Source organism: Myxine glutinosa, chromosome 1, assembly GCF_964187855.1.
Source record: "Myxine glutinosa chromosome 1, kmMyxGlut1.1, whole genome shotgun sequence".
NCBI classification, from domain to species: Eukaryota; Metazoa; Chordata; class Myxini; order Myxiniformes; family Myxinidae; genus Myxine; species Myxine glutinosa.
This window is the reverse complement of record NC_136261.1, coordinates 104,715,286-104,837,210: the sequence shown is the minus strand read 5'-3', so window position 1 is coordinate 104,837,210 and position 121,925 is coordinate 104,715,286. Positions and strand designations below refer to the sequence as shown.

General features: G+C 46.1%; 3 protein-coding genes across 6 annotated transcripts; 2 read left to right on the top strand and 1 right to left on the bottom strand.

The window, feature by feature from the left end:
• The first annotated feature begins 37,110 nt into the window (after positions 1 to 37,110).
• On the top strand, positions 37,111 to 76,261 carry LOC137427126 (uncharacterized). 3 transcript variants are annotated; one of them, XM_068116326.2, is made up of 8 exons: positions 37,182 to 37,310; positions 42,042 to 42,187; positions 44,509 to 44,672; positions 45,137 to 45,488; positions 45,567 to 45,844; positions 52,370 to 52,539; positions 71,724 to 71,931; positions 74,639 to 76,261. In XM_068116326.2, exons 3-8 carry the CDS (start codon positions 44,529 to 44,531, stop codon positions 75,200 to 75,202), a joined length of 1,716 nt encoding a protein of 571 aa, XP_067972427.2. In that variant the 5' UTR covers positions 37,182 to 37,310; positions 42,042 to 42,187; positions 44,509 to 44,528; the 3' UTR covers positions 75,203 to 76,261. The 3 variants fall into 3 exon arrangements, with proteins under 3 accessions (XP_067972419.2, XP_067972427.2, XP_067972436.2); XM_068116318.2 differs by lacking the exon at positions 42,042 to 42,187 and having other exon boundaries at positions 37,111 to 37,310; XM_068116335.2 differs by lacking the exons at positions 37,182 to 37,310; positions 42,042 to 42,187 and adding an exon at positions 37,392 to 37,415.
• A 61-nt stretch (positions 76,262 to 76,322) lies between these two features.
• PGRMC2 (progesterone receptor membrane component 2) lies at positions 76,323 to 110,732 on the bottom strand. The gene is made up of 3 exons (XM_068116348.2): positions 110,260 to 110,732; positions 79,110 to 79,265; positions 76,323 to 77,957 (listed from the first exon to the last, which is right to left on the bottom strand). The coding sequence occupies exons 1-3, from the start codon at positions 110,621 to 110,623 to the stop codon at positions 77,860 to 77,862; spliced, it is 618 nt and encodes a 205-aa protein (XP_067972449.1). The 5' UTR covers positions 110,624 to 110,732; the 3' UTR covers positions 76,323 to 77,859.
• A 4,374-nt stretch (positions 110,733 to 115,106) lies between these two features.
• On the top strand, positions 115,107 to 119,908 carry LARS1 (leucyl-tRNA synthetase 1). 2 transcript variants are annotated; one of them, XM_068116284.2, is made up of 2 exons: positions 115,107 to 115,306; positions 116,068 to 119,908. In XM_068116284.2, exon 2 carries the CDS (start codon positions 116,072 to 116,074, stop codon positions 119,627 to 119,629), a length of 3,558 nt encoding a protein of 1,185 aa, XP_067972385.2. In that variant the 5' UTR covers positions 115,107 to 115,306; positions 116,068 to 116,071; the 3' UTR covers positions 119,630 to 119,908. The 2 variants fall into 2 exon arrangements, with proteins under 2 accessions (XP_067972385.2, XP_067972394.2); XM_068116293.2 differs by having other exon boundaries at positions 115,113 to 115,224.
• The last annotated feature ends 2,017 nt before the right edge of the window (positions 119,909 to 121,925 follow it).

Genomic DNA, 121,925 nt, shown 5'->3' with positions numbered 1-121,925 from the left:
ATGTCAGTTAAGGACTCGTTTCCATTAATTCTGACTCTTCGTTGCACCAGAATGTGATTATATGGCACCAGTAGTGAGTTTAGGACCTTCCCATACCTCCTCCCATCTTCTTCCCCAAACAACAACAACTACAACAACAGAGGGGCGCGGCGCGGCGTGCGGGGAGTGTGCGTCCTCACACCGGCTCGGTTAGCCGCCATGACCATGCGCTCCGACGGGGTTACCACGAAGGGGCTCCTTGTCAGCCCCTCGTCAAGGGCGGAGCCGGTAACCCCCCCGCACGCACCCAATGAGAAGCGACGTGCCGATTCCATCTGGGGCGGAGCTAACGAGCCGAGGGCGTGTCACTCCCCGCCGGATATACGCGGCGACTTACCGGATGTAACGTCAGATGCGCCTGAACTACGGAGAGCAGAGGAAGCCACCGCCACCCCCAGCGCGACGATACCTCCCCGCATCTTTGGACCGGACCGAACCGGGTCGATTCTGCCCTGAGCCCAGGTGCACCTGGAGCCATCGACTGCCTGCCTTTCCTTGCCATCAATCCCCGTGTGAGTCAGCCTTTTGTCCCGTTTATCTGTCGTCTGTTGGGGTTAATATAAGAGTGTGTCTAAGTGCTTGTCTTTCTATGCTGTCCCTCTTGTAGTTGTAATCTAACCTTCCGAACGAATATAACCTCCTCCGGAGGTCTTGAGAACTGAACCCTTGGTGTCGTGTCATTTGAATCCAGCCGTTGTGTCCTTTTCCTTCATTGATCTAGCGTAGCGCGACTAGTCAACGTTCGAGCATAATCGGGTAAACTGTGCAGACGTGGTCATACCAAACCGCTCGGTAAACTAACATCCACCACCGCGTCTGTAACAATATATATATATATATATATATATATATATATATATATATATATTGTTACGGTACGCGGTTAAGGATGTTGTTTGCCGAGCGAAGGCTCCGCGACCGAACAGTTGTTCCCCGACTAAACCCGATTCACCCAAACGTTGGCCGTATCGCGCCACAGATACTCAATGTGGAAAAGACTAAGACGACGAATGCAAAGAGGAAGAAGAAGACGAGAAAAGGGTTGAAAATACTACTAAATTTATTTACTATTTACAGGCTCAAAATAACCAAGGAGAAGGAAAGATAAGAAAATAATATACAGAAGCTTTTAGAGACACAGGGAAAATACTAGCTTATACAGACTTAATTACCTACCCAGGACAGAACAAACAAAGACGACTCACACGGGGAATGATGATAGGAATTGGCTGGAAGGAGAGGAAAGTCCAATTTGTTCGGCAGCACGAATCGGCGCGTTCGGCAGCCGCCGTCCCTTCGCGGCCCTGCTCCAAACTGCCGTCCAGGCCCCAAACGGCTGTCGAGTCTTGTTGCTGCTGCAGACGCTGCTGCTGGCGAGCAAGGTGACGAATAGCAGGCTTTGTGCTTCCCTGGATGATCTTCTGCTTTTGGGTCTCACGACTCAGCCCTGCACTGACGACCCAGCTCTTTCCTGTCCACCTCACCACGCAGCTCAGCTCAGCCTTTCAGCTCATCTCTTGGACTCATCTGCTTGTCTGCTTGGGGAGCGTCCCGCGGCGGGTTATATAGGCCCCGCCCTTCACCCTTTGCGAACCTCCCCCAAGCATTCTCTCTCCGCCCTCTCAAGCCAAACCCCTCGTTCTGGGTTGGATGAGCGGGGCCGACTTACTCCTCCCCTCTATGACGAGGTGGAGACCCGCCTTTCTTCCCCAACCCTGCCTCGTGGTCAATGGCGGCTTTGGAGGGGATGTAATTGCCAAATTGAGGCTTGGCCATTACGAAAGGGGAAATGGAGGTTTTTGGGAATGGGAATGAAGGGAATCTATCTCTTTTACTCGGTGCAATGGAGTGTCATGTTAATGGACGACAAGGCCTTACTCTAAAACACATAATAAGATATAAGCTACTGAACAAGGGTTTTATCGTGTCCTGCAATGTGGTGTTTCATGGAATAACTACAGGGACGCCCTTTTTACTTTTACACAACACTGGAGGCAGGAGGCGCAGAATAAACAATAATAATAATAAAGCACACAATAAAAAAATACAGTCCTCATATCCGCAACAATATATATATATATATATATTGTTGCGAATATGGAATTTGACCTCCATATCCGCTTGTAAATATTCCCCTATCTTCTCCGATACTCCCCAACTCTCCCCTTACCCCATTCCCTAGTCCCATTGTCTGTAAACAACACCCATTAGAGCCGATCTTCCCCTTCATTCCCCCATTAAATGTCGTGCCCAGGTCCCCCGCACCACACGTAGACAATTATAGGACATCTTGCTAGTTATTCTTAATCTATGTCAGTTAAGGACTTGTTTCCATTAATTATGACTCTTCGTTGCACCAGAATGTGATGATATGGCACCAGTAGGAGTTTAGGACCTTCCCATACCTCCCCGCATCTCTTCCCATCATCTCAAGCTCCAACAACAACCACAACAACAGCGGCTTTGCGTCCTCACTCCGGCTCGGTTGGCCGCCATTGAACATGTGCTCGACGGGGTTACCCAGAAGGGGGCTCCCTGTCGGCCCCTCGTCAAGGGCGGAGCCGGTAACCCCCGCACCCAATGAGAAGCCATGGGCCGATGCCATATGGGGCGGAGCTAACGAGCGAGGGCGTGACTCCCCGCCGGATATACGCGGCCCCGCGCCGGACGTGACGTGAGATGCGCCCCGAGCTTGGAAAGACAAGACGCCACCCTCCCGAGCGCTGAGCGACCTCCCCGGCATCTCCACCAAAGTCGCGACCCACGAGCGCTGAGCGACCTCCCCGCATCTGCTGGACACCAACGTACGCGATTCTGTCCCGGAGCCAGGTGCACCTGAGCCATCGCGACCTGCCTCCCCTCTCCATCAAATCCCGTGTGAGTCAGCGTTGTCCCGTTTATCTGTGGTCTGTCTAGGGTTAATATAAGGTTGTGTCTAAGTGCCCACCTTCCTATGTTTCCCTCTTGTCCCTGTAATCTAACCTTTTCCGCCTTAATATAACCTCCTCCGGAGGTCTTGAGAACTGAACCCCTGGTGTCGTATTGTGTGATTATAATCCAGCCGGGTGTCTTCTTTTCCTTATTGAGCCAGCATAGCGCGGCTTCGTCGACGTTCGAGTACAATCGGGTAACTTGTACGGATACGGCGGCCATCCCGCTCGGCCCACCATACCATCAAAGTCGTATCTGTAACAATTGGTGTCGAGGAGTGGAATTCGAACCCGGGACTAAATTAGTTAGGCCCAAATTTTGGGAGGGAAAATCGATTCGGAGCGCGTTTCCCGCGCGAAATTATAACGGCGAAATTTCAATTTGTTTTACGAAAATAAAAAATAAAAACCGAATTTTGAAAGTCGCGCTATGGCGGATCAAGACGGCTGGGGTCCGGTAGGGGAGAGTGAAGCAGGGTCGGTCCAGGACCAAATTGAGGGACATGAGGGACATGAGGAGAGCGAAACAGCGGGGGTAGCAGACGCGCGAAATTGCGCCTCGCACATAGCTACGGCGGCCGCACCCGCTGCACAAGTGGGAGGGATGGCCCAGATGCAGGTCCTCATGGAGCAATTTATGGCGCAAATGCAGGCGTCCCTCAAACTGCAGAGTAACCAATTGGGGAACCGGATGGATGCTCAGAGTGAGCAAATGAGGGTTGATAGTGAGCGGTTGGGAAACCAAATGGGGGTAATGAGGGACGAAGCGAGGGCTCAGAGTGAGCAAATGGGGGTGATGAGGGACGAAGCGAGGGGTACCAGTGAGGGATTAGACAATAATTTTAAGGGATTAGACATGAAATTTGGGGAATTAGACGATAGATTAGGGGAAATACAGGAGGGGTTAACGGGGGTAGAAAACAGAATGGCCGCTCAAGAGAATCAAATGGAAGGGATGCAAAAAGGGTTAGAGGGGTTAGAAAACACCATGGAAGGCAAATTGAGGGACATGAGGGACCAAGCGGAAAGGGAAGTTAACCAAATGGGGCAGCAGATAGAGGGGGTCAGAATGGGGGTAGAAACCAAACTGGATGCTCACAGGGAGGAAATGGAGCAGATGAGGGTGGCATCTGGGCAGGAGATGCAAGTGATGGGAGAGGAGATCAGAGGAGGAGTGAGTGAGGAGGTCGGAGGAGTGCGCGAGGAGGTGAGGCACTGTAAGGAGCGCATGGAGAAAGAGGTGAGAAAGGGGACTGTAAAATTGCAAGGTGGTATAGAGGAGTTGACGCTGGGAGTAGAACAACTGACAGTGGGACAAAAGGAGTTGGGGGACCAGGTAAAGAAGAACACAGCGGTAATAGAGGGTTTAAAATCGACACAGAAGGAGATGAAAAAGGACGTAGGGGTAATTAAAAAAGAGTGTCAGACGGTACATGAGGACCTGACGAGGAAAATGGACAAGGTGGTAGAGGTAATGGAGGTTAAAGAGCGGGAGGTGCGGGAGCACATAGAAAAAAATAAAGTGGAGTTAGAGGAAGAACTTAAAGGGGCGCACGAAGAGATGAAGGAGATGAAGCAAAAATTAGAAGAAGTGGAAGAAGGGGTGAGCGAAATTAAAAAGCGACGGAGAGAGGATAAGAAAGAGATAAAAGAGGAGGTAAAAGAATTGGTCCAGAGTCTGTGTTCGGATCGTGATGATGTGCTCATTAACCGGATGAGGGATTCGCAGGTGATGGAGGAGAAGCGAAGAGAAAGAGGACCCGGTGTAAGTGGTGACCAATATGGTCGTGCGTATGATGCGCCAGGGGATTTAAGAAGCTTGGGGGTCGAGATAGACCCGGGTGTTCGTGAGAGGCCGTTGGTGAAGTGTGCGACAGGTCTGGTGTGCGAAAAAGGAGGTGTGCAAGAAAGTCCGACTCTGGGGTGTGTGAGGAAAAAGTGCGTGCCAAGGAGTGAGTGTGCTGGCGGGAGTGAGTCGGTCGTAGCGCGTGTGCGAGGGAGCACGTGGAAGCGCGGTGTGGTGAGTGTTGCAGAGGGTGTGACGGGAGAGTGTGCGCAAGAGTGTGCGCGAGAAAGGTGTGTGACGGACAGGGGCATGAGGAAAGAGTGCGCTGTCAGAAGTAAGGAAGAGTGTCCACCTGTGGTGAGTGTTACAGAGGGTGTAACGGGAGAGTGTGCGCGAGAAAGGTGTGTGACGGACAGGTGCATGGGGAAAGAGTGCGCTGTCAAGAGTAAGGGTGAGTGCGCTGTCAAGAATGGAGGTGAGAGTAGTGAGAGTGACAAGGAGAGTGAGCTGGTTGTGACAGGTGAGCGAGGGTGTACACCTGGGATGGAAGGATGCACACCTGGAATGGTAGAGCGTGAGTGGGAATGCACGCTGGAGTTGGTGGTGAGGCACGTGGTTGGGTGTGCGAATGAGGGCACACCTGTGATTGTCACAGAGGAGGTGACCGAGGAGGGGGTGCGAAGCGGTGTATTGGTGAGGTGTGCGAGCAACGAATGTGTGCCAAAGTGTTCGGTGGTCCGGTGTGTGACCAAGGCGGTGAGTGGAATGGGTGTACCTGGGTGTGTAAGGAAGGGTACGAGGAGCATGGGCACAGCTGGATGTGTGAGCAAGGAACGGGCTGCGGGATGTAAGCATGCAGGTGAAGCATCGACGTTAGACGGGGTAGAGTTTAGAACGACTTATAGCCGAATCGGGCCCTCGGTGCGTGCTGGGCCTCGCTTTGAACGGCCGTATCCGTGCTCCACCAGGCGGAGCGGGTGGCAGGATAGGAAGGGTCGTCATGGCGACCACTTTTTGTTGAGGCATTCCGGCAGGTCGAGATCGGGACATTGGATGGCTCCACGCCGAGGTGATGCGTGGGATCTCGGCCCGGGTAAGCCCCCGTCCCTGCACCGAGTGCCGGACGCATCCAGCCGCTGGCACAAAACAACCAGCATCCATTGCTTGGCTTTACGAAGCCGGGCTTTGGACAGGGATTGGCGCACCAAGAGGTATTAGTGAGTCGACTGGGTGATGAGGTTAGTGTTTTGGACCCAAAATTAGAGAAAAACAAAATTTGATGATTGGCAAGGGATTGGCAGTAGTGATTGGCAGATGATGGGCAGTGATTGGCAAATTTTTAATTTGTTGCAATTTGATGTGCGAAATTGGTAGTGAGAGACCCCCGATGTGGTGGGATGGCAAATCCACCATCTTTCCCATATGGGGGGGCAAAGGAGCAATAGCTTATGGGGTGATGGCAGTGAAAGCTAGCCCGGGTGGGTTAGGATATATCGTGTGTAGGGCCCTAGAAGAGATTGACATTAGGTGACGTTAAGTTTAGTTAGTGACTGATACCTGTAGTGGGGACGCAGGTAGATTAGTGTGGATGATAATGACGTGGGAGCGCAATAGTTTAAAGGGACGACTGGGAAGCGCAAGTTTCAGAGGGGAGTAGTCAGCTGAGATGATGCCGTGTTTGTGAGAATTGAACAGGTGTGATTGCACAGGTGTGCAACTGGACAGGTGTGTGGAGCAGTGTATGAGTAGTGAGTGTGTGGATCAGCGCGAATGCGCTTGGGGAGAGAAGGGTGCAGGTGGCACCAGGTGTGAGAGCACAGGTGTGCAGGTACAGGTGTGTGGAGAGAGTTGGAGTGAGTGGTACGGAGTGGTGTGCATGGTGCGAAGGTGTGGATGGGGGAAGAGTGGACCCCTTTCACGAGTACCCGGGGCGGGTAGTGTAAGTGTTAGGTAGAGGGTGCAGGTAAATTGTGGTTGGATATTGGCATTTGTGGTGCGGTTGCAGAATGGTGTTGTGAATGGGTGCATTAGTGTTGTGGAAATGGCTGGGCGTGTAGCCTGTTAGTGTGTGTAGTTGGTTGGGCACTCCACCACTGTGAGGATGTCGGCCAGGTGAGGCCGCAGGTGGGCTCTGGGAGCCGGTAGTTGTGAGTGGGTGCCTGAGGATCCCGGGTGTGGATCGGGCAGCCCAGTGCCAGAGAGGGCACGGAGTGGGGAGAGAGCCAGAGGGCCTTCCCCAGGTAGTTAGGTTAGGGTGAGGAGCAGGTAAGCTCGGAGGCAACTGCAGTGGTGGAGGGGTGCAGGTGGGTAGACCCACTGGGAGAGGTACACGCCACAGCCCAGAAATTGTACGAGGGCACCGGGAGATGAATCGGGGGAGTGAGACCCCAAATTGAAGAGCACCACAGTTTGGCCAATGGGAATTGGTTTTTAGAACCCATAGTGTAAGAGGGCCAATGGGTTGGCCGGAGAAAGACCCCGGGTAGTGTAAAGTTGTTAAAGTCATTTAGGAGATAGTTAGGATTGATGAACCTGTCGCACCATACGCAGCCACTTGCCTGTGGTGATGATGATGACTCCACACCTGTGTTTTCTTTGTTTGTTGCAGGAAATGAGAATTGCTGTTGGATTTGTGAGACGCATCACGACGTGGATGAGACATTGGGGTGATTCCATCAGTCCCTCCCTAGGAGGGACTGATGATGAATTGGTGATGGCAAATTTTGATGTTGAGTTGAAAATGGCAAATTTTGATGGGAGTTGAAAATGGCAAATTTGATTGGTTAGGAGGGAGAGAAGACGAATTTGGTATATGGGAGGAACGGGGAAGACAGTAGGGATGTTTGTTGATTTGTAAAGTAGATGTTTATGAGTAGGGTTGTGTTTTGTGGATGCAGTAAGGGGTAAGGGAGGGGCCATGTAGGTTACCTGGTGGGGGGGGCGTACGATAGGAACGTACCTGTCTCACCTGGTTCCCATGTGCCCCCAGTGTGCATTACCTTATATTGCGTGCACTTTTGCGCCCTTACCACCTTACTCACTTGTCTGCTTCTTTTGTCTCCCACCTCCGAGGATCTGGCTTTGGGGTAGAGAGAGAGGAGAGAGAGGTGCTGGCTACGCAGTTGTGGGCCTGCACTTTCGCTGTTGGCTGCCTGGATCGATACACCATATGGACCGCAATGTTTGTGGCCACCCACGATGGACCGCAGTTCGTTTGCGGCCAAGCACCACCCGGGGATGGACCTATGGGTCAACGTGGCACCTATGCCATACAGGTGAACCACTTTTAAGTAACACCAAGTGCACCACAAGAAGAGCAAGAGACACCTGCAGGGTTAGGGGTTGTTGAAGTTATTTTTATTTCATTGAACAATGGTGACTGCACCGATTGGTGGTGGGGTGGTGCTTTTGATGCTGGGAAAGGGTGCTCTGCACGTTATTAAAGGGCCGTCGGCCACAGAGCACTCGTGGGTTGGTGTATCGATGTTGGCAAGCGCGCTCTCTCTATGCATAACATCTGCATGTGTTCCTCCAAAGACAGGTCCTGGATCGTAGTGTAAATAGCAGCGTAGTCTTGTAAATAATGCTCCCTACCGGCTGTATGTTTAGTTTGCGAATTCTTTCCGGATTCGGTTATCCTGTGGGTGTGTTTCTGTGAGGAGAAGGGTGCAACGTCGCAGGGGGACATATTTACTCATTTGTGAATATCTGTAAAACTGTCGCACTCAGGGTAGAGTTAATAGTAGAGGGAACTACATTGCGTGCCACACTAAAGTAGGTAAAAATTTATCGGGTCGGGACGCCCCGAGGGTAGAGAAGGGTGCAATGTTGCGAATATGGAATTTGACCTCCATATCCGCTTGTAAATATTCCCCTATCTTCTCCGATACTCCCCAACTCTCCCCTTACCCCATTCCCTAGTCCCATTGTCTGTAAACAACACCCATTAGAGCCGATCTTCCCCTTCATTCCCCCATTAAATGTCGTGCCCAGGTCCCCCGCACCACACGTAGACAATTATAGGACATCTTGCTAGTTATTCTTAATCTATGTCAGTTAAGGACTTGTTTCCATTAATTATGACTCTTCGTTGCACCAGAATGTGATGATATGGCACCAGTAGGAGTTTAGGACCTTCCCATACCTCCCCGCATCTCTTCCCATCATCTCAAGCTCCAACAACAACCACAACAACAGCGGCTTTGCGTCCTCACTCCGGCTCGGTTGGCCGCCATTGAACATGTGCTCGACGGGGTTACCCAGAAGGGGGCTCCCTGTCGGCCCCTCGTCAAGGGCGGAGCCGGTAACCCCCGCACCCAATGAGAAGCCATGGGCCGATGCCATATGGGGCGGAGCTAACGAGCGAGGGCGTGACTCCCCGCCGGATATACGCGGCCCCGCGCCGGACGTGACGTGAGATGCGCCCCGAGCTTGGAAAGACAAGACGCCACCCTCCCGAGCGCTGAGCGACCTCCCCGGCATCTCCACCAAAGTCGCGACCCACGAGCGCTGAGCGACCTCCCCGCATCTGCTGGACACCAACGTACGCGATTCTGTCCCGGAGCCAGGTGCACCTGAGCCATCGCGACCTGCCTCCCCTCTCCATCAAATCCCGTGTGAGTCAGCGTTGTCCCGTTTATCTGTGGTCTGTCTAGGGTTAATATAAGGTTGTGTCTAAGTGCCCACCTTCCTATGTTTCCCTCTTGTCCCTGTAATCTAACCTTTTCCGCCTTAATATAACCTCCTCCGGAGGTCTTGAGAACTGAACCCCTGGTGTCGTATTGTGTGATTATAATCCAGCCGGGTGTCTTCTTTTCCTTATTGAGCCAGCATAGCGCGGCTTCGTCGACGTTCGAGTACAATCGGGTAACTTGTACGGATACGGCGGCCATCCCGCTCGGCCCACCATACCATCAAAGTCGTATCTGTAACAATATATATATATATATATATATATATATATATATATATATATATACATACATATATATATACATACATATATATATACATACATACATATACATACATGTATACATATATACATACACACATATATATACATATACATACATGTATACATATATACTGTTACAGATCGCGGTTAAGATGTTATAGACCGAGCGGTGGTGTAAAACCGCGACCTAACAAAACTCACCCGATTCACCCAGACTTTGGCCGTATCGCACCCTAGCTGCTCAATGAGGGAAAAGACAGAAACGACGCAATGCAAGAGGAAAAAGGAAGACAAAAAAGGTTTGAAATACTACTACATTTATTCCTACTATTTACACACAAGCAAAAAGAAACAATTACGTTTATTTACAAGCACAAGACGCAGGTGACACAGTGCAAATTTAGCTTACCTACAGACTTAATTAAATACCCAGGGACAGAACAAACAAAACGCTGACTCACGCGGGGAATTGCTGAAATGGCAGGATGTGGATGGCTGGAGGGGGAGGGAGGTCCAAGGGGGGTCATGCAGCACAACCGGCGCGTTCAGCAGCCGCCGTTCCTCTTCGGCCCTGCTCCAAACCGCCGTTCAGGCCCCCTTTGGCGGTTGGGTGGTCTGGCTGCTGCGGCCGCCGTCCGCTGCGTTCCCCGGACTTGTCTGGTCCAAACCCTCAACTCTGTCGTGTTTCTCTCACTCCTCACCACCGACTCCTCACCGCAACCAACTGACCACCGACTCCTTTTGCAACCAACTTCCGCAACCAACTCTTCTCTCTCAACAACCCTTCTCTCTCAACAACCCTTCTCCCTCCTCGACCACTTCCGTTTTTGCGCCTTTTATAGCGCCTCCAGCGATTACGCCCCCGGCGCTTTGGACACGCCCATCGGGGGTGCCCACCTCGGCCCTGGTTGGTCGCGCGACCCTCGGGCTCCGCCCTGGATGACGACGGGCGGCCGCGCCCCTCCTCCCCTCTGACGAGGTGGAGACACGCCTTTCTTCTCCGACTCAAAGCCCATGGTCAATGGCGGTTATTGGAGGGGAGGTAATATGAGGTCAATGGTGGTTATTGGAGGGGAGGTAATATGAGGTCAATGGTGGTTATTGGAGGGGAGGTAATATGAGCAATCGAGGCTCGGCAATGACGAGAGGGGATGTAATATGAGGTCAATGGAGGTTTTTGGAGGGGAGGGAAAGGGAGATTTTTGGGGATGGGAAGGAAAGGGGGTCTATTCTCTTTCACTGGTGCAATGGAGTATTTCAATTAATGGGAGACACAGCCTTATCCTAAAACACAGAATAAGATATAACTATCGAACATGGATATTCTATGATTGGCTGACGTGTATGCTTGTGGACTATGGGACGCCCTTTTGGTCTTTACACAGCTCCGGAGGCAGGAGGCACAGAATAAACAATAATAATAATCATACAGCACACAATCAAAAAAAATATACAGTCCTCATATCCACAACAATACATACACACATATATACATATACATACATGTATACATATATGCATACACACATATATATATATATATATATATATATATATATATATATATATATATATATATATATATATATATATACACACACACACACACACACACACACACACACACACACACACACACACACACACACACACACACACACACACACACACACACACACACACACACACACACACACACACACACACACACACACACACACACACACACACGACATTGCCTCCCTCACTCCAATCGGGTTTGAGCATTACAGTGCATTCAGAAAGTATTCAGACTCCTTCACTTTTTTCACATTTTGTTATGTTGCAGCCTTATGCTGAAATCGTTTAAATTCATTTTTTCCCCTCATCAATCTACACTCGATACCCCACAATGACAAAGAGAAAACAGGATTTTAGAAAGTTTTGCAAATTTATTAAAAAGAAAAAACTTAAATATCACATTTACATACGTATTCAGACCCTTTGCTATGACACTTGAAATTTAGCTCAGGTACCTCCCATTTCTCTTGATCATCTTTGAGATGTTTCCACACCTTGATTTGAGTCCACTTGTGGTAAATTCAATTGATTGGACATGATTTGGAAAGGCACACACCTGTTCTATATAAGGTCTCACAGCTGACAATGCATATCAGAGCAAAAACCAAGCCATGAGGTCGAAGGAACTGCCTGCAGAGATCAGAGACAGGATTGTGTCAAGGCACAGATTTGGGGAAGCCTACAAAAATTTTTTGCTCCATTGAAGGTTCCCAAGAGCATTGAAGGTTCCCAATGACTTGGCATCGTTCTTTTCTCTGCTCTTCGCAGCATTGTACTGTTGTAGCGGAGCATGCATGTGTGATGCCACTTAGCCTCATTGGCAACCATAGCAGCTTCAATACCAGAACCACCATCTATTCTGTCCAACTGCAATCTTCTTGGTAACTGTCTTAGTTCATTGAATTTGACAAGGTTATCAGCAAGTGACTTGTACCCTTTTCCAATGTCTGACCGTTTCGACAGTGCCGGGCATCGAAGCGACTCCATTGTTTGCTCCTGGCATATAACACAAAGTTCCCAGTTTGTATGAGCTGGCTGTTGATATGCAGGCGATGCACATGTGTCCACAAGGTTGAACCGTTTTGACATGATTAATTAAGTGTCTTCGTCGCTATTATGTGCTATCGGGTCACCTATTACTGCAACCGCCACCTCTGTATCACAATATCCACCATCCACCACCACCACCATACTCTGCAAAGACATGTAACACATTATTAGGTTGATTGTGGTCGCTATTGAATTCATTTGTAATGTGATTGAGTTAGCACTGAAATTTTCAATAAATCGCCACCATTTTCGTAAAATGGTGGCCATTTTGAAAAATGGCGGCCATATATATTTTATGTAACCCTCTGTTTGATATTCTGGTGCAATAGTTTTACCAACTTACACCTTTAAAACGACTTTTAGAATCATAAAGTGACATCTAGAGTGGCATATCTATATTGCGAATGTCATATGGCCACCATTTTGGAAAATGGCTGCCCTGCCCGACAGGTAAAATTTCAAGTGCCCCAATATCTGAAATAGTTTGGTATATAATATTCTATGCTTGTGCCAATTTTGGTGCTTTTATCAAAAAATGAACAATTGGTTTGATATGTTGAGCTAATCCACTGGACTACTATCAGCTTTGCACATCTGGATTTGGCAAGTTTTTCACATTCTTCCTTGCACATTTGCTCAAGCTCTGTCAAGTTGGATGGGGAGGATCAGTGAACAGCAATCTCAAGTCTTTCCACATATTCTCAATGGGATTCAATTCTGAGCTTTGGTTAGGCCACTCAATAACTTTATTGTTCTGAAGCCATTCCAGTGTTGCTTTGGCTGTACGCTTGGGGTCATTGTCCTATTGGAATGTAAATCTTCGCCGCACAGTCTGAGGTTTTTTGCACTCTGGAGGAGGTTCTCCTCAAAGATTTGCCTGTATTTGGCTCCATTCATTGTTCCCACTTTCCTTACAAGTCTTCCAGTCGCTGCTGCTGAAACGCATCCCCATAGCATGATGCTGTCACCACCATGCTTCACGGTAGGGATGGTGTTAAAAGGGCGATGAGCTGTGCTTCATGTTTGCGAGATGTAGCGCTTTGCATTCAGCCCAAAGAGTTCAATTTTCATCTCATCAGACCACAGAATATTTTACCTCATGCTCTGAGAGTGTTTAACTTTCCTTTTTGCAAACCCAAGGCATGCGGTCATGTGCCTTTTTTTCAGGAGTGGCTTCCATCTGGCCACTCTCCCATAAAGCCAAGATTTGTGAAGTGCTGCACAGAGTGTTGTTCTTCAAGCAGGTTTTCTCATTATTTCAGCCAAGGAACTCCCTGACCACGGTTCGTACCTCTTGCCATGTTGCTCAGTTCGGTCGGATCCCCATCTCGAGGAAGAGTGTCTGGGTAGTTCCATATGCTTGCCGTTTCCTCATGGACTAATGATCGACTCCTAGTTTTTGATTGGTGAACCAATTCAGTGACCCGATATGCAAATTCGTTAAATTTCAGGTCAACTGGACGAAAATTGACGATTTTATGTGACACTGACTTTTGACCTTTTGCCCAAATTATTAATTTGTCTTCTTCATATTCTCATAATAAGGCTTTGTTGAAAATTTGATGACAATAGCTCAAATGGTAAAAAGTTACACCCACAGACAGACACAGAAGTGATTGTAAAACCCCGTCTCCCGCTGGCCAATAATATTAGGATGATCTGGCAATAATAATAATAGGTATGCTACAAGGCTGTGAAGAGCAATGAAAATTTGGTCAAATGGACCAACCTGCCCACTCATAGTTCATAAATTAATGAGTTCCCTTAAAAATAATTTCAACACACACAAGACGACCGAGGAAGCCATTAGGCCCATCAATCATGTTGCCACGTCGTCTTACAGTATATAAAAGGAGAAAAAGGAGAAGGACAAGAAGGACAAGGCCAAGAAAGACAATAAGAAGAAGAAAGAAGAAGAAGCAGAAGAAGAAGAAAGAATATTTGGTGGTTGAGCCTGCTCTATCCTTTTTAAATGCTGAGCATCAGGCAAAAGAAGCAACCCTGGATTGAAACCGCCGACATTCCAGACTTATTAGAAAGGGGACCGAGTCTGCTTATATAATAACACGACAAAATAAGGAAATGTCCTCCAATCACACAATAACCACATTCAAGTTTATGAGGTAAAACCTAAATTATTTAACACTGCGGCCTAACTCAAATGAAGGTCGTATATGAAGCCCGAGATCGGAACAGGACTGCACAAGAAGGAACGAACGAATGAAGGTGGGAAGGAAGGAACGCTCTGACACGATCGTACTTATTCCTTCCTCGCGTTAACGACTCGCCCATCGCGCCTCAGTCTCGGTGACCCCGATATCATTTTTTTTAGTTTTCTTATCCATCGCACAGTTTCATCGAGTCCAAAGTATGAACCAGTCGCTTATTTCCAGCACTGACCTGTTTGTCCAGCCTCAGCCTGTATTTCTCCACGTGGTCTGCCATTTAATCCTCACCGCGTCTCTAAACGGACCGTGCACTCCACACCGATGAATGGATTTCTCTCACTTCCTCTTTCTCGAAGTTTTTAACGATAGTTGCTCGTACGTCACACTTTTAAACTTCCTTCGTCCTCGATGAGGCCGTTCCTAACCTTCGATTTCGTTTCGATCCTCAAGGAAACCCGATGAACGATGAACTTCCGTCATGGTGTACGCAGCTTTATAACGCAGGTTCATAACCTTTAAAAGCCGAGAAAAAGGCGGGGCTTGATACCGTTGACGAAGAACTGCACGTCTAGCAGCACCACACCATTTCATCGAGATTTGTGCAGCCAAATCGGTTTGTTGACAATCGGTTTGGGTGGCTCGGGTGCCGGCGATAGCTCGCCTACTCTTCGTGTATTACTGTACGGTATATAAATACAATGATGATCGTTTAATGTAAAGCACCCTACTTTCATTAGCACGAGCAGGGACCCGCGGAACAGAGTGCCATGGGCTCCCTTTTGGGGCAGTGTATAGGCGACGGAGCGCTGCATTGTATGCTAACGGAAGTTGTGTTTTAGCAATGTAAAGGTGGGGCATGGTGATTGTGAATATAACAGGTTCGACGATGTGATCGGCCTGAATGACATGAAAATCTAAATACCGGTGGGCGGAGTCAGCCTTTTTACTAATGACGTCGTTGTGGGTGGAGTCAGGCCAGCTGTCCAACCAATGGCCGGAAAGAGAGAAACAGACGGACAGAAAACTGCCGTCACATTAATAATAATATATAGATCCTTCACATTACATTATCTATCGGACTGTTTTGCAAAGCAATCATTTTCCCTAAAAATGTAAGCAAACCATTTTTTTTAAAATTGATTAATTTTTTTAAATTACGATGACAAGTACAATATATGTGGTTTGATAAAGATTTTTTGATATACCGGTATTTACAGTGTTTTCACGCATGTTTGTTACTTGGAATTTTTTTTTTTTTTTTTTTTGCAAGTACAGTATGTTGATCACTCGTGTGTGTGTGTGTGTGTGTGTGTGTGTGTGTGTGTGTGTGTGTGTGTGTGTGTGTGTGTGTGTGTGTGTGTGTGTGTGTGTGTGTGTGTGTGTGTGTGTGTGTGTGTGTGTGTGTGTGTGTGTGTGTGTGTGTGTGTGTGTGTGTGTGTGTGTGTGTCTGTCTGTCCGCTCACTTATACTTGCCTACAGGTCACAATTTAAAACCGATCTTCACGAAACTTCACCAAATGTTAGAGCTCGTGTTCCAACAAAATCCTATATACTTTTGAGGTCAAAAGGTCAAAAGGTCAACATAGGCCAAAGTTCAACCACTTTTTTCACATTTCTAAAATCCTCAATTTTAATCCGATTGACTTGAAATTTGAATAGGATTTACATATCGGCTAACTGAATTCAACCAACAACTATTTTTGAGATCAGCATCGGCCAAAAGGTCAACATAGGCCAAAGGTCAACCACTTTTTTCTAATTTCTAAAATCCTCAATTTTAATCCGATTGACTTGAAATTTGAATAGGATTTACATATCAGTCAACTGAATTCAACCAACAACTATTTTTGAGATCAGCATCGGCCAAAAGGTCAACATAGGCCAAAGGTCAACCACTTTTTTCTAATTTCTAAAATCCTCAATTTTAATCCGATTGACTTGAAATTTGAATAGGATTTACATATCAGTCAACTGAATTCAACCAACAACTATTTTTGAGATCAGCATCGGCCAAAAGGTCAACATAGGCCAAAGGTCAACCACTTTCTTCTAATTTCTAAAATCCTCAATTTTCATCCGATTGACTTGAAATTTGAATAGGATTTACGTATCAGCTTACTGAATTCAATCACCAACTATTTTTGAGATCAGCATCGGCCAAAAGGTCAACATAGGCCAAATGTCAACCACTTTTTTCACATTTCTAAAATCCTCAATTTTCATCCGATTGACTTGAAATTTGAAAAGGATTTACATATCGGCTAACTGAATTCAACTACCAACTTTTTTTGAGATCAGCATAGGCCAAAAGGTCAACATAGGCCAAAGGTCAACAACAATTTCTAATTTCGAAAATCCTCAATTTTCATCCGATTGACTTAAACTTTGAAGACGATTTGCATGGCAGGTCACTGAATTCAACCACTAATTATTTTTGAAGTCAAAAGGATGCTCTCCTGAGTGCCATTCTACTTTGTTCTGTTTTGCCAAGTGTCGCTCTATGAGTGATTTTTCATTTGTCTGTCCGTCTGTCTGTGAGCAGGATATCTCAAAAGGTTATCGACAGATTTGTACGAAACTTGGTGGACAGGTTGTGTGTGTGATGAGGAAGAATTGATTAGATTTTGGTGAAGATCCGGATATGGATTCGGACACGAGAAAAAAAAAGAACCTTAGAGGTGCAGAACGATGGGGTTGAGGGCAAAATGGAGGGAGACGGATGCTTAAGGGATGTGGAGAAGAATGAGGAGTAGGATGGGACGCATATGTTGGACAAGATGGAAACAGAATCAAACTCTCAGGAAGGACCGTGGCATCAGAACAGAGGGAGAATTTGCATGTCGGCGATTTGAGAAGTAGGCCTGAGCAAACACTAACTAAAATTCGACGATACAGTACAATTTAAGATTTAACATGGAAAATTGGACAAAAACACAAACAGCAACACTGGACACGATGAGTCCAGTCCGGAAAACTCAGCTTTGAAGTAGAAGAAGCAGCTGCCCATCGAACCTACATGTGAGCAGCCCCAGAACTGGAAGTTGTTTGCCAAAATATCAACCAAGTTCAGCATGTTATTCCTCTCTCGTCGGTTTGAATGTTGAGTTAGAAAACTTTCCAGTGTCAAGTCTGGGAATTATTGGCCTTCAGCAACTGAGCTCAGTTTCCCCCAGTTGATAGATTTTGATTGGAGTCACTACAGATCACCCTTTCTCCCTGTCCCTGACCTGGAAATTGGAAATTTTCCATGGACATTTTCCTCCTGTTCTGGTGAAATTAATGGCCTTCTGCAACAAAATCCAATTTGCACTGTCTTTTTCTGATCACAGTCCACACCAAACTGTTTCCGTATTATTTATAATAGTTAAGACTTCGACTAATACTCCATTCAATTTACCCTTGGCATATAATAGAGAGCCAATCCTCCCCTGGCATGCTTCCTGTCCTTTCACACTAAATCATATCCATCCGTGGATTTCACACTAAATCATATCCATCCATGGATTTCACACTAAATCATATCCATCCATGGATTTCACACTAAATCATATCCATCCATGGATTTCACACTAAATCATATCCGTCCATGGATTTCACACTAAATCATATCCATCCATGGATTTCACACTAAATCATATCCATCCATGGATTTCACACTAAATCATATCCATCCATGGATTTCACAATAAATCATATCCATCCATGGATTTCGCACTAAATCATATCCATCCATGGATTTCACAATAAATCATATCCGTCCATGGATTTCACACTAAATCATATCCATCCATGCATTTCACACTAAATCATATCCATCCATGGATTTCACACTAAATCATATCCATCCATGGATTTCACACTAAATCATATCCATCCATGGATTTCACACGAAATCATATCCATCCATGGATTTCACACTAAATCATATCCATCCATGGATTTCACAATAAATCATATCCATCCATGGATTTCACACTAAATCATATCCATCCATGGATTTCACACTAAATCATATCCATCCATGGATTTCACACTAAATCATATCCATCCATGGATTTCACACTAAATCATATCCATCCATGGATTTCACACTAAATCATATCCATCCATGGATTTCACACTAAATCATATCCATCCATGGATTTCACACTAAATCATATCCATCCATGGATTTCACACTAAATCATATCCATCCATGGATTTCACACTAAATCATATCCATCAATGGATTTCACACTAAATCATATCCATCCATGGATTTCACACTAAATCATATCCATCCATGGATTTCACACAAAATCAAATCCATCCATGGATTTCACACTAAATCATATCCATCCATGCATTTCACACAAAATCAAATCCATCCATGGATTTCACACTAAATCATATCCATCCATGGATTTCACACTAAATCATATCCATCCATGGATTTCACACTAAATCATATCCATCCATGGATTTCACACTAAATCATATCCATCCATGGATTTCACACTAAATCATATCCATCCATGGATTTCACACTAAATCATATCCATCCATGGATTTCACACTAAATCATATCCATCCATGGATTTCACACTAAATCATATCCATCCATGGATTTCACACTAAATCATATCCATCCATGGATTTCACACTAAATCATATCCATCCATGGATTTCACACAAAATCAAATCCATCCATGGATTTCACACTAAATCATATCCATCCATGGATTTCGCACTAAATCATATCCATCCATGCATTTCACACTTTATCATATCCATCCATGGATTTCACACTTTATCATATCCATCCATGGATTTCACACTTCATCATATCCATCCATGGATTTCGCACTTTATTATATCCATCCATGGATTTCACACTAAATCATATCCATCCATGGATTTCACACTAAATCATATCCATCCATGGATTTCACACTAAATCATATCCATCCATGGATTTCACACTAAATCATATCCATCCATGGATTTCACACTAAATCATATCCATCCATGGATTTCGCACTAAATCATATCCATCCATGGATTTCACACTAAATCATATCCATCCATGGATTTCACACTAAATCATATCCATCCATGGATTTCACACTAAATCATATCCATCCATGGATTTCACACTAAATCATATCCATCCATGGATTTCACACTAAATCATATCCATCCATGGATTTCACACTAAATCATATCCATCCATGGATTTCACCTAAATCATATGCATCCATGGATTTCGCACGAAATCATATCCATCCATGGATTTCGCACGAAATCATATCCATCCATGGATTTCGCACTAAATCATATCCATCCATGGATTTCGCACTAAATCATATCCATCCATGGATTTTATACTAAATCATATCCATCCATGGATTTCACACTAAATCATATCCATCCATTGATTTCACACTAAATCATACGCATCCATGGATTTCACACTAAATCATACGCATCCATGGATTTCACACTAAATCATATCCATCCATGGATTTCACACTAAATCATATCCATCCATGGATTTCACACTAAATCATATCAATCCATGGATTTCACACTAAATCATATCCATCAATGGATTTCACACCAAATCATATCCATCCATGGATTTCACACTAAATCATATCCATCCATGGATTTCACACTAAATCATACCCATCCATGGGTTTCACACTAAATCATATCCATCAATGGATTTCACACAATCATATCCATCCATGGATTTCACACTAAATCATACCCATCCATGGATTTCACGCTAAATCATACCCATCCATGGGTTTCACACTAAATCAAACCCATCCATGGATTTCACACTAAATCATATCCATCCATGGATTTCACACTAAATCATATCCATCCATGGATTTCACACTAAATCATATCCATCCATGGATTTCACACTAAATCATATCCATCCATGGATTTCACACGAAATCATATCCATCCATGGATTTCACACAATCATATCCATCCATGGATTTCACACAGTCATATCCATCCATGGATTTCACACTAAATCATATCCATCCATGGATTTCACACTAAATCAAAGCCATCCAAGGATTTCACACGAAATCATATCCATCCATGGATTTCACACTAAATCATATCCATCCATGGATTTCACAATAAATCATATCCATCCATGGATTTCACATTAAATCATATCCATCCATGGATTTCACACTAAATCATATCCATCCATGGATTTCACACGAAATCATATCCATCCATGGATGTCACACTAAATCATATCCATCCATGGATTTCACACTAAATCATATCCATCCATGGATTTCACACTAAATCATATCCATCCATGGATTTCACACTAAATCAGATCCATCCATGGATTTCACACTAAATCATATCCATCCATGGATTTCGCACTAAATCATATCCATCCATGCATTTCACACTTTATCATATCCATCCATGGATTTCACACTTTATCATATCCATCCATGGATTTCACACTTCATCATATCCATCCATGGATTTCACACTAAATCATATCCATCCATGGATTTCACACTAAATCATACGCATCCATGGATTTCACACAAAATCATACGCATCCATGGATTTCACACTAAATCATATCCATCCATGGATTTCACACTAAATCATATCCATCCATGGATTTCACACTAAATCATATCCATCCATGGATTTCACACGAAATCATATCCATCCATGGATTTCACACTAAATCATATCCATCCATGGATTTCACACGAAATCATATCCATCAATGGATTTCACACTAAATCATATCCATCCATGGATTTCACACTAAATCATATCCATCCATGGATTTCACAGTAAATCATACCCATCCATGGATTTCACACTAAATCATACCCATCCATTGGATTTCACACTAAATCATATCCATCCATGGATTTCACACTAAATCATATCCATCAATGGATTTCACACTAAATCATATCCATCAATGGATTTCACACTAAATCATATCCATCCATGGATTTCACACTAAATCATATCCATCCATGGATTTCACACTAAATCATATCCATCCATGGATTTCACACTAAATCATATCAATCCATGGATTTCACACTAAATCATATCCATCCATGGATTTCACACGAAATCATATCCATCCATGGATTTCACACTAAATCATATCCATCCATGGATTTCACACTAAATCATATCCATCCATGGATTTCGCACTAAATCATATCCATCCATGTTCGGTACAACATTATGTATTTCACTGTCCTCCTCAGCTCATGACTCGATCACCAGAAAGATGTCTGTTTCTAATTCATACATGTGCGACTTCATGTCATCCATTTTGTTCACGAGACTTCTTGCATTAACGAAAATGCGTCTTCATTTATTCAAAGTACATGATTCAACAACCTGTATGTCAGCACACTTATCATTTTTTCCTCTGATTCACATTTGGAATCAACTGGTAGTGACATGGTGGTCACTTCCACAAGAGTTGAAGAAATAACTAAATTTGTCTGATTTATATCGTACTCACTTTGCACTGAAGATCTTGAATTATCTTCTTCTTCGTTCATATGCAGCACAAGTTTGCGGTGTAGCATCATTGGCTGAAGGCACGTCTTTGCCACTGATGCCCTCTGATGGTTAGGGCATGCTTTTGTAATTTGTAATTTGTAATTTGTTATGTATTGCATGGGATGAAACCGGAAGGCGGATATAAAGGAGGCGGGGCATACGGCTTGGCAGAGGAAGCTGGGCCTACGCTGGGCGCTTGTGGTTTTCCCGGCTGCGCAATAAAGGACCGATGGTGCACTCAAACTGCCTTCCCAGCCTGATACATTTCATGGCGACGAAGGTGGGATTCTGGTGAGCGCGTGCAACGCAAGCTGAGCTATTGCAGTTAGCTGTTGACCTACCAACTCGTTATTTCACGGCATACGCTTCTTGATCACCATGTCCTACGGCCGGATTGACGAGTTCAACCCGCGCGAAGGAAGCTGGGAGGCGTACATTGAGCGTCTACAGTATTACTACCAAGCTAACGGCATTGAGGATGATGCCAGGAAGAAAGCAATCCTGATGTCGGTATGCGGCAGCGAGACGTTTACTATTCTGAAGAATCTCGCCATGCCCAGGACCATGATGGATTTAACACACGCCGAGCTTGTGGCAGCTATGAAGGAGCACTGCGAACCTACACCCTCAGTCATTGTGAGTCGATTCAATTTTTACATGTGCCGCCAAACCTCCACGCAGTCCATTTCGGCATTCATAGCTCACCTGAAACACCTTGCCCAGCATTGTCAGTTTGGTGCTACATTCGACGACATGCTAAGGGGCTTGCTCGTAGTGGGAGTGGAGCAGGATCGAATTCGCCGGCGCCTACTTGTAGAACGGACTCTGACATTTTCCAGTGCAAAGGACATTGCTATCGCAATGGAGTGTGCAGACAAAAATGCTGCAGATATTGCACGCTCCATCACTTACCAGCCTCGTGCTGACCTGTCATCTGTCAACCGGGTGGGACAACATCCGACCCAAAAATCCGACGCCAAAACACCTGGAAACTGCTAGGCAGCTGGTGCTGGAAAATGTTTCCGCTGCAATGGGGAGCATTCTCCCACTACGTGCCGTTTCAAGAATGCTGCTTGCAACTACTGCCACAAGGTGGGTCATATCGCCTCTGCGTACTTGTCTCAAATGGAGGGCAAGGAGAGAGGAATGCAAAACCAACCTCCTTGACTCAGAGCCTAACCAAGAAGATGTGACTGATGGAGACAGCCCTAGCCACAGAGTTCAGTCGTATGACCTTCTCCACACAAAGTCTGGCAGACTGTCTACTCCAATACTGGTTATAGTAGATATAGACGGACAGAATGTGGAAATGGAGATAGACACTGGTGCTGCCGTCTCACTCATGAACGAAGCAGCTTTCCGTAACCTGTGGGGGAATTGTCAACAACCCAGCCTCCATTGGTCCCCGATCCAACTCACCACGTATACTGGTGAGTCAATACAAACCTGCGGGTCGTGTGATGTCACAGTAACCTACGGAAACAACACTCACCAATTACAACTCTTGGTCGTCCCTGGGGATGGACCCACACTTCTCGGGCGAAACTGGCTCGATGTTGTCAAACTCAATTGGGGACACATCCACCAACTACAGGCTTCCAAGCCACCAACTGTACTGCAGCACCTCCTCGGGAGATACCCGGACATCTTCAAGGATGAACTCGGGACATTGAAGGGCTTCACTGCCAAGCTCAACGTTGAGAAAGATGTGAAGCCAATTTTCTGCAAAGCACGCCCAGTCCCTCTCGCATTGCAAGAAAAAGTTAGTGCAGAATTAGCCAGACTGGAAAAGTTAGGTATCATTGAGTCAGTTCAGTACTCAAATTGGGCTGCTCCAGTTGTTCCTGTTGTGAAAGCAGACAGGTCGATACGCCTTTGTGGGGATTACAAAATGTCAATCAACAAATTGTCCACCTTGGACAAATATCCCATACCAAGGATCGATGACTTATACACAAAACTGGGCGGAGGACAGTCCTTTACCAAGGTCGACATGAGATCGGCCTACCTACAAGTCGTTCTGGATGAGGATTCCAAAGAATATCTCACCATCAACATGCATCGGGGGCTCTACAGATACAACCACCTGAGTTTTGGTGTCAAATCGGCGCCAGGAATCTACCAACGCTGTATGGACAGCCTGTTCGCTGCTGAACCACACGTTGTTGTTTACCAAGACGACATCCTTTTCACTGGCCGCTCAGAGCTTCATCATCTGGACAACCTCAAACGTGTGCTACGTATTATTTCCGACTCTGGACTACGCCTGCGGAGAGACAGGTGCGAGTTCATGGTTCCGTCGGTGACCTATTTGGGCCATCGTATCGATGCCGAAGGCTTACATCCCACAGAAGTGAAGATCAGAGCAATCAAAGACGTCCCTGCTCCGACAAACATTACTGAACTCAAGGCTTACATTGGCATGCTGCAGTACTACAGCAGGTATACCCCAAACATTGCTACCATGCTGGGCCCACTGTATTGCCTGTTAAAAAAAGGCATCAGCTGGAAATGGGACATTCTGGAGTCAGCAGCCTTCCAGAAGTCAAAAAACATGCTGCGGTCTTCAAATGTGCTAGTTCACTACGACCCAGACAAAGACATGGTCCTGTCGTGTGATGTGAGTCAGTACGGGGTTGGTGCTGTTCTGTCACACATCATGCCAGATCACACAGAGAGACCAATAGCATTCGCATCTCATACACTGTCTCCTGCTGAGAACAACTACAGTCAGTTGGACAAAGAAGGACTCGGCATTGTATTTGGAGTTAAGAAGTTTCACCAGTACGTTTTCGGTCGGCATTTCACGATTTACACGGACCACAAGCCACTGATTAGTTTGTTTGGTCCATCAAAGGCTACCTCAGAGGTCTTACCGCCTCGGATCATACGCTGGTCACTTTCACTCTCGGCTTATGATTACGATATTACGTAAGGACCTGGCTCCACAATTTCAAATGCAGACGCCACGAGTCGCCTACCACTTCTGGACACAGTGTTTGACCCCCTGTACCTGGCAGCGTGATATCTCTGATGGACTTTTTGAATGACAACCCAATTGATGCCAACCAGATACGGACCTACACCAGGTGTGACCCACTTCTTTCCAAGGTCATTCGTGCTACTGGGCATGGGTGGGGCCTTCTACGCGATGCTAACCCTGAATTGAATTCTTACAAGGTCAGGCAAAATGAACTAAGTGTCGAGAATGGCTGCTTGCTGTGGGGATGCCGAGTGGTCATTCCCCTAAACTTGCGCACAAAGATTTTGGACCAGCTTCACGATTGTCATCCAGGCATTGGAAGAATGAAATCGCTGGCACGGAACTATGTCTGGTGGCCTCACCTCGACTCTGACATCGAACAGTGTGTGAAACATTGTTATCCATGCCAAAGCAGTCGAAACGCCCCTGCTAAGGCACCATTACACCCTTGGGAATGGCCCACTGAACCATGGCAGAGGATTCAGCTTGACTGTGCTGGACCCATCGAAGGCTGTATGATCCTTGTTGTTACGGATGCTCACACTAAATGGATCGACGCCTATGTAACACATACAGCAACCTCACACGCTACCATAGAGAGGCTGCGCCAGTGCTTTGCCACTCATGGTTTGCCACGCTTGATAGTCACTGACAATGGAACCTGTTTCTCAAGTTCTGAATTCACTGAATTCACCCGCCTGAATGGTATAATTCACAAGTTTGTGAGCCCACACCATCAAGCTTCAAATGGACTATCTGAAAGCTCTGTGAGTTTTGTCAAGTCTGGTCTAAGTAAGATACCCGGCGGAAGCCTTCAGACCAGACTATCACGTGTGCTTTTCGCTCACCACATCACTCCCCACACAACGACAGGGGTGACACCGGCTGAGCTGCTGATGAAACGACGTTTGCGTACACGACTGGATTGTCTAAGACCAGATGTGGTGTCGGTTGTGTATCAAAATCAGTGGAAACAGAGACTTCACCATGACAAACATGCTGTGCAGCGCTCTATAAAGGTCGGTGACCCGGTGTTTGTGAGAAGCTTTGGTCGCGGAATGGTTTGGTTACCAGGGCAGGTTCACAAAAATGAGGGACCGTTGTCCTACGTTATCAAACTAGAGGACAATCGAGTTGTCCGGAGGCACCTTGATCATGTCCGGTATCGGTCCTGTGATCCTGTCATTTTCACAAATGATATCTCACTACTTCCTGAACCTGTGAACAGCGACATTGTTGCCGCAGATAGTACTGCACCACTCCCTGAGGCTGAACCCCATAACGCTGTTGCAGCACCACCAGTAGAGCCGTGTGGCGGCTTTGCACCACTCCCTGAGGCTGAACCCCATAATGCTGTTGCAGCACCACCAGTGGAGACGTGTGGCGGCTTTGCACCCCGACGATCATCCAGAGTTCGAAAGGTGCCTACTCGCCTTGACTTGTAGCTAATATTCTTGTATGCATTTTGCATTCGATTTTCAATTTCAATTCAATTTTCGCATTCAATTTTGCCTTTGCAATTTCGCAATTTTGTAAGTCTGTATTTGTGTATGCATTGGTATGCTTTTCACTGTTATTTTCACATTGGTATTTTCACTGCTAATGGGAGGGGGGGAGATGTTATGTATTGCATGGGATTAAACCGGAAGGCGGATATAAAGGAGGCGGGGCATACGGCTTGGCAGAGGAAGCTGGGCCTACGCTGGGCGCTTGTGGTTTTCCCGGCTGCGCAATAAACGAGCGATGGTGCACTCAAACTGCTTTCCCAGCCTGATACATTACAAGCATCATTGGCTGAAGGCACTGCTTTGCCACTGATGCCCTCTGATGGTTAGGGCATGAATTTGTAATTTGGCCAGGGTGCTATCTGCTGGCGATAGCTTGCCTTGACTTCGCGGACACCATGAGATCTTTAACGTCCACAAACTAATTACTTCCTTCTTCCTCAAACACCAATACACTACCTCCCTTAGTAGTCGATGGACCAAATGAAATATCTTTCCCACTGAGGTGGCAAATTCTCACTATTTTAGAAAGGTTTATTTATATGGATCACATTTTTGCATGATAGCAATCATAGAGTAGTAGCTTGTTGGCAAAAACCAGTGACTGAAATTGTGCTTATGTGTAACTATACACGCACATGCATGTGAAGCAGGTATTCCTTTCCAAGCTTATTCTGTTAAAATCAATACAGATCCTCAGAATCAAATGGATGATGCAATAAGCTCTACAATATCTTAACCTGAGCCAAATTTCGACATTTCAACTGTGGAATTGAGCTTAGCAGCAGCTCCAACAACTAAAACAAGTGTTTCATTTGCTGAAAAGGTGTCTCCGGGCATCTCTGGACGTCTATGGGTGGTGTATAGTATGACCGGGCAAACGTGATGGTGTTGCCCGGAGGCCCTGCACGGCCACACAAAGTTGATTGGCATAGTTGGTGGCGTCGGGCAATTGCTATTGGCATAGCAATTCTGCTGGGAGACAAGGCGGTGCACAGTGCACAAGCACTGCAGTGGAGCATCCAAGGCCACCTTTTAAAGCAGCTTGCACACCAACCAGGACCACAGGTATCCAGTGCGTGGATTTGTCATGCGATTTCAGGGAAGACTTGAGATGGTGGTGTAAACGCTCCACCATACCATTCGCTGCTGGATGGTAAGCGGTGGTTCACACACAGTCGGTACCCAGGTATTGAGTCAGCTCCCGAAATATAGATCGATCCTCAGTGATGGTTTTTTTTTTGTTTGTTTTTTTTGCATACAAGATCGAGGCTCGTGTAAGAGCTAACATTAATGACAAAAAAAAACGGACACATAAGACAAAATAAAGGGAGCGGGAGACAAGATGGGGAGAGAGGGGGAAGTACACAAGTTCAACATTTGAGAGCAGGGACATCGGGATATCTGTGGGAGGGAGAGGGCTTGGGGGAAGGAGTCATGGGAAAGGGGGGTGGAGTGGGGGAGGAAAAATACACATGGAGTAAAAAAACAACAACACATGGGCACTGCTAGGACTTCCAGGAAAGAAGTTGGTATTTCAAAAAAGTGGATCTGGGGTGAATTAGCGGGGGTAGAAAAGATCAAGGTTTTGGATGGGGGAATATAAGAGATGGTGGTGAACAGCTGTTTTAAAGACCTGGAGGGAGGAGTGGGACTGAATAGGGTGTGGGAGTTTGTTCCAGAGGTGGGAGAAAAGAGGAATGAAAGAGTGAAGGGAGCAGAGAGTCTTGATTTTGGCAGTTTCACCATAAGAGGATTGCTGGCAGATCTTGTGCGACCTGGAGGAATATTTGGGGGACAGAGCCCAGAGAGAGCTGGGGGGGCTAGGCCAGTGAGGAGTCGGTAGAACACAAAAATATGCGATCCAGGTGTTGCATTAAAATTGATGGCCAGTGTGCTGGTAGAAGACAACACCAATACCTCAATGTGTGAGAGAGCGTCGGCCGCCGAGTTCGCGATTCCTTTGATGTCCCGGATGTCGGTGGTGAATTGCAAGATATACAGTCACATGAAAAAGTCAGTACACCCCATGTAAAGTTTTGACTTTTTCAACATATAACAACATACAGCTATTTGATCTTCATTTCAACAATATTGAAAGATAAAGGTGATATAATATAACAAATATCATGAAACATTTACATGTTGTAGTCCATTGTATAATTTAAATAAACATAAATGCAAATTTCGCATGTGGAAAAAGTAAGTACACCCTTGACTCTAATAGGTGGTATTGCCCACTTTGGCAGAAACAACCTCAAGAAGGCCTTTCTTTTAACTGTCTACCAGTCTCTGACATCGACTGGGAGAAATTTTTGCCCACTCCTCCATGCAGCATTCTTTCAGCTATGCGATGTTTGAGGGGTTTCTTGCATGCACAGCTCGTTTCAAATCACCCCACAGCATCTCGATGGGATTTAGATGCGGGCTTTGACTTGGCCATTCCAGAACCCTCCATTTCTTTCTTTTCAGCCATTCCTTGGTGGATTTACTCGTATGTTTAGGGTCATTGTCATGTTGCAAGGTCCACCTTCGGTTGAGCTTCAACTTTCTGACAGATGGCCTCACATTATCCTCAAGCACCCTCTGGTACAATGAAGAATTAATAGTGGATTCTATGATGGTGAGCTGCCCAGGCCGTGATGCAGTAAAGTTGCCCCAAACCATAATATTTCCACCACCATGCTTTACAGTTGGTATCAGGTTCTTGTGGTCAAATGCTGTCTTTGGTTTTCACCAAACATGTCTTCTGGTACTGTGGCCAAATAGCTCTACCTTTGACTCATCTGTCCAGAGCACATTGTTCCAGAAGTGCTGGTCTTTGCCGAGGTGTTCATTGCCAAACTTTAGTCTTGCCCTGATGTTCTTTCTGGACAGCAAAGGTTTCCTCCTGGCACACCTCCCATGTAGATCAAATTTGTGCAGCCTCTTTCTAATGGTAGACTCGTGCACTTTGACACCAACAGTGGCAATAGCTACCTGTAGGTCCCATGATGACATTCTGGGGTTCTTCGAGACTTCTTTCAGCATCTTGCGGTTTGCTCTCGGGCTGAACTTGCTGGGGCGGCCTGGCCTGAACAAGTTGGCAGTTGTTTGGAATCTTCTCCACTTGTCGATGATCTTCCGGACAGTCGAACGATTGATTTCAAATTGTTTGGAGATCTTTTTAAATCCCTTCCCAGACTCGTAGGCATCTATAACCTTCTTTCTGAAGGCCTCGGAGAGCTCTTTTGATCTAGGCATGGTGACGCCGCACACTTAAACAACAAAGAGCAAACCAAATTAAATGTATGAGGTTTAAATAAGACAGGTTCCTCCAAGATTCTCTCTAACGATGTTCTAATCATTTGCACCTGAGCTGGTGCACCTGATTCTAATTTTAGGTATTTGAAGTAGTGATAAATGTCGGGGTGTACTTACTTTTTCCACATGCGAAATTTGCATCTATGTTTATTTAAATTATACAATGGACTACAAAATGTAAATGTTTCATGATATTTGTTATATTATATCACCTTTATCTATCAATATTGTTGAAATGAAGATCAAATAGCTGTATGTTGAAATATGTTGAAAAAGTCAAAACTTTACATGGGGTGTACTTACTTTTTCACGTGACTGTAGGTGAGTTGACAAATTGTGCAAGGACAGTGATAGTCTGAAGGGGTGGATAGAGCGAAAGTGAAATATTGTGGTCAGCCAGGACAGAGAATTGTCTGGCCTCTCAGAAGTGGAGGAAGTGCTTGATGGCAAGATATATAGCAAGTAATTCTCAATCGAAGATGCTGTACTTGTGATCTGTTGCTTTCAGAATTTTAGAGAAGAAGGCCAGTGGATGCTAGTTGGCATCGATGAAGTGGTGAAGGGCCGCATCCACCGAGACCTCAGACACATCTACCATCAGGTTGGTGCCTCTGACTTTGCAGGGAAGACTTGAGTCAGGACAGAGAATTGTCTGGCCTCTCAGAAGTGGAGGAAGCGCTTGATGGCAAGATATATAGCAAGTAATTCTCAATCGAAGACGCTGTGCTTGTGATCTGTTGCTTTCAGAATTTTAGAGAAGAAGACCAGTGGATGCTAGTCGGCATCGATGAAGTGGTGAAGGGCCGCAACCACCGTGACCTCAGACACATCTACCATCAGGCATGTTGGTGCCTCTGACTTTGGATGAATCAGGAGTGAGGCCTTGGCCAATGCATCTTTGATGGTGTCCGAGCTGACGGATGCCTGAGCTGTTAACAGAGGCCGAGGAATTCAACTCCAGAACGGTGAATATGCAATTTGTGGGATCAATGACGATGCCAAAGTGCTGCAACGGGTGAAGATGAGACATTGGTGTTCCTGATGCCGATCCTCAATTGTGCTGGTGATTAGAATATTGTGTATATACACGGAGCAGAAGTGTAAATTCAATGAGCGACGTAAACCCAAATCAAGCTGGAGGAGACGTCCTCCAAAAATAGCAACAGCACTGTTTTTAGTGGCATGTAATGAATATTCCTGTCTATTTTTCCATTCAGCGGTAGACGGCAGCACAATACTCACCTCTGTCCCCATATCGACAAGAACACGAAGTCTGCTAGTACAATCCACGAGGAAGAGAAGGCAACTGACATATACCTGAGGTGAACTCATCGCCATTTGTTGCGGGCCTCTTCATTTCCCTGCAGACGGTACGAGCAAAGTGTTCTACACTGAAGGGCATTAGCACCTTTGGTCAAGTGGGACCAGCATCAATCTGGAGTGTTCATGGAAGGTGAAGGTGAATGGTTGCTCAAGGGATGGCGTTTCCTTTTGTTCTTACAAGAGGTACATGAAGACAGACACAGCTGGCGTTGCACAGCATGGAGCTCCAGGCCAAGCTTCTTCAGGTCCGCCACTTCAGATCCTAGCTGTGCGACGTGCTGTGGTGGTGTCACATGAGCCACGGTCAGTGTAACGGTGTCAATGAGATGATCAAACAGATTCACTGCTGTGGGAAGTGCCATCTTTGCATTAGCTGCAAGTATCATGTGGAAGTGTCATGGTAAACCTTGCAAATACAACTCATGAAGGAGCGACTGTTCGCAGGTAGAATGGCAGTCACCAAGAAGTTGCTGCATGTGACACAGTAGTAGTGTGGGTCTTTGATCTCCAAGATCCTCAGCTGTAAGAAGTTGTTGGAAGCGGCCTTGCTCAGAGGCAGTGGTACGTTTTATGAGTGCGGCCTTCAAAATTGTGTACAGGTTGGTCGATGGAGGTTGTATTTGAAATATCTGTCACCTCCATCGCATACTCTGATGGAAAGGAGCCAACAATGTATTTGAACCACGTCAACTCGGTTGTCATGCCATTGGTGTCAAATTGCACTTTAACTTGTGTAAACCGCAGCTGTGTGTCATTATGCCAGAATGGCAGCAGCTTCATCGAAACCTTTGCCACCAAGCATGGCTGCTTGGTTGTTCCCGGCGACTGGTTGCACGCTTGTAACCCCTTGCTCATATAGATATATGGATTACATCGGGGTCACCAATTTAGCGTGGAAGAGATGACATCAAAGATGTTCGGATTCCGAGTCCGAAGTCCTTTATGCCAAAAACCACAACTGTCCGAAACACTCGTCCTTCTGGCTCACCCAGTACTGGAAATCCCCTGATAAACCAGAGCTCAAGCATATCTACATATAAAATCCTAAAATGGCTCACAAAGATTCTAAAAGAAGCCAAAATACTTGGAAAAGTACCTGAGACAAAGTTGAGTGGTTCACTTCTGTACAACGAAACAGTTGGAGGGAGACACCATATCTGGTTTGGGTGTTTCTAAATACCGATGGAAGGTCATATCTGGGGCTCGTGAATGTACGGTGAGGGTAAGTCTAAAATCAACTTTTTAAATGATAATTTTACTATTAGTCATGTTGGGGGTGCAAGAGGGAAGAGGGGATAGGATGGGGGTTGTGATGGCTGTTATAAATATATTGTTTGAACATTCGGTTCCGGTGCCACAAGAGAAACTAGAAAGAAGACGATGGCGTGATATCGCAAATCCCCATGCTTCCCCCCTAAAGCAAAGTTGAAAGATGGCATAAAATTCCACCAGGAATGACCCAATATCTAATTTTTAGTTTTCCACCCTCCCTCCCTCTCCACCCCCCTCACCCCTGTTTTGACCCTAAGGCCCCACCCCCTTGGGCATGAACCAGGGGTCAAATCCAAGAAATTGTTACATATTTCATGTGTACCCCAATGTTGTTTGCACATACAAAGTTTCATTTAAAATGTTTTAAAATGTCGTAATTGCATTTTTTCTTATTTGACCCCGCTCCAGGGGACGGGGCCAAAATGATACTGCTCTTGCACCTTCTTGCCATGTGGCGATCAGAACGACAAAGTTTGGTGAATTTCTGCCCGTCCGTTTAGGAGGAGGTACCGTGACAGACAGACAGACAGACAGCCAGAACCAAGTGCATGCGAGTGTGTGTCCACGCGCCGTTCACTTTTCTTGACAGGAAATTATAACAACTTCACACCTCATCCACAAATAATTATAGTATTTCTATATTTCCGTGATTCTGATTTGCATTCTGGAACACAAAACCTATGGATAACCGTTTTAAAATTTCCGCTCTTTAGTTTAAATTCTGAAAATCTTGTATTATAAAAGGAGCTGTGTCTGTCTGTCTGTCTGTCGATCTGTTTGTCGCGTGATAACTTGAGAACGGATTCACTGATTTCAATAAATCCAACTATGGTGGATCCAGGGAACTCCTGAGAAGGTTTGTGGTGCAAAAAAAGAAAGAAAATGAAGGAAGGTTTGTTTTTGTGTCTCGCCACACGTGGCGAAACTGTAAACTGCAAACAGTTTGATGTAGCTCAAAACTTCGTGTCATCTGCAAATTTGTAAAGCCGACTTTTACCCCATTGTCCAAATCATTGATGTACATTGTGAATAATAATGGTCCTAGAACTGATTGGGAACCTATATTATTAGCCGGCGAAGCCGGTGTTGTGAATGAACGCGTACGTATTATGTTGAAAACCTGATTATGCCTTGGCTCGAGAATTCCGAAGCGCAGTGGAGGCCGCCATCTTGCGGATGCGGAAGTATGCATAACAAATTTAAAACGTTCATTAGGAGTTTCTTTCACCTGTCATTGTTTGATTCACAATCTTATGCACCTCCAATGTATTATTAAAATACTTTAAGACCAACATCGGCCCGCACGGGCCTGGTTATCTTCAACGAAACGCGTCACCAAACACCGGACCCAATGAGAGTCGAGCATTTGAAAAATATTTCTAAAATGAAATCACTCAATGGTGGCCGCCATCGACCGGATGCGGAAGTTTGCATAAAACAATTGCGAAAGAGTTCAATAGGAGTTTGTTTCACCCGTCGTTCTTTGATTCATAATCTAATGCACCTCTAATTATTAATTAAAATACGTTAAGACCAACCTCGTTATCTTCAACGAAAATCGTCATCAAACACCAGAACCAATGAGATTCGAGCATTTGAAAAAAATATTTTTTTAAAGCTTATTACGCGTTTCGGACGCTGAAAACGGCGTCAAATATTCTAAAATTGACGAAGAATTATTTTTTAGAAATCTCGCGGCCGTAGGGGATAGTTTTTCACGGCCAGAAATACAGTATAAGCGGTTTACATATTTAGTTTAGAAATACGGTTAGTTTTTCACGGCCAGAAATACGGTATAAGCGGTTTACATATTTAGTTTAGAAATACGGATCGTTTTTCACGGCCGAAAATATCCGAAGTTGAGACGGAATTCACCGAATTAATCAAGAAGTAAATTTTATCAATTTTAATCTCATCCAGAATGCAAATTGTGTCACTTTAGGTCTGAATTTTCGAAATTTTGTGAGCCGACCAATCAGCGATCAGCTTAAGTCAGCCAATCAGCGCCCTCGACACAGGACATCTTACCAGGGCGTCGGCTGCGACGCCGGTAACGAGGTTGGTGCAAAACAACCGAATCACGCGTAAGCATATGCTGCTCGAAATAGTTCTCATCATATGCTCAAATTTCCTAAGCGAAATCGTCATTGCTTTGGGCACTGTGAAACGTATCAAGTCACTCGCTTACTGCACAGCGAAAAAGTACGAGCACTTGAACAACGTGTTTTTCGACTCAATTCTGCAAAACGCCATGTCACTCGGTCAAAGCCAAAACGAGGAACAATGTTTCGCCTCCATTCTTCATCGCCACACTGACCTATCAGATGTGGCATGAAGGACGACGTTTATGCTTAACCACGACATAAATGTACCCAAGTCTTGGGTACCCAAGCTAATTCGTGAGAAAGTGTCATGTGACTACTGCTCATTCACCAGGTTACAATCTACACTGTTTCAATTACCAGTTTAAGTCCACACTTTAACTGTACACTGCTAAATTTCTCTAAAGCGTCTAAAGACCTTTGAGTGCTCGCACCAGCACATATGTGTTGTAGAGGATGTTCAAGAGTACTTACAGGTCACTATCAGCGTCTATCACCTTCTTTTCGCGATAAAAAAACAATGTTCTCACGAAACGTAATTGGAAAGTAAACCACTCTGGGCCATTTTCGAAATTTTTCTCTTCTTTAGTGGTAGACCTGAAAAGCCGAATTAGGCTTCAATCCCATGCTCCCATGCTCAGTAGGTTTGTCTGATTTATGATGTTGTCCTGCACCTACCGGTATAAGCGGTTTACATAAAGAAAGAAAGCTCGGTTTGATTAACGACAGTCACACATTGCTGTTGAAACGGCGCTATCGTCTGATCTGTCGGCACTGATCTTACTGCAAGTTAACTTCTTCTGGTGGAGGAAGCCGCAGTGCCCGGAGAGAACCAGTCCTGACAGCAACTGAAGTTAGAAGACGACACACATACTGTGAAAACGTATGTTCAGCCCAGTTAAAATTTCTTAAAATAGGCCTTAAGCTAGCACATCGTATAGTTACTTCCTTAAGCTTCTTGTGACATTTATTGTATGCAGGTATTGGGGAGGACTGTCTGCTCTTCTCTTTTACCAAGTCTTACCAGGTACGGTACCTACTACACCTACTTACTACCAACTACCTAACCTACTGATGGGTAAAATAGTGGCAAGAGGCTTTGGCTTCGCAGGCTCATTGCGGCTTTGCAGTCGGTACTAGTAGCCGGCGAAGCCGGTGTTGTCAATAAACGCGTACGTATTATGTCGAAAACCAGATTATGCTGTATCCCTTGGCTTGAGAATTCTGAAGCGCAATGGAGGCCGCCATCTTGCGGATGCGGAAGTGTTTATAATAAATTGAAAAACGTTCAATAGGAATTTCTTTCACCCGTCGTTGTTTGATTCACAATCTAATGCACCTCTAATTTATAATTAAAATACTTTAAGACCAACCTCGACCCGCACGGGCCTGGTTATCTTCAACGAAAAGCGTCACCAAACACCGGAACCAATGAAATTCGAGCATTTGAAAAAATATTTCTAAAACCAAATCACGCAATGGAGGCCACTATCTTGCGGATGCGGAAGTTTGCATAAAACAATTGTGAAAAAATTCATTAGGGGTTGTTTCACCTGTCATTGTTTGATTCACAATCTAATGCACCTCTAATTTGTAATTAAAATACGTTAAGACCAACCTCGTTATCTTCAACGGAAATCGTCACCATACACCGGAACCAATGAGATTCGAGCATTTGAAAAATATATTTTTAAAGCTTATTACGCGTTTCGGACGCTGAAAACGGCGTCAAATATTCTAAAATTGACGAAGAATTATTTTTTAGAAATCTCGCGGCCGTCGGGAATAGTTTTTCACGGCCGGAAATATCCGAAGTTGAGACGGAATTCATCGAATTAATCAAGAAGTAAATTTTATCAATTTTAATCGCTTCCAGAATGCAAATGGTACCTACTACACCTACTACACCGACGGTACCTACTACAGTACTACACCTACCTACTACCAACTACCTAACCTACTGATGCCATAGTGATGGGTAAAATAGTGGCAAGAGGCTTTGGCTTCGCCGGCTCATTGCGGCTTTGCAGTCGGTACTAGTATTATTACTCACTCAGTTCACTGAAAATGGCCGTGTGAAATCTTTTTATATCAGTGATTAAGAATTGCCCAAATTTTTTTTTAATGACGTTGGCCTTCTTCGTGTGAAAATAACGCGCATGCGCAGTCTAAGCTGTGTTTACCTCCTTTCCTGCACTGGAAATGAGGGCGCGGCGGCGGCGCAGTCATTTTCGTTTTATAGACACCCCCGAATCTCTCAATTCCGTAATTCAATGTTCTTCTTTTTTTTTTTGCTTTGTACAATCCTGTTTATTTATTTCGTTTCTTTCACTACAATTCATGTGATGATTTCCAAAAATAATCGAAATAATACCAGAATGAATCACCATGCTTCCTGAAAGAATCATTACTCGAAGACGGGTTTTTTTTTTTATTAAAGGAAATCAGTATCTGTGGGATTATATAACTTATTTATATATTAATATTTAAACGTAAGACTTTGTATTATAAAAAAAATAAAAAATAACCTGCATCAAATTTACATATCGCTTTTGCCGGAAGTTTATTTGGCCTATTTCCGGACAGTCAAATATCTTGCTGAGCGATAACTTTTTTTTGCCTCTTACGCCATTTAAAGCGTTTTATTGAGCTTTTTTGTTGTTGTAATCTTTCGTTGTTTTTATTATTGTAGTCCTCTATGTAATTCCATCGATTTATTAAGCCGAGCCAACAACGGTTGACAATTTGTTGACGGTAAGGCAAGGGTGATATTTTGATTATTAAACCAATGTGATAAATAAAAGAATGCTTCCTAATTCCGAGTGCGAGTGAACTTCGCCTTTTGCCGTTGCTTATTATGTGCGTATTCTTTACAGCAGGGTATTCTGGCTCGATCTGTGCAATGCAGTTTTTATCATTTATACCTTTGTGATATATATTTTGTGGTTGACACTTGCGATGGAAGTTGCAGTAACCCGGCACACGATTATCATCTCCGGACTGGATTTATCGCTGGAGCTTGCTGCACATTTTGATTTTTAGCTTTGACTAAGCTTTTTATGGAGTTCACCTTAAAATGTGTCGATTCTTGACTTGATAACACACGTCTCAGCCTTAAACGTGGACATAAGCCATAAACATCGTTGTACGCGCATAGCAAAACGCACGTATAAACAGCAATTTACGAATGGAGATAAACAACCGATTAGCGTGTCAAACTACGCCCAAGTCTCCATCATCCAATTTAAATTATGCGCTTGCGTGGAATCAAAACGCCACGGACAGTCGTTGGAGGGGATTCGGCCGATTGCTCATCGTAGGTTGATCCAGGTCATCTTGCTCTAGATTCAGCAGCCAACGAAATGATTCCTTCGAGAGATCCAGCCATCCATCTCTCCTTCGATATTGTCCATTCCTTCTTATACTTTTCCATCCCTCCCTCTACTCAGCCATCCTTCCTTGCACTCATCCATCCTTCCTTGCACTCATCCATCCTTCCTTGCACTTATGCTTCCTTCCCCTCATCCATCCCTTCTTCCACTCCTCCATCCCTTCTTCCACTCCTCCATCCCTTCTTCCACTCCTCCATCCCTTCTTCCACTCCTCCATCCCTTCTTCCACTCCTCCATCCCTTATTCCACTCCTCCATCCCTTCTTCCACTCATCCATCCCATTTTCCACTCATGCATCCCTTCTTCCAATCATCCATCCCTCCTTCGACTCATCCATCCCTCCTTAGACTCATCCATCCCTCCTTCCATTCATCCATCCCTCCTTACTCATCCATCCCTCCTTCCAATCATCCATCCCTCCTTCCAATCATCCATCCCTCCTTCCAATCATCAATCCCTCCTTCCAATCATCCATCCCTCCTTCCAATCATCCATCCCTCCTTCCAATCATCCATCCCTCCTTCCAATCATCCATCCCTCCTTCCATTCATCCATCTCTCCTTCCAATCATCCATCCCTCCTTCCAATCATCCATCCCTCCTTCCAATCATCCATCCTTCTCTGACTCATCCATCCCTCCTCCGACTCATCCATCCCTCCTCACACTCATCCATCCCTCCTTAAACTCATGCATCCCTCCTTCCAATCTTCCATCCCTCCGACTCATCCCTCCCTCCTCCGACTCATCCATCCCTCCTCCGACTCATCCATCCCTCCTCCCACTCATCCATCCCTCCTTCAACTCATCCATCCCTCCTTCCAATCATCCATCCCTCCTCTGACTCCTCCATCCCTCCTCCCACTCATCCATCCCTCCTCCCACTCATCCATCCCTCCTTCGACTCATCCATCCCTCCTTCGACTCATCCATCCCTCCTTCGACTCATCCATTCCTCCTTTGACTCATCCATTCCTCCTTCCCCTCATCCAGCCATCCATCCATCCATCACTCCATCCATTGATCATGGAAAAGACAATTTGTGAATGTGTACAATCTCTGTATCTGAGCTATGGTTCTCACATGTATGCCACTCTGGATAATATGTATTGAAGTTGTATGTTTGGGTTGTATACTACAGTATAAAATCAATTTGTGGCTATCTATTTATTATGTATGCAGATCTGATGACGTTTTGCCACTCCTATACCCTTATTGTGATTCTAAAGTTAATTTAAACTGCCAGGAAATACAAGAGATTACAACTGCAGTTCTAACAATACCATGTGTGTCTAATGCTCGCTCAAGGCTTTAAACGCTCTCTTAAACATGCCCTCGCCGACTTTTAAACACCTTTCGTAAATTTGGCCCTAAATGTTTACAGTGCATTCAGAAAGTATTCAGACCCCTTCACTTTTTTCACATTTTGTTATGTTGCAGCCTTATGCTGAAATCGTTTAAATTCATTTTTCCCTCATCAATCTACACTCAATACCCCATAATGACAAAGAGAAAACGGATTTTAGAAAGTTTTGCAAATTTATTAAAAAGAAAAAACTGAAATATCACATTGACATAAGTATTCGTACCCTTTGTTATGACACTTGAAATTTAGCTCAGGTGCCTCCCATTTCTCTTGATCATCTTTGAGATGTTTCTACACCTTTATTGGAGTCCACCTGTGGTAAATTCAATTGATTGGACATGATGTGGAAAGGCACACACCTGTCTATATAAGGTCTCACAGCTGACAATGCATATCAGAGCAAAAACCAAGCCATGAGGTCGAAGGAACTGCCTGCAGAGCTCAGAGACAGGATTGTGTCGAGGCACAGATCTGGGGAAGCCTACAAAAAAATCTCTGCTGCATTGAAGGTTCCCAAGAGCACAGTGGCCTCCATTAATTATTAAATAGAAGAAGTTTGGAACAACCAGGACTCTTCCTAGAGCTGGCCGCCCGGCCAAACTGAGCAATCGGGGGAGAAGGGCCTTGGTAAGAGAGGTGACCAAGAACCTGATGGTCACTCTGGCTGAGCTCCAGAGATCCTGTGTGGAGATGGGAGAAACTTCCAGAAGGACAACCATCACTGCAACACTCCACCGATCTGGGCTATATGGCAGAGTGGCCAGACGGAAGCCTCTCCTCAGTGAAAGACACACTGAAAGCCCGCTTGGAGTTTGCAAAAAAGCACCTAAAGGACTCTCAGACTGTGAGAAACAAGATTCTGTGGTCTGAGGAAACCAAGATTGAACTGTTTGGCTTCAGTCTGGCCACTCTGCCATAAAGCCCAGATCGGTAGAGTGTTGCAGTGATGGTTGTCCTTCTGGAAGTTTCTCCCATCTCCACACAGGAGATGTGGAGCTCAGCCAGAGTGACCATCGGGTTCTTCGTCACCTCTCTTACCAAGGCCCTTCTCCCCCGATTGCTCAGTTTGGCCAGGCGGCCAGCTCTAGGAAGAGTCCTGGTTGTTCCAAACTTCTTCCATTTAAGAATTATGGAGGCCACTGTGCTCTTGGGAACCTTCAATGCAGCAGAATTTTTTTTGTAGGCTTCCCCAGATCTGCCTCGACACAATCCTGTCTCTGAGCTCTGCAGGCAGTTCCTTCGACCTCATGGCTTGGTTTTTGCTCTGATATGCATTGTCAGCTATGAGACCTTATATAGACAGGTGTGTGCCTTTCCACATCATGTCCAATCAATTGAATTTACCACAGGTGGACTCAAATCAAGGTGTAGACACATCTCAAAGATCAAGAGAAATGGGAGGCACCTGAGCTAAATTTCAAGTGTCGTAGCAAAGGGTCTGAATACTTATGTAAATGCGATATTTCAGTTTTTTCTTTTTAATAAATTTGCAAAACTTTCTAAAATCCTGTTTTCTCTTTGTCATTATGGGGTATCGAGTGTAGATTGATGAGGGAAAAAATCAATTTAAACTATTTCAGCATAAGGCTGCAACATAACAAAATGTGAAAAAAGTGAAGGGGTCTGAATACTTTCTGAATGCACTGTATATTGTTTTAAATTGACTGGTGGAAAAACAAGATTTTAATGTTAAGTCCCAGACTTTTTAACTGAAGCCTTTAATGGTCTTGCTGATCACATCTTTGCATTTCAGGAACCGAGTTTGAATTTGATCACCTTCTGGTCATAGCAATGAGATGTGAGCAAGCGAATTGACAAGACTTCAAAAAAACTCTTGTTGATATGTATGCAATGCATTACTGTGTACTGTGCATTAAAATCCCAGTTTGGCCTCGTACTACTACTGTACTACTACCACTGTGCCATAATTATTTCCATCTTATAGGGTCAGCTAGAAAGGTTTTTAGCCCAAGTATTTCAAAAACTGGCTGCCCAGGCCTGACATTTAGCTGGAGCGAATTGGAGTTTGTTCAGGATGCTGACAATAACTCACCGACTCTTCATTAAAGGCACCGTGGTCCACCAACTGATGCTAGCACATGGGTTTCCCAGCTTAACATCCATCCGAGGGATGGCGCACTTGTTCTGCCTGTGAAGCACCAATCCTAGAGGTTATAGTCTGGTCAGGAATGGAACCCAGACCAGACCGCTCAAAGGGAAGTACCATCCGATTGGATATTTTATATTATCATCTACAGTACTGTGAAAGTACACTTTTGTTTTTGTCTTTTGTATTTATGCATTTTTCCAGCATGTCATGGTGTGACATGGCCATAGCAATGACGTTTTGCATCGTCTTTTGACAGGTCTATGGGCCCGAGTAGCTGTTTGGTCTCCTTCCACAGTGTGCGGGGGGGCCCTCCTTTGGGACACTTCCAGTTGGTGGGTGGGTGAAAAAGGTTGCTGCATTGCTTCCTGGGGCACAGTGATCTCTGTACCATCATAGCTGGGCTCAATCGATCAGAGTTACGAGGCTTTTGTGTTGTGCGCGGTGGTGCACAACCATTGGTGAAGTGGTCTTGCCATCGGATGGGAACGATTTGTCGTAAGGCTTTCGTATCTATGGCGCTAATGATGGCATTGATACTCACAGCTCAAGTCCAGGTTTCAAATCTGTAAGCAAAGATCACTGTGCTGTGGAGTCTGAACGTATGGTGGGTGCTTTCCAGATGGTGGCAAGTGGTGCCAATATGCACTGTACGATGTTCGAGGATCTTGAGTTATGGCATAGAGTTGCCTGACAAGGAGATGCAAGATCCAAGATATTCAAACTGTGTGACTGTGTCCATGGAACAGTTGTCGTTGTTTTGCCCCGGTCAGTTCTGGTTGAACAGACCAGCGGTATGGAGATAGCGATAGCCTATCGATCTCACAGGAGTGACCCAGAGAACCCTCACATCCAAGATGTTTGTGGTGTAGTTTTAATGTGTCTTGGGGCCTGTGGGTGGTTGTACATGTAGTGGCATGGGTGATTGGAGTTTACATTTGCCATTATAAGGAACTGTGCATTTCTCATGTCGAAGTGGTCTTTGATTTTTATCATTTTTACTTCTGTGTGAGTCAGTGCTCGATGGATGTTGTTAATGTGCATCCTGTGATGATGAGAAGGGCTTCGTTTTGTATTGTCTGCAGGTTGTTGAGATGTGTTTGATAGGCTGGAGGCCCATGATGACCTGGTGTCGTCAATGACTGATTTAATGTACTGTTTGTATGTTGGTGATATTGTTTCTGAAGTCAGTGCCTGATTGCCCAAGTGTGTTCAACCTGAGTGTGCATGTTTTTTGTTTTTTTAAATGTTTGCGATATGAATTGAGAATGACATCACATGGATATGTTAAAAGTGACGCTGAGTATTTTTGTTTGGCGTGTGTGTGGAATTCAGTGTAAGGTGTGGTGCAGCGCTATGTCAGTGTAAGGTGTGGTGCAGCGCTATGTTCTTAGGTGTACTTTGTTGGAAGAGCGACTGATTGATTTCGATGGTGAGCCAGGTTTGTAGGGTGCTGAGGAAGGATTTTGAAGTTGTGCTGTGGCGGTGTTGATGTTGCTATGATTAGAGGTGATGATTATATCGTCAGCATATGAGGCTATTTATATGTTCTTGGGTGGTTATGGAATGTCATGCTTGACACATTAAAGAGTGTGGGGGAGAGGACTGAACCTTGAGGGATTCCATTCAGAAAGTATCGTGTGTGACTGTGTGTGTGTGATAACTTGCCGTGAAATTTTAGGAAAGACTGTCTGCATGATAGGTAGTTGGCTGGCCAGCGTTTGGTGTTGTTGTGCATGTTTGTGTTGAGTATTTTGTTTGTGGGAGCTTTGGGAGTGTGTCAACCACTTTGCTGATGTCTACACTGGTGACATCAGTGTGTTTTGGTGGTTTTCCATTGTTGAAGCCTTCAAAGGTGTTTTGTGTGAGCTTTGTGAGGAGAGTCGTGGTGGAGTAGTTTGGTCTGAATCCGTGTTGGGTGTGTGAGAGAGTGATGTGAGGGTTTGTGAGAGTATGTATAACATAAGGCGTTCTGTCCCTTTGGATGGGCATCAGAAGCTTTTCAAAAATATAGAATTTAGCCAATCTGCACAAACCTGCAGTGAAATTGCATAACACAATGGAGTAGTGGTGTTCTTGCCCTAGGTAGGCATTGGATATTTGTCTTGTTCCAGCTGACTTGTAGGCCATGCAGAGATGAATGGTGGATGAAATCCTGGAGTGGAGAGATGAGGATATAAACTGTCTCTGTAAGCTGAACCACATCTATCTATAATGCCAGTAATCTCTGTGTGTCTGTCTGTGTGTCTGTGACCGCTGTTTCTCGACAACTACCGGTCCGATATACTTGAAACTTGCCAGGTATATTGCTGGGGACCCGAGGATGTGCCTTTTCAAGGTTTGAAATTAATCGGACAAGTACTTACCGAGCTATGGCGATTTAGCCGTTCGCCGTTCGCTTTGCCGTTGCGAATGGACCAAACCATTCATGTAAATAGAGGGGGGGGGGGGGGGGTTCTGTGGTCGTTCGCTTTGGCTTTGCGAATGGACCAAACCATTCATGTAAATAGAGGGGGGGGTTCTGTGGTCGTTCGCTTTGGCTTTGCGAATGGACCAAACCATTCATGTAAATAGAGGGGGGGGGGTTCTGTGGTCGTTGCGAATGGACCAAACCATTCACATCGAATCATCGAATCACATCGAATGGACCAAACCGTTCGCTTTGGACCAAACCATTGCATGTAAATAGAGGGGGGGGTTCTGTGGTCGTTGCGAATGGACCAAACCATTCATGTTTTTTTTTTTTTTTTTTTTGGCAAGGAACGGGCACCCACGTACGGGCACGTCCTAGCTTATATATAGTACGGGCATGCCCTAGTAATATACAAAGTCGGGGTCTGTACAGGTGTACATAGTTTGGGTCCAATCTACACCTGTAATCATGGCCGCCTAGCTGGAGGGTGTTGTTCATGATGTCGTCCATTGCTGGTAGGAATGATATTGGGGCAAGAGCATCTCTCCCTGGCATACACCTCCATCAAACGTCATATATTTATATATACATTTCCAAATGTACATGGCGGAGGAGGTGAAAGAATGGTTTGACAGTGTGTGATGATATTTTGTTGTTAATGAAGCCTTTGTTGCAGGTTAAAAGCCTGCAGTGGGTATGTTGGAGGCTGAGGAACAAGATGCAGAAATAGAGCCATTGTCCTCCCAACTTGGTCTCTTTCTGAGGCCAGTTGGGAAGGTGATCATTAAAGTGTCATTGCCTGCAGTAACCGAGCCTGGGCAGAGCATCTCCAATTGGGAGGTAAGTGGACTAGGAGCCGGAGTTTAAAAAAAATTCCTGTTATTTTAGCCATTTACAGGACTGTTTTTTTTGGGGGGGGGGGGGGGGTTTGGATACATAGTCATGTTACCATGGAGGCTCGTGGAAGAGCTAGCTAGTACTAGTACACTGAATGGATCAAGACACAACAGGACAACTGGACAGTAGAGAGTGGGGGAAAACTCCAAAAGCAGAGTTTAAGGCCAATAAAGAGGGAGACTTGGACAAACAATGGGTGTGGGGAGGAGTGAGGGCAGGGAGGATGCCTGGGGTGGACAAGATGGATTCAGAAGGGGAAACTGGAAATTTGAAAGGAGGAGAGATTGGTGGGTGGTTAATGAGGGTAGAAAAGATCTTGGTTTTGGATTGGGGATGATCTGAGATGGTGGTGAACAGCTGTTATTGATATTCATGTCATTAACTCTATAATAATTTTATTCCACCAGGTAATGGAGCGCCTCAAGGCAATGGCTTTGCCGTCAGCGCTACCAGTGCTTCGTGTAACGCGCACCTCACTTACCTCCATTCGTTTTGAGGCTGAGGCTGGGAGTCGTTCTGAGGCTGCACCTATTGCTGCACGCCTTGATGGCCGCGTTCTCAAATTGAGTGGTCTTCCAGAGGCTCTGCGGGTTCGAGCTGCGGCAGCTGGGCCAAAGGTGGATGCTCCATCTCGCCACGACTGGGAGACATTTTTTAGAGAATCACCATTTACAAATGAAAATGAGCCTGGGGAGAGACCAGACACGCTGAAAATTGAGGGTCTTCCTTGTCGCTGGTTTGCCACAAAAGGAGAATCGGGTAAGGTTTGCTTTGGTTTGGGGAAATGGGCTGGGGACTTCATTCAGAGGTATTTTAACTTTCTTTGCTGCACAACAGAGCTTCCAAATGAGGAGCTCATCCTACAGGCCTTTTCGACATATGGGAAGATTCGTGCGTTGGATGCTCCATGCCTGGACCCCCGTCGTGAAGAAATTGAGCGTCGTCTCTCAGGCCGTGCATTCAGCACATTTGGAGTAGGCGGGCGCCTGTGCTTCGTCGTGTTTGTGCAGTACGAGGTGTATGCGGGGTTTGAACGTGCGATGACTGCTCTCCGTGGCCGCAAACTTCTGCTGCGTTCAGCTGGCGGTGGCCCAATGCTGCAAGCTAGTATTAAGGTGGGATATGAATGCAATGCTGACTGGCCTATCACACGTTTTTCAATGGCTTTTGTTTTTTCCTGCAAGAGCGAGGCTCATGGAAGAGTAAGGTTAAATTGACAGTGGGGTAGTAGGGCAACAATTACGCATAAACAGCAAGGGAGCTGTGCTTCGTGGCCTCCATGGCCTCTGGAATGAATAGGAAAGGTAGTAGGGAGAAGGAAAAGAAGGAGAGGTGCCTGCTTGGAGCCCTGGTAGTCTACTTGCCAAGCCTATAGAGCCCTCTTGTGAACCCGGAAATGTTGAGTACCCCAACGTTTTAAGTTAGAAATGTACAGTATGGGTCCCCAGCACTTAGAAACTGCCGGATTCTAACTTGCATATGTTGGGCAATTAGCATTAATAGCATTAACCCTATCAAACATAGGCCTGGGACACTGAAATTTGTTTCGCTCTATTGCTCCGTTTGAATGCTTCGTGTGAGCAAACTATTTGAAGGATCTGTATGAAATTTGGACATAATACACTTGGACAGATATGCTTTCCGTGAGTGTTATAAAAAATTTCCTGCGATCAAAATTTCATGTGAAAAAGGGAGGTAAAAGCCGTGGATTTTTTTCCACCCAACATTTTTTTGCGCAGTTAGTGCCCCTACTCTCATGTTGAGCTACAGTTTCAATGTTAGTGTCAGCTGCCAAATATACTTCTGAGGACCCAGATAAGTTCCTGCGCGCAGTCGGCCTGGAGAGGCACATCGGCCCTATCCACAGTTGGGGTGATAATTTTGATCTTGTGGTCTTCACACCCAATGGTCGCCGCACGACTCATGCCATGGCCACTCAGTTTTGTGCAGAATCCAGCAGGTCTCCTGTTCCCCGGAGGAGCCACACCTGGTGGTAAGGTCATGTAGCTGAAACTACCCCGTCTGACGAAGCTTGAAGCTGGGAAACTTAGTATAGCTCATAAGAGCAGTTTTGTCATTGAACATTACACAGGCCCCAAGAAGATGACTCCACCAGCTCTGAAAGAAGTCCCAAGAACTGATGCTTTCCAAGATGCCATCAAACAGAGTGTTTCAAGAGCACAGAAGAAGGATGCTGCTTGGCTCTCGCAGCTCCACTCTTCCCCTCTTCCCCTGGACTGGGCAGCCTACAATGTTGTGCAAGATCGCAATGGTGATGACAGTGCTCCAAAGCTGAAGACGATAAGTATCTTTGGACCACTGCTTGACTCGCCCCCTGCCCACCCTGATACAGTGCTCAGTACCATTGCCTACTTAGACACATCACTGAGGCAGCTTGGCATGAGCCACAGTCATATCACGTTTGACATGCAGCTGTACGTGATCGCTTGCCTGATCAAGTGGAGTGATCTGCAGCGATGGTCATCAGTGGTTCTCAGACCTGGGATGATGCACACTCTCATGTCATTCATCGGCTCAATCGGACAACTGATTAATTCAACAGGTATGGAGGAGCTAGTCGGTGCATCATTTGGAGGCCTGAAATCCATCTTCAACGGGAAGGCCTGGCCCAAGGCTATGCGAGCCTTCCGTATGGTTGTGTCTGCTCTTCTTCATGACTTCTTAGAGGAGGGAGAGAAGACTCACGAGCAGATAACGGCATTCCTGGAGAAAGCCAGAGATCACCCCACAGGCCGGCTATGGGTGGATTGTTTCATCACCCCTACCCTAATAGCTCACAGGTTCTGGCGAGCAGAAAGAGAGGGTGATTGGATGCTGCAACATCACTGCCTTGAAGAGATGCTGCCCTATTTCTTTGCTGCCGGTCATCACCACTATGCACGATGGATCACATGGCATCTGCGCGACATGCAGTACCTTCCTGCTACTGCCAAGGATGACCTTTACGCTGGAAGCCATGTGTGCCGCCACTCTGATGGTGCAGCTGCAGTGAATGGAGACATGTTTGGGGAGCAGACATGCATCAAGCAAGGGAAGGGAGTAGGAGGCATGAAGGGCATCTCCACCAACCCTGAGCAGGTCGCCGTGTGGATCCAATCTTTCGGCATCTGCTCCTATCTCTCCAAGTCATTGGATGAGATTTACGACGATGCTGAAGCACCGGATAAGACAATGAAGCCCAACAGACACAAAGAAGAGGGTAAAGGACGGCGGGAATTGGACGTGGAGGACCGGGCTAAAATCCTGAGAGTGCTACAGGAAAACTCCCATCCACTCACCATAGAGACCGCGACCCTCCACCATATCATAAATGGCCAGGTGGCAGATGAAAAGGTGAATGTGCAAGATGCATTGAAGATCGGACAGGACATGAGCACACTGTTCTCTTCATCACTTCCTGAGAGATTTCATGCGCCCCTCTCAAATAAGGTGGTGACAATGACATTCACCAAAAAAAGAGTGACGGTCAATGCGAAGATCATATGTGACCTTGAGGCATTGTTTTCTCGGCTGCTGGTGGTGGGGAGCAAGAGAAGAATGGAGCTCTCTGCCCTCTTTGACTACGAGCTCGGCCCGGTCCCTGCATCCATCATCGATGAGTATGGATGCCTCAGGAAGGGTAACAAGTCTGTGATCGTCCAGCGTCTTGGAATCCTTGCCCCCAATCCCCACCCACCACATGTTGTACTCGTTGATGCATCGCAGCTCATCTACCACGTGGTGTGGCCATCGTCAGGCACTGTGGCTGACCTCGCAGCCAGCATGGGGGCGCCGGCTTAATCGCTACATCACCGAAACATTTGTCATCTTTGACCGGTATGAGCAAGTCTCTGCCAAAGACCACGAGAGGCAGAGAAGAGCTGGGGAGAGCTCAACAGAGTACCGACTCTCACTGACAACCCCTCTACCTAGCCGCGACAAAGTGATGAAGAACAAGACAAACAAACGGAGACTGGGTGAGCTCCTGTGCACACACAGCATAGGAGATCACATCAAGATGGTCAGCAAAGCAGACAGTATTGTCACTCATGATGAGGCTGACGTCTCCCTCATCTCATACATGTTGGATGCAGCCAGTCGCGGAGCTGAAACTGTCCGCATTCTCAGCGACGACACTGATGTTTTCGTACTCATGGTCTATTGGTGCTGGAAGGTGGGTATCACATGTAACCTGCAGATGGAGAGATGGGATGGCACTATTCTCAACATCAATTCGACAGTAGAGAATCTTGGTGAGCAGTGTCGCTCCATCCTGGCTATGCATGCTCTCTCCGGATGTGACACCACCTCCTATCCTGCGGGGAAAGGGAAGGTGTCCGCACTCAAGGCCATGAGAGTAGTACCTGGTGACCTGCTTCACTTCATCGGAGAGGAGGGAGCTACTGATTTACAGATTACAGAGGCAGTGAGTGGTTTCTCCTGGCTCTGTACAACGAGAGGGAGTCGGCATCTCTGAATGTCGCCAGATATGACATCTACCGAAAGCGCAAAACCCCCCCAGCACTGAAGACACTGCCTCCTACAGAGCGCAACGCTTTCCTCCATGGACGGCGTGCCCATCTACAGGTGCTGCTTTGGAAAGCAGCAGACTGCCCTGACCCACCAGCTGTGGACATAACAGAGTTTGGATGGAATAAGAAGGAAGGCGAGAAGGGAGAGGAAGTCATCATGCCCATCCTGGATGCAAGCCCCGTTGCTCCTCCTGCCGTGTTGGAAATGATCAGCTGTAGCTGCAAAGCTGGGTTCAAGCCCTGTTTAACAGCAAAGTGCAGCTGCATAGCTGCAGACCTGGCCTGTACCAGCTACTGCTTCTGCAAAGGCTCTGATAGTACATGTTGCAACACACTCACACACACTCACAGCAAGAAGAGCAATATGACAAGAATGTAGTCAGGAGAAGAAGATGAAGACGATGAGGATGAGTTTTATGATGAGGATATGCTTTATAACAGTGCAGAGTAGTAGAAGTGCAAGACGCTCTTTCTTGATGGAAGTTTTATGTTGTGTAACTAGTGCACATATTTTTCAGCTCTGATAATTTTGGGTATACTTGTGTTTTGATTTTGAGGATATTATTTACCCATAGTCATATTATTCTAGTTTGGTATGGTACTTGCCTTTGTTACCTCTAATACCTGTGAATAAAAGTGGAGCAATAGAGCGAAACAGAAATTTCAGTGTCCCAGGCCTATGTTTGATAGGGTTAATGCTATTAATGCTAATTTTGCTAATTGCCCAACATATGCAAGTTAGCATCCGGCAGTTTCTAAGTGCTGGGGACCCATACTGTACATTTCTAACTTAAAACTTTGGGGTACTCAACATTTCCGGGTTCACATTGCTGGCAAGTAGACTATGGGGGAAGATTTGGAAACAGCCTATGGAAGGAGGAATAAAGGAGTTGGTTTGCAGCCAGCCTGGATTTTGGAAGTTTAACCAGAAGGGGGTTGATGGTGGACTGTGTACCCTGCAGAAACCTGAAAGGGGTGGGGGGGTGGGGGGGGAGGGGGTGGAAGGCTGGACAGAACTTCTCTACCCTCTCGGGTGAGAAGGATACAAAGTCCAGTGGACAGTGGGTATGAGGGGTTCCGTCTAACCGATTGAACATCCGTCCGGGATCATTGGTGGTCTTTCTCCCATGAGCAACGAAGCAGGGAGAGATTGTATGCGATCCCTTGGTGTTCTTGAACCAATTATTGCGTGCAATTTGCGGACATTGCTTTCAAGCCCCCAAAAAGAGGCTTTCCCGTCTTTCGCCACCCACTGCTCGTAGGCGGCGAAGTCTTTTAGGCCGTGCCGCTCACATCCAGGACTCCATGGCTTACTGCACCATCCTGTCTTGCAGTTCTCTGGACCCAACAGCCCTGATGTTGACTATTTAAAGCACTGCCCGCTTTTTGTGTGCCTCGGTGCCCACAAGTCTTCCATCTCGCTTTGTCTGTACAGAAAGTTTTAACACAATACAACTTTACCCTATTCTGACCAGTGCACATATTACGAGGGGCAGTCAATAAGTAACCTTAAAATATTTTTCACAACTTGTTTATTGCATGTATGTGTGTAACAACTGTGTTATTTTCAACATAATCTCCATTGCGTTCAATGCGTTTTTTCCAGCGCTTTACTAAGGCCTGGATTCCTCTAGAAAAAAAATCTTTTGGCTGCTTGTGTAGCCATTCGTGCAACACCTCTTGGACCTCTTTGTTGGATCGGAAAGTGGTTCCACCAATCGCCTCGAAGTGGCCCAAAGATGTGGTAATCCAAAGGGGTGAGGTCTGGTGAGAAGGGTGGATGAGGAAGACACTCCAAATGCAGGTCCTCGGTTGTTGCAGCTGTAGCACGGTCAGTATAGGGCCGAGCATTGTCTTGCTGCAGCAAAACACCGGTAGTGAGTAGTCCACGACGTTTGGATCTGATTGCTGGTTTCAGATGATTTTTAAGGAGGTCTCAGTATGATGCACTGTTTTGGATGCGGTTGTATGCGGTATGATGGATGCGGCAGTATGATGTATTTGGATGTATTTCGACAGTATGATGTATCTGCCGTATTTGGATGCGGCAGTATGATGCACTGGACTGTGGTCCATCTGGGCATGTAATGCTCTACAAGTGGGCCTCGGATATCCGAGAAGAGCGTCAGCATCACTTTTCCAGTGGACGGCGGTGTGCAGAATTTTTTGGGCTTTGGTGAAGTTGAATGGCGCCACTCTTTACTTGCCCTCTTTGTTTCTGGCTGAAAGTAGTGGACCCAACTTTCATCCCCAGTCACTACGCGCTGTAAGAAAGCGTCGCCTTCTGTTTCGTGACGTCGCAGAAGTTCTTCACATGAGTCCACTCGCCGTTCTTTCAGTTCGGATGTGAGTTGTCTAGGCACCCACCTTGCCGACACTTTGCGGAACCCCAGCATGCTGTGAATGATATGGTGTGTTGTACCATGGCTAATGTTCAATTCGGAGACAATTTCATCCAGCGTAATGCGACGGTTTTCCCTTAGCACGCGCTCAACTCCTGCAACCATTTCTGGTGTGTCGGCTGTGTGAGGCCCACCCGAGCGAGCAGCGTCTGCCACACTGGACACTCCACTTTTAAACTTCCTGTCCCAGTTGTACACCTGCTGCAGCGATAATCATGCGTCAATATATTGCATCTTCATTCTGCGATGGATTTCACTGGGATTCACACCCTCACTTCCCAAGAAACAGATGACAGAACGTTTCTCCTCCCTGGTGCATGCTTTTAAGGGAGCCGCCATCTTGGAACTGCTCTACTGACGTCATACGCTCAATGTTGCCAGATCTAAAACAGGCAAAACATGACTCTTACCCATAGATATAACATATGTCGTCTACAACTACACACATTACATTCTCGAAGTTTCTATCGCCATTTTAAGGTTATTTATTGACTGGCCCTCGTACATACAACTTAGTTCTGACAGGCAACTAATGCAAGCATAAATCTAACATACTCAAGCACACAGACCAAGCTATTCTTACCACATTCTAGCAAAGTTTTCCCTCTTCCCCCTCCCTTCCACATATGTTGAATGCTTTGTTTTTTCACTCTACAAAAACAACCCGTGAAAACACTCAGTGATCCTGTTTATTCATGTCTTGTAGGTTTGGTTTGATACAACAAGGCACTTGAGTGCAAACAGTGTGAGGCAGCGGGAAGCCGAGAGACAAAAACTACAACAGGAGGATAGGGAACGAGAGGAGGCAGAACGGGTGAAGATTGAAGAGGAAGAGAGAAAGGAGAGGGAAGAGGAAGAAAAGAAGGAGCAGGAGAGGTAAATATGCACAAAACACCTTAAAACCATTATACAGTAACACGAAAACAGTTCTTGCCAGTTCTACAATATAAAGATAAGACCATTGAACTGTAGCACAATATTTGATGTAAATTCCTGTGCAAATCATGAGTATTGGACCATTTATTGCATCATAAATACAACATTTTGGCGTTGCACTGCTCTCAGCATTTTATGTCTGTGTACCACTCGATGTCGGTGTACCACTCGATGTCGGTGTACCACTCGATGTCGGTGTACCACTCGATGTCGGTGTACCAATCGATGTCGGTGTACCACTCGATGTCGGTGTACCACTCGATGTCGGTGTACCACTCGATGTCGGTGTACCACTCGATGGAAATGAATGTAGAAGGAAGTAGAGGATGGGGAAGACCGAGAAAGACTTGGCTAAAGATGGTGGAAGAAGAAATGCGGGCAAGGGGGTTAACAAGGAGAGATGCAGAAAATAGGGCAAAATGGAGAAGATTGTCATGGGGACCGCAAGGCTAACCCCCCGCTCTAGCAGGGAAAATGGCCTTTAAATGCATGTTGTTGTTGTACCACTCGATGCTTGCAGTCCGCCAATGAGCACTCTGCAACGATACTTGAAAACCCAAATACTTAAAATTAAAGTGCATGCAACCGATCCACCATGTTTTGTTTGAAAATTTTGAATCTATCTTTAAATTGAATACTGGAAGTAATGTTTAAAAGTACATATTGTGTTGTTTTTAAGCAGGGTTGCAGGCCAGTTTAGGCACAGGCATTTTATTAAGATATTCTTGTATTCTATTGCAAACAGAACTTTCTCCTTATGCATTGTATCGATAATCTGTGTCGTATAAGACTGACAGTTGGATTGCTTTCATTTTTTTCATCATATACAGTGCCTTCAGAAAGTATTCACACCCCTTGACTTTTTCACATTTCGGTGTTACAGCCCGAGTTTAAAATGAGTTAAATTGAGATTTTTTTTGGTCACTGGTCTACACATAATACCCCATAATGTCAAAGAGGAATATTTGAAAAAAATTGTTTTTACAAATTTATTAAAAATGAAAAGTTTAAATGTCTTGAATCAATAAGTATTCAACCCCTTTGCTATGACACTCCAAATTGAGCTAAGGTGCATCCATTTTCCTTTGATCAATCTTGAGATGTCTCTACAACTGGATTGGAGGCCACCTGTGGCCAATTCAATTAATTGGACATGGTTTAGAAAGAAATGCACCTTTCTATACAAGGTCCCACAGTTGACAGTGCATGTGAGAGCAGAAACTCTACTATGAAGTCCAAAGGAATGTCCGTATAACTCCAAGATAGAATTGTGAGGAGGCATAGATCTGGAGAAGGGTATAAAACAATTTTTAGTGTTGAAAGATCCCAAGAGCACAGTGACCTCCATCATTAGGAAATGGAAAGAATATGGAACTACCCTAATGCCTGGATTCCCCAGACTCTTACTCGGGCTACCGTCAAACCAAACTGAGCAATCAGGCAAGAATGACCTTAGTCAGGTAGGGGACAAACAACCCAATGACCACTGACAGAACTCGAGTTCCTTGCCTGAGATGGGAGAACCTGCCAGAAGGACAAAAGTGTCTGCAGCACTTCATAAATCTAGGCTTTATGGGAGAATGGCCAGATGGAAGCCACTCCTGATAAAAGGGTAAATGACAGCACCCTCGGAGTTTACAAAATGGCACATGAAAGACTGTGTGACTGAGGCAAAATATGCTGTGGTTTGATGAGATAAAAATTGAAGTCTTTGGCCTGAATGCAAAGCGCTACGTCTGACAGAAACTGAGCACAGCTCATCACCCATCTAACACCCCGACCGGCGACCGTGAAGCATGGTGGTGGCAGCATTATGCTATGGGGAAGCTTTTCAGAGGCAGGGACTGGGAGATTTGTGAGGATATATAGGGAACAATGAATGCCAAATACAGGCAAATCCTTGAGGACAACCTGCTTTGGAGTGTAAAAGACCTTGGACTGTGGTGAAAATTTACGTTCCAACGAGCATACAGCCAAAGCATCACTAGAATGACTGCAGAACAAGAACGTGAAAGTCCTTGAGTGGCCCAGCCAAAGCCCAGACTTGAATCCCATTGAGAATCTGTGGAAAGATTTGAAGATTGCTGTTCACCGACACTCCACATCCAGCTTGACAGAGCTTGAGCAAATTTGCAAGGAAGAATGGGAGAAACTCCACAAATCCAGATGTACAAAGTTGATACAGACATACCCAAGAAGACTCGAAGCTGGAATCGCTGCCAAAGGTGCTTCTATAAAGTATTGACTGAGGGGGTTGAATACTTATGTAAATTCGATATTTCTGTACTGCATTTTTAATTATTTTGTAAAAATCTCTCTTTAAAAAAAAAAAAAAAGCTCCACTTTGGCTCCACATATGTACCCCTCCGCATAATACATTATCGGGTATTATGCGGAGGGGTACATATGATAATGGTGGGCACATCAAGTGACGACCTGTGCCCTAACCATCCTCCACAAGACAGATACAGAACACCCATGTGATCTTCAATTTGTTGACTGGTGTACTGATCGAATGAACCAAAGCCCCCACTTCAAGTATTGGCACACTACTGCAGTTCGGGCTTCTTATCTTCACCTTTGTAAGGTCAATCAGAGTGGAAACGTCAACCTCTATGTTGAAAGTTTGGCAAAGATAGCCCATTGATGCTTCACCTTGGACCACACAAACTATGCACAATGGCTGCCCGTACAGGTGTGTGACATGGTCACGCTAGCCCATACACACCCTTGTATTGCAGAAGCATTCCTAAAAGGACAGTTTATGGTGCAAAGGACGGTGCGACCATTTTCAACTCTCGCTATTGACCAGGCACATGAACAAAATAATGAACTTTTCAAGGGTGATGGAGGGGCTGTTGGCCTTACAGAAAGCCGACGAGCATGACAACAATGAATGGTAGGTGGACCTGAAACCCCAAGAGTTATACAATAATTTGAAAGCGTCTGGACCACAAATGATACTCACGAAACACAATTCCTCAAACAAGTTAAGGCACTTGTCACTGTTTTCGAGGAAATGTGCAACCCCTTTCTTGAAGAAGGTGAATAAAATTTGGTACTTCACATCAAATAATTTGCCAATCGTGACATGGCAGAAGCAGTGAGGAGTGTCGAAAAACGTGGAAAAGGACAGAACGAGACATTTGTGTGCGAGCGGCTCACTGACAAAACCAAATCAATGATGGCAACAGGAAGCAAAAACAAGTTGCTACTGTTCTTTCACACTGGTTAAGGAGGTTGCACAGATGAAAATTATGTTTTCATCTCAAGAACGACTGTTCCCTCTTCTCTAGGCTATGCATTGCCTGTCAAACAAATGATGGGAATCTCATGACTTCTTTACCCATGAAAATCAAACATCCCTACCTTCTTTATCCCACTTGGGTGAGCTGAATAGTGGAACCAAATCCAAACTTGCAGCATGCTTCGAAAGCCTTATCGCACCAATGCCAGACATGCTGGATACCAATGCTTCATCATTGACGGTGCTGTCATAGTGAATATTCTGAGCCCCAGGCATGCAAAACATGAGTATGCTGCAACTATGCATGCATGAGTATGCTGGTATGCACGACTATGCTGGTATGCACGAGGATGCCCGACTATGCTGGTATGCACAAGTATGCTGGTATGCATGAGTATGCTGCAACTTTACCCTCAGGAGAGCCAGGAAACACTATCTCTCTACTCTCTAGACTGAACTCTCAAACCTGTCTCCCTCCTCCAAATCCTGGTGGCGTCTGGTCAAATCTGTTTCTGGTGTTTGTTCTCCCTCCATCCCCTCCCTTACCTCAAACGGATACACAGCTGACACCACACATGACAAAGCCGAATGCGTCAACTCTGTGTTTCCCTCAAAATCTTGTGTCCCAAACCCATCTCTCTCTGTTCCCACCTTACCCAGTCCAACCCAGCTGCTCCTGGACTCTGTGTCCTTCTCTCCTGACAATGTGGAGAAGTTTCTGTCAAACCTCGACTCTGATTCTGCAACTGGACAAGACGGCATCAGCCCACGGGTCCTAAATTCCTGCTCTGTCGCTCTATCTCACCCTCTCTGTTTTCTTCATTCCTTCCTTTGCTCAAGGTTATCTGCCAGCATCTTTTAGAAATCAGCCAACATGACTGCTTTACACAAAAGAGGTGCAAAAACAGATCCTTGCAACTACAGACCAATCGGCCTGCTCCCAATAATCAGCAAGGTCATGGAATCCATCATCGCTTCTACAGCAAATCCTTCCTCTTCCCCAATGGCTTGATCTCGGACATCAATTTGAATTCAGACCAGGTCACTCTACTCTGGACATGCTGCTTCTGCTGTTTCAACAATGGATGGAGGTCCTCAATACCAAACAGGTAATCAGAGCTGTCTCCCTTGACATATCACGTGCCTTCGATATGGTCTGGCACCCCGCTCTGCTCACCAAACTCTCCTCCTATGGTATCCATAGAAACCTCCACGCATGGCTTGCAGACTTCTTCTCTAGTCGTAGTCAACGTGTGGCCCTGAATGTATTTCTCTCATCTCCCCTTCCTGTTCAGGTTGGAGTTCCTCAAGGCAGTGTTCTGGGCCCTGTGCTTTTTCTGGTCTTCATTAATGATCTCTCCGACTTTCTGGAAAATCCTCTCCATCTCTTTGCTGATGACTCCACTCTCTGCCGCTCCATATCAACCCTCAGATCGGCAGGCAGCAGCCTCTTCACTCTCTGCAGACCTGGACAAAAATCAAACTGGTCAAACAAGTTGAAGATGTCTTTCAATCCTGACAAATCCCACACTCTCACTATGTCTCTCCAAAAAGACCATCTGGCCAACCATCCCATCTACTTTCTGAACAATCCTCTTGAAGAAGTTCTGTCACTCAAGCTTTTGGGTCTCACTATCTGCCATGATCTTTCCTGGGAAAACCACATTTCAAATCTGGCCTCCAAAGCCAGTCGCCGACTGGGCATCCTCCGTCGTGCAAAGTCCTTTTTGGGCACTTCTGAGCTCATCACCACATACAAGGCTTTCATGCGCAGCTCAATCGAATACCGTTCTCCCCTCTGGGCTGGTGCTCCTGCCTCATACCTAGCTCAGCTTCACACGGTTGAAACCAAAGCATTCAGAATCATTGGAAGCTCCTGCGATGAGGCTGATTCTGAGCGCCTTTCTCTCTCTCACCGCAGGCAGGTTGGTGGTCTTTCTGTCTTCTACCGACTCCTCTCCGGCGTTGGTCCCCCTGCGCTGTCTTTGCTCTGTCCCCCAAATATTCTTGCAGGATGCACAATATCTGCAAGCAACCCTCTTCTGGTGAAACTGCCAAAACTTTCACTCTTTCACAAGACTTTCACTCTTTCATTCCTCTTTTCCCCTGAACAATCCCCCACACTCTCTTCAATCCCTCTCCTCCCTCCAGGTCTTTAAAACAGCTGTTTACTACCATCTCTTATCTTCCCCCATTCAAAACCTCGATCTTTTCTACCCCTGTTGAAACACCCCAAATCCGCCTCTTTCAACCCCCAACTTCTTTCCTGAAATTCCTAGAAGTGTTCATTTGCTTTATACAGTGTACCCCTCCTCCACCCCCAACCCTCCCCCTTCCACAGATCTACCGACGTCCCTGTTCTCTACTGTTGTGCTTGTGAGCTTCCCTCTCTCTCTCCCCCTCTTGTCTCCCGCTCCCTTCATTTTATGTTTTATGTGTCTGTGCATGTTTTCATGTTCAATGTGATCGCTCTTACACGAGCCTCGATTCTGTATGCAAAAAAAAATTTTTTTTTAAACTATATTCCAACCATTTGTTTCACACCAACTTCAGAATATTGCAAGGATTGACCTTGTGTTTGACCGGTATTTTGAAAAGAGTTTAAAGGAGAGAAGCAGAGCTACATGAGGAAAATACAGGAATTTCTTATTGTGGAACAAAATAACACAGAACTTTTCAATTTCCTTGCTGAGCATGTTGTATAGGCCTTTACAGGAGAAGAAATGGAGGTTGTGGTAACAGTTTGAGACAGTGTGCTGTGCAATCGACCAGGTGAGAATGTATCATCCCTTACCCCTTGCGACCATGAGGAAGCTGACGTGCCTTTTACTTCACGCTGCAGATGCTGCTAGGCAAGGTCATGACAAAATCATGCTGCACGCTGTTAGCAGATATACTGGTGCTTGCTGTCAGCATCTTTTCAGAACTAGCTGCCACAGAATTGTGGGTTGTATTCGGTACTGGCAACAACTTCCGGTATATTCCGGCCCACATCATTGCATTTCATCTGGGTGACGAAAGAAGTAGGGCCCTTCTCATTTTCCATGGCTTTACTGGATGTGACACAACCTCTGCATTTCATGGCAAAAGAAAGTACACTGCTTGGGAGAAATGGTCCAACTACCAATAAATCATCCCAGCATTCCTTTACCTGTCAAATACATTGGGGGTGTTGATGAGATGATGGCCCTAATTGAGTGCTATGTTATGGGTACAAGCCCAGAGGAACAAGTCAACATGGCACGGTAGGAGCTGTTCATGAAGAAGTACAGACCAAATCGATACCATACCCCACACAGGCTGCCCTTCTTCAACATACAAAGAGGGAAACCTACCCGGCCGGACACTGTTGAGTTTAGACTTTAGATGCTACCAAGTCCTGGTGAGTGGGGATGGGTTTCATCTCAGGACATCTGGAGGCCCTTGTGGACAGCCCTACCTTCGGCTGGAATCTCATTCAAGGAACTTCTGAAATGTGCATGTAATAAGGGTTGCCAAAAGAACTGTAAACATGTAAAGGCAGCTCTCAGGTGTATCGGTCTCTGCACATGTGGTGGTGGATGTGCAAGTGACTAAAGTTTCAATCATGCAATGAGTACAATGTTTTAAACATTCTAGTTTGTCATATTGACATCACTATAGTTTTGCTGTGCCATTGTCATGTCATGTTGTCAATGTGTCATTTCTTGTGGAGTCATTTTCATGGCATCCGTGACAATTATGTTCCTTCCTTTTTAGCTCACGTGGAACGAAGTTCAGGGGAACTTATGTGATGGCGCGTCGTCAGTCCGTCAGTCCGTAAACACTTTCAACTTCTTCACCGAAGCCGCTGATGGGATTGTGACCAAATTTGGCACAAATGATATTTGTTATGTTGTGACTAAAGTTTGTTCATGGCATTAAAAAGTCGGGGTCTAAGGGGGTCTACCGGGGGTCAAAGTGGATCCAGATTTGACTCCCCCCCCCCCCCCCCCCCCCCAAAATAGCAATTTACTTTTTGCTCTGAAACTACACACAATTTCGATGAAACTTGGCCACAACCTTCACCATCCGTGAAATATACCAAAGTTTGTTCACGGCATTAGAAAAATTGTAGTCTGCAGAGGGATATGGGATGGGGGGTGGGTCTCGTTACCTAGAGCTCGTTTGGTTCATAAGTTAAACCATTTTTTGTTTTTCAACATGGCTGATAGTGGCCATCTTTTATTTGGAGGTCAAAATGACCCCCAAACCAAAAACTGACCATCCCATCAGATTTCACAGATCAGAATTAGTGGAAAATGACCCCTCAATCATGATTCTAATGTATTTAGTTCAAAAGTTATCACCAGCCTCATGCCTGAAATGACCACCAGTGCCCATTTTTGAATTCACGCGTTTGCGGGGTTATCCCCCATATTTCAGAGGTACATAGGAGTTAAATATTTTCTAAACAGTCCAAGGTATGTAGAACAACAATAAAAAAGAAGGTAGGAACATAATGGTCACGGATTCCATGAAAATGACTCGACTATTATATCAATGTATCATTGCGTCATAGCTGCTTGTATTTTTTAAACATTAGCTAAGGTGTTTACTAAATATATTGTTGCGGATCTCTACGTCGGCCTCTTTTCCCCTTATCGAGGGGGGATTAATCCCCTCGTCTATGACTGACCTGACGTGAGTCCTGAAGCTGCACAGCTCCCTCCGGGGAGGCAGGGGCGCAACCCCGTTCGTGACCGCGGACAGATGTTAATTGCCGAGCGGTTTAGCAACCACGGCACGAACCATTAGCAGAGACTAACCCGATCCTGAACGTTGGCCAAAATCGCGCCACAGGTTTTCAATGGGGAAATCACAAAGACGACCGGACGAGCATGAAGAAGAAGAACGAAGGTAGGAAATACAAATATAATTTATTACCAATATTTACACAATCAAAAGAAACCAAGGAGAAGGAAGGATAATAAAATAAAGACAGAAAGAATGGAAGGACCAGAAGACACAGTGCAAATACTAGCTTATACTATACAATCTTACTTAACCCCAGGACAACATAAAAGACGGACGACAATCGGACTTACACAGGGGGATGAAGGCAGGAACGAATGGCTGGAAGGAGAGGAAGGTTCAGCTGGACGCAGGAGGATGGCCGGACCGGGAGCGAGCAGCCGCCGACTCTCCACCCTCGGGTCCACACCGCCGGGATGTTCGCAACAGCGCGTCGGAGCTTGACGTGGCAAGGCTGGTTGGAAACAGCGTCTCCCTCACTCGTACTCCCGCAGGTTGCACGTCTCTCTTTACCAACTCAAGCGCCTTCCTGACAGAAACTGCCTTCGTGCTCCCTCGCTCGTCTGGCTCCCTCCCTCATCTGCTGCCTCAATCGTCTCCTGCGTCGCGTGCTCTCCAAGGACTCATCTCTCGTGGGGGCGTCCCGCCGCGAGTTATATAGGCCACACCCTCGAACCTTCGCGAACCTCCCCGATCGTTCTCTCTCCGCCCTCTCAAGCCAAACCCCTCGTGCTTGGTTGGTCGGCAAGGGCTCTCCTGGCTCCACCCTCTGATGACGAGGTGGAGACACGCCTTTCTTCTCCGAGGTACAGCACATGGCAATGGCGGCAAATGCAGAAAACCACCCAATGCGGTTGGCAATGGAGGCTTTGCAGAAACCCGCCCAACGCAGTTGGCAATGGAGGCTTTGGGATATGGAAGGGAACTATCTTATGTCATCTGATGCAATGCAGTGTCAACTAGTGGGAACAGAGCCTTAAACTACATAGAATAAGGAGATAACTATTTAGAAGGATATATGATTTGCTACGTGCATGTATATGGATTAACTAGGACGACCTTTGACCTTTACACTACGGAGGGTGATATTTACAACAAGATTCATGACACTTACAACAATTAAAAAAAACACAGGATTCTCAAATCAGCAACAATATGATGTATATAAAAATAGGGGCGATGCCCCTGAGCTCACCTGGTGGAACTAGGGAACCACTGGTAAATGTGGATAACGCACAAATTATGAAAATTAACTGATGGTTTGAACAAACTTGTGAAAGCACCATGCAGAGATTAATTATTCTGACCAAGTTGCATCTAAATCAGGTGAATACTTTTTGAGAAGTCAAAAGTAGCGATCCTGGAATTGTAATTACCAATGACCTTTAAATTGACCTACTTGATGTGCAAATTTTTGATGGGATTTGCAAGGCCTTGATTCTCAGTTCTACAACGTTTGGTCAAAATATGACTGTTGGTTTTAGAATCACGGGTGATGAAGGTTGTCGTCAAGTTTCATTGAAATTGTGTGTAGTTTCGGAGAATAAAGGAAATAGATTTTTGGGGTGGGTGGGTGGGGGGAGTCAACCCCCTCCTCCCCCCACTATCCCCCATCCCCACCGCCCCTATGGACCCTGATATTTTTTTATTGTTTTTTTTTATGCCGTAAAGAAACTTTAGTACATCACGGGTGATGAAAGTCGTGGTCAAGTTTCATCGAAATTGTGTTTAGTTTCGGCGAATAAGATCAGTGTTTACAGACTGACTGGTGACTGACCGATACCACATGATGCTAATACCTTACCTGAACAAATTGTTCCTGGTGAACTAAAAATGTGTATTTTTTTTTTTTGTGGCAGCTAGAATTTTTTCTTCAGTTTTTATTTCATGCCTCTACTGACAAAGTCACCGAAGACATTATGTTTTTGGGTTGTCTGTCAAGCTGTCCGTCAGTGCATCCATCACTCCATGTTTTCGTCACCGCGACAACTTAAGAACGCCTAAAGGGAACCAAGTCAAACTTGGTACACAACAACAACAACAACAACAACAACAACATGCATTTTACGGCCATTTTCCCTGCTAGAGCGGGGGTTAGCCTTGCGGTCCCCATGACGATCTTCTCCATTTTGCCCTATTTTCTGCATCTCTCCTTGTTAACCCCCTTGCCCGCATTTCTTCTTCCACCATCTTTAGCCAAGTCTTTCTCGGTCTTCCCCGTCTTCTACTTCCTTCTACATTCATTTCCATCACTCTTCTCAACCAGTCACTTTCATCCTTCCTCAACACATGACCAAACCATCTCAACCTGTTTCCTCTTCACAGCATCCATCACAGGCTCTATTCCCATCATATTTCGCAATTCATCATTTGTCTTCCTCTCTCTCAACGATACTCCGCACATCCACCGAACCATTCGCATTTCCACCCTTTCCAGCCTTCGTTGCTGCTCTGCGTTCATTACCCATGTCTCGCTCCCATAAATCATAACAGTTCTCACACATGCAGCATACACCTTTCCCTTCAGCTTCAACGACACTCCACTCCTCATCAGCACGCCACTCAGTTCCCGAAACGTCTTCCATGCACATCTCACTCCAGCAACCGTTGCCGAGTCTGATCCACCTTCTCCATTCAGCATGTCTCCGAGGTAGCAAAGTGTTTTCACACCTTCCAGCTTCATGCCGTCCCCAAGATCCAACTCAACATTTCCTCCATCTGCAGCTCCCTCTGTGCACACCTTACACTTGAATGTAGCTGCCACACTGGTTAATGACCCTCTCAAACCACTACATTTTTGATGAACCCACTGTTACGGATTCATCACTTCCGTTGTGGTGGCTTTCATCCACTTGAGACATTTCTGGTTCCATGTATTATTATTATTGATGTTTGAGGGAAATAGCAATTATTTTTGTCAAAAGGTAAAAGGAATGTTTTAAAATGAAACAGGAACCGGACGGCGATGAAGAGGTAGAAGAGGAAAGAAAGAGGGCGGAGCGAGTCGAGTCGGACAAGAAAGCCGAGTTGCTCCGAGTTCTGAAACGAACGTTGGCGAGCTAGAGTCACGAGCGAACTTTCGGGTTTCCGGGATAGGAAATTCCTGTGACAGAGTTGTCATCGCTGTGATCGATCAACCTGCGTGTCAGGTTTTGGGCATTGGATTCCGAGGAGAATTAGCGCCGGGCCGGTACGTCTCAAGAGCGGGTCGTCGGCCATTTTGACTCGCGCAGGACTTGTGCTTTGCTCGCGGTTTCGTTTCTTTTCGACCATTGTCACCGCATTCAGATGTCGATCTGGGGCATGTGTGTGACGTGGCTTTTTGAAGGTTACTTCGTCCATACCCGAGGGTGTGATCTCTCAGTTGCCTGTAGGGCGCCTTTGGATTTCCCAGTCGCCTTGAGGTCGCCTTTGTGCAGCGTCGGCTGTGACTGTACTTGCCATCCGCACGGGATTCTGGTCTCGATTGGACCTCGTTCTGGCGATCGCTGGAGCGAATCAATGTTGGCTTGAAGCTGGGAATAAGAGACATTGGGGAATGTTCCTGGTTCACTCACTTGGAGCACAGTGAGTTATATATATTACGAAACTGATGGTACCATCATAGGACATATTGATTGTACTTTTGAATACTATTGTTGTTGTACTGTTATTCTTGTTGTACTGTTACTGTCACTGTTGTCACTGAAGTCACTGTTGTTGTACTGTTATTGTGTGATCTTAATACAATATTTGTTGGTAACAATTGGGGTGGCTCCTCCATTAATCTTTGACACACAGAATAACACATTTTTCTGCCGTGACTCCTCTCGGGGCTCGGAGGTACACCGTGACCAGGGGGTCGGGGAGGAGCACGTAACAGAAATTGGGGGCTCGTCCAATTGACTCGGGGGCTCGAAATTGGGTCTTCGTCCGGGATTAAATTCCCTAATAACACTCGTCTGGGAGCAAATTCCCTGATAACATTCGTCCGGGATAGAATTCCATAACATTCCCAAAATTCCCAAACTTGGAATTTTTTTTCCCAACATTCCCAAATTTTTCACAAAAAAAACATTGGAAAATTTTTTGTGTGAAGGTTAACAGGTGCTAACTAATAGTCACCATGGTGTTTGATGCAGAAAAGTGTGCGGCGTCCCCTAATGAGGCACAGTTCCAAGCATTAACAAAATCGGAACTCTTGATATTGGCCAGACATTTTAACTTGGAGGTCCGAGTTAGTATGAAGAAGGCAGAGATGCAGACATTGGTGGTAGAATCTCTGGTGGACAGGGAACATGGACAGAGGTAGCCTTGGATTGGTTACCCGAAGAAAAATAAAATGTGGAGCTCCGCAAAACGGAGATGCAACTGCAGAGCCAGGAAAGGTTAAAAGCAGAGGAAAGGAGAGCTGCAAGAGAACTCGAGGAGAGAAGAGCAGAGGAAAGGAGAACTGAAAGGGAACTCGAAGAAAGAAGAGAAAAGGAAAGAGCAGAACAGGAACGAGAACTCGAGGAGAGAAGAGCAGAGGAAAGGAGAGCTGCAAGAGAACTCGAGGAGAGAAGAGGAAAGGAGAACTGAAAGGGAACTCGAAGAAAGAAGAGAAAAGAAAAGAGCAGAGGAGAGGAGAGCCGAAAGGGAGTTAAAGGAACGTGACATGGAGTGTCAGAACGAAATTGAACTCAAGAAGTTGGAATTAATGAGAGAACGGGGAGAGGTAGCATCCATGCCGGCTAGTTCGACAACTAGTCAGAACACTTGGGATGTTGGGAGGCATGTGAGGCTGGTTCCACCCTTTAATGAAAAGGAGGTAGCCAAGTTTTTTTTACACTTTGAGAGAGTGGCTCAAGTGCTAAAATGGCCTGTGGAGTCCTGGACTATGTTAGTGCAAAGTGTTCTGGTGGGTAAAGCTCAAGATATATTTTCGGCTTCACCGATTGACCAATGTGCAGATTATGAGATAGTGAAGAAAACCATTCTCAAGGCCTATGAATTGGTCCCTGAAGCTTACCGGCAAAAATTCTGGAACGCCAGGAAGAGGGAGAGTGAGACCCATGTGGAGTTTGCCAGAATGAAAGAAACCATGTTTGATCGGTGGTGTGATTCGAAAGGGGTTGGGAAAGACTTCAAACTGTTGCGACAATTGATCTTGGTGGAGGAATTCAAACAGTGTGTCCATGACGACATTAAAGTACATCTGGAGGAAAAGAAGGTACCAGAGTTGTGTGAGGCAGCAACTGTGGCAGATGACTATGCCTTGACACAGGATGGGGTTCCACAAACCTAACTTCCCGCCTAGAGTTCGCCAGGGGAGTTATGGTACATCTGATGCGGAGAACGAAAATTCATGGGGGCGGCCTAGAGATGACTATGAGGACAACTCTGATACCGCCACTTTTAGGGATCAGAAGACTACAGTTCCAAGACAGACTTATCTTCCGGGGGGCTCAAGACAGACCACGAGTGTCTCCTCCGGGCCTACTTGCGCTTTTTGCAAGAAACCTGGACACTTGATGTCCCAATGTTATGCTCTGGAAAGGAAAAATCAGGAGCGGAGTCAGACTAGTACAACTCCGAATACATTGGCAAATGTGAGAAATCGTCCTTGGAGGACAGTGCCTTGTGAAGGTTCCCATGCCAAAGTTAAGGCATCACAGAACAACCTTGTTCAAGAGGGTTACAAACCTTTTATTTCAGAGGGGTTTGTGTCACTGGATGGAGATGTGACTAATCATAGACCTGTTAGGGTATTGAGGGACACAGGAGCACATCAATCTTTGATGCTTGAAGGCATTTTGCCATTGTCAGAGAAGACGGCAACTGGTGTTAGTGTTCGTTTACAGGGGGTTGGTGGCTATGTTAGAGCCCCACTTCATGTCATCCATTTGCAGTCTGATTTGGTGTCAGGACCGGTCACCGTAGGTTTACAAGCCACTCTACCTGTAGAGGGAATATCTTTTGTTATCGGGAATGATTTGGCCGGTGGTCAAGTTTCTGGTAACCCGATGTTTGTTGAAAAGCCTTGTATGAAAAATAACACTGCACAGGTAGAGCAGGAGATTCCGGGTATCTTTCCATCCTGTACCACGACTCGTGTTATGGGTAGGAAGCGCTCTGAAGAAAAGAGGAAGGTACTGACGTCACGCTTTGCACAGGCACGTCTTGTCAGGTACCCCGAAACTAAGTGTCCGCACACACAAGTCAGGGATGGAGGCAATGTTGGCAAGCTCTTTGTAGGTGGACTGAACTTCAAAACAAGGGAAGTTGTTCTGGACTCTGTCTTCGGCCAATATGGACCACTCTTGGAAGGGCGGCTGATAAAAGACAGGGAGACGCAAAAGTCAAGAGGGTTTGGCTTTGTCACGTTTGAAAACACAAAGGATGCCAAAGATGCAGAAAAGGATTTGAATGGCAAAGAGTTGGATGGTCGGACCTTAATAGTAGAGAAGGCAGGCCTTCGGCGTCAAGGGGGCTTCAGAGGAGGAAAACGTGGAGGTAGTTTCAGGGGTGGCTATGGCTCCCGGGGTGGAAGTAATAGTTTTGGTGGTGGCCGCAGTCGAGGTTACTATGGAGGCTCCCAGAGTTACGGCAGCTTCCGAAGGGATGATTATCAGGGTAGTGGCCGGGAAGGAGACCGCTATTCACGTGACTACAGCGACAAGCGCTTCAACCGTGATTATTATGAAAGTTAGGAAGAGTTTGAAGCACTGAATGCTGCGGAGCAGCCGAGCCAAGATTCCTACACGGATTAACCGTGAACGCCACGTTCCTAAAGGCGTCCATGTAGTGAACTTTCCTCCACGGATTAATCGTGAACTCCACGTTCCTAAAGGCGTCCATGTAGTGAATACTTCCAGGCCTCACCACCCAACCACCATGAAACCTGGCTCTCAGCTCGCCCTCCCTAAAAAAGTGCTATAGATTTGCTTGACTTTGGATTTTTGATCACACCCCCTTAACCTTCATTCAAAAAAAAAAAAAAAAAATTAGAGGTTGATGAGATGGAGTTTGGCTTTGCAGGAGTTCAACTTGGAAATTGAGCATGTAAAGGGCAGGGACAATGTCGTTGCTGATGCTTTGTCCAGAGTGAACTAACTTTGGAAATCTCTGTAGGTTGTTTAAAGTTTTGTTGCTTTATTTTTGGGAACTATTGATTTTATCGTTGCTCACGGGAATTGATGATTTGGGTGTGTTGACTTTTGTTTGTTGGGAGAGTTTTGCCTACAAAGAAAGGTTTCACTATGTTCAAATTTTCTTTCTTGAGGGGGGGAAGTGTTATGGATTCGTCACTTCTGTTGTGGTGGCTTTCATCCACTTGAGACATTTCTGGTTCCATGTATTATTATTATTGTTGTTTGAGGGAAATAGCAATTATTATTGTTAAAAGGTAAAAGGAATGTTTTAAAATGAAACAGGAACCGGACGGCGATGAAGAGAAACAAGAGGAAAGAAAGAGGGCGGAGCGAGTCGAGTCGGACAAGAAAGCCGAGTTGCTCCGAGTTCTGAAACGAACGTTGGCGAGCTATAGTCACTAGCGAACTTTCGGGTTTCCGGGATAGGAAATTCCTGTGACAGAGTTGTCATCGCTGTGATCGATCAACCTGCGTGTCAGGTTTTGGGTGTTGGATTCCGAGGAGAATTAGCGCCGGGCCGGTACATCTCAAGAGCGGGTCGTCGGCCATTTTGACTCGCGCAGGACTTGTGCTTCGCTCGCGGTTTTGTTTCTTTTCGACCATTGTCACCGCATTCAGACGTCGATCTGGGGCGTGTGTGTGACGTGGCTTTTTGAAGGTTACTTCGTCCATACCCGAGGGTGTGATCTCTCAGTCGCCTGTAGGGCGCCTTTGGATTTCCCAGTCGCCTTGAGGGCGCCTTTGTGCAGCGTCGGCTGTGACTGTACTTGCCATCCGCATGGGATTCTGGTCTCAATTAGACCTCGTTCTGGCGATCGCTGGAGCGAATCAACGTTGGCTTGAAGCCGGGAATAAGAGACATTGGGGAATGTTCTTGGTTCACTCACTTGGAGCACAGTGAGTTATATATATTATGAAACTGATGGTTCCATCATCGGACATATTGATTGTACTTTTGAATACTATTGTTGTTGTACTGTTATTCTTGTATGATCTTAATACAATATTTGTTGGTGAGTAACAATTGGGGTGGCTTCTCCATTAATCTTTGACACACAGAATAACACATTTTTCTGCCGTGACTCCTCTCGGGGCTCGGAGATACACCGTGACCAGGGGGTCGGGGAGGAGCACGTAACACCACTCAGCGCACATTGTACATTGAATGGAGTTCACTCCGACAACCTTCCTGCACACAGCACATGGCCACTTCCCAGTTCTTTCCACCTCACCACATGCTTTACCACTTGCCATCACCTTCGTCTTTCTGATATTCACCTTCAGACCTTTTGTCTCCATACATTCCTTCCACTTGTTCATCTTTTCCTTCAGTCCATCCATACTTTCTGCAATCAAAACCAGATCATCTGCATACAACAACTCCCACGGTCAACCCTCCTTTACGTTCTGAGCCAGCACCTCCATCACAGCTACAAATAGTAGTGCCATGGACTTAGTACCGACCCCTGATGCACTCCCACCTTCACCTCAAACTCACCACTGTTCCCGTCCTTCGTCCTTACAGCTGTGCGCGTTTTGTACATTGCCATCACTACTCTGATCAACCATTCCTCCGCTCCTAACTTCCTCAATGCCCATGTCAATACTTCGCGTGGAACCCTATCAAATGCTTTCTCCAGATCAACAAACCCAAGAAACAACTTCTTCCTCTTCTCCATGTACTTCTCCTGCAACTGCCTCACAATAAAGAGCGCATCTGTCGTTCCTCTTCCTGGCATAAATCCAAACTGCATTTCGTCAATCTTCACCTTCTTCCTTATCCTCCTCTCCAACACCCTTTCCAATACCTTCATTCCATGCTCCAATAACTTTATCGCTCGGTACAAGCCACACTCCAAAGGGTCACCTTTCCCCTTGTATTGAGGGACGAGGGTACTCAGTTCCCAAGCCACTGGAATGCGGCCTTCTTTCACCACCAGATTACAGATCTCTGTCATTCTCTTCACACCCCAATTTCCCGCTGCCTTCAACATATCTCCCACAACTCCCGTCGGCCCTCCCGCTTTTCTGCTCTTCATTGCTTTCATCGCTTCCTTGGTTATTTTATCAAACTTGGTACAAGCATGTATAATGATGTAAAGATAAACGGATTAGATTATGGGGTTAGGTCAAGGTCCTGTTCGGTAAAAATACTGTCACTATGATAACTTGTGAACCAGTGATGAGATTTTGACCATGATAAGTATATATACCATATTATGATGCAAAGATGAACTGATTAGATTTTGGGGTGAAGAGGTCAAAGATCAGAGGTCCTGTTCGGTAAACATTCTGTTACCAAGCTAACTTGTGAACCAGTAACAGGATTTTGACCAATCTCGGTATAAATATGTATTATGATGCAAAGATGAACTGATTAGATTTTGAGGTTAAGAGGTCAAAGGTCAGAGGTCCCGTTAGGTAAACATTCTGTTACCGAGCTAACTTGTGAACCAGTAACAGGATTTTGACCAATCGTGGTATAAGTATATATTATGATGCAAAGATGAACTGATTAGATTTTGGGGTTAAGAGGTCAAAGGTCAGAGGTCCCGTTAGGTAAACATTCTGTTACCGAGCTAACTTGTGAACCAGTAACAGGATTTTGACCAATCTTGGTACAAGTATGTATAATGATGCAAAGATGAACTGATTCGATTTTGGCGTCAAAGGTCAGAGGTCATGTCAGGTAAAAATGTGATACTTGAGAACAGCTGAAGAGATATACATCAAACTTGGTATAAGTATGTTTGATGATGATTATATGATGTGGGCACAGGCATATCGGTCGACGTCGCGTTGTCGAAGAGTGGCAATCTAGTTTATTTCTATTTTATGAAAAAGGTGATTTTCATGTCCATTTGACCGAAATTAAATAACTATATCATCATGCCGTTGTATTGAGGGATGTCTAAGCGTCATAACAGTGAAATCTAAATTACAAAATAGTGTATAGTTGTGAAGTTACAAACATTTTGAAAATGTCATGTGAGAGTCAGGTTACCTTGGCCCACTACCAGCAAGTGTGGTGGCTCCCTCTCTTAAAAAGATCAGTTTTGGTAGATCAGAATGATCCTCTTGAGCTTGAGTATGTGTTCCAAGTTTGATGCTTTTACTACAATTTGCACAATTAGACTGAAATCTGCTCAACTATTTATCGATGTAAATAATGAAAATATTTTGTCCAAATCAATATATATATATATATTGACCTTGCACTGTGCCCGGGTCTTCGGTGTGTGACCAGTGCTTTGGGAGGAGATGCAAGACTGGCATACATTGGATCTTATTGTATAGATATTTGTTTTTATTATATAGATAGATATTATTATTTAGCTTTTTTATCTTTGGCTTTAATGAAGAGCTGTTTTCATTACTTATTGATACCTATCATTTCACCACTTATTGTTGAATGCAATAAAGTTTTGCTATTTGTCAAAGAAATAGGAAGTTGAAGGTGTTGTCTTTGCTGTTGTTTACCTTACTTTGATTCACATTTCAGTGCATCTTGCTGATCAGTGAATGTTTTGTCATGACAACTGCTTCTTTTTTTAAAATTTTCATTTATCACCATATTAATTTTCTTGGAGTGTTAAGGAATTAGGTAATTAGTCCACAAAAGTCCAATATTTCAATAGTTTATTTAAATTTACGAGGTATTCACAAAATGGCTGCAAAGTGAAGCATCTTTAAAGCTAGCTCCTCCCACAAGCCTCAACATGGCAGGAAAAAAAAAGCAAAATGGCCACTGAAAGAAGAATTTTAAATTACACCCCTGATGTTATCAGTTTTGAGTTCTGAAGTGTATTTAATCTGTACAAATATGCTTAAATGGTGACATTTTCTGTGGATCATAGTGCGTACACCAGCAGAACTCGAGATTGACACAGATGGGGATACAGGATAATTTAAAAGGCATCCTTGTGAAAATTGAAGTATGAATTCATGCTGGTGTAGTTGATTGTATAACCCAGGGTGGTTGTGCACTGCAGACTCCAACTGGAAGCAAAAGAAAACGAGAGAGCAGAGCGACGGTATGCCCGTGAAGCCCGGAGACGTGCACGCGAGGCGGCGCGACGTGAGGCAAAGAGACAACAGAGGTTGGCACAACGTGTGCTTGAAGAAGAACGGCGACTGCTGCTGGCTCAGCGAAAACTCGAGGCCATTAGGCTTCTAACAGAACTCCTGTCACGAGCCAAGGTTCATCTCTTATGAGCTAACATTGTATATCAAGCCATTCTTTGGACTTTGATATTGACTTGGACTCAAAATATTTGTTTTGGCCCTTGATGTTCAATTACATTTATTTTCCTGATAACTGTTTAGTACATTTGTGCCATTTACTTTCTCGGTGCTCTGAACCCAGACAGAGTTGTCAGGGTCTACAAGAATCCGCAATCATTTCCATTTTAGATTATAGCATTTTCTGAGTGTCCAATGTTTTAAGAAAGTATCATTCTTTTATTTTTTTCTTTTTTTTTAAACATGTTATTGGAAAAGCTGAATTTTTTGTAATTTGGAAAGACGCGCAGCCATCAACCAAAGGGTAAATTTGTTGGTGTGCTCATCACAGCTGAATGTAGATATTTCAACAAAAACTGTAGTTTTAATATACCAAGATGCTTCCTATGCCCCGTGCCCACTTGGGCGTCTGGGAATGCTGACTTGTTGCAAGCTCGAGTTGCGTTTACATCCACTCCCTTTGACCTTGGCGCTGTCGTATTTTTATTACACACTTTTATTTAACTTCATCTGAACTTTGTCCCATTTCAAATCTTTGAGCCGTTTGTTTTCTAGGTTCCATACGTCCTAGAGAGCTGAAATTTGCCCCACCGAACTCTTTTCTGGGACATTTTCATCTATCAACATTTAATTAAAAAAATAAAATTTAAAAATATTAAAATAAAATAAGGTTTAAAACTTTAAAAAAAAAGTGTGTAGCCCTAAAACATCTTTTTTTCGTTTACTTGTTGAGAATGTTATGTATTGTCGTGGAACATTGTATGGAAGGGTTGGAGATGTGTATGGCGGGATGTATGCAACGTTTCAGCTTATGCTATTCATCCTTTGTTTTATTTTTTTTTCAATGGCTTGTGCTTGAGCATTTTCAGTTGCAAGAAAAGAGGATAAGCACAGAAAGAGGTACACCTTTAAATTTAAAAGGCTGTGGTGAATGGACAAATCAAAATATAGAATTCGAACATGGGATCTCAGCTTGTCAAGTCCTCATGTGGGAATACCAAACAGACCAACCCTCATATGGCTAGAAATAATATATATATATATATATATATATATATATATATATATATATATATATATATATATATACACACACATATATATATATATACATACATATATATATATATATATATATATATACATACATATATATATATATATATATATATATATATATATACATACATATATATATATATATATATATATATATATATATACATACATATATATATACATACATATATATATATATATATATATATATATATATATATACATACATATATATATATATATATACATATATACATACATATATATATATATATATACATATATATATATATATACATATATATATATATATATATATATATATATATATATATATATATATATATATATATATATATGTATATATATATATATATATATATATATATATATATATATATATATATATATATATATATACATATATATACATATATATATATATACATATACGTATATTATACACACACAGTATATAATTTTCTACACTTGCTGGATTTATATTGGCTTTCATGTCACTGATAGAATGTTGATTGGTGCAATACCCTTTTGAGTATGATCAGTCATAGAAATTCTGTCCATCCCAAACAAACGCAAATTCTTCAGTCTGAGTTTGCTTTTGGCCAAAGTTTTTTTTATTTTTTAAGTATTTTGAGTTCCTTCCACACATTCACCATGTGCTGTCATTCCACTTCAATGTATTTTTATTTTTTCAAATGAAACTTCTGCTTGTCATGGGCAGCCTTGAGTTGTCCTGTGTCTTGCTATCAGCACTTTTTTTGTTGGCAAACTAGGTTCATGGAGGGGTTAGAATATCGAACGGATCATGATGTAATGGACCAGTTGGGGGGGAAAGAGAGAGACACACCAACAGGAGAGTTGAAGGACAAAATGTAGGGGGAGACTTGGACAAATAAGGGAAGTGGGGAGGAATGGGATGCCTGGTAAGGCCCGGAGTGGACAAGTTGTATACAGAAGCAAACTCTCAGGAAGGAAGATGTGGGCTGGGTGGTTGATGAAGGTAGAAAATATGGTTTTGGATTGGGGGTAAGCTGAAATGTTGGTGCATTGGTCTTGCAGACCTGATGGAAAGAATGAGATTGAAGTGTTGAAGTTGGTTCCACAGGCAGAAAAAAAAAAAGAGGAATGAGTGGAGGGATGCACACTTTAGTTTCATTTACCACAATTGTTTGTTGCTTTTGAATTCATAATTGAAGCATTTACCGATCAGAATACCTGTAGTGAGGCATCATTCATATATACTTTCATTGTGTATATTTTTGCTTTTTGTCTCGAAACTGGCTGATTATTAAATGTGCTTTTCATTTCTAAAAATTGACATGGACAAGGAAATAGGGTCATTCTCAGAGGTTGCTTTGAATGGACCTTAAGCACAGTTACAAACGTTACAGGATTAGAAAAAATGAAAAGTAAATTGCAACAAGGCCCAAAAGAAAATACCATAAGATATGTTCAGGCATACCCAGACAAGTTTGTTTATAGAATTAAGCCAAGATGTAAAAACAATTAGAATACCCTTGAAACATGACATTTATTAATTTTGTTGGTTTTAATTTTGTAAATCGTCAAGAATGTTCTTCCCCAGGTGGACTGGCAGCACGCAGAGCAGGAAGCTGCAAGGCGAAACGAGCTTGCGGAGGTGGAGGCAGAACATGCACGGGAAACAAAGCGTGCGGAACGCAAGGAGAGACGACTGGCCAAGCGCGAGGAAGCACTGCGTGATCTACTACAGCAAAGACACAAACAGCGTCATAGGCGCCGTGAAGAGGAAGAGCGCGAAGCAAAAAGGCAGCAAGCCCTGATCGGCAAGCATCGCCTTCGTTCTGCCATTGCTGCTGGAGCTTTGTGCAAGAAATCTTGTTGCAAAGATTCTGGCTCTTCTTCTTCCTCTTCATATAGTCCTTCCAAACACAGAACTAGCCAACTCCCACACCACTCTTCTTCCCGTAGACACACTCATTCATGTGGCCTTTCCCACTTAGACCCCAACCACTCAAGTGAATTGTCCTCGCATAGTCATGGCAATGAGAGACCGATGCTCTGCAAACATCACCAACAAATGGAAGTTAATGGCAGAAGCCAGCACCATGGCAAACCATTGTTCCACCATCATTGGCACAGTGGTGCGAAAGCAACATCACCACCTTGACATTCTCAAGATTCCTGATAAATTTCACTTATTTATATGAAGCTTTCTTTAAGAATGACTGATGAAATGGGAGCTCAATTTAACTTGTACGTGCAACTCAAAAATTGCATTTTATACAAGAATCCTATTTAGCAACTCGACTTTTACTCGTTATCCAATTTTTTAATGCACCGTTAAATTGCTCATGATCGCAGCTCTATTCCAAGGTCTAATTCAGATGAAAGGGAAAACTAAAGTTTTCACTTTTGTATCCTTACACACCAATGCAACTTGGATTTTTCATTTGTGATAGCAGCCACATCTTGCCCTTATGGGTTAGATTGCCCAAAACACATGTAACATCTGTCACTAATGGCTGCATAAAAGGCCAGACTGGGCTCCTTCCAAAAAAGATTATCCGAAAAGTTGATGCCTTTTGCTCACATGAAAGCCAACTGCTGCGCCTAGCCAAATCCTGCTGTTCAAGGCCAGAGATGAAACCCAGTACCCAGGGCCATGTGTGTGGGAGGGAGTTTGATAAAACCAAAAACTTCACATTGAAGGACAAACTGCAATGCAACAATCACACGTTGCATTTTTCACACAGGGATGTGTCAAGCATTTGTCTACAGTTTTGACCGATCAAATTTGCCTTTCATTTAAATGTTAATTTCTGTAGTTCCAAGTTCATCCTCTTTCAAATCAAACCCAAAATGTAAATGAGCTGTGTACAACAGATTGTACTGTACTTGTAATTATGTCATTGGGAGACACGTCAGGGCGGTGCACAAGAAAGCTTGCCAATTCAATGTGCAGGTTATTTACAAATGAATGCAAAAGATTAAATTTCACCGATATGCATCGTTGTGCCACTATCACTTGCAAGTGGAAACCCAGAAGTACAATATGGGTTACTCGTGGCTTCGCCTGTACATAGGCCATTTAAACAAAGACGTTAGCTCTTCAAGCTTTCCTCTTCTAAAATGTAAAGGTGGATTTTTACAGTTTAGAAAGTATACACAGAAAATCATTGTAAAATGTTTCCTTTTGTCATCAAAATAAATTTTTCACACAAACCTGTTTGTGAGGAAGTACATGGAATCATTTCTCAAAAGAAAATAACTAAAGCAAACTTTTGGTGTTGATGTAATCAAAAGACAACTTTATTGCAGAATAAACAGCAAAAAACATGAAATATAGACAAAAATACTGATTCCACTCTTTCTCCCATTACCCCAGCTTTGGAAATCGGTTAAAAATAAAGAGGGAAGGAGATGGATTCACCTAGTTGCAAGTACGACAGAAAACCAACGAACGAACAAGTACAGGAGATGAAGAAAAAAAACAATCAAGCAAAACCACATGACGTGTGGGCAGAGAGACATTTCATCTTGAACCCAAAGCAAAAGGCTAAAAATAACAATTGTGTCAATCAACGGATTTGATGTAATAAACATCCCTGCAATGCACAGGCAACCAGAACACCCAACTTGAAAGTGGAATTTAAACTGGAAACATCCAAGTTATGCATTTGGAAATATTTGGCAAAATCCTTTCCTCCCTGTCCAACACCACCCTTCCCATCCCATTGCATATGTAGCGTGTAGATAACCCCTTAAACAGAAATCCGTTCAGAATATAGGTATGCAGACAACCTTTACAAACCTTGGTCAGCTGTGAAGTACACAAGACTATTTTAGATACCGACCACAGGCTATTTATACTTTGCAAAACTATAAAAGTTAAGAAACAATCTGTACTTTTACATGGTGTATTCCTCTTTGTGTGTGAACACTGAAAATGCAGAAAGTGAGGATCTTTTATCCGGAGTCAATTTATGCATTGTGTGCACACATGGGCAATGCATCCATCTGCAGTCACAACTACAGCTCTACAGCACGTTGGCAAAATAATTCACATTTATCACTTGTACATGGTCTTCAAGCCAAAGCAATTTTTGGTACAAAAACAGAGTATGGTAAGAAGGACACCTTTCAACCATGTACATGTAATGTTGACAATGTTCCAAAGCCTCACAAAGATCGAAGTTTATCCCAAGAGGTCAAGTCAGTCGCTGTTGTGGGATCGGGGGCTGATGAGACGAGACACGGATGGGGGCACGGAGGGAAGGTTTACGCAGCAATTGAAACAGAGGACATCAGAAGTCAAAAACCAGAAGCCAGTATGAAGTTCAATACCTGTAGATAGGCACAGTGGAAAAATTTACTGGTAGATTGCAGGTGAACTGGAGGGTTGATGCTTGGAGTATGGGTAGGGGGTGGGTGGGGGGGCGAGTCAAGGAAACACGACATCAAAAGGAATCGAAAAGTTTGAATTTTAATGCAACATGTGAACTACGTCAGAAAAAGTAGAGAATAAAATGGTAAAGGACCTCAGGGTGAGAGTCGTAGAGGTGTAGATGCTGAAGAGGAGCAATTTTAGATGCGCAATCCTTCACACGGTGTTGGATGGTAACAAGAAAACCAAACCACACCAATATAACTAAACCCATCAGTGGACGACATGGGCACAGAAACGAGCAGAGGGGATGAACAGGTGACTGTTGATACGGTGGACATTTTATTGCCCTGCTGCGCTGCACCGGAGCACCATCATGTTTTAACACTGTCTGGTGGCTCGGTTGCGTCTCATTCATGCCCACGACTTGCTGTGTTCCTTCAATCATCCTTTTGCGAATCCCGGATGTCCTCCTCGTCGGTGTACTCGCTGGGTTCCTCGCCAGGCCGCAGAAGCTTTCCCACATAATCATACTTTTCTGAAGGATATGCAGTGGGGGTGAAGGAATAGTATTGTACCAAATTTGCTCATGGTGCCACTCGATCATTCAACATGTAAACGTTTGCATAAAAGCATTGAGGTTTCATTCATGTAATCGATCAAAAATTCTACAACTACATCGCCACTTCCACATCACCCAAAACCTTTAAAAAAACAACTGCTGACCCCACGTTGGGTGCAATTCACATTCTGATGTACCGTGCTCTTAGAGTTGTTAGGGTTAGGCCTTTCCAACAGGATCATTTTGATATAAATGAAGAAGTTCCATTCCTAAAGATTGGATAACGCAATTTGATTAATCTCACTGATTGCCACTCAAAGTCCTTGAGGGTTATATTCCAAATAATAAAATGCTGCACGATGTCTTCATGTAAACGTGGAGCACATAGTGCAACCGAAGAAAGGGCGAGTACCTTATACTCCATACAACGATTCGGATTTTTAAATCCGAATCCATATTATTTGATACATTAGCCGTTCAAATTCAATAGCATGAGCCAGATTTCCGGAGCTGTTCTTGTCACCGAACAAACTCATCCCCCAAGTTTAGTCATAACTCTTCCATAATTTTTATTTTTTATTTTAATATCATGCTATATATCGTTTTTGGACCCATCTCTAAATGGTGAAGAATCTCTTAAAAATTAAATAATTCTCGTATATGAATCCATATTCAGATCTTCACCAAAATTAAATGGTCTTCCTCGTCACTGTCACACACACACACGAACACACACACACACACACACGAACACACACACACCAAGTTTCGTCCAAATCCATCCACAACTTTTTGAGATATCCTGATAGGTATCGTTTTTAGCCCTATCTCCCAATGGTGAAGAATCGCTTAAAAAATACTATCCGGATCCAAATCCGGATCTTCACCAAAATCTAATCATTTCGTCCTTGTCACATCCACGACCTCTCCACCAAATTTAGTCCGAATCCGTCCACAATTTTTTGAGATATCCTTTTCACAAACAGACACAGCCAGGGGTGAAAACATAACCTCCATCCACCTTTAGTGGCAGAGGTAACTAGAGAGCAATGGCAAATAAAGAAATGTTCTCAAAATCAACTCGATCACCAGGTCATGTTCAAATGGCCAAAGTCTCATTTTCCTGACCTTTAAACTGCATGTCCCATTCTCGCACACTCTCCATCTGCACAGGCGTAAGGTCCGCGAGGTCATCGTACGTGTCTCGCAAAGCTTCCCGATCAAGGCAGAATGTAGCGAGACCTCTTGATGCGTCCTTGCCAGCAAAGATACCATACGGACCATCTGTCAAACACAAGGTTGGAATGAATGGATGACAGCAGTTAATCATTGGCATCTGTTAAAACTAATCAGAGCTGCTCAAGCCAAATCAAAGCCTCAAAATTCATCAAAGGCATAAAAAAACCCACATCAAATGCTCAACATTCCTGCAATCAGAGATCAATCTATTGTGATGTAATCACCAAGCATGCAAGACAACAGTTGGAGATTAAAAAAGTGATAAAATGAATATACCACTTGTTACGAATTACCTCCCCAAACCCCGGTTACAGTGCACCTCAGAGTCTGGAGCGGGAACACGGCAGAAAGATTTGTTATTTTGTGTGTTCTATTAAACCATGGTAAAACCACATCAATGCAATTGTAGAACAAAAGTAATTGTATTAATAACTCACATAAACAATAATAACCCTATTTTAAAAAGTACAGTGAAAATGTCACTTGCATCACATGAACAATACTTATGATGGTACCATCATTCCCCAATGCTCTCAAAGCAATGAACTCACGATACGCCATGAGTAGAATGTAACATTCCACAAAGTCCATGAACGAATCTCCACGCGGGGTGAAGGTCAATATGTATTGGCGCGGCTGTGGATGAGGATTTATGAGGCGAGAGGTCAATATGGGGATTGAGCCGATAGGTAAACCAACGGCAATCAACACGATGAGGTTGATATGGAAATCCCAAGACCAAGCAGCAAAATGAAAAATCCCAATGATATGGAAAACGGCAAAACAAGATGCACCAGGCGGACAGCCTCTTCTTCTTAAAGGACAAAATGGCATATAGGCCTGCAATGGAGGCGCTCGATTTCTCCAACGATGACACACGGTGATAAAACCTGAGACGCAGGTTTAATTGCACTTGCAATATATGACGATGTCGCGCAATCCCTTTCACGGGAAACCTCAACTCATTCGCAACCAATATATAAAAACAAGTCCGCTCGCAGCTTCGACATGACTCACAGCTCTCTCTCCTCCTCTCCACTTCCGGTCTCTTTGCCGAGTCTTCCTTTCTCCTTCACAAACATTTATTTTTACCTTTTACTAAAGTTATCTCCATTTCACACAAACATCTTAACAACAATATTACCTGAAACTAAAAATCCTTCAAGTATATAACAACAACAAAGGCGGAAGTGACAGATCCGTAACACACTGCAATCAGAATTCCAAAAAGTTATTCTGTCACAGAAATATGAGCTTCACAGGTCAAAAAATAAATAAAAAGTCACAACAAAGTACTTAACCAACATATGGCCAGCCAAATCAAAGCACCATTATTCAGAGCTTTTTCTTTTGAGGCATCCACCATAAAACTCATTTCTGCTGAAGTGATTTATGCTTTGTTACTATCTAACAAAGTGATTCAAAGAAAAAAAAAATTCAAGGAAGGAATCTGAATACACAAACTCTTGACATAGATATGCATTTGATAGGCATTATGCTTTTATCCATTTGACTTCTTTCAACACATATTAAGACACACACAGACACACACCTTTAATTGAAATAGAATAATGATTTTAAAGATGGTTTAAAAAAAAAAATTCCAGAAGTTTCGCGTTACTGAAGCAATCTTATAAATCACTACTTTTACACCACTGTGGAGCTGTGCTCTCACGTCGAACTCCAACAATATGGACGCGACAACGAGCTGATTTTCACCGAGCTGTTTATTCCGAGCTCGGCACGAATGCACTGAAAAAGGCTATGCCGAGCGGCAAAATATCGTTCAAATTCAAACAGTAAGCCACGCCTCTCAACGGGGCGTGGTATGCAACCCGAGTGACCGCCCGCTGATTACGTCACCGGCCGGTACAAGAGAATTGTGTCCAGTAACCGCTACATGCACCCCCCCAGAATTCACTTGTACAGGGAGAGTCAGTTTGTGGGGGCCTTAATGACCTGGCCGAAACGACCCCTGGCGATTCGTGTGGGGGTGGGAGGCGGCTTGGCGGCGGATGGTCGGGCGTGGGGCTTGGTCGACGGGGGACGGCCCCGCCGTGGAGGAAGGGCCAACCGTGGAGGTTGGTCGAGGTCCAAATGGGCCGACTTGAGGCGGTCCACGGAGATATGGTCCGGTTTGCCGCCAATGTCGACGACGAACGACTTGTCACCCCTCCTCAAGACCCGAAAAGGCCCATCGTACGGCGGCCGGAGTGGTCCCCGGTGCGCGTCGTGGCGCACAAAAACGTACTCCGCTGTGCGAAGCGCTGGGGGAGCATGGGGTTGAGGACAGCCATGATGAGACGTGGGCACCAGGGCAAATCCCCTGGCGGCCTCCTGGAGGACCGAGCGTTGGCGAGCCGCGGACCAGGGGCCGGTGGCGTCGGGGATGAACTCCCCCGGCACGCGCAGTGGTTGGCCGTAGAAGCCTGGAGGTCTTCTTTAGGGGCCGTCCGGAAGCCCAATAGCACCCACGGGAGCCTGTCAGCCCAACCGTCGTCCTGGAGGCTGGCCCTGAGAGCGGCCTTCATTGAGCGGTGAAACCTCTCGCACAAGCCGTTGGCCTGGGGGTGGTAGGCCGTGGTGCGGTGAAGTTTGACCCCCAAGGCCTGAGTGACGGCCTTCATTGAGCGGTGAAACCTCTCGCACAAGCCGTTGGCCTGGGGGTGGTAGGCCTGGGTAGGTGGTAGGTGGTAGGTGGTAGGCCACTCAGAGGTGAACTGTGGGCCTCTGTCAGAGGGCGCCGAAAGATGTTGAGAGGAGATGTCCGAGGGGGCGCCGAAACTGGCGACCCAGGTGCCGATGAAGGCCTGCGCCACGTCGGCGGACGTCGTTGACGTCAGCGGGACGGCCTCCGGCCACCTGGTGATCCTGTCCACCATCGTGAGGAGATGGGTGAAGCCCCACGAGGGGGGAAGGGGTCCCACCAGGTCCACATTGACGTGGTCGAAACGCCGCGCGGGCACGTCGAATGGTGCCAACGGGGCCTGGGTGTGCCGGTGGACCTTCGCACGCTGGCAGGCGACACAGGCGTTGGCCCAGTCGTGGACGCCCTTCCGGAGCCCGTGCCAGACGAATTTCGCTGCCACGAGCTTCTGCGACGCTTTCCGGCCCGGGTGGGAAAGGCCGTGGATGGCGTCAAAAACGAGCCGTTGCCATCCAGCGGGCACAATGGGACGAGGTTGGCCCAGGGAAACGTCACACAGGAGAACTGTGCTTGTGTCCTTGGAGGGGACGTCGGACAACCGCAGGCCAGTGTCCGTTGTCCGGAGGGCTTGCACCGTGGGGTCGGAGACCTGGTCGGCCGCCATGCGGGCGTAATCCACACCGATGTGGACGGCGTCCGCGACGGACCGGGAGAGGCAATCGGCCACAGCATTGTCCTTGCCCGCGACGTGCCGGATGTCCGTCGTGAATTCGGACACGGCGGAGAGGTGGCGCTGCTGACGAGCCGACCACGGCTCTGAGACCTTGGCCATGGCGAAGACCAGGGGTTTGTGGTCCACAAACGCCGTGAATGGGCGGCCCTCTAAAAGGTGGCGGAAGTGCCGAACCGCCAGGTAAAGGCCGAGGAGCTCGCGGTCGAACGTGCTGTATTTGCGCTCGTTAGGGCGGAGCTGCCGGCTGAAGAAGGCCAGCGGTTGCCAAGCCCCGTTAACCCACTACTCGTGTACGGCGCCCACCGCGTAGTTGGAAGCGTCCGTGGTAAGGGCGATGGGTGCATCGAGCGCCGGGTGCGCCAGCATGGTGGCGTTGGCGAGGGCCAGCTTTGCGCCCGTGAACGCCCCGTCCATCTCCTCGGTCCAGGCGATGTCGTGCCTGGCTGGCTTACCCCTGAGGGCCTCGTACAGGGGGCGCGTGAGTTGGGCGGCGCGGGGCACGAACCGGTGGTAGAAGTTTACCATACCAAAAAACTCTTGCAGGGCCTTGACGGAGCGGGGGCGCGGGAAACCTTTAACGACCTCCACCTTGGTCGGCAGTGGAACGGCCCCGAAGTTTGTGATGCGGTGTCCCAGGAAGTCGACGGCAGCCACGCCAAACTGGCATTTCGCCGGGTTGATGATGAGGCCGTGCTGGCTGAGGCGCGCAAAAAGCGTGCGCAGGTGAAGGAGGTGCTCCGCCCGGGAAGTGCTGGCGATGAGAATGTCATCCAGGTAGACGAACAGAAAGGTGAGATCATGCAGCACACTGTCCATCAGCCGCTGGAAGGCCTGGGCCGCGTTCTTAAGGCCGAACGGCATTCGGAGGAACTCGAAAAGGCCAAAAGGTGTAATTACAGCAGTCTTCGGAACGTCAGCCGGCCGGACAGTACCTGGTGGTAGCCGCGAATAAGGTTGACCTTGGAGAAGATCACCCGCCCCGCCAAAGTGGCGGAAAAGTCCTGGATATGCGGTATCGGGTACTGGTCGGGGGTGGTGGCGTCGTTGAGGTGGCGATGTTCGCCGCACGGTCGCCATCCGCCACCCGGTTTGGGTACGATGTGCAGGGGCAAGGCCTACGCGCTGTTCGAGCGCCGCACAATGCCCAACCGCTCCAGCGCGTCGAATTCCGCCTTGGCCACGGCGAGTTTGGCAGGGTCGAGGCGACAAGCCCTGGCATAGACCGGTGGACCAGTGGTCGGAATGTGGTGTTCGACGCCGTGTTTGACGGTGACGGCCAAAAACGTCGGCAGCGTGAGGGCGGCGAACTCAGCGAGTAGGCGGGTGAAGTCATCCGCGGCCGGGAGCGCGCAGGCTAGCCTGGTCGGTGCGGAGCCGCTCAACGAACAAGCGAGAGCTGAAGGTCTCCGCGTTGACGAGCCGGCGACGTTTTACGTCAACCAAAAGTCGGTGGCCGCAAAAAAATCCGCACCCAACAAAGTCATGGGCACGTTCGCCGTGACGAAATCCCACTCGAAACGCTGGCCCCCGAAGCAGAGTGCGACGCGGCGTGAACCAAAGGTGCGGATAGAGGAGCCGTTTGCGGCGACCAAGGCGGGGCCGCAAAGCGCGGCCTACTTGTCCTGCCCCGAGGCGGGTATAACGCTCACCTGCGCTCCCGTATCGCACAGGAAACGCCGCCCGGACGCGGTGTCCGTGATGAACAAAAGGTTGCCGGAATGGCCGACGCTCATGGCAGGAAGCGAGCGCCGGCCTGGTCGTTTCCCGACCCGCCGAAAGTGCACAGTGGGCGACACGTTCTGGCCTTCTGCCCGAACCTGGCGTGGTAGTAACACACGGTCCGCCCCGGTGGTGGCTGCGGCACTGGTCATGGCGGCCGCAAGGGGCGCTGAATCGGCCGGTGGCAGCGCCGGTCGTGGTGGGGGCGTTGCCTCGGCCGGGCGAGGTTTCCAGGCGGCCGCTCCAAAGTACCGCCCGGCCGAGAAAAAATTGTCGGCTTCCTTAGCCAGGGCGCGAGGGTCCTCGATTGCCGAGTTAGCCAAAGCTAAGCGTACCTGCCCGGGCAGCTGTCGGAGAAACAGCTCACGAAAGAGGAAATCTGGGCGGTGTTCGCCGAGCAGGGAGAGCATGTGGTCCACGCGCTCGGATGGTCGAGCCTCCCCGAGCTCAGGCAGATCGAGCAGCCGTCGCGCGCGTTCGGCCTCAGTGAGGTCAAACGTACCGAGGAGTCGTCATTGGAGTGCGCCGTACTTGTCGTCGGCCGGCGGGCTCCGTAGAAGGCTCAAGACCCAGGAGGCGGTGGCGGCGTTTAGCGCGGAGACCACGTGGTGGAAGCGAGTCTCGTCCGCCGTGATGCGTCGCAGAGCGAACTGGGACTCTGCTTGGGCAAACCAGACGGCCGCTTGCGATTCCCAGAAGCCAGGGAGCTTCAAAGCAACAGTCGACTCCATTGCCGTGTTCGTAAAAGGGGTCACCAATGTGGAGCTGTGCTCTCATGTCGAACTCCAACAATATGGACGCGACAACGAGCTGATTTTCACTGAGCTGTTTATTCCGAGCTCGGCACGAATGCACTGAAAAAGGCTATGCCGAGCGGCAAAATATCGTTCAAATTCAAACAGTAAGCCACGCCTCTCAACGGGGCGTGGTATGCAACCCGTGACCGCCCGCTGATTACGTCACCGGCCGGTACAAGAGAATTGTGTCCGGTAACCGCTACACCACCTTATTTAACATGTCCAAGTACTGCTAAACTGGAGGTTCCTGGAAGTGACAAGATTTGTGTTTGAGTGTTCAAGTATATAATTCAATTCAAATTTCAAAATTTACCACCATTGACACTGTCTATTACACCACCTTATTGAACACGTTATATTAGTTGTTCATACCTGGTGTATGCCCTTTATAACATCCATAAAAAGTAAGTTTCCTGTTTGGAATGATTTTCAATTTTGTTTGACTGCCAGGCAGACAGAGGGTAATTTTTTTTTTTTTATCTCACTCCACTCTGCGCATGTGCGATCCAGACAAATTCAGACAACTGTAAAACAGCAGTTTCTTTTCCGATTCAAAATATAACATTCAAATTAAACCAGTTGTTCCTAGATCATAAACCAACATTGGTAGACAAAAACGCCAGACGGACATAAAATCAATTGCTTAACCTCGCTTTTCACTTCACGTATGCAGAGTAATTAATGCTTTTGTGTCCAAATGACACTAAATCTCTCGATTTGGTTGGCCTCATTGTGTATGGGGCAGGGTCAAAAAACAAAAAGAAAATGCATTTACAGCCACATCTTTTAATGAAGCTATAAACAATCAACAACAGGGGACGCACGTACTATGTAACGATTTTTTTGATTTGAACCCTGGTTCATGTCGCAGGGAGTGGGGGCATCAACCAGGGTTCGAATAATAATAATAATCAAATAAATAATCAAAATCAAATATATATTCCGGAAATTTGCAGAGTCAGCATCTATCTATAATTCCAGTAATCTCTGTGTGTATGTTTGTATGTTTGTCTGTGACCGCTGTTTCTCGACAACCACGGGTCCGATATACTTTAAACTTGCCAGGTATATTGCTGGGGACCCGAGGATGTGCCTTTTCAAGGTTTCATATTAATCGGAGAAGTAGTTACCGAGCTATGTCCAAAAAACGATTCAACCAATCAGAGAGCAGCGAGCTATCACGTGTGCCGAACGTGGCGAACAGACTGCCTCGGACGGCACATTTGAGAGCGTATTCATTTATTTCCCGTCGGCAAACTATGTTGGCGCTATGTTGGCGTTAAACTATGTTTTAAAACTAATTAAAACTAATTCGCGATTCTTTCGCTTTGCGATGCGATTTGCGATTGCGTTAAACTCGCTCGGGCGTTAAACTATGTTTTAAAACTAATTAAAACTAATTTGCGATTCATTCGCTTTCCTGCGCATTTGTGCACGCGATGGCGATTTCTTTACCAAACTCCGCAAGCCGTTAGCTTTGGACCAAACCATTTCATGTAAATAGAGGGGGGGGATTGTCACCGTACTCGCAAGCCGTTCGCTTTGGACCAAACCATTTCATGTAAATAGAGGGGGGGGATTGTCACCGTACTCGCAAGCCGTTCGCTTTGGACCAAACCATTTCATGTAAATAGAGGGGGGGGATTGTCACCGTACTCGCAAGCCGTTCGCTTTGGACCAAACCATTGCATGTAAATAGAGGGGGGGGATATACTTTTAGATATATATATAGTACGGGCATGCCCTAGTAAGTATTAACGGCGACAATTATATATATATATATATATATATATATATATATATATATATATATATATATATATATATATATATATATATATATATATATATATATATATATATATATATATATATAGTTATGGATATGAGAATTGTGTTTCTTTTATTGTTGTGTAAATTGTTGTAAAAATATCACCCTCCTTCCTCCAGTTGTGTATAAAGGTCAAAGTGCGTCCCGTAATTAGGTCATAAACAACCACGTTAGCCAATCATAGATTTCCTCCTTGTTGGTAGTTTATTTCCTTATTCTATGTAGGTTAAGGCTGTGTCTTCCATTAATTGACACTCCATTGCACCGAATTCAAATAGAGAGATCCCCTTTTATTCCCAAAGCCTCGATTGCCAACTGCATTCGCCGCAGCTGCTGGGCGGTTTTCACCGCGACTCCATTAGCCACAAGGTGGGCTCAGAGAAGAAGGGGGAGGAGCCGCCGAATCCAGGGCGTGGCCCGCCCATCGTCATCAAAAGGGTGGAGCCAGCGAGCCCTGACCAGCCAACCAGGGCTGGAGAAATACCATCACGGGCGTGGCGCGGGTTGATCTAAAAGCGTTATAAAAGCACGCGCGCAAGCATTTTAAAAGAGAGGTGGCGGATGTGGCAGATGCGTGACAAGAGCAGTCCACCAGCAGTTTGGCTCGACAAGCAGCGTTGACTCCACCAGGCAGCTTCGACCCGTTACCCCGCGGGAACCAGATTGCGGTGGCATCGGTGGCCGTCGAGGTCCAGCCCGACGTCCCGTGCGGGATTAAGCCCGAACCATCTGCCCCAGCTGAACCTTCCCATTCCTCCCTCCAGCATTCATTCCTGCCATTCCATCCTTCTTGTGTACGTGAGTTTGTTTTGTTTGTCTTGTCCCTGGGTTATAATTAAGACTGTAGGTAAGCTAGCGTTGCACTGTGTCTCCTTGATTCCTTCTGTCTTTATTTTATTATCTTTCCTCTTCCTTGGTTATTTTGGTCCTGTAAATAGTAATAATAAATAATAGTCGTATTTCAAACCTTTTTGCCTTCGTCTTCCTCTTCTTCACATCCGTGTCATCTTTGTGATTTCTCCATTGGGCACCTGTGGCACGATTTGGCCAACGTTTCAGGATCGGGTCTAGTCATTGTTAACGGTTCGGGCCGCGGCTGCCATCCGCTCGGCAATCCAGTAACATCTTATCCGCGGTCGCGAACGGGGCTGTGCACCGGCCTTTCCGGAGGCCGCGGTGCAGCTCAGGGACCACGTCGGTCAGCAATAATCGAGGGGACTAATCCCCCCTCAAAGGGGAACCATAAGCCAACGTTGGGTTCCGTAACAATTGGTGTCAGGAGTGGGATTCAAGGCCTGAACCAAATTTTTAAACATCTAAAAAAAATAAAAAAAACATCGGTCAAAATTTGGAGCGGCCGACATTGTAATAACATCTAAATTCGAGTCGTGCCATGGATGGTCAAGATGATCGGATGCCGGTGGGGGAACTAGGAGGGGTTAGGGGTAACCCAGGACCAGAGGGAAGAAATGGAGGAGAACAATAAGGAGGTGGTTGAGGTGTCAGGTGCACAAAATGGCGCTCTCGCGCACGTGGTTGTGGAGGCACAAAATGGCGCCTCGCACATGGCAGCGAGAGCCGCGCCCGCTGCGCAAATGGTTGTGATAGATTTTGACGCCCTCATGACGCGATTATTAGCGACGATGGGAGTGTCAAGACAGGAACTGAACGAAGAGATGGATCGAATGGCCAGATTGAAAAAGGCGGGGGAGAACATTGACCGCAGATTGGGTGAGCAGGTCCCAGGGGTGCACGACGAGGTAAAGCGGGTCGAGAAGCGCTGGTTGAGCGAGGCGGAGGAAAGCGCGGGTACAATGATGGGTGTAGAGATCGCGACCCGGGGTATGGGGCAGCCGGCGACCGCTGAGGTAGGAGAGAAAATTTTATTAAAGCCAGCGGTCGTTGAGCCGAATAAAGAACAAGAAATAATGAGTATAGTTAAAATTGAAGAGACGACGGAGGTAGCCCGGGAATTGCAGGGAGAAATGGATTATGTACAAAGTCCGTGCTCACATCACGATGCTGTGCTTAATAACACCAATGAAAGTTTGCAGGTGGTGTTGGAGCGAAGGAGGAGAATCCCCCAGGTGAGTCGTGCTGTGTATTGTGCGGGGAGATTTTGTCGAAGGAGGTTTGGCGACAAAATAATTTTAGCGCGATTGGGGTCAATATGGCACCCGGGCGTTGGTGAAGGGTCCCGTGTGAGTGGAAATGGCACGCGTGTAAAAAAAAAAGTGTGCGTCAAGGGGTGAGCGTGTTAAGAAGCGCGAGTGTGAAACCGAGTGCGAGCGAGAATGCACGTCGGGGTGTACGGAGAGTGAGTTGGTGGTGGCGCGAGTGCGACAGGGCACATCGGAGCGTGCGTGTGAAACCGAGTGCGAGCGAGAATGCACGTCGGGGTGTACGGAGTGTGACAAGGAGTGAAAGCGATACGGAGTGTACGTGCGAGGGTGAGTGTGACACGGAGAGTAAAGTGGTGGTGGAACGTGTGCGAGGAAGCACACCTGAGTTGGTTGTGGCGCGGGTGTGGGAGAGCCCATCTGAGCGCGTTCGTGGGTGGATGCAAGAGTGCACGCCCATGGTGAGTGGTACGGGGTACGTACCGAGTGGGGAGTGCGCGCAAGACGGTGCACGAGGTGTGTTAAGAAAGTGTGCGAACGGCGAGTGTGCGCGAGAGGTGTGGTGTGTAACGGGGAGTGCGGTGGTGGAATGGACGGAGTGTGTGGGATGCACTGGAGGCGCCGAGACGCCAGGTTTTGAGAGTGTGAAACGGGTCGCGTATGCAAGTGAAGCATCGACATTGAATGGGTTAGCGTTTAGGGTGACGGATAGCCGATGCGGGTGCGCGGTGCGCTTTGTTGGATGCTGGGCCCCGCACGGTCGAGTCCGGGCCTTGTCGGGCGAGGCGACCGGTCCGGTTCAGGGGCGAGTAGGAGGAAGCGGAACGGTGCCCCCTGGTGGCGGGGACGGGGATCCGACCTGGCGAGCCTCGGTCATCGGGCCCGGGACCGCAAGGTACCGAGCCGCGATGATGCGTGGAACCTCGGCCCGAGCATGCCTCCTCCCCAGAGTCGTGAATGCCGGACGGATCCAACTGCAGGCGACCAAACAACCCGCGTTCATTGCTCGGCTTTACGAAGCCGAGTTTAATGATGTCATGACGCACCGAGGCTAGGATATAGCGGACTGTGATGATGGCGATAGTGTTTTTGGATTCGAAATTTTGGGATAGAAAATTTTTGATTGGTTGAAATTTGGAGAGCCAAATTGGTAGTGAGAGATACCCGATGTGATGGGATGGCAACTCTGCCATCCCTCACAGCGGGGGCAAAGGAGCACTAGTTATGGGGTTTGGCAGTGAAAACTAGCCCGGGAGGGTTAGGATATCGTGTGTAGGGACCTAGAGATTGACAATAGGTAACGTTAAGGTTAGGTAGCAACATTGAACCGGTAGTGGGGACATAGAGAGGGTAGTTGGATTATAATGACGAGGGAGCGCAATAATATAAGGGGCGACTGGGAAGCGCAAGTTCCAGAGGGGAGTAGTTAGATGAGATGATGCCGTGTGTGTGAGGATCGAAAGTGTATTGAGCAGGGTATGAGTAAATGATTGTGATTGCGAGTTGTATTGAGATTGCACAGGTGTGCAACTGAACAGGTGTATGGAGCAGTGTATGAGGGAGTGATGGTGATGTGTGTTGTGTTGACCAAATGGTCCAGGAAGGAAGGAGGGTGCAGGTGGCACCAGGTGAGATTGCACAGGTGTGCAACTGCAGGTGAATGGAGAATGGTTGTGTGGAATACATGGTGTGGAATATATAATAATAATAATGCATTTATTTTATATAGCGCTTTTCAGGAAGCCCAAAGACGCTTTGACAGAGTGCAAAACATAACGCATAGCAAAACATAAAGACAATTGCAAAAAAAGAAGAATCAATAGGGAAATATTCAAAGCACAAAGGAGGGAGAAGGAGAGCAGATAGTCAGGGGTTAGATGCTGTGGGTTAAATGTTGAATGCAGTGTTGAACAGGTGGGTCTTGAGTGATGTTTTGAATGTGGTGAGTGAGGAGGAGTCTCTGATGGTGTGAGGTAGCGAGTTCCAGAGGGTGGGAGCAGCGATGGAGAAGGCCCTGTCCCCCCAGGATCTAAATTTGGTCCGGATGGGGGGGGTCAGGAGGTTGGTACCAGCAGAGCGGAGGTTGCGGGTGGGAGTGTGTCTGGAGAGGAGGTCAGCCAGGTAGGATGGGGCCAGGTTATGGAGGGCTTTGTAGGTCAAGAGGAGGATTTTGTACTGGATTCTCTGGGAGATGGGGAGCCAGTGAAGCTTGTAAAGGACGGGGGTGATGTGGTCACGGGTCCGGGAATGGGTGAGTAGACGGGCAGCGGAGTTCTGAATGTATTGGAGTTTATTGGTGATTGTTGAGGGTGAACCATAAAGGAGGCTATTGCAGTAGTCCAGACGGGAAGTGATGAAGGCGTGGATGAGGGTTTCTGCAGCCACAGAGGAGAGGGATGGACGGAGACGGGCGATGTTTTTCAGGTGGAAGAAGGCTGTCTTTGTGATCTGTTTAGTGTATTTGTCGAAGGAGAGGGTTTGGTCAAAGATGATGCCAAGATTCCGGATGTGAGGGGAGGTGGACACTGGGAAACCGTCGATGTTGAGGGCAAAGTTATGGGTGGACTTGGTGAGCGTTTTTGGGCCAATGATGATTATTTCAGATTTATCACAGTTAAGTTTGAGGAAGTTGATTTGAAGCCAGGATTTTATTTCAGTGATGCAGTTTGTCAGGATAGAGTGGGTGGCGGTGGAGATGGACTTGGTGGAGATGAAAAGCTGGATGTCATCGGCGAAGCAGTGGAATTGGAGACCATGACGGCGGATTAAGTGACCGAGGGGGGACAGGTAAAGGATAAAGAGGAGGGGGCCAAGAACTGAACCTTGGGGGACACCTTGGGGGAGGGGAGCAGTGGGGGATTTGCAGTTATTGATGGAGATGAACTGACGTCTGTCAGAGAGGTATGATTTAATCCAAGAGAGGGCAGTGCCGGTAATGTTAAAGGTGGTTTCAAGTCGGGTGAGGAGGATGGTGTGATCGATGGTGTCAAAGGCAGCGCTGAGGTCGAGGAGGATGAGAATGTTGAGGTTGCCAGCATCAGAGGAGAGGAGAAGGTCGTTGGTGATTTTGAGGAGAGCAGTTTCAGTACTGTGGTTGGACCGGAATCCGGATTGGAATGTTTCATACAGGTTATTGGCAGAGAGGTGATGCTTGAGTTGAGTGGCTACAGCGCGTTCCAAAACCTTTGACAGAAAGGGTAGGTTGGAGATGGGTCTGAAGTTATTTAGGGTGTCAGGGTTTAGTCCAGGTTTTTTCAGAATGGGGGTAACAGCAGCAATTTTGAGGGATGGTGGGACGATGCCTGTATACAGGGAGGAGTTTATTGTTGCAATGATAAGTGGAGAAAGAGCAGGAAGGGAGGCCTTGACAAAGCTGGAGGGGATGGGGTCAAGAGTGCAGGTGGCAGTTTTCATTCCGATGAGGAGTTCAGAGAGGTCAGTAGGGGAGACTGGGGAGAATTGAGACAGGGGATGGCAGGATAAGGGGGGGCAGGTGGTTTGAGGGGGAGCGGGTGCGGCGGTGGTCAAGCTGTTGTAGATGTTTTCAATTTTGCGTTGGAAGAATGAAAGGAAGGAGATGCAGTTGTCTATTGTGAATGACTGGGTGGTGGTGTTCAGGGGGCTGAGGAGTTTGTTTATTGTAGAGAAGAGTGCTTTTGGGTTTCCGGAGCCAGAGTGGATAATTTGAGAGTAGTAGGCGGAGCGGGCGTGGGAGAGGGCATCTTTATAGTGTTGTATGTGGTCCTTGTAGGCCTGGGAGTGAACTGTGAGACCTGTTTTATTGCGGAGTCTTTCAAGTTGGCGAGCACGAGTTTTCATTAGGCGGAGCTCAGGGGTAAACCAGGGAGCAGAATGGGTGAAAGAAACTGTTTTGGTTTTTATAGGCGCAATTTGGTCAAGGCAGGAAGAGAGAGTGTGGTTGTAGTAGTCAGTGAGGTCAGAAGGGGTGTGGAGGTCAACGAAGGGAGAAGTGGACATTTTTTCAGAGAGGGTCGATGAGAATGAGGCAGGTGAAAAAGCGTTTAGCTTACGGAAGTTGATAGTGCGATAATGCCTTGGTGCTGGGGTGGGGATGTTGATGGTCAGAGTGATGGCTAGGTGGTCAGAGAGAGTGAGGTCGGAGCCAGAGAGATGGTGCAAAATTAGTCCAGTAGAGCAGACAAGGTCCAAAATGTGACCACGGTTATGGGTAGGAAAGTTGACATGTTGAGTGAGGTTAAAGCAGGTGAGTAAATCAGTGAAGTCAGTGGTTAGCGTGGAGTCAGTGGAGTCCATGTGGATATTGAAATCACCAAGGAGGAGGATTGAGGGGGAGAGGGAACATAGCTGGGTCAGAAAGTAGGAGAAGTCAGACAGGAATGATGGGTGTGGTTTGGGAGGGCGGTAGACAACAGCCATGACTGACTGTGTGTGACCAGAGAGTTTAAAAGCCAGGTGTTCAAATGATGGAGCAGATGAGATGGAGATGAGGTTGGTCTTGATGTCTTGTCGGTGAATAACGGCAATTCCACCACCTCGGCCCTCCGAGCGTGGTTTATTGATGTAAGAATATCCATTGGGTGTGGTGAGGTTGAGCGTGTAGTAGTCCAGTGGTTGTTGCCAGGTCTCAGTGAGACAGAGAAAGTCCAGTTTATTTTCCAGGATGTAGTCGTTCAGGATGAGGCATTTGTTGTTGAGGGACCGGGTATTGAACAGGGTGAGCTTGATGTTGTTTTGTACGGCGGGTATGAATCCAGGTGATTTGGCCAGGGTTCGCAGACAGGAGGTGCGATTTTGTGCGTTGTTGTGACCAGGTGTGTTGGGACGATGAGTGGGAGTGCGCTGAGCCGACCAGAGGATGGGGATGGAGTGACCTGATTGTAAATAAACAAACTTACGACCGGAGCCACGGTGAATGTACCTGGGTCGACGCAGGAGTCCATTCGATCTGATTGCAGAGATGCATGATGGGGTGGAGCGGGTTTTAAGCAGGAGAAGCCTTGCGGCAGAGTACCGCAGAGCCATGCCAGCAGGAGCGAAGGCAAAGCGAGCACGCGGCCAAGGGTGAGGAGGCGAAACAATCGACACAACCAACGGGAGTGGGCCCGAGGAAACAGCGATGGAGCCGAGCAGGTGAAGCCCGGAGCAGCAGAGCAGAGCCGGGACCGCGCAGAGGAAGACTCAATGGCCATAAATCCGCCACGACCACCAGGAAAGCAAGACACGGACAATGGTCCAGTCAGAGAAGCGGCGAGCAAACGACGCCAGCGTCCTCTCACGACCGGACCGGAAAACGGAAGTCGTGGAGTGTGGAAGTATGGAATATGGAATGGAGTATGGAGTATGGAATGGATGGTCGTGGAGTGAGTATGGTGGAAACTGGGGGGTGGAGTGGATGGTGCGAAGGTGTGAATGGGGGAAGAATGGACCCCCATCACGAATACCCGGGGAGGGTAGTGTAAGTGTTCGGTAGAGGGTATAGGTAAATTGTGGTTGGATATTGGCATCTGTGGTGCGTGGTGGAAGAATGATGTTTGGATGGGTGCATTAGTGACGTGGAAATGGCTGGGCGTGTAGCCTGTTAGTATGTGTAGTTGATTGGGCACTCCACCACTGTGAGGATGTCGGCCCGGTGAGGCCGCAGGTGGGCTCTGGGAGCCGGTAGAGTTGTTGTGGATGGGGCCCGAGGATCCGGAGGACGGACCCGGGTAGCCCAGTGCCAGAGGGCACCGAGGGGTGACAGAGCCAGGAGGGGCCTTCCCCAATTAGATAGGTTAGGGTGAGGAGCTAGGTAAGCTCGGGTGGCAACTACAGTGGTGGAGGTGTGCAGGTGGGTAGACCTGCTGGGAGAGCTACACGACTCAGCCCGGAAATTGTGCAAGGGCACTGGGAGATGAATCGGGGGAGCGAGACCCCAAATTGAGAAGCATCACAGTTTGGTCAATGGGAATTGGTTTTTAGAACCCATAGTGTAAGTTGGCCAATGGATTGGCAGGGAAAGACCCCGGGTAGTGCAAAGTATGTTAATGTCATTTAGAAGATAGTTAGGTTTGAAATCTCCTTGCACCATCTACATCCACTCACCAGAGGTAACGATTGTACTCCACACCATGCCATGGTTGTTTTTATTATTTTTGGTGCAAATGTTTTGGAATGTGAGACGCATCATGACGTGGGTGTGACATTGTGCTGTTCCATCTCTCCCTCCTTATGAGGATTGATGATGAATTGGTGATGGCAAATTTTGAAGTAGTGGGAGTGAAGACGAATTTGGTGTGGGGGAAATATGGGGAAGACGAGACATTAGTAACGAATTTGTAATGTGTAGATTTTGTACATATGGGGTAAGGGCAAGGGTAGTGTAGGTCACATGTGGGGGGGCGTACGGTAGGGACGAGCTTTTCTCCGCTCCGTCTCCATACGCACCTCGCCTTGCATTGCCTTTATTGATGTGTACCCTTGTGACCTTACCCCTCGCTCACCTGTCTTTTCCCTCCCCTTTGTCTCCCACACGAGGACTGTGCGCCATTGGGCGCCGAGGGAAGCGTGCGGGAGTCCGCCATTGTGCGCCCGAACTCTCGCAACCACAGCTGTCTGCATCGATGCACCACCTTATGGACCACATGTCTGTGGCTGAGCACCACTGATGGATCCCATGGGTTGGGGCATGGCCCCTCTGCTGGAACCGGCCATGAAGGCCCGAGATCTTGCTGGTGGACCTTGGTCACAGGGCACCTATGCCATACAGGTGAACCACAGTCGGCCCTGTGGGCCCTAAATAAATAAAAATGGACACGCTTGTGCACTTTTATTAGTCCAAATAGGCCGCCAGTAAGAAAATAAAGAAAGACAACAACTGGAAGAACCATGGCCAGCAGAGGGAGCCGAAGAGGAAGACCAACACCAGTTTGTTTAGTTATTTTTATTATTGAACTGTGGTGACTGTGCACCGATTGGTGCTTGATGGTGTTTGTGGTGCGTTTTTGGGTGCTTCATGGTGCGTCGATGCAGAGCAGACTGTCTCCCCCCAAAAAAGAACAATCACAGGTCCTGGGTTAGTTTTGTAAATAAAATAGAGTAACTGTAAATAATACTCCCCCATCGTAAATGTTTAGTTTGAAGACAATTCCGCAATTCGGTTAGTTGTGGGCGTGAATCTGTTAGGCAGGGTGCAATGGAGCAGCGGGACATATTTATTTGTGTTTTAAAACTGTCACACTCAGGGTCAGGTTAAATGTAGAGGGAACTACACACACTAAAAGTAAAGGTAATAGGCCCGGGACGTGCCTAAGAGGAGGAGGGTGCAGTGTTGTGGATATGAGAATTGTGTTTCTTTTATTGTTGTGTAAATTGTTGTAAAAATATCACCCTCCTTTCTCCAGTTGTGTATAAAGGTCAAAGCGCGTCCCGTAATTAGGTCATAAACAACCACGTTAGCCAATCATAGATTTTTTTTTTTTTTTTTTTTTTATTTTTTTTTTTTTTTTTTTTTTTTTTATTTTTTTTTTTTTTGTATAAAAGATCGAGGCTCGTGAAAGAGCGAACATTTATCACACAGAAAGACAAACCGACAAACCGACACATAACCGACAAACCGACACATAGAACAAATAACATCGGGAGCGGTAGACAAGATGGGGAGAGAGGGGGAAGGACACAAACACAACACAACACAACACAACATTTTAGAGCAGAAACCGAGAGACATGGAGACATCGAGAGATCTGTGGGAGGGAGAGGGCTTTGGGGTGGAGGCATGGGAAAGGGGGTGGGAGAGGCATAAAACATATGGACACTGCCAGGACTACCAGGAAAGAAGTTGGAATTACAAACAAGGTGGATCTGGGGTGAATTAGTGGGGGTAGAAAAGATCAAGGTTTTGGATGGGGGAAGATAAGAGATGGTGGTGAACAGCTGTTTTAAAGACCTGGAGGGAGGAGTGGGATTGAAGGGAGTGTGGGAGTTTGTTCCAGATGCGGGAGAAAAGAGGAATGAAGGAGTGAAGGTGAGCAGAGAGCCGAGATTTCGGCAGTTTAACCATCAGAGGCTTGCTGGCAGATCTTGTGCGACCTGTAGGAATATTTGGGGGACAGAGCACAGAGAGAGCTGGGGGAGCAAGGCCGGAGAGGAGTCGGTAGAAGACAGAAAGACCACCAACCTGCCTGCGGTGAGTGAGTGAGAGGCCCTTGGAGTTAGCTTCATCACGGGAGATTCCAATGATTCTGAATGCTTTGCTTTCAACAGCGTGAAGACGAGCTAGGTGTGAGGCAGGAGCACCAGCCCAGAGGGGAGAGCAGTATTCCATTGAGCTGCGGATGAAAGCCTTGTACGTGGTGAGGAGCTCAGGTGTGCCAAGGAAGGACTTCGCACGACGGAGGATGCCCAGTCGGCGACTGGCTTTGCAGGCCAGCCTGGAAATGTGGTTTTCCCAAGAAAGATCATGGCAGATAGTGAGACCCAAAAGCTGCAGCGACAGAACTTCTTGGAGAGGATTGTTGAGAAAGTAGATGGGAGGGTTGTCCAGTCGATCTTTTCGGAGAGACATAGTAAGAGTGTGAGATTTGTCAGGATTGAAAGACATGTTCCACTTGTTTGACCAGTCTGTGATTTTGTCCAGGTCTTCAGAGAGTGAGGAGGCTGCAGACTGCCGATCTGAGGGAAGAGGAATGGAGCGGCAGAGAGTGGAGTCATCAGCAAAGAGATAGAGAGGATTTTCCAGAGAGTCGGAGAGATCATTGATAAAGACCAGAAAAAGCACAGGGCCCAGCACACTGCCTTGGGGAACTCCAGCCTGAACAGGAAGGGGAGATGAGAGAAATCCATTCAGGGCCACACGTTGACTACGACCAGAGAGGAAGTCCGCAAGCCATGCATGGAGATTTCCATGGATACCATAGGAGTAGAGTTTGGTGAGCAGAGCTGGGTGCCAGACCGTATCGAAGGCACGTGATATGTCGAGGGAGACAGCTCTGATTTCCTGTTTGGCATTGAGGACCTCCATCCATTGTTGAGACAGGAGAAGCAGAAGCAGACAGAAGAAGATTTCCTCCTTGTTGGTAGTTTATTTCCTTATTCTATGTAGGTTAAGGCTGTGTCTTCCATTAATTGACACTCCATTGCACCGAATTCAAATAGATAGATCCCCTTTTATTCCCAAAGCCTCGATTGCCAACTGCATTCGCCGCAGCTGCTGGGCGGTTTTCACCGCGACTCCATGAGCCACGAGGTGGGCTCGGAGAAGAAGGGGGAGGAGCCGCCGAATCCAGGGCGTGGCCCACCCATCGTCATCAAAAGGGTGGAGCCAGCGAGCCCTGACCAGCCAACCAGGGCTGGGGAAATACCATCACGGGCGTGGCGCGGGTTGATCTAAAAGCGCATTATAAAAGCGCGCGCGCAAGCATTTTAAAAGAGAGGCGGCGGATGTGGCAGATGCGTGACAAGAGCAGTCCACCAGCAGTTTGGCTCCACCGGCAGTTTGGCTCCACCGGCAGTTTGGCTCCACCGGCAGCTTGGTTCCACCGGCAGCTTGGCTCCACCAGTTTTGGCTCCACCAGCAGCTTTGGCTCGACAAGCAGCGTTGACCACCAGGCAGCTTCGACCCGTTACCCCACGGGAACCAGATTGCGGTGGCATCGGTGGCCGTCGAGGTCCAGCCCGAACCATCTGCCCCAGCTGAACCTTCCCATTCCTCCCTCCAGCATTCATTCCTGCCATTCCATCCTTCTTGTGTACGTGAGTTTGTTTTGTTTGTCTTGTCCCTGGGTTATAATTAAGACTGTAGGTAAGCTAGCGTTGCACTGTGTCTCCTTGATTCCTTCTGTCTTTATTTTATTATCTTTCCTCTTCCTTGGTTATTTTGGTCCTGTAAATAGTAATAATAAATAATAGTCGTATTTCAAACCTTTTTGCCTTCGTCTTCCTCTTCTTCACATCCGTGTCGTCTTTGTGATTTCTCCATTGGGCACCTGTGGCACGATTTGGCCAACGTTTCAGGATCGGGTCTAGTCATTGTTAACGGTTCGGGCCGCGGCTGCCATCCGCTCGGCAATCCAGTAACATCTTATCCGCGGTCGCGAACGGGGCTGTGCACCGGCCTTTCCGGAGGCCGCGGTGCAGCTCAGGGACCACGTCGGTCAGCAATAATCGAGGGGACTAATCCCCCCTCAAAGGTGAACCATAAGCCGACGTTGGGTTCCATAACATATATATATATATATACACACACATAACACAACATTTTTGAGGAAATCTGAAAGTTCAGAAAACATGTACTCGATGGTAATTTTTATTTATCATGTCATTATTGCTATTTTCACAAGTTAGCCAGAAAGATTACTTGATCAGACAGTCTCTCAGTTACTTCCAGCTTCTTAAAGTTTTTACTGCATAGCATCATAATTACAGCTAATGTACAAGTTGTCAGGTGACAGGGAAAGAGTACAAGATGTATTATAGCAGTGTGATTTATTTAACATTAAGTGTACGACCTTGTACGACCCTCGTGCGACCTGCAATACCATTTCCATCCCTTATAACCAACTCTTTCCTCTCACCTGCTCACCAAACGTAATAGTGCAAAGGTCTATTGTCGAGATAATAGCATAAAACTCCAAACTCTCATCTTATGGAGCTGTGCAAGCAATGTTGCATCACAAAGTACATAATGTTGCAGCTGAGCTGACTAAATCTGTCTGCAACCATGACAACAGCTCCTTGGCCCATCTGTGCATCGTCTCTTTTTGTGGAATTAATTTAAACTAGTGCCCCCTACCTCCCCCAATCACAGAAGAAATACGTTTTTCTTCATACAGATAAATTCTGGCCAGACAGGTAGTGTACTTTGAGCCCTAAATGACTATAATAAACCAAAATTAATCAACCTTTCTACAACCTTTAAACAGTTCAAATAGAATATGAAAAAGTGGACTCACTGCTCGTGTTCGACTTATTTAAAGGCGACAATTATCCCCAACAATTTGCAGGGTCAGCTGGGGCAAGTTTTTGGCTCAAGCCCTTCACGAACCAAATGGCCAGGTCTGACAATCGACCAAACTTTAAATATTGGTGGAGCGACAGCGATAACTAGCCTACTCTTCGCAAAAGGCACGATGGGATCTTTAAGTCCCACCAACCGCTAGCGAAATGCCCATCCGATGACGCGCAAACACCAAAGTATCACCCCGTATCTGAAACACCAGGGTGACGGTTTATAGCTGGGTTTATATTAGAACCAAAAGTAAACAGCTCGTAGTGCAGTGCAAATAACTATCCTGGCAGCCGCAACTAATAATTTGGCAAAGAAGGCAGTCAAGCTCCGTTTGGCTATATCAGGCAAAGTTCAAGGATTTCATTCAAATAAGCTACGTCTGGCTTGCCAACAATGGCAAGGGCACACATGCGACGCTGATAATAAATATACCTATTAAACTTTAAAGTCTCAACAGGGAAAAGCAGTGGGGAATAGAGTGAAGCTTCGTTCAATGCAGGTTTTCACAGTGCGGATTCGTTTATACGTGTGGGAATAAAACAAAATTATTTCCCAAATGGGTATAAAACTTTATGCATGGGTCTTGATCAGAGGTGACATCTCCCACCATCTCCCACCATCTCCCACCATCTCCCACCATCTCCCACCATTTTTTTTTTGTTTTTTTTTGTATACAGAATCGAGGCTCGTGAAAGAGCTAACATTTATTTCACAAACAAATCAATCAGACAAACAAAATATATAAAAAGAGGGAGCGATAGACAAGATGGGGAGAGAAGGGGAAGCACACAAACATAACATTTGAGAGCAGGGACATCGGGAGATGTGTGGGAGGGAGAGGGCTTGGGGGGAGGAGGCATGGGAAGGGGTGGGGGTGGGAGAAGTATAAAACACAAGGACACCAAAGACTTCCAGGACAGAAGTTGGTATTTCAAAAAAGTGGATTTGGGGTGAAATTAGCAGGGGTAGAAAAGATCAAGGTTTTGGATGGCGGAAGATAAGAGATGGTGGTGAACAGCTGTTTTAAAGACCTGGAGGGAGGAGTGGGATTGAAGAGAGTGAGGAAGTTTGTTCCAGAGGCGGGAGAAAAGAGGAATGAAGGAGTGAAGGTGAGCAGAGTCTTGATTTCGGCAGTTTAACCATAAGAGGGTTGCAAGCAGATCTAGTGCAACCTGTAGGAATATTTGGGGGGGACAGAGCCCAGACAGAGCTGGGGGGGGGGCAAGGCCAGAGAGGAGTCAGTAGAAGACGGAAAGACCACCAACCTGCCTACGGTGAGTGAGTCAAAGGCCCTTGGAGTTAGCTTCATCACGGGAGATTCCAATGATTCTGAACGCTTTGGTTTCAACAGCGTGAAGACGAGCGAGGTGTGAGGCAGGAGCACCAGCCCAGAGAGGAGAGAAGTATTCCATTGAGCTGCGGATGAAAGCCTTGTATGTGGTGAAGAGCTCAGGTGTGCCCAGGATGGACTTCGCACGACGGAGGATGCCCAGTCGGCGACTGGCTTTGGAGGCCAGATTTGAAATGTGGTTTTCCCAGGAAATATCATGGCAGATAGTGAGACCCAAAAGCTTGAGTGACAGAACTTCTTGGAGAGGATTATTCAGAAAGTGGATGTGGGAGGGTTGTCCAGTCGGTCTTTTCGGAGAGTCATCGTAAGAGTGTGAGATTTGGCAGGATTGAAAGACATATTCCACTTGTTTGCCTAGTCTGTGATTTTGTCCAGGTCTGCAGAGAGTGCGGAGGCTGCAGACGGCCGATCTGAGGGATGTGGAATGGAGCGACAGAGAGTAGACTCATCATCAAAGAGATAGAGGGTTTCAAGAGAGTCAGAGAGATCATTGATGAAGACCAGAAAAAGCACAGGGCCCAGAACACTGCCTTGGGGAACTCCAGCCTGAACAGGAAGAGGAGATGAGAGAAACCCATTCAGGGCCACACGTTGACTACGACTATTGAGGAAGTCCGCCAGCCATGCGTGGAGAATTCCATGGATTACAAAGGAGGAGAGTTTGGTGAGCAGAGCGGGGTGCCAGACCATATCGAAGGCACGTGATATGTCGAGGGAGACAGCTCTAATTTCCTGTTTGGCATTGAGGACCTCCATCCATTGTTGAGAAAGCAGAAGCAGCATGTCCAGAGTAGAGTGACCAGGTCTGAAACCAAATTGATGATCAGAGATCAAGCCATTGGAGAAGAGGAAAGATTTCATATCTGAAGCAATGATGGATTCCATGACTTTGCTGATAATTGGGAGAAGGCTGATTGGTCTGTAGTTGCTAGGATCTGTTTTTGCACCTTTTTTGTGCAAAGCGGTGATGTTGGCTGATTTCCAAGCAGATGGCAGATGACCTTGAGCAAAAGAGGGTGAAGAGAACAGAGAGAGGGAGTGAAAGAGCGGAACAACAGGATTTTAGGACCCGTGGGCTAATGCCGTCAGGTCCAGTTGCAGAATCAGAGTCGAGGGTTGACAAACTTTTCCACCTTGTCAGGAGGACAGGACACAGATTCCAGGAGCAGCTGGGTACGACTGGGTATGGTGGGTACAGAGAGGGATGGGTTTGGGACACATGATTTAGAGGCAAACACAGAGTTGAGACATTCAGCTTTTTCACGTGCGGAGTCAGCCGTGTCGCCGTTTGAGGTGAGGGAGGGGATGGAGGGGGAACAAACACCAGAAACAGATTTGACCAGGCGCCACCAGGATTTGGAAGAGGGAGACAGATAAGACAGTTCGGTCTTGAGAACGGAGAGATATTGTTTCCTGGCTCTCCTGAGGGTGGACACACTTGTTTTGGGCTTTGTGAAAGGAAATGAGACTTCCTTCCGTTGGATTTGCTTTCCAGGAGACGAAGGCAAGTTGTTTCTGGGCAACAGCCTCACCACAACATTCCGTGTACCATGGATGGGAGGAAGGGTATGACAACTGAAGACAAGATGGGATAAATCTGTGCAGGAGAGAGAGCAATTTACTTTGGAAGAATTCCCAGGATGAGTTGATGTCAGAGGCGGTAGAGATGGGAGACCAGTCCAGATGATTGATGGCTGCTTGAAGACCGTGCCAGTTGGCCTGAGTGAAATGACAGACTCGCCGACGCTGAGGAGGCTCTCTGAGAATGGTCAGAGAGATGTCCACTTTAATAAGCACATGATCAGATGAGCCCATTGGAGCAGAAGAAGAGCAGCAGACATTTTCAGGGAAGTTAGTCATAACCAAGTCCAGAAGAGAAGATGCTCCGTTGACTGAGATCCGGGTCGGGAAATTGACAGATTGTGTCAGTCCCAGTGAGTCGCAGAAGTCCTTTGCTGAGGATCCATGGCTGTTGAGAGAGGTACCCACACCCAGCCAACTGGCATGGTGACAATTGAAATCACCACATATGAGGAAGAGAGAGTTGGGATGGGTAGATAGAAGTTGGTCCATATTATCAGACAGCAAGATCTAGATTGAGTCATCACTGTTTCGTAGACGGTACAACACACACATGAACAAAAGGTGGGAGCGAAGGGGAAGCCGTAGCCAAAGGTATTCCTGGGGGTGAGGTGGAGAGAGGGCAGTGCAGGGCGAGTGAGGAAGAGTTTTTTTATAAAGATAGCGACCCCACCTCCAGGACGAGGCTCAGGTCTATCATACCGGAGAAGTAAGTAACCTGGGAGAGATATCAAGGAATCAGAGACATCATGAAGGAGGAAAGTTTCTGTCAAGCAGATCACGTCTGGTTCGTCAGAAGCAACCTGTATGGAGAGATCAGTCACGTTTGAGCGAAGGCCCCGGATGTTTGAGGTCCATACTGTTAATGAAGAGGAAGGGGGAGCATCGGATACAGAACAGGGGGGGGGGGAGGGGTAGGGTAAGATATGGAAGAGGAGGAAGTGGTAGGGAGAGCTGTTGAAGGTGTATCAGAGATTTCAGAATAGCTTGGAGAAAGGAAAGAATGGGGTGGACAAAAGGTTTGATGGTGATTGGGTGAGGCACAGTGAGGTGTTATTTGAGGAGGTGGAGTAGCGAGGCAGAAGGTTGGGGGAGATTAAGGTGAAAGTTGGAAGGGGGAAGAAGCGGGGCGGACGCTTTGAGGAGGAGGGGTGAGAGGGGAGTCTAGGAGGGGAGGAGCGAGGGAGAGTCTCAGAGGGGAGGGGTGTGGGGGGTGTTTAGGAGGGAAGGGGCAAGGGGGGAGATTTGAAAGGGATGGGTGATGGGGAAGATTTGGAGGGGAGGGGCAAGGCAGAAGATTTGAAAGAGATGGGTGATGGGGAAGATTTGGAGGGGAGGGGCAAGGGGGTAGATTTGGAGGGGAGGGTGATGGGGAAGTTTTGGAGGGGAGGGGTGATGGGGAAGTTTTGGAGGGAAGGGGTGATGGGGAAGTTTTGGAGGGAAGGGGTGATGGGGAAGATTTGGAGGGGAGGGGCAAGGGGGAAGACATGAAAGAGATGGGTGATGGGGAAGATTTGGAGGGGAGGGGTGAGGGGGTAGATTTGGAGGGGAGGGGTGATGGGGAAGTTTTGGAGGGGAGGGGTGATGGGGATGTTTTGGAGGGAAGGGGTGATGGGGAAGATTTGGAGGGGAGGGGTGAGATTGCATTTTAGGAAGTGTACAATTAATGGGAAACGAACATTTATTGCAAAATGAGTTTCTTGTGACCTTCGAGTCAAAAATACGTTTGAGGACGCTGAAGGAGGGGTGGAGTGAAGGAGAGTTTCGGGAATGTCGAAAAGAGGAACTGTAAGAGATGGAATTTTTTTTTTGGAATGAATAGATTTGGTGAGCAAGTCGAAAGCACCATTTTTTCGAAGAAGAAGAAAAAGGTGTTATAATATACGACAGAATACAGTTCTTCAGGGGAAAGTTTAAACATTTTTAAATTGAGCAGTGAAAACTATCTGGGGAAATGGAAAATGGAAATGGGGGTGAAACACGTGATCGAAGAACGAACGAACAAATCAGAACAACGAATAAATGAATAAGAACAGAGAAGGAAATGTATTTTTTTTGGTTTTTTTTTTTTTTTTGAGTTGAGATTTTAAACAAGGAAGTATGGGGTGAAAGTCGGTCAAAAACAGAGAACGAAAGTAATTGCAGCACAATCCACGGACCGCTGAGAGATAAACAAAGCCTCAAGGTAGGACACGGTAGCCTACTAGGCCTCAAAATACGCGACACGAATTAACCGACGATTTTGTATACATGTATGAAAAATTAACACCGAGAATCTTACTAAAGACACACTATAGGTACACACACCGAAAGATAGATAGTTTCGACAAAAACACAATTGTGAAAAAATTACTTAACTTCGAAAGCGTGAGCGCATGGACAGCTTCGAAAAGACGTCACCTCGCCGACAAAGATCTCGCGAGATCTGACCATCTCCCACCATCTCCCACCAAGGCCAGTCTGCATAGTGCCATGGTTGAGTGAGCTTGCAGACAGGAGATTACTTCAACTCAACGTTATTTAGCCGCATACCGTACCCTTAAATACAGAATGGTACCAAAACTTCAAGCCTCCATATGGTAGAATGAAGAAGAAATCTCGTAAGGTTTTGACATCAACGTAGAAAATTGTGGTGTTAGACCAAGTTGTGCGGTGGGATGAGTGTAGCGTTAGTCGGTAAGGAGCACCAAGCGAACGAGTCCACCAAACGCACGATTCTTTTAAGTGAGGATAAGATCCACGCTAGTGTGAAAGCTTCCGTGTCTGTAAAGTGTAAAGGTGTCTCATGTTCATCATAGAAATCCCTTCGTTGAAAAGATGGAGAACTTAGGGTTGTGTGAATCATTGATCACATGAACAAGGGCTCAATGGTTGATGGCGTGGCCATACGGGAAGTAGCGCGCAACCCATACGAACGAACATGTGATCGCCAGTGAGGGTTCAGGAAATGCTCGCCCATGATCCTCCAGCCTCAAACAATTAACCCCCAATACTACAATTTCATATAAATGTATAGTATTCTCTCCGAAGGTTTTATTTGCAAAATTAAATCGTACTTGTGAGGTACCCGTGCTACACATGGGTGGGAAGCCAGAAGCAAACAAACAATGCAGAAACGGCAAATGCTAAAGCATGAAACCAACAAATTCCACATTCCTGTAGCACCTTCAGTCGCACGTCAGACATGGAAAGCAAGTTCGTGAAGGACTTCCATGAAAAACGTACCCGTTCGCAAACAAACGGGTACGTTTGTTCCATACCCAGTCAATGGCGAATCTGCATTTGGCGATCCGCGAATTCACGTTTAGAAAGTAGAAACCATCACGGCATTCCGTCGTTCACTTGAACTCGATATCTTTTTTCATTCCAAACAGCATAACTCCAATCACAAATTAAATAACATTAATATAAAAAAAAATAAACTTTTAACAACATTCGTGACACAAAGAAATATTTAAATCCTGATGTGAAGTTCCGTACGGTTGGGTGAATACAATTACGAATTCAAAATCGTACTTGTATTCACTCAATTCCAATCATCAATTGATACTTTAACAAAACGATTAACATGATTAACGTTTAAACATTACGATTGAATGACGGTTGTATTGGGATATTATCAAACCCGCACATTGCCGTAATCTGTCCACTTCCGCATTCGCGGCAGGTTCGTAATTCTCATCAAAATCTAAACAGTATTTGTAGAATTTCAATAAAAGCCACATCACTGTTCATATCGGTAAATATTATTCCATCGTGTTTGGAAAAACTGGAAAATTGGAAAAACAATATAGCCTATTTTACTCCCAGGGGTCCCAGGAATACCCACCCAAAATATCGTTGCGATCGGTTCAGCCGTTTTTGCGGTACCTTCGAACGGACAGACGGACATTTGGTGAATTATAGTAAGATAATAAAATATGTGTCTGTATGTGACGTTCCACGGCTGCGTTCGCCCCAATCCCCATTTATTCCATAAGATCTGAAGCTTGCGCAGCATGGTTTTCCCGAATGCACAGTTTTCTCGGAAAATCCCTGCCTTCAGCGTATATAGAAAGGATATGGCTGAGGCAGACAAGTGTTCAAAATGTGAGGTCCCCTTCACTTGGAATGGACCATGAACAGGCCAAAGTTGAACCCACAATTGATGTTGTAAAGATTGAGTTTTATCAAACAGCATCAGGAAAATAAAAATAAAACCGTACATACAAAGGGAATTAAAATGTGCATTTAAAGGACAAGAAAGAGCTTGAAAGACCATTATAATCAAACCTGTTTATTCACTTAAAAAGGTGAATGTTAAAAAGCCGTCCTTCACAATGTCTGCATGAACCAACTGGAATGGGTTTTTTTTTTTTTTTACAAAATTAAAAGGATAAGTAACAGCGAGATGTCAGCCATGACAGTTCAACCCACTGTTCTAACCTTTGGTCAATGTGAAGAAAATGTAATATTTACGAAGTTACAAAAGCACAAGATAAAACAGATTCCATGGACATGTATGAGCAGAGCCAATAATCCCTTTTCAATGCAGACTCCACCACCCATTCTCATGCTGGATAGAACACGAGTCAAAAAATAATAATCCACCGTTCCTACGTATACCATGCAAAAGGGCACAGAGAAGCAACCCGCCTGCCCCCCAATTTAGAGCAACTCAACCCCTACCCCCAAGGACTTGCTGCAACAAACAAAGCCCCTCACCCTCGAGCCGCCCCCACCCCCAAGGACTTGCAACAACAAACAAAGCCCCTCACCCTCGAGCAGCCCCCACCCCCAAGGACTTGCAGCAACAAACAAAGCCCCTCACCCTCGAACAGCTCCTACCCCCAAGGACTTGCAGCAACAAAGCCTCTCACCCTCGAGCAGCTCCCATCCCCAAGGACTTGCAGCAACAAACAAAGCCCCTCACCCTCGAGCAGCTCCCACCCCCAAGGACTTGCAGCAACAAAGCCCCTCACCCTCGAGCAGCTCCTACCCCCAAGGACTTGCTGCAACAAACAAAGCCCCTCACTCTCGAGCAGCCCCCACCCCCAAGGACTTGCTGCAACAAACAAAGCCCCTCACCCTCGAGCAGCCCCCACCCCCAAGGACTTGCTGCAACAAACAAAGCCCCTCACCCTCGAGCAGCCACCACCCCCAAGGACTTGCTGCAACAAACAAAGCCCCTCACCCTCGAGCAGCCCCCACCCCCAAGGACTTGCAGCAACAAACAAAGCCACTCACCCTCGAGCAGCCCCCACCCCCAAGGACTTGCAGCAACAAACAAAGCCCCTCACCCTCGAGCAGCCCCCACCCCCAAGGACTTGCAGCAACAAACAAAGCCCCTCACCCTCGAGCAGCCCCCACCCCCAAGGACTTGCAGCAACAAACAAAGCCACTCACCCTCGAGCAGCCCCTACCCCCAAGGACTTGCAGCAACAAACAAAGCCCCTCACCCTCGAGCAGCCCCCACCCCCAAGGACTTGCAGCAACAAACAAAGCCCCTCACCCTCGAGCAGCCCCTATCCCCAAGGACTTGCTGCAACAAACAAAGCCCCTCACCCTCGAGCAACCCCCACCCCCAAGGACTTGCAGCAACAAACAAAGCCCCTCACCCTCGAGCAGCCCCCACCCCCAAAGGACTTGCAGCAACAAACAAAGCCCCTCACCCTCGAGCAGCTCCCACCCCCAAGGACTTGCAGCAACAAACAAAGCCCCTCACCCTCGAGCAGCTCCCACCCCCAAGGACTTGCAGCATCAAAGCCTCTCACCCTCGAGCATCCACCACCCCCAAGGACTTGCAGCAACAAACAAAGCCCCTCACCCACGAGCAGCTCCCACCCCCAAGGACTTGCAGCAACAAAGCCTCTCACCGTCGAGCAGCCCCTACCCCCAAGGACTTGCTGCAACAAACAAAGCCCCTCACCCTCGAGCAGCCACCACGCCCAAGGACTTGCTGCAACAAACAAAGCCCCTCACCCTCGAGCAGCCCCCATCCCCAAGGACTTGCTGCAACAAACAAAGCCCCTCACCCTCGAGCAGCCCCCACCCCCAAGGACTTGCTGCAACAAACAAAGCCCCTCACCCTCGAGCAGCCCCCACCCCCAAGGACTTGCAGCAACAAACAAAGCCCCTCACCCTCGAGCAGCCACCACCCCCAAGGACTTGCTGCAACAAACAAAGCCCCTCACCCTCGAGCAGCCCCCACCCCCAAGGACTTGCAGCAACAAACAAAGCCCCTCAGCTTCGAGCAGCCCCCACCCCCAAGGAATTGCAGCAACAAACAAAACCCCTCACCCTCAAGCCTCCTTCAACCCCAAGGACTTGCAGCAACACAGCCCCTCACCCTTGAGCCTCCCCCCCACCCCCAAGGAATTGCAGCAACACAGCCCCCTCACCCTTGAGCCTCCCCCCCACCCCCAAGGAATTGCAGCAACACAGCCCCTCACCCTCGAGCAGCCCCCACCCCCAAGCAGGGCATGGCAGCAATCCAACCCCCAACATACAACAGCAACCCCCCCCCCCCCTAACTTATAGCAGCAACCAACGCCCTCTTTTCACCCAACTTAAAACAGCAAACCCCCCTTAATCCCCCCCACACAGGAGCAGCGACGCAGCAACACCCCCCCCCCCCCCCAGGCTTAAAACAACAGAGAACCCCCACCTCTCCAAATGGCACAACGGCATCTCCCAACGTTTGATTTATTTCCCAAATGAAATTGCGACTCTCTCGTTTGTTTATACGAATCGCAACGCGGGGCGCCAACGCAGATTGCCAACGCGGGGTGCCAACGCAGGCGGCAACGCGGGGCGCCAACGTGGGGTGCCAACTCGGGGCGCCAACGTGGGGTGCCAACGTGGGGTGCCAACTCGGGGCGTCAACGCGGGGCGCCAATGCAGATTGCCAACGCGGGGTGCCAACGCGGAGTGCCAACGCGGAGCGTTAGCGTGGAGCGTGCGTTAGCGTGGAGTGTTAACGTGGTGTGAATGTGGAGTGTGAACGTGGTGTGAGCGTTGAGTGTTAACGTTGAGTGTTAACGTGGAGTGTTAACGTGGAGTGTTAACGTGGAGTGTTAACGTGGAGTGTTAACGTGGAGTGTTAACGTGGTGTGAATGTGGAGTGTGAACGTGGTGTGAGCGTTGAGTGTTAACGTGGAGTGTTAACGTGGGGTGTTAACGTGGAGTGTTAACGTGGAGTGTTAACGTGGAGTGTTAACGTGGAGTGTTAACGTGGAGTGTTAACGTGGAGTGTTAACGTGGAGTGTTAACGTGGTGTTAACTCCCCGAAATGTACACATCAGTCATCACCCACCTGACCCATAAAAGCGTCTCCCACGACTGACGTCGAACACGTTCTTATTCACGGCGAGCAGAATCCGCGGGTTCTTCCTGCCATCGAACTCGGCCAACTGTTCCAAGGTGAAGTCCCGGCGTTTCATCCGCAACGTGTCATCAAGTCCCGAACCCCGTCCGTCAGCGCCACCGAGTCCATCACCCGCGCCAACGTCGCCACCATGGCCAAACTGCCAACGGTCGCCGAACAAACGGTACGCCAGGTATATGCAGAGAACACAAAGTGCGGCATTCAGTGGATTACCGAACAACTCGCCCGCAAACGAAGAAAGGGAAAAAGAGGAATCCTGTCCTTCAGCAAGAGATCCCTCAACATCCGCCATTTTGCTTATGCTCTCCTCAACTTTGCTCGCATCCAATCACGACGGCTTTCTCCCCATAATCTCTCCTCCTCCGGGTGGCACATTTATGTAGTCTTCTTCTTCATCATATAATTCGCAGATAATTTTTATTCCTGTGAATACAATTTTCTTTTTTATATCAGGTATTATACATTTCAATTCATTCACATTCATTGCGTTTCTTGATATCCATTTCAAATAAAACGATTCTTTCAGAAAATTGTCTTTCGGACAAAGACGTCCCTGCTGTTTGTCATTGTCTGTCATTTTAAATTACAAGCATTGTTCGAACTCCTTCAAACGTTTCATTTGCTTGTTTGGGAATACTGGATTTATTTTTTTTAACTTTCATTTTTCCCGCTCTTTCTTGAGGGCGTCCTCATCATGCTGAAGAAAATATTCAATAGCGATAGCAGTGAATGATTTATATTAGCGAGGTGATCAAAATCGAACACTGAAGTCTGAACAGGCTTCCAAGTGCTTATTCAAGTTGTAGATACTAGCACTAGGGCATGCCGCCATGCCCGTACTATATATATATCTAAAATTATATCCCCCCCCTCTATTTACATGAAATGGTTTGGTTCATTCGCAAAGCCAAAGCGAACGGCTTGCGAGTACGGTGACAATCCCCCCCCCCCCTCTATTTACATGAAATGGTTTGGTCCAAAGCGAACGGCTTGCGAGTACGGTGACAATCCCCCCCCTCTATTTACATGAAATGGTTTGGTCCAAAGCGAACGGCTTGCGGAGTTTGGTAAAGAAATCGCCATAGCTCGGTAACTACTTCTCCGATTAATATGAAACCTTGAAAAGGCACATCCTCGGGTCCCCAGCAATATACCTGGCAAGTTTAAAGTATATCGGACCCGTGGTTGTCGAGAAACAGCGGTCACAGACACACAGACACACAGACATACACACAGAGATTACTGGAATTATAGATAGACTAGGGCATGCCCGTACTATATATATATCGAAAATTATATCCCCCCCCCTCTATTTACATGAAATGGTTTGGTCCAAAGCGAACGGCTTGCGAGTACGGTGACAATCCCCCCCCCCTCTATTTACATGAAATGGTTTGGTCCAAAGCGAACGGCTTGCGGAGTTTGGTAAATAAATCGCCATAGCTCGGTAACTACTTCTCCGATTAATATGAAACCTTGAAAAGGCACATCCTCGGGTCCCCAGCAATATACCTGGCAAGTTTAAAGTATATCGGACCCGTGGTTGTCGAGAAACAGCGGTCACAGACACACAGACACACAGACATACACACAGAGATTACTGGAATTATAGATAGACTAGGGCATGCCCGTACTATATCTATATCTAAAATTATATCCCCCCCCTCTATTTACATGAAATGGTTTGGTCCAAAGCGAACGGCTTGCGAGTACGGTGACAATCCCCCCCCCCCCCCCCTCTATTTACATGAAATGGTTTGGTCCAAAGCGAACGGCTTGCGGAGTTTGGTAAAGAAATCGCCATCGCGTGCACAAACGCGCAGGAAAGCGAAAGAATCGCAAATTAGTTTTAATTAGTTTTAAAACATAGTTTAACGCCAACATAGCGGCAACATAGTTTGCCAACGTGAAATAAATGAATACGCTCTCAAATGTGCCGTCCGAGGCAGAGTCTGTTCGCCACGTTCGGCACACGTGATAACTCGCTGCTCTCTGATTGGTTGAATCGTTTTTTGGACATAGCTCGGTAACTACTTGTCCGATTAATATGAAACCTTGAAAAGGCACATCCTCGTGTCCCCAGCAATATACCTGGCAAGTTTCAAGTATATCGGACCCGTGGTTGTCGAGAAACAGCGGTCACAGACATACATACATACATACATACATACATACACACAGAGATTACTGGAATTATAGATAGATAACCTGAACTAGAACGCCACTCAGTAGAGCGTATACTCCCGTCGTGGGTGGCCGCTGCTGAGCCCTATCTCCAATGGTTAAAAAAATCCTTCAAAAAATTCCTGGATCCGGAATAATATCCTGAGCTTCACCAAAAACTAATCAATTCTTCCTTATCCCAAGGGCAATCATCCCACCAACTTTCATCCAAATCCGTTCAGAACTTTTCCAGATATCTTGTTCACACACACACACACACACACACACACACACACACACACACACACACACACACACACACACACACACGGACGGACACGATCGAATGCATTACTCCCTGGCGGGAGTAATAACAGTGAATAACTAGAGCGGTACTCAGTGGAGAGCAAAGATCGTAAAGCGGCGCTCCGCTTTACGATCTTTGGTGGAGAGCATGCCTCCGCCTGTATGGCCATATCACTAAATGGTGAAGAATCACTTAAAAAATTCTAGTAGCCGGATCCGAAGCTCAGGATATTATTCTGGATCCAAGAATTTTTTGAAGGATTTTTTTACCATTGGAAGATAGGGCTCATTTTTTAAAATTTATTATCTTCTATATATTCTATATTTAACATTGTGATATGAAAATAGTTTTCACATTTGTTGTAAATGTAGTTTAAACTCGTGGTTATGCGTTAGAGCAGTGTATGTTTTTAGCAGCGTCGTCTTCAATGTTCATTTTTTTTTTCTAATAAAGACATATTCTGTCATTTTAAACCCACCAAAATGTGTATTAAGTTTCCCCGTTTCATAAAATGTATCGTTTGATACGTATAATGCTTTAAAACTGTTTTTTTTTTTTTTATAACCTCAAAGAGATATCAACATTCGCCTCAGCGAATGTCAATCGCGGTGTCAGTATTTGATGAACTTATAAAGACTTAGGTGAGTTATAAGTGTGACCAGCATGTGCACGGGATTCTTCGCAGAAGAATGAGTGGTCGCATTAGCTTGTACGACTTAAAATGAGCGAGTTTTGTTTTGACGTTTGGGCCAGTTTTACATGTTGTATCCCTAAGGAACGAAACGAACGTTTTTCCTGACTTACAATTTTATTTGAAGTCACACATGCCTCAAAATACACTCACTTATATAGAATTGAACGCTGAATCCGAAAATGTAAGTGAAATTGACTTGTTTTTTTTTTCTTTAACATTATCTTCTATATATTCTAAATATATATCTGTGCAGTGTCTGTCTTGTGTTGTCTTGTCTTGTTCATAATAAAACTAGAACGGCACTCAGTAGAGAGCATAAACCTCCACCTGGTTGGCCATATCACTCGATGGTGAAGCATTACTTTAAAAATTCCAGTAGCCGGATCCGGATCCGGATCTTCACCAAAATCTAATCATTTCGTAGGTTTCACATACGCTACATCTCTGCCAAATTTCGTCCGAATCCGTCCTCAACTTTTTGAGATATTTTGTTCACAGACAGACAGACAGACAGACAGGTGTGAAAACATAAAGCTCCATCCACCTTTGGTGGCGGAGGTAACTGTTGATATGGAACGATTGGTTTGGGAAGCGATAGTAAACTACTTGATAACGGAGCACAACCACTTTGCTGACATTTATAAATTTATAATCACGTCAAACAATTATTTTATTTGAGGCACACCGTCATTGGCAAAGAGCAAAAGGAGAAAATGAAAGTTTTCATACAATAAGCAATTCAAAAATGACTTTTGTTTGAAACATCAAACTTTACAAAATGCAAGAGGCTCGTCAGTTATTGTTACCTCCGCCACCAAAGGTGGATGGAGGTTTATGTTTTCACACCTGTCTGTCTGTCTGTCTGTCTGTCTGTGAACAGGATATCTCAAAAAGTTGCAGACGGATTCGGACTAAATTTGGCAGAGATGTGGCGTGTGTGACAAAGACGAAATGATTCGATTTTCGTGAAGATCCGGAATCGGATCCGGCTACTACAATTCTTTAAAATGAATCTTCACCATTGGGAGACAGGGCCAAAAACAATACTTATAGCAGAATATCTCAAAAAGTTTGGGATCGATTTGGACGAAACTTGGTGGACCAGTTGTGTGTCTGACAAGGACGATTTGATTCGATTTTGGTAAAGATCCGAATACCACAATTTTTTTAAGTGATTCTTCACCATTGGGAGATCGGGCCAAAAACGATACAAAGCAGGATATCTCAAAATGTAATGGACGGATTTGGACAAAACTTGGTTCCACCAAGTGTGTGTGACAAGGAAAAATCGATTCAAGTTTGGTGAAGATATACGTAATTTCTACGTAATAAAACAACAACAATTACGTAATTTTGCACCATCCCTTTTATGGCCTTTTCCTGTCTCTAACATTACAGCAAATTATATCAACAGCAAAACTACCATTATCTATACTCTTGAGAAAGCGATCCGACGTCTACAAGTAGATTAACCAGTAACCTCACAGGCAAGTTTATACATCGCCCCAAATATGGTTACTTAAATGTTATTTTATAATTCGCTACACTTTGATATTGATGTTTTTTTTAAACTGTAGTGGTCGTTTTGTAGTTTAATTTTTCCATTTGCTTGAAGTAAAATTAATGAGGGTGTAGGTAGTTCGCCACGTGTGCTGCGGCGGTGTGCACTGTACAGATCCACTCGGAAATACCTCACCGTCACCGGCGGTTATCAAGCCTTCAACCCTAGGTCTGTTTACCTTGGCTCATAGAAGGTCGCCTAAGGAACAGTTGGTTCCCGAGGAAGGCGCGAACTCCTGGGATTGTTGAAGGTGACGGATGTAATTTTATAACTAGAACATCACGTGATAAATAGCATATACCTCCACCAGGCTGAACAGTTAACATTTTGTAGCTCAATGATGGTCCGGATCGGGATTCGGACCTGAACCAAAATCTAACCGGCTTGTTCTTGTCACATAACCAACCTGTCCTCCAAGTTTCGTCCGAATCCGGCCATAACTTTTTGAGATATCGCGCTCACAGACAGACAAGCAGTAAATAATGTCGCAATGTAACAAACAGGACAAAGGTGAAACAACGTCCTGTCAACTTTTGGTGGCGGAAGTAAACACGAGGACGAGGGAAGGTTGAGGGGGTTTAAATCACTTAGCATAGGAAAACCGTTTCTCTATTTAATTTGACAGGAACGTCGAAATATGCGTTCGTTTGGATTGCACGAAAACATCCATTAAATTGTTCGATTCAATCTGTTTGATGGAAGTAAACTCATGCCATATTTAAATTTTATTGTTTTTGAATATTTTTGCATTTTTACATTAAAATGGAGATCGAGATGTAGGACAAGATTTTTCACTGAGATGTGCTTGTTTTTCATGTGACCTTTCACCTTTATTTCGTTTGGATACAACTTACACTTCCCCCTTGGGTCAAATGATGTCTGCTTCAATGATTGTTGTTTAAAATAGTGTTTTATTTGCTTTAAAGTGGAAAATAAGCTGACGAGATCTATTTAATTGCATAAAATGAAAATAAATTAATCCGATTTAACAAAAACTTAATTTCCTTGCAGGCTGATGGCGGAAAGACGAGGAACAAGCAAGCTCCGAGTGCTGCGTACCATTGAGCGAGATGCTCAGGCACGTTGGGACCGAGAGCACATCTTTGAGGTCGATGCTCCGCTGCCTGGCTCTTCAGATGAAAAGCGCTCCAAGTTCTTTGTCACGTTTCCATATCCATACATGAATGGACGTCTTCATCTTGGCCACAGCTTTTCTCTATCAAAGGCGGAATTTACAGTTGGTTTCCGGCGAATGAAGGGTGATCTTTGTCTGTTCCCTTTTGGCTTTCATTGCACCGGAATGCCCATCAAGGCCTGTGCTGACAAGCTGTGCTGGGAAATGGAGACGTACGGCAACCCTCCCACATTTCCAATTGAAGATGAAGACGAGATGGAAGAGGTGGCCATGGTGGGTGCAGACCAGCCAGTGAAAGACAAAAGCAAAGGCAAACGCAGCAAGGCAGCGGCCAAATCTACAGGCTCACGTTGGCAATGGGAGATTATGCGCTGGCTGGGTTTGAGTGAAGGTGAGATCCCATTGTTTTCTGAGGCAATCCATTGGCTGAAGTATTTTCCACCACTTGCTATTGCTGACCTCAAGAACATGGGGGTAAAGGTCGACTGGCGACGATCTTTTTTGACAACTGATGCCAATCCGTACTATGATTCCTTTGTGCGTTGGCAATTTGGCCTGCTGCAACGGCAATGCCGTGTGAAATTTGGTAAACGCTATACCATATACTCACCGAAGGACAAGCAGCCATGCATGGACCATGATAGGATGACTGGTGAGGGTGTTGGGCCACAGGAATACACACTCGTGAAGATTCGTATCTTAGAGCCATTTCCTCCAAAGCTGGCCTCACTTTCAGGAAGATCCGTTTTTCTTGTCGCAGCAACATTGCGTCCAGAAACGATGTTTGGACAAACAAACTGCTGGATTTCTCCTGACATTGTTTATGTGGCTTATGAAGCTTGTGCGGGAGATGGGGCACAACACGTTTTTGTGAGCACACGCCGCGCAGCGCGTAATGCTTCGCACCAAGGGCTGACGCCTCGCCCTGGTGAGGTGGATGTTCTGCTTGAGTTGTGTGGCACAGAACTCCTTGGTGCTGCTCTTCATGCACCTCTTGCTCGCTACCCAAAGGTCTACGCCCTGCCAATGCTCACAATACGTGAAGACAAGGGTACTGGTGTTGTAACCAGTGTGCCGTCTGATGCTCCTGATGATTTTGCAGCTCTTCGAGACCTCAAGGATAAACCAGCTTTGCGTGAAAAGTTTGGTATTGCTGATCACATGGTCGTGCCTTTCGAACCTGTTCCAATAATCACAGTTCCTGATTTTGGGAACTTGTCAGCTGTTGAGGCGTGTAACCGCTTCAAGGTGACGAGCCAAAATGATCGCGAACAGCTTTCAGCAGCCAAGGACGCAGTATATCTGAAAGGATTCTATGAGGGAGTAATGATCGTTTCTGGATATGAGGGGAAGAAAGTGGAGGATATGAAGAAGGACATTCGGCAGAAGATGGTGGGGACAGGAGATGCAGTGCTTTACTGGGAGCCAGAGTGTAATATCATATCTCGTTCTGGAGATGACTGCGTGGTAGCTCTATGTGATCAGTGGTATTTGGATTATGGTGAAGAAAGCTGGCGAAGTGAAGCTACTAATTGTCTGAAGCAGATGGAGACGTACTCGAAAGAGACCCGCCGTAATTTTGAAGCAACACTTGGCTGGTTAAAGGAGCATGCATGCTCACGTACATATGGCCTTGGCACACGGTTACCCTGGGACCAGACCTGGCTCATTGAATCACTTTCCGACTCAACAATCTACATGGCCTTCTACACTGTATCACACCTCCTGCAAGGTGGCATCCTAGATGGAAGTGGGAAGCCACCGCTTGGTGTCTGCCCTGGTCATATGACTCCTGAAGCATGGGACTACATCTTTCTGGCTGATGCACCATATCCCTCCAACAGCGATGCACCACCCAATGCATTTGAGCGTCTTCGCCACGAATTTCGCTTTTGGTACCCTGTAGACTTGCGGGTCTCAGGCAAGGATCTTATTCCCAATCACTTGACATATTATCTGTACAACCATGTGTCAGTCTGGGCTGGGGACAATTCGTGCTGGCCACGCGCGGTTCGTGCAAATGGTCACCTGTTGTTAAACTCTGAGAAAATGTCCAAATCCACAGGAAATTTCCTGACACTTGCACAGGCTATTGAGACTTTCTCAGCCGATGGAATGCGCTTGGCCCTCGCCGATGCCGGGGATTCCATTGAAGATGCCAACTTTGTCATAGCAATGGCAGAGGGAGGTATATTGCGGTTGCATTGCTGGTTGGAGTGTGTTCGTGAGATGATTGAGATGAAGCCGAGCCTGCGCACTGGGGCTCGCAACACATTCCACGATCGAGTGTTTGAGAGTGAGATCAATTCGTGTGTACTGCAAGCTGAGCAAGCATATGAGCGGCTCTTGTTCAAAGAGGCTCTCAAAATGGCCTTCTTTGAAATGCAAGCAGTCAAGGATCGCTACCGTGACCTTGCACCTGGCGGAATGCACAGAGAACTCGCTGAACGATTCATGGAGCTGCAAACCCTGATTTTGTCTCCTATATGCCCACATATTTGTGAGCATATCTGGTCATTGCTGGGCCACTCAGATTCCATACTTCAGCAGGGTTGGCCTCTTGTGGAGCAGCCGGATTTATCACTGCTTCAGGCCTCAAATTATCTTGCCAACACAACGCATGAAATAAGGCTGAAACTTCGCTCACTGCTGCAACGGAAATCGCCGGTTCTTGCAACCCGCCCATCACATCTGTCGATCTATGTAGCTGATGGCTACCCAACATGGCAGCGTCACATTCTAGAGGTGTTGAAGAAGCACAGTAAGGTGGGGGGGTTACCCACAAACAAAGAACTTGCTGCAGAGATGTCTGCTTTGCCTGAATTGAAGCCTTTCATGAAACGTGTCATGCCTTTTGTCGCAATGCTCCGCGAGTGCTACGAGCGCGATGGTATCGCAGCTCTCCAACCTGAGCTCAAGTTTGATGAGCGTGCTGTATTGCGGGAGAACATCAACTATCTTATTGCTACAATGGAGTTGGAGGGCATAGACATTCTGAGTGCCGGAGATCTTGGAACCAAGACCCAGGAGCAATGCCGGCCTGGAAAGCCAATTTTTGCTTTCCGCACTGAACCTCATGCTCTTCTTCATCTTGTCAACCCACAGCAACATTCTGGTCATTTCAGCCTGCACTTGCCAATCTGGGAGGGTGATGCTCCTAGCACGGTCATTCAAAGGCTCTTGAAGAAAGACCACATGATCAAGGACCCTTCATCAGTGCAGCTCTGTAGATTTCCAGATCCACTGGCAATGCCACGTCGGCTTCCAGGCCCATCTCGGTCATCAAGTGATGCGGCAACTATTCCCATTCCATCTGTGTCGTGTTTTACGCTGATGCCACCACAGGATGGGTCTGGTTTTTGGCTTGGACTTAAGCTGGGTGATCCAAATGGAGAGCTTGTTGCATTGGGTGATACATTAGTCTATACGGTATCATAATGATGACTTGGAAATTGAGCGCTCTCAAAATCTTTTGGAATTCCACCCTTGTTGGCACTGGGGTGTAAATATTGTGGAAAGGTGAAGAAGCTGGCGAAGTATAGTTTTTCTGGCATTAAAAATGAGATAAGAATAAGCTTGTTTCATACCTTTGCAATTTAGTACATACTTATTAATGCCCAGCAATTGAATTGGTAAAAAGGAAAATATTGGTGTGTCTGAATAATTAATGTTCGAATTTCTTGCAAGTTTCAAATTAAACATCATTTGGAAATGGAATACTATTCTCTTTGAATGGATCAAGCATTGCTTTTAAATCGTCCCTAGTATTGTCAAAGCAAAATCACCATTTCCAAAAAAGGCTTGTGAATTGCACATCTGTTTCAATGAAAACTAACTGCATGAAGTATTTTTATTTCAAGAAAGGTATTGTTTCATTTGCCTAATTTTTAACAATAAAATTAAAGGCCAAATACTGCACTGGCATCATGAGAAGGAACTTGAATAAGCAAAGATGGAGTCATCAGGGGGAACCTGGATAGGATTCGGGTTTTAGCCGCTACTCATCTACCCTCAAACCCATGCAGGTACAGCCAAGTGAGCCTTACCATTTTTTTTGGTAAGAATTCACTTCTCCCTGGAGCCTACACACTAAAATACAGAAAAAGAGAAATTATGAGTAAAAGTGAAATAAGAGAGGAACCTTCTCATCCTCTTCCCTTTATAAGGGATGAGGTTCAACGGCATCAAGCTCCTGTCCTGCCTTGACCACAATACTTCGCCACTCCCCTCTGTCCTCAGCCAACTCTCTCCACTCTACAACCACCCCCACCTTACTGATATCCCTCTTCACACAATCCTCCCATCCCAACTGTGGTCTACCTCTTTTCCTCCTACCTTGCTCCTTCAACCTATCCTCTCTCTTTGTCAATCTCTCTTCCCCCATCCGCACCAAGTGTCCAGCCCATCTCAGCCGGCATTTCCCCAATCTACCCGTCAAGCTCATCTGCACACCAATCTCCTCTCTCAGTTCATCCATTCTCCTTCTATCCACCCTCTTCACTCCCGCAATCCTCAAGGCCCAGTTGTTCTTGCAAGCCTGCGGAAGAAAATGAACAAAAAAACATTTAGAATGAATAAAGAGAAATGTGAAGAAGTGTGAAAGGAATGAAGTTGAAAGATGTCGGGAAGAACCCGGATATATTTCAGTGGCTACTCTCTAGACTCGAACACAAAAATGGGCCAAATGTCTGTACAAAAGTAACACCATTCACACAAGGAGGAGCTAAATTAATTCCAATTAGTGCTTTAGACCTTTTATCTTGACACAAATTGCATATTTTGCAAAGAAAACTTTGCTGTTGTTCAATCATACACTGCAAAATGTGCAAAATGTTGTAAATATGCATTTATAGTATATGATAGATATCATTACTGAGTGGGTAGTTTTTGTAAAACACAAGCAACTGCCAAAAGGCAAGAGTTTGACTTCCACGAAGGTACTGAATAAAGTTCTCAAGGTTTGACAGTTTTCCATTCCTCTTTTTAGCCCCAACCGGTCTCAGCCTGGCTGGGATCTTAAATTTTGGGTCTTGTCAGTCCGTTCATCCAGAGCCTCGACTTGAGAATGACTGGACGCAATTCGTACGCAATAGTATCTAGGCATGAAGCACTTAAAATGATCTACAAACATGCAAAACACCTTCCCAAAATGCACCACGTGGAAGGTGTATAGATAAGCTTGGCAGGGTGCTCCTCCTTCTGACTCTCCATTTCTTTGTCTTTCTTTCCCTCTTCCTCATACTCTGTAGCCGCTGCTAATACAATAAACTTGTTGGGGGAATTTGTCACAAGAGGATCGAGTGAAACTGAAAATGACAGCCCAGAAAGCATTTGTTCAAGTAGCACGATAACATTGTTTACATGGAGACGGCCATGTTCATGTTAAGCAGTGCCGAGCCGCTTGTTTAGTTGGAGTACTTGATTGAGCGCTTTGAATCAAGCAAGCCGCTTGCTAACGGAACACACCCCTGATTTCGCCTTAGCAACGGCAGGTGTTACGGATCCGTCACTTCTGCCTGTGTTGTCATTATATACTGTTAGGATTTTGTTTCAGGTAATATTGTCGTTAAGATTTTTGTGTGACATGGAGATTACTTTAGTAACAGGTAAAAATAAATGTTTGTGAAGGAGAAAGGAAGACGTGGCAAAGAGGCAGGAAGAAGGAGAAATGGAGATGGGCAGAGAGAGGAGGGGGCAGCTGTGAGTCACATCAAGGCTGTGAGCAGAGGTTTTT

Bases quoted from the DNA above. Each gene is read 5' to 3' on its own strand.
- LOC137427126 (XM_068116318.2), top strand. From the start codon at position 44,529: ATGTTGGAGGCTGAGGAACAAGATGCAGAAATAGAGCCATTGTCCTCC. The intron at 44,673-45,136 runs GTAAGTGGACTA...TTATTCCACCAG, and splicing joins AGAGCATCTCCAATTGGGAG to GTAATGGAGCGCCTCAAGGC. The intron at 71,932-74,638 runs GTTCATCTCTTA...GTTCTTCCCCAG, and splicing joins AACTCCTGTCACGAGCCAAG to GTGGACTGGCAGCACGCAGA.
- PGRMC2 (XM_068116348.2), bottom strand. From the start codon at position 110,623: ATGGCGGATGTTGAGGGATCTCTTGCTGAAGGACAGGATTCCTCTTTT. The intron at 79,266-110,259 runs GTGGGTGATGAC...TGTGTTTGACAG, and splicing joins GAGACGCTTTTATGGGTCAG to ATGGTCCGTATGGTATCTTT. The intron at 77,958-79,109 runs GTCAGGAAAATG...CATATCCTTCAG, and splicing joins ATGGGACATGCAGTTTAAAG to AAAAGTATGATTATGTGGGA.
- LARS1 (XM_068116284.2), top strand. From the start codon at position 116,072: ATGGCGGAAAGACGAGGAACAAGCAAGCTCCGAGTGCTGCGTACCATT.